The sequence below is a fragment of the Aricia agestis genome, chromosome 1 (genome assembly GCF_905147365.1).
Source record: "Aricia agestis chromosome 1, ilAriAges1.1, whole genome shotgun sequence".
Classification (NCBI taxonomy): Eukaryota; Metazoa; Arthropoda; class Insecta; order Lepidoptera; family Lycaenidae; genus Aricia; species Aricia agestis.
In genome coordinates this window covers 26489050-26624390 of record NC_056406.1, presented here as the reverse complement: position 1 = coordinate 26624390, position 135341 = coordinate 26489050, and the positions used below count along the sequence as shown (strand labels likewise).

The 135341-nt window shown below is 37.8% G+C and overlaps 10 protein-coding genes and 1 long non-coding RNA gene across 17 annotated transcripts; 6 read left to right on the top strand and 5 right to left on the bottom strand.

The window, feature by feature from the left end:
* Positions 1-20062: 20062 nt before the first annotated feature.
* On the top strand, positions 20063-33819 carry LOC121736064. Its single transcript, XM_042127151.1, has 6 exons — positions 20063-20125; positions 29249-31612; positions 31864-32061; positions 32546-32687; positions 33136-33348; positions 33636-33819. The coding sequence occupies exons 1-6, from the start codon at positions 20063-20065 to the stop codon at positions 33722-33724; spliced, it is 3069 nt and encodes a 1022-aa protein (XP_041983085.1). The 3' UTR covers positions 33725-33819.
* A 147-nt stretch (positions 33820-33966) lies between these two features.
* Positions 33967-37854, bottom strand: LOC121736236 (eukaryotic translation initiation factor 2-alpha kinase 1-like). The gene is made up of 3 exons (XM_042127354.1): positions 37586-37854; positions 35242-36563; positions 33967-35026 (listed from the first exon to the last, which is right to left on the bottom strand). Exons 1-3 carry the CDS (start codon positions 37644-37646, stop codon positions 34694-34696), a joined length of 1716 nt encoding a protein of 571 aa, XP_041983288.1. The 5' UTR covers positions 37647-37854; the 3' UTR covers positions 33967-34693.
* Positions 37855-39591: 1737 nt separating this feature from the next.
* LOC121736145 (eEF1A lysine and N-terminal methyltransferase homolog) lies at positions 39592-54809 on the top strand. The gene is made up of 9 exons (XM_042127259.1): positions 39592-39771; positions 39848-40406; positions 40661-40801; positions 43019-43137; positions 49310-49490; positions 49836-50013; positions 51986-52285; positions 52692-52820; positions 54305-54809. The coding sequence occupies exons 1-9, from the start codon at positions 39680-39682 to the stop codon at positions 54574-54576; spliced, it is 1971 nt and encodes a 656-aa protein (XP_041983193.1). The 5' UTR covers positions 39592-39679; the 3' UTR covers positions 54577-54809.
* Positions 54810-54850: 41 nt separating this feature from the next.
* Positions 54851-100493, bottom strand: LOC121735530 (SUN domain-containing ossification factor). Of its 4 annotated transcripts, none has more exons than XM_042126404.1 (4): positions 100206-100493; positions 99773-100012; positions 56578-58606; positions 54851-56126 (listed from the first exon to the last, which is right to left on the bottom strand). In XM_042126404.1, the coding sequence occupies exons 1-4, from the start codon at positions 100262-100264 to the stop codon at positions 55125-55127; spliced, it is 3330 nt and encodes a 1109-aa protein (XP_041982338.1). In that variant the 5' UTR covers positions 100265-100493; the 3' UTR covers positions 54851-55124. The 4 variants fall into 4 exon arrangements, with proteins under 4 accessions (XP_041982338.1, XP_041982492.1, XP_041982563.1 ...); XM_042126558.1 differs by lacking the exons at positions 99773-100012; positions 100206-100493 and adding exons at positions 60615-60886; positions 71343-71465; XM_042126629.1 differs by lacking the exons at positions 99773-100012; positions 100206-100493 and adding exons at positions 60615-60886; positions 71353-71465.
* LOC121736634 (oligosaccharyltransferase complex subunit ostc-A) lies at positions 81086-101648 on the top strand. Of its 2 annotated transcripts, XM_042128082.1 has the most exons (4): positions 81086-81096; positions 86228-86235; positions 101066-101210; positions 101281-101648. In XM_042128082.1, the coding sequence occupies exons 3-4, from the start codon at positions 101072-101074 to the stop codon at positions 101589-101591; spliced, it is 450 nt and encodes a 149-aa protein (XP_041984016.1). In that variant the 5' UTR covers positions 81086-81096; positions 86228-86235; positions 101066-101071; the 3' UTR covers positions 101592-101648. The 2 variants fall into 2 exon arrangements, with proteins under 2 accessions (XP_041984016.1, XP_041983931.1); XM_042127997.1 differs by lacking the exons at positions 81086-81096; positions 86228-86235 and having other exon boundaries at positions 101014-101210.
* Positions 101649-102933: 1285 nt separating this feature from the next.
* Positions 102934-104922, bottom strand: LOC121725663 (calcium and integrin-binding protein 1-like). The gene is made up of 5 exons (XM_042112700.1): positions 104771-104922; positions 104628-104662; positions 104289-104536; positions 103962-104163; positions 102934-103621 (listed from the first exon to the last, which is right to left on the bottom strand). Exons 1-5 carry the CDS (start codon positions 104819-104821, stop codon positions 103600-103602), a joined length of 558 nt encoding a protein of 185 aa, XP_041968634.1. The 5' UTR covers positions 104822-104922; the 3' UTR covers positions 102934-103599.
* Positions 104923-105742: 820 nt separating this feature from the next.
* LOC121733274 lies at positions 105743-107455 on the bottom strand. The gene is made up of 3 exons (XM_042123493.1): positions 107101-107455; positions 106361-106591; positions 105743-105978 (listed from the first exon to the last, which is right to left on the bottom strand). Exons 1-3 carry the CDS (start codon positions 107453-107455, stop codon positions 105743-105745), a joined length of 822 nt encoding a protein of 273 aa, XP_041979427.1.
* A 1230-nt stretch (positions 107456-108685) lies between these two features.
* Positions 108686-112534, top strand: LOC121727368 (adenylate kinase isoenzyme 1-like). The gene is made up of 5 exons (XM_042115169.1): positions 108686-108802; positions 109562-109780; positions 110184-110342; positions 111127-111267; positions 112214-112534. The coding sequence occupies exons 1-5, from the start codon at positions 108770-108772 to the stop codon at positions 112418-112420; spliced, it is 759 nt and encodes a 252-aa protein (XP_041971103.1). The 5' UTR covers positions 108686-108769; the 3' UTR covers positions 112421-112534.
* Positions 112535-113326: 792 nt separating this feature from the next.
* On the top strand, positions 113327-116291 carry LOC121733265 (homeobox protein Meis3-like; the record flags this gene model as incomplete). The annotated part of the gene is made up of 4 exons (XM_042123484.1): positions 113327-113467; positions 113819-114069; positions 114639-114815; positions 116217-116291. Coding segments are annotated over exons 1-4 (519 nt in total), but the record flags the coding sequence as incomplete, so codon positions are not given.
* Position 116292: 1 nt separating this feature from the next.
* On the top strand, positions 116293-117491 carry LOC121727388. The gene is made up of 2 exons (XR_006035662.1): positions 116293-116362; positions 116872-117491. It is a non-coding gene; the product is annotated as an uncharacterized LOC121727388 (long non-coding RNA).
* A 183-nt stretch (positions 117492-117674) lies between these two features.
* On the bottom strand, positions 117675-132571 carry LOC121727378 (adenylate kinase isoenzyme 1). Of its 3 annotated transcripts, none has more exons than XM_042115198.1 (5): positions 132442-132571; positions 122815-123004; positions 121531-121679; positions 120187-120357; positions 117675-117816 (listed from the first exon to the last, which is right to left on the bottom strand). In XM_042115198.1, the coding sequence occupies exons 1-5, from the start codon at positions 132442-132444 to the stop codon at positions 117739-117741; spliced, it is 591 nt and encodes a 196-aa protein (XP_041971132.1). In that variant the 5' UTR covers positions 132445-132571; the 3' UTR covers positions 117675-117738. The 3 variants fall into 3 exon arrangements, with proteins under 3 accessions (XP_041971132.1, XP_041971112.1, XP_041971124.1); XM_042115178.1 differs by lacking the exon at positions 132442-132571 and adding an exon at positions 129597-129779; XM_042115190.1 differs by lacking the exon at positions 132442-132571 and adding an exon at positions 123429-123548.
* Between the last annotated feature and the right edge of the window lie 2770 nt (positions 132572-135341).

Genomic DNA, 135341 nt, shown 5'->3' with positions numbered 1-135341 from the left:
TGCTGTTAACATTATGCTGTATGCCAAACAATATAATTTGTAATTAATGAAGAAGAGATTACCTATAACTTCTAAGTATTATAATTTACAATTATGTATACGAAAGTATATTATAAATTTTAAAAAGCTTACTAATCTGCAAATTAACTTACTACATTAATCTTTACATTAGTCGTATAATGTACCTAAACATGTATGCGGTAGTAAAAATCCAGTAATTGGCATGATCAGGAAAGTAGGCGATGCTGTAATACTCGTATACAGTTTGATATACCTCAGTGAAAAGTCGGGATCTACCAAATTCGCTCTCTGTTTAGTGTTTATACTATAGGTCCGTACCACGAAACCGCTTTGTAACCAAATCAAATCGAATCGGAATTCCGCGTCTTATGCCTGTTTTCACCAACGGTCTCCGCTAACGCTAAATGTTCCCTAGCGATCTTGCGGGTCAAATATCTCTTAAAACAAACACATTTAAAAAAAAAGTAATGTTTTGCAAAAGTTCTTACGCCCTAAGAACGAACGCGACACACAAAACATCTTGAAATCTTGAAGGATATGTACCCTTCATGGCCGCTAGGGGACCACCTAGCGTTAGGAGGTGGTTGGTGAAAACAGGCATTACTCTAACAAACGAGAAATGACGTTGTTAGAGCAGAACGTGGCATTCTCATTCGATTGTTTGAGTCTCAAAACGGTTTCGTAGTAGGCCTGCTGTTTAGATTAAATTGCAAAGTTGCAAAGTACGCGTACGCCATACCAATCAATACGGACTTCATATCATCGCCTTGTGCGTATAATATCATAATAAGTATATCCACAATTTTGTAGGTACGAGTAAATTATGTATTACTCCGATTTTTTACACAAATATTAATTATTCGATATGACAGTACAAGTTTCCGCCTAGCTGTTAGCTAAAGTCTTGACAAACGCAAAGTAAAACAATGGTTTATTTTAAAGTAAAGTTATTTATTTTAGCGAGTTTCTACTATAAATAAAAAATGATCACTGATCAATAATTATCCAGATAGCTTACTGGATTGTTGTTATTTATCAGTGATCATTTTATTAGCATGTACTAGTTCACTTATAAAAGAGTTTATTACAACATGACAGCACAAGATAACAGAAGGATCACGAGGATGAATACAATGCATACAACATCTATATCCAATATCCATACTAAACGCGAAAGTGTGTCTGTTACCTCCTCACGCTTAAGTGCCTGTCCAGATGAGGGGTTTTACGTGCGAAGTCCATACGCGCGTTTCAATTGCTATTGCATCCAGATACCGCGCGTTTTTACGCTACAAACATGGACTCGAAGTTATCAAATACGTCCATTCACCACGGACTCGCGCGTAGTTTTGGACGCTGCAATGGCACCCAAGTATCTCGACTCGCACGTCGCTCGCGCGCTTTATGGGTGAGTCGAGAGTCTCGCTCGTTGCAAGTGTTTTACGCGCGAGTAAGAAAATGCGCTTAGGCATCTGGACGCGATATATGTAGCTCTAGTATCTCGGGTACGCGCGTAAAACGCCTCATCTGGACAGGCTCTAAATCGCTATATTTTATATAGAGATACATTTAGTCTAACTTAACGGGCACAGTCAAATATGTATGGTTCCCGAGCAGAAAACAAACGACTCAACGAAGTTGCGGGCAACATCTAGTATTGAAAGACATTCGATCATAATATATTTCAGATCAATATACAACCCGATATAGTCTTACCTACATCGCGATTGAAAATTAGACCGATCGGTTTCACGACGAATCGTGCTCAACGTTCAATCTCAAATATTGATTAAGCTCTTACGTAGTCGAGATAGAGCAGTTTAGTTGATGATTATTGATTAATGATAAGTCCGTTCGGCGCAGACCGGTCACCGACAGCCGTGACGAGTCGCTGCAGCCACACAGCTAGTGTCACATTGTAATTTTTTGCGCGATCGAGCCGGTCGCAGTGCCTGAAATTTTGTCGCAGCGGCAAGTCGCCGTCGTCGGTGGCCCGTTTGCTCTGATATAGATGTGTATGTTTCTCGTCTATATATTAAGTCGACTGGGTAACGACTAGTATACTTCGATAAATGTTTAGAACTTTGTGATCGAGTAGTTTTTGTAACTCTAGCTGTGTAGAGATAAACATAGATAGACAATATTCGAGTTAACGTTCAAAACATAAGATAGAGAGTTTCCTTAAGTGTCTAGTCTTTCTTAATAAGTCTTTACTTAGCTAGTCTCTGGTTTCAGCCATACGGGTGACAACCGATCTTATGTCTCTGATTTACTAGTAATAGTCTTATTAACAACTATTTATATTGATGTGATTGTAGCGAATTTGTTATTGCGGCCTATGAAGCTTATATTTATTAATAATTGTTTTAGTATTAAAATTTTAGGTTAAAAACGATTGTAAAATATTATTAGCATAAAGTATGATTTACTGAACGAGAAAAAGCCAACAGAAGTGGCAGTTTTGTACCACACAATAGATACCTTAGGTATTATAATTTAAAAGTTATTTTAAGGGTAAGTTATGTGTAATGTGATATGATGGATCTGACTTATTAGCACTACTGGTAGGCGACGCGACGCGACACATCTCGTAGCGTGAGAGATAGATATCTGGGTAATAAGATATGCCGCGTCGCGCTGCGTCGGCTCGATTGACGAAAAGGTACCGTTCCAACCAACGCGACAAGCTACTGCGACCGACAAAAAATCAAATAAAATGCCACTTTTTGACATAGGCTATAGGACCATTTCGCTCTGTGCCACTACAAAGTAACGGCGCATGGGTGGCTAGACCAATGTCGGTAGAAAATTAAACATAAATAGCCTAGGTGATACAGTGGCATTTCATTCGAATTCGGGCGCAGTCGCTTGCCGCAAAAATCGGAAAGTAACCTTAAGTTGAGATGCGTGATTTATGATAGATGATAACGAATATATTGTATGAGTTAAATTGTATTTATTTTTATAAACAAATTGTGTAAAATGTGTTATGTTCAAAGCTCATGTTGACGCGCTAAGAGCGTGGTTATAAGAACTACCGAAAAACACCTTTGGAAGTAAAAACATTTGAATATCTAGTCATTTTCAAGTTTGATATTTTGTCAAAAAATCTGATCGTTAGGATAGCCATGACTTCTCTTTGCACTTTGCCTAAATAAGTTTAAATAATTATTACTTTTAACATGCTTTCTTTATTATAAACAATATCATATAATAAATATTACAAATATCATATTTGTAATATTTTTTTGGATATGCTCAATTACATATTATTATATAGAACTTATCAAACGCTAGTGTCACTCTAAATGGAAGTTTCCCCTAGTGTGGCAGTAGAATGTACAAAGACTTAAATCAGACTGTGCCAGAAGAGGTGAATCGACAGATTTTATTATTATAGAAAGTAGAGAAATTAATTTTACTTTAGTAAGGTTTTGTAGCTGTTATCTACATATTTTAAAGTATTATTTGATTTCTTTGATCTCATTGTAACTTAGCATATTATATATAATTTAGTACAACGAAATACACTTTTCGTTTCTTTACCAAAATATGTATACACTACAAGTACAAATATAGCTTCGTCCAAATTTATTTTGTCAGTATGTAGTACGTTTTATTGCGTAGTTAAGAGTCCACGTAGATGTATATTATATACCCTGACTAAAGAATAGGTCCACACTATAATAATCGAAGACACGAGTAGATGAAGACCCCCAGGGGGTCCGGACTCACAGGTTGAAAAACACTGCTCTATACTATATGGCTGCCTTCTTTTCCAAAAAGAGACTCGCGGCTGTTGCGCTTCTTTTTTTAGTATAGAAGTCGCGCTGCTGCCGCGCTACTGGCAAATAATGTGAAGGTACCCTTAAGGTGTAGACAGACAATGCTGAAACAACCGGCGCGGCTACTTTCGACTCACATTCGCCTGTACTGACAACAAAAATATTTATCTACTAATTAAAAGCATTGAGTTTCAAGCTTACATTATTTTGTAGTATTCGTTAGTTCGCCTAAGCAGACGAAATCAGAAAAAAATTGATGAGAAACTTTACGTAAAAGCATTTTAAAAGCTTTGATATCTTGTAATTTTTGATGTTCGTAAGTACTAACATAAAGTAAGTACTTTTATGAGATCACGAGATGGCTGCGTTTGACATATTGCGACCAAATAACGTAGGTCCACCAACTATGAATCAACTTGTCTGATAGTACTATCAGAGAAGTCGATTCCTAGGCAGATGGCGGACCTACGTAGTTTGGTCGCGTTACGTCAAACTCACCCGACAGATTACGACTTAAATCGAATTGACATAATCCAATCAAATGACGAAGGTATCAACTGCCTATGAATTAATTTCTTCGATGGTACAAGCATTTTAAAAGCAAGCAAAAGCATTAGTACCTTGTAATTTTTGATGTTGGTATGTCCTAACATAAAGTATTTATTTTTAAAAGATTTTATACAAATCCAACAAATACAAATATCTTTATTGCAGACTACTCTGTGGTCTTTTATGACTTGAAATATATATTTTGGTGTCCGTACTTGTGACAGTTTGCGAAAGGACCTCGTTGAGCTGAGTAATGGGAATTACCTCACCGCATGAAATTTTCATAAGCGGCGGTTCAGGGACAGTACAGTGTACACGGATCTGATTCATCCAAATCACCCAAATTATGAAATTATGTAGTTACATAGTTAATACTACTCCTATGTTACAATTTCAAATTATATTATAGTTTACAATCTTAATATTTCCATTAAATGTGATGGCGTACTATTGTCAACTCTACCAACATCTTTAGTAACCCACATTTTGCAAATAAGGAAATGGAATCGAATTGAAATTGTGTATATCTAAAATAAAAAAAAAATGAATTAAAATTTTTGTTAGTCTTACAAAAATTCAAGAACAGCTGAACTGATTTGGCCGATTTTAGTCTTAAATTATTCGTGGTACTCAAGGAAAGGTTTATATTAGGTGGAAAGTCATACAGAGTTCACTGAGTCTTCTAGTTTGCAATAATATTACTTGAACTAAAAAACACGAAAAGTTAGTACATGTACCTCTTAATATTATTTATTTATTTATTTGTTAAAGACGTTAACGTTTCAGAGTAGATTCTCACAAAATTCAATTTCTATTTATCTGGCCAATATTGGGGCCAGACAAAGTCAGTTAGTTCGTGCAAAGTCCAGGCACCGTGTATATCAAATACAAGAAAATGCAGGTACTATTGCAACAGTTCGCTATTTAAAATATACTAAAATCCCATCGGCTCACCTCAAAGTGTGTCACATCTAACTGACCAGTTAACTGAAGTGGTTAAATGAATACTAATTACCGGAAACAGAAATACTCCGTCGAATTGCATCAATTATAATTTAAATTTAGATTTACGCAGTATTTCGCTTTCAAAACTGCGTTTATAAGTCTAAAAATAAAAAAATATTTATTCTAGTTTTCGTATAGAGTTGATTATTTGGTCGATTTTAAAAATAATACTAATTAATATTATTTAAGCCATAAATGGGTATGGGGAAAGAACGAAAATAGGCTTTTATTTATGCCATTGATATTTTAGTAATTATTTCATAGTACAAAATTAATTTAATATTATGTTTTGTAAACAAAAGTTTAGCTATTCAATTACGCAAATAAAAGACATCAACGCGAGCGGGGCGCGCGCACTTCGCACTCAACGAGCACTTTGTAAAATCAGTCAAATTAATTACATTTTAGTCGCTTCTCTTTCTGTAACTTGTTATAAGGGTTATAAGGCATTTTAGTCGTTATATTATTACTGAAGAAATGACAAAGCAACTTATTAATTTCACAATCGTGTGTAAGTAGAATCTTAAAACCATATTTTTGTGTTCTGTGGTAATAACATTCATAACGCAATGAACGAAAAATAATATTATCAATTACTTAAATAAGAAATACATTACAACATTGACTACGTAGGTCTCTACAGACGCCTGAGCCACATAATCTTTTGAAATAACCTACTTTCATAAAAATATTTATATTCTCCCTGCTATGATACGCTAAAAATATTTTTCTGCTGAGTTTTTTTAAACATTATGTAAATATTATTCATATATTATGCACTAATAATATGTCATGCGCTTTCGCTCGACATCTGATTTTATAATGGGGCGTCAAAATCACAATTAATTGTTATTCATAAATTAATGCTTATAACATTATCATATATATTTTATTTGTTGTATTATTTTAAATAAAAAACAGTTTAATTTACATTCTATGTTAACACTTTGCAACGCAAAATTTTAACGAACACGTAATGTGTAATTTTTAGGTTTGAATTTTGACAGGAAAGGAATTCTTTCTTTTCGGAAATTTTTAGAGAACATGAATAAGACGAAGAAAAACAGTTTCAGCATCGTCTGTCTACCATCGAGGAAGAACATCGAGCATTGACCTTCAATTAGATAGTCATCCTTTGCACTTGATGATGAGCATAAAAATATTGACCGTTTAGACTCACTAGAGTACTTAATATAATTTGCGCTGATATTAACTTTATAATTATATTTTTAGGTTATTATTTATACAAAAACTATGTGCCACAATCAACAGTGAACCAAATTTTTCTTCGTACTAAGTAGGTAGGTAAGTACAGCTAGTATATAATAAGCGAGTATATAATAAGTAGTTTAGATATGGCTGTTATTTGTAATTATTGATATCATGAAAGACATATTGTTTTAATGTAATAGATATTATATGCTCTTCAAAAGTTCTGTCTTTTATTGTATTACCTACATTCGCAAATCTAAATGTATTGTTTTTTATTTTACTGTAATTGCTTTAAAAATATGACAATAGCTTGTATGGAACTGAATAATAAATACTGAATGAGTATAGGTACTATAAGACAAGATAGCTCAGCGAAACTGGAGTGGCTAGATAATCGACACATGCATACAATATCGTCTTAACGATCTGATCTACTAGACTACTACCGACGACTAGTGAACTAACGACTAGATTCACTGATCTATCAATAGTGTCCCGCGTTATTCCGCCCCACTCGCTCCTCACCCCTCCAATGAGACCTGAATCATAAAAGCTGTGTTTTAATTCATTAAGCCCCATACGGTCACTGGTGACCGAGACACAATAGACATTCTATTGTCTCGTTTTTCCACGATCGACGATAATCATATTTTGTTTACAATAATTGAAATCTTCTACTCATATTTTGATGTGGAGCCGCTGATAATAAGGTAAATAGTTGTGAGGAAACGTCTCAGTCGAGTGAATATAATGTGCATTCGTCACAATTAGTGAGAAAACACCTGCCACAGACGCGACGGACGGCGTCGCCGCACGCGACCAACGTTTCCGAAGACAGGAACATGGAAGGTGTGGTCAACTACAGACACAGTGTACCACTTTTGAAACCTATTTAATAACCCAAAAATATAGTCTGTCAAAAAAGTTAAGAAATTAAAAAGTGGCAACATCGTAGTGTCATCCCTTTTTTCTTAGATTGATTTGAAAGGGATGACACTACGATGTTGTCACTTTTTAATTTCTTCACTTTTGTGACAGACTATACATAAGATTGCAATCCGGTACAACATATTTGTTCTAAATTTTTATCAACTATACATTCCGGTGATACTCATTTTCCATATGTATGTGATCACCATGCCTAGCATGGCCACAGTGAAAATGCGAAAGATATAATGGTACTTAATTTTTTCCGAATTTCCCTTTAAATAAATGAATCATGGGCACTAGGTAAGTAGATTACGCGGCTAGGTGAGTAGGCATACTATGCGGCCGGCGCGGCGGCGGCGTGCGCCACCAAAGAAACACCGCGCCGCTACCCTTCCCGCGCGCGGTGTCCATGCGTTGGGTAAATAATTATTTAAGTTTAAGCTACATTTTACTGAAGTTACTGGAAAAAAAACATGGCGACTAACAAAGGATTTTTTTTTTATGAAAGGAAACGGGCAAACGGGTCACCTGATGGAAAGCAACTTCCGTCTCCCATGGACACTCGGGGCATCAGAAGAGCTGCAGGTGCGTTGCCGGCCTTTTAAGAGGGAATAGGGTAATAGGGAAGGGTAGGGATGGGAAGAGAAGGGAATAGGGGAGGCTAGGGAAGGGAATTGGGCCTCCGGTAAACTCACTCACTCGGCGAAACACAGCGCAAGCGCTGTTTCACGCCGGTTTTATGTGAGAACGTGGTATTTCTCCGGTCGAGCCGGCCCATTCGTGCCGAAGCATGGCTCTCCCACGTATTAATATAGCATATTCTACAATATAAAGTAACATAGTTAATTACATAGACACTTCTTACCACATAGCACGTAGTTTCTTAGTGTAAGAGACAGAAATCGGAACACAGAAGAATAGGTATAAAAGGTTTATGGTTTATGGTTTTTTTTTTATGGTTTTATGGTTTATTATGGTTTAATATTATTACAATTATTACAATAAGACATCGGTAGCTACAAAAGTATAAAACTGCAGCGCAGCTACCAATGCCTCTTACAGTTTTAACAAAAACAGTACTTAACTTAAAATAGGTAACTTAAAATAATTAATATAATGTATTATATATAGATAACAAGGCTGTGGTTAATTACGGCTTACAAAATATAACAAATATGACATGTGATTGCCGTATATGTTATGTATGAGTTTAGGGATTGGGGGATTGTGGACTAAGATGGGGTTGAATATTTTAGATTCATTGGATGGAAACGAGTTTTTCTGTTTCTTCGTAATTTAATTCTTTTAGCCATTTATTTAAACACTTTTTTAGTTTGTATCTTGTTAAGGAGAATATATTTAGTATTTTATTTACTTTACTATAGAGTATAGAGCTGATGTAATCTAATGGTAGGTGATGTGGAGAATGTAAAGTGAACAATGCACCATTTCAGCTCGTGATTACTTAGTCTCGTTATCTGACTTTTACAGGTAAAAGATGATTACTACATCGATCTGAGATACGCCCGTCTCCTAATACAATTATAATTGCCTAACAAGAGAGAGGTGATCTGAAGACCGGGGCAGCTTGGTCATATCGTCATACCTAGTTATCGAATTCCACTTTCAAATTCCTAGAATTGTATATTTTAACCATCTCTATTTTAGATATATGGGACACATACCTGTTATAAAGTTTCCTGAGTGGCACGGGAAAAAAGTACAAAAAATATATGTTTGTGGTGCATTGTACAGTCACAGATTACTATAAGTTTTTTCTCTAAGACTTAGGTTTTTGCATAGTATATATTATAAGTCTAGGGTTTTTGACTGTCAACTGACATCACGCAAAAACACCCTGTTAACATGTTTATAGGATATAGCAGACCGACACTATCAACTATTACTATTTATGTCTGTTTGTTTTTTTTTTTATCTATGGACGCTTCACACCACGTCAGTCTGGCCCCGTGGTAAGTACCTGAAGGACTTGTGTTACGGGTACCAGACGACGGAAATATATTTAATACTTTTATACTATTCATAATATATTTAAGATTTTTATTATATGATACACATATTTAATACACATCCATGACCCAGGAACTTCGAAAACTTTTTGTTCCGTCGGCGGGATTCGAACCCGCGACCCCCGGCTTGAGCTACCAACGCGCTCACCACTGAGCCACAGAGGTCGTCAGACTTCGTCGTTATACAAAGTAAAGTCAAGATGGCGTGTTTCACATAAGTGTGTGTCACTTGACCAGTGACCTCTAGATATGAAACTTCAATGAATATTCGCTGTGCAAATCTCGTGAGATGTCTTCAAGTTCATTGTGCCATGTTTAGTAGTATATTACACATATAAAATATAGTGAAAGGCGCCACAAAATGCAGTCGTATGAGCCCTAACGTTCTCCAGTGACCTCAGCGTTGGGCAAGCGGTTAAGAGATCTTTCATGCGTTTCTCAATCAGACTATATTTGAAAAAACCGTTTGTGAAATAAAAAACCAAACTGGTCATTAGATTTGGCGTGAAGAACGCTTTTATGGCGAGCGTGGTGTAACATCCGCGGGCTGTTTTAATGACTCGTGACGGATACTGACGGCTATCACACTGCAACAAGTTACCGCCCTGCAAACTATCATTCGTTAAAGCACCAGGATAATGTGAAACATATTATCTTATTTTTACCATACTTAACATAAACGATTCAAAACAAAACATAAAATATATTGCTATCGAAATAAACGGAAATTGTTGCTCGACGATGATATAATTATTATAATGCGACCCATCCACGATTGCATATATAATTATGGACCAATGAAATGAAAAAGTTTATTTAACTAAATTAAATCATCATATTTTACGTTTTAATAAAATAATAAGTTCTATATTATGCATCACCTCTGCTTTATGCCGTTAGATATGGCGATCTACTAGCGAACATGTACGTGTAGAGATAATTGCCCATGATCGTGGATTTTTGCAATGACGACAGCAATCATAGTTTGCCCAACGTAAGGAGAAGATTTGTGATAAGTCAGCGACATTCTGCATTCGTGTGAAAAACTGAGAAGCTCACAAAAGGTATGCCTCATCATCTGTCAGCTGTCCGCACTAGTCTGTACAATATTGATGGACGGTTCAGTTTGGGTCAAGGATACAATTTCATTACTTCTCGCCACTCTGACCCCGAGATCATCTCTCTGTCTGCAACATCACTGCAAGTGCATTGATGGATATTATTACAATAATATGTAAGTTAAAGTTTATATGGTGAAGGAGTGTTTCGAGCTAATATTATTTTGAAATTATGCTTTTATTATACATTTTTTTAACAAATAAAACATTACACACACTGCAACACACACACTAGGAAAAATGGCAGATTTTTGAGTGACAAGCCTATACATACGAATCGTACTCTTTTATTTATGGTTGAAGTCTGTTCACAACAAGTTGACAAATTGAAAATGTATTATAGTTGATCATAGTTGGTCAGGTGATATCAGGTGATATCAGGTGATATCTCAGCTTGTTTGGCCCTACTCTATAACAGGTTGAATCTACAAATTGAAACTGTAATGAGGTGGTTTTGCCGCGTGTCAATCGATTTGCCGTCGACAATCTGCGGTCGATGCAACGCGAGGATAATTTAATTGATTAAGAGATTTGCAATCGTCAAATTCTTTATCTTTGCTTTCTTTGGTCCTTGACTCCAAGTCCTTAACTAAAGGCGAAAAAAAAATTCAGCAGTCGCTAGTTTAGTTATTTGTACCCCCTCTACGTGTGACATAATTTATGGACGAACCCCAAGTGTTAAAGCAAACGTCCACTTGTTAATCAAACAATACGGTGTGGCCTGGATCAGTAAGGTGTTACATTTGCAGGTCATTACGGTTGACATCCTCGTGTATTGTGGCGTGGCGAACACATACACGGTTACCGTGGGTGTGTATTGTATGTATCGGCACACGCATTTGCGCCTATTATACACGCTGACAATACTCTGCCACTTTTACTAAGGATAGTCCTCATTACAATATGCAGCCGCCGCGGGTAATATCTACATAGTATCACAGATGAACACTGTACAGATTTGATCAAAATATCCGTTCAGCAGTTTTCGCATGCAGAAGAAACTTAACCGATTCGTGGCCACTGCCGCGCTCAGCGCGTCATTTAAAAAGATTCAGTGAGGCCGATGACGCGCCAGGCGCGGCATACAAGGATTGTTAAAAAACACGTTAAAACTAATTTATTATACTGTAATTACAATTCCTTAGTCTAAATGTGCATAAAACACAACTAGTGGCCAATGCCGCACGTGGGGCGTCATCGTTTAGCAGGGCCGATGACGCTTATGGCGCGTCATCGAACAAACTGCTTGGCCTGTGGTAAGAATTCGTGAAAATGAAGGTGGCAACGAATCGGTTAAACAAGCACACTCGAAATATCTCTTAAAATCTTAAATGTATTTAAGATTGCAAAATTTCGTTACTTTGGTCTAGCTAACTTCTTTAAAGTCTTGTCTGTAAGTTGTAACTTATTCTTAAATGTCTATTTCTGGTTTTAACAAGACGAAAAAATATCAAGTTTAAGCTACGAAAACGCAAATGAACATCTTTATATCTTCATGGTGACTTTCACAAAAATGCATCATACCTAGGTACGCCATAGTCATGTTCGTTTATATAGAACAAACATTATTTATTATGTGATTCTTAACTTGTCAGTTTATGATAGAGGCCCACTTTGGAAGCTACGTTCATTGCTTTTATTACCTAATGTTTGCTGAGAAAAAACTGCGGCAATAATAATTTTTTGTTTGTATAAGAAATTGTGGCAATATTTATTATAACAAGTGTAATACCGCCTTTATAGGATCGTGACGAGCGGAGGCGGCCTATTGATGAGTATCCACTTACTAACGGACTTGTAAGTCAAATGTAAGTACTTTAATATAATTTATGTTGTAACGGATTAGTTGATGATGACATTTTCATCCAACTTTCAAAAGAAGGTTAAATATTGGACATTTTGTAATAGTACAGAAATTGAGTTGTACTTAAAAAGCGATTAACATCCACTGATCCACTTTATAGACGAAAGTCAGAGGCTTATTATTGAAGACATAACATGAAATTGTCGGTTATATAATATAACAGATGCAACATAATACCACTATACCTACTAGTTATTTACTGGCAGATGACAGACCTAAATTATATTTTGATCGGGATGTGTCAACCATCCAACCCATCGAATCTTGTTAAAACTACCGAGTAAATTTGGGTGTGTAGAGGTAACAGACAGACAGATAGACACACTTTCAGATTTATAATATTGGTATGGATTGAAATGCTGTTTAATAACAAAATAGTGTTTCAGCAGCTGGTGTTGGTAAACGCAATAATATTAATTACAAAATTATGTTGTGGAAAGTGTGAAATACGTTTACCAAATGCCTGCACGTAATTGCATTCATACTAATTATTGCAATCCACCATTGTTCATCTGTGTAATTTCATATATAATAAGATTTATAGGCTACTATAGCTATTACATTATAATTCATTAAAATCAGCGACGGGCGTTTGGGGCACATAAGACAGTTACATCTTGGGCAGAAAAAATAATGTCATACTAGAAAAAACATCTTTTATTAGGCAAAGAGTTAGCCATTTAAAATTAGATGATGAGCAGCTGAATTTTTCTATTACAAAACACATAATGTGAATAGTGCATAAGTCATGCTAACTAAATTTGATGAATTTAGCTACTAGCTCGTTTTAGTTATAAATTAGATACCTACCTAAACTAATGATTAGTGAATAGTAGTGAATAGATTACCTTGAAGTACTAAAACTTAATTTTAGATTGCATTAAGTCTAATTGGAATCTCGGAATCGGCTCCAACGATTTTCATGAAATTTTGTATATAGGGGTTTCGGGGGCGATAAATCGATCTAGCTAGGAATCATTTTTAGAAAATGTTATTTCATTCGTGTTTTATCGAATACCGAGCAAAGCTCGGTCAAATAGCTAGTTTTATAAGATTATTTTAAGATGAGATTAATAATAAGGTGAAACTTCAATAACAACTCAGCTCTCAGTAACATTCGTTACTACATTTATTGACTACGACTATCGCAATAAAAAGCGTTCATGTAAAAACGTATCGTTTTATACGTGGGAGAGCCATGCTTCGGCACGAATGGGCCGGCTCGACCGGGGAAATACCACGTCCTCACAGAAAACCGGCGTGAAACAGCGCTTGCGCTGTGTTTCGCCGAGTGAGTGAGTATACCGGAGGCCCAATCCCCTATCCTATTCCCTTCCCTACCCTCCCTTATTCCGTTCCCTTTCCATCCCTACCTTCCCCTATTACCCTATTCCCTCTTAAAAGGCCGGCAACGCACCTGCAGCTCTTCTGATGCTGCGAGTGTCCATGGGCGACGGAGTTGCTTTCCATCAGGTGACCCGTTTGCTCGTTTGCCCCCTTATCTCATAAAAAAAAAATTAAATGTCGACTATTCAATCAGTGTTACGCCATAGTATAATAATACACAGTAGACCATCTTTATACAAGACCGCAGGAACCGAGCGCATGCACAAGCAAGTGTAATTTCAGATAAGTGTAGAGAGCAGAACAATGTAATAATTATGCACATAGCCAGTTTTACTTTCTTTAAGTTCTAAAAATTATATTCGCACTGCATAGAGACTGGTCCCAATGTAATGCGCATTTAATAGGGTGCTTGCTCCCAATTCTCGTAGAGTTTCCAGTTGTAGTGTATGTATTTGTTCTATTGTATATTATTATACTATGATTAACGTTATATTTACATTTCGTCTAACGTCTTGAATGGTAAATAAAAAAATAGGGAGCAGTCTCTATGCAGTGCGAAAATAATTTTAAGAACGCGATAAGTTGCTACTCTATAATATATTCATATTGTGGTGATACAATAACCTAAGGTGAATAGTCCACACTGTGCACTTTCATCTTCAATTTTCGTCATCAACTTGGTGCATTCAATAATTGAATGCGTCAAGGAAAGCAACGCCAATATTGTCATTTTTGAAGTTTTGTATACGGTCAAAGGGCATGCGTCGCGGGCATGCCTCACGTTCGCTGTTGACTGCGCTATGACGCATGCCCTTGAGGAACAGAAGAAGGCACAGTGTCGACAGCTAATGGTGATGTAATTGATGATTGGCTGTCAGCTGATTAAAGATGGGCTTAAACCACAGCTTAAACTATGTTATTATCTACGTAGATGATAGGCAGCCAATAGACTAGATAAGTGTTTGAGACTAGGCGTAGACTGTTAACTAGACTAGAAGCAACGCTTTGTCATGTAATTACATATTGATTACTGTGTACTGTGTAATTTGACACTTTTTTTTAACGCCTCCGTGGTCTAGTGGTATAGAGCGCGGCTCTTGACTCGGAGGTCGTGGGTTCGATTCCCGCGTTGGAAACATGTTATTTCCAAGTTTGGTTAGGACAATGCAGGCTGATCACCTGATTGTCTGACAAGTAAGATGATCCATGCGTCGGATGGGCATGTAAAAAGTCGGTCCTGCGCCTGATCTCTCGCCAGTCGTGTCGGTCTTCCGTCCCACTGGGTTATGAGAGTAAAGGAATAGAGAGTGCTCTTGTGTACTGCGCACACACTTGGGCACTATAAAAATTACTCCTGCGTAGCTGGCCTGGTTTCAATGAAACCGGCCACCGTCACCGAAACCGGTGTGGGAGCTATTATTATCTGTGTAATTTGTAAACCACATTGCTTGGAGAATATGGCATATAAGAACTTTTTATGTATTGTAGTGTCTGGAATAGATTATTTCATATTATGTCCGTGCAGTTGCCTAAATCTCTACTAATAATATTATAAATGCGAAAGTGTGTCTATCTGTCTGTCTGTTACCTCTTCACGCCCAAATCTCAAAACCGATTTGCCAATTGGTATGTAGATTATTTGAGTAGGTAGATACCTACATTACTTTACTTTGGTAAGGACATAGGATACTTTTTATCCCAGAAAAATGTACGGTTCCCGCACAACAAACGAATTTATGTGATCTAGTATTATAAACTTCAAACTTCAAAACTTTATTTGCAACCAAGTACATATTATTTGATCTGGGGGCACGGGAGTGCCCCCGCCAAGATGAGCCAAGCGAAGCGCGCAAGGACACTACCTACCTTTTCTCGAAACGTTTCGTCGTATTTTTGAACCCTCGTAACTTTGGTTTAAATAATGCCAGATAGTTGAAATTTTTACGATATAATGACATGGGTATAGTTATTAAATGCGCAAAGTTTGAATATCGTAGCTATTATACTTTAGATTTTATAGGTATGCAAAAACCCATAATTTGGTCACTGACTCACCGATCATCAAAACTGTTAGGGTACTTCCTGAAGTCTTAGAAAGCTGAAATTTGGTATGTAACATAATATTAGTACTGAAACAACATAAAAATTATCAAACCCAATTTAACCTATATCCGTACCATTATAGAGCAAAATTAGGCAAAAATTTGTGTTTTTTGTATGGGAGCCCCCCTTAATTTTTTATTTTATTTTAATATTATTATTAAATATTAAAGTAGACATATAACTAAGGACTTTGAGAAAAAATCATGTACCTACCTGTTGCCATTATTTATATAGAGCAAAAAAGGCCAAAAAAATCACGTTTGTTGTATGGAAGCCCCCCTTAAATATAAATTTCATTTTGTTTTTAGTATTTGTTGTTACAGCGGCAACAGATATACATAATCTGTGAAAATTTCAACTCTCTAGCTATTACCGTTCTTAAGTTACAGCCTGGAGACAGACAGACGGACAGACATCGAAGTCTCAGTAATAGGGTCCCGTTTCTACCCTATGGGTACGGAACCCTAAAAAAATAACCAAAAGCAAAAAAACAACGTAAACCAGCTTACAAAAAGAAATGAAATCCGCACAAGGAGAATCTATAAACTCTACACATTAGTCAAAATTGGTGGCCTTGCCATTTATAATTACTGTGTATTTTAGTTTAGTTTAGTATTAAGTTCAAAGCCCTGGCGAATAACAAAATGGCCAAGCCACCGATTTTGACTAATGTGTAGAGTTTTTAGATTCCATGCACATGCCTGCATGCAAAATGCATAATTGCATGCACATTTTGCATGAAAATTTGCATGCTAGCAATTTTGTCACATCATTGTGAGCATTGTCAATCTCATGTAGAGCCTCATCTTGGCGGGGGCACTCCCGTGCCCCCAGATTAAATCAAAATACATCATTCCGGCATCTTTGCCGATTGCCTCTATAAAGAGGAATCGACTCTTCAATATGAAGTTTGAACATTTATCTTAGGCGACAGCACCACCTAAGACCAAATGCTTTTTTTTTCATAATATATGTATACATTTTTACAAAATATTAATAATATCATAGTAAGGAGTTTTATGACCAGTGACCACTCGCACAAATGGGACCATAGTGTAATTGCCAACATTTAAACAAACCTAGGCTTATATGTCGGCAATATAATAACAGTAGTAGCGTTTATGTCTAGATTACCCACGCTAGACTTAATTTGTTGGCGAATAACTTCCTACAACTGGCTGTACTAGCCTAGTTTAGTCAACAGTTGCGTCAAAGGAAAGTGTACCATCGCAGGATGATGTACAGCTTTAATAATAGTTTTCATATAATATAGAATATATCGAAGTAAAGCACTTAAAAAAAGGGGAAAATATTACAAGTTAAATTCAATTATTAAGCCCGGACGAAATGGCGTGTTCTTAATTCCATGGCATCTTAGCGTGATACGAGTAAGTACGCGCGAAGACGTGTCACGTGTAACTTCTTTTAAGTTCAAAGAAAAATACGCGTAGAATGCAATAATGGAATATAATAATATTATATATAATTATGGGAGCCAAAGACAAGAGAATCCGAACTTTCTGAGATACTTTTAGTTCTTCCGCAAAAACTACTCCCCTCGTTCCCGTGTCTTATCTATAACATACTCCATTAGAGTGTATTCACAATGCGGTGTTGAAACCCATCAGCCGCATAAATGGTGTAAAGCGATTGTGCCGGTCCAATTAGACAGATACCCCAGTGCCCCGGCCACAATGCCCGACATCCTAGTATTGTTCACCTTACAAAACGTTATTTCACCTGATTTTACCATGAGATTTCATCGAACGCTTGCGTCACCTTGCGAAAGGGAATTCGAATTTGATGCGGTGTGATGCGGATCTTGGCTCATATTACTCTAGACTTAATGAACTGCAACCTCAAATGATTGTGAACAAATACAATTTTGACGTTACCAAAGCCCGCTATGTCGTCGGCTATGAGCATCATGTTCTTCAGTAAAGGCATTTTTTCTGTTTCATGACTCATGATATCTCCGAGGCAGACGACCAGCGGACACTGAGATCGTATTTAATGAGGCGTACCTTGACTATTACTATATTTCATTGTCATCATTGCAAGTTGCAACAATATCATTACATCTTTGTACTATGAAATTTTAGTACGGTCGCATCATCTTACATAATATAATTACTCGTTAGTCGTTAGGACACTGAATACCGCGAAACATGCCAACTTTGCCACATAGGAAAACTTTGCCCAAAGATCCATTCTTAAGCAAATCTTTGATGTACAGAGTTATTTTAATATTATGTCAACATTTGTTTAATTTGGCAGAAAATAGATTATATGACTGGTAACATAGAGAATACATGGAGAATACCCCGTATTGCTAACTTTATTCAGTAACTTTTTGGAACTTGTGAAAAACGGTACGTATTTTTGCGGGCAAATTGTGGTGCACATTTGTAAGTGAATTGTGCGTGATGGTGAAACCACAGGTTAGTTTGCTTTTGATATATTATAGAATAATATCTATACAGTATTATAGTCAGGGAATTATAAAATAAAACTTATGATGGTGGGCAAACTAACCCAGCAGTATTCCGATCATCGATTGACAACATTGCCCGGTATCAAAAAATCCTTAGGGTTGTCAAATTGGACATTTTTAAATACTTTTAGTAATTTACTAAAAATCGATGTTATTTTTTATTACTGTATGCCTTGCTCAGTAATAACTAATAAAGCAACAAAAACATACCATTTATTTATTTAAATAGAAACTACTTCTTGTATTGTTAAATGCTAACTTATTTATAATACTGTCGTTATATGGTTTATTTCAGGCAACATCTGTACCAATAGCCTCCACTAACTGCAGATAAAACTCGTATGTCGTACCTATGTGAGAGCGAGTCACAACTTCAACAAGCTATGCCGAGATTACGATCTTGATGTATTCATTACTAAAAAAGCTTGAGCTGTAAATTTTTTGACAACTTGATTTTCTAAATTTGTATCTGTTCAAACCACAATACTATGGTAAATTGTACGATGTAGTTAGCATGTTCATCTTTTTGGTTTTTGGTCAAACTATCCTTTAAAGTTTAAACTTTTTGCTTTACTTATTTTTGTTATAATATATCTTACTTAAAAACATTCCTATATCTAATTAAGACCGTTCACAATATCATGTATTTAATTGTTTCTGTTACTTAGAGGTGAAAACTTGTAATTGGCTTTCTGATTCACACATAAAATTGTCACCAATATTACTTAGCTGTAAGTTTTCCGTGTTTCTTATATGAATAAATAAATAAAAAGATAATTAAGTAATTTTATAGATATGTGGCAGCCCTAGTACTTTTACAGACCAAAATGCAAATTGTATGGAAAAGGAAAAAAATGTAAGGGTAACATTGCCCAGTCAATTTAGTAGGATATTATTCGCGATATCGTTTAAATGTCTATAGTAAACACCATCTTTTCCAAAATTCTTTTACTGGATTTTGATGCCACCTGCGCAAAGTTCATATTTGCGTGAAAAATCAAGGTGGGCAATGTTGGCTACAAGTCCAGGTAACTTTACCCGGCATGAAAATCAATCATAAATTGAATTATATGAACAGAAGTAATGTTTTCGACATTCCTACACCTGCACATGTAGCCTTGTAGTTGCAGAGGGCAAAAAATAACGTACACTTCTATACATTTTTTTTACAAGAATTAAAATTATTTGAAAAAAGCTGGCAAAGTTGGCATGTTTCGCGGTATTGCTAGCGAGTGTGGGTCATCCATACCATATTATAACTTCGACCATTACCGGCAATTACCTTCGACCTGACATCGGCAATCATGGTATTCTTAATTATTTTTACGCAACGAAATTAGCATGGTGCGGTAGAGTTTTAAACGATTCGACTATCCTTTCGAAACGCGAGTAGGGGCGGGCGGAGTAGGGGTGGTAAAACGACGCGCCGTTCACTGCGAAATATACTGTTCTCGAGGCTGTCGCGTGCTGTCGACGTGAAAAAACTTATTGACAATTTTGAATTCGGAACCTAGTGACGTGTGTTTTTTTTTGTGGACGGCCAGTTGTTGTGTTCGGACGTAGTGTGTGATGGTACTCTGCCGCTCTAGTACTGAGAGTGCAGCATGAGGGGCGCTTACGAGTTTCTGTTTCTGGTGCATGCGGTCGCTGCCATTACTGGACCGAGAGTGAGTATTCTTTGAAATTCTGCGAAACGTAGAAACGCGACGTGCGTCACGGATGATCAACACCGCACGATGACCGATGAACTTTACTTACTATAATCAAGTGCGATTAATTTAATATCACAGTTGATGTTCAGAAATTTTTCATTTCTAGTTCAATTATTAAAGCTTTTATCATGGACGTAAAAAATATAAAAAAATGTTATATCAAATTAATTGCAAAATCGATATAGAATCAAATATTACGATTACCGGTGATGCGAGTGCGATGATTTGATCTAGTTATATCTTAGTATTTTGATTTAATTTTAGATTATAAGTACTTTCATTACTGATACAATTAAAATAAATTATAAGTATCAACTTTTACCTATATACTCATTTAAATTACATATTCAAAATTCAGGTGGTTGAAAAATTATATATATAATTCTACACAATGCTAGTTAGAAATAACTTATTATTTAGTTACTCTTTCGTGTTCATCGACAATTTTTCTAGAAGCGTCTGCTTTCATTATTTCATTCACGTAACACTGTTGGAAATTATTTTTTGATTCTAATGTAAGTAAATTATAATATTATCTACGAAGTGTTAATTGTTTCTTTCTAATTGGGTATTTTAGCGTGCGAATTTTAGTAAGCTATGAATTTTATAAGACTTTATAAACAATTAGTACTTGCAAAGTTATATTTAGGGTATGGCTTATCTCAAATCTCAATAGACAACACGACACAAATTATTAAAAAAAAAATTGGGATCATACTATTTAAAATGTAGAGGAATCGCTAGTGGGAAGTTTATCGCGTCGCGTCCACATAAAGCGAGGGATGAAGCCAAAATTCGACAATACCCTACCCTACCTATAATAGAATTTATTTATTTCCAAAAAAAATGTTTATATAGGGTGTAAAAAAACTGAGTGATAAAACTTTAAGGTGTCTAATGTGTGTCTCTTGTATAGAGTTAATTATGAAAAAAGCAGCACTGAAAGAGCAAATATTTTTTTTATTATTTGAGTGGGCAAGCGCCCCAGTTCGCAGCGTCATGAGATTTCCTATAAAAAAATTTTAAAAAAGTTGCTCTTTAAGCGCTGCTACTTTCTGTCAACTCTATACGAGGTACACAATACACATACATACCCAAAGTACCTATTATCACTTAGTTTTGTTACTTGTATTGTATTATATTCTTCATTCGTCAAGTTCGGCAAAATATAATATTATATCGGTCAGGGCCCGATCTAGGGAGGGGCAAACCGGGCAATTGCCCGGGGCGGCAAAAATGAGGGGCGGTAAATTGAGAGCGGCGCGGTGTCGCGTCGGTGGCCTTCGTACGCGAGTCCAACTCGCACTTGGCCGGTTTTTGGAGCGGCAATTATTATTTTGTCCGGAGCGGTGAAATAGCTGGATCGGGCGCTGATCTCGGTTAGTAGATAGGTATACCTACGTCTAATGACGATTAAATAATAGTGATGCACGATGGTGCATCACTATTATTTAATCGCAAGATGTTGCACCATGTTAAAAAAATCATACATTGTTTCGATTGTTTAGAACTTCCTCAAGTCAACGAGTTAGAATTTATAATTGAAAACGTGAGTGGGTGAAACGGCTAACAGAAAACATTCTATAACATAAGGGCAATTACTAATTTTATCTTTTATAATTTAAACAAACCTTGTTACTTACCTACTTCATCACCTATGGCTATGCATAAATTCATATTTTTTTGATTTCAAACCAGTTTCCCGGTCCCAAAGCCATTAAAATGCAAAAAACGCTAGTTTTCAAATTTGTACTTACCCATTTAAACCATTAATGACTTCAAAAGTTCAATTATAACCGTACTAGAAGTTCCACGCGGCTTCGCCCGCGTAAATTAGATGTTTCACAGACAAATTAGTCTACAAAAACTAGCCTATGATCCTTCACGTGATCTACTTCTTATCTGTGCCAAATAACCGTAGCAAATAACAGAAAAATTGCTCCTTGTTCGTGAGATAAGCCCTTTTAAATATTTTTCCCCGTTTTTTTCCGCGTTTTCCTCTATTTCTTCGCTCCTATTAGTCTTAGCGTGATAAAATATAGCCGATAGCCTTTCTCGATAAATGGGCTATCTAACACTGAAAGAATTTTTCAAATCGGACGAGTAGTTCCTGAGATTACCGCGTTCAAACAAACAAACTCTTCCGCTTTATAATATAAGGTATAGAAGATTATAAGTTATAACACTAGGCAGATGAGCGAATACAACAGCGAAGACTCGTGTGTCATGGTGTTGAATAATATTTCCTTAACCTTTCACTCGTGGGAACAGCCATCTTGTATTTATTTAAATGCTCTGATGGCGTAGAAAGTTGTGAGATGTATATCTAATGGGCGCAGACAAAAACGTAGCAGGAACCTTTGACTCCAGCTGCCAGCACTCGTCGCCGCGTCGGGTCAATAGCCGATCAATTAACATCTTCCGTTTCCTGTTAGCTCATCGATCATTGATTATGGTTTATTAAATGTATATTTGCATTCATTTTCCTCTTCAGATCTCACTAGTATAATAAAGAGGGTATTTAGACGCTATTAAGTATAAAGCATTCGTGTCCTAACCCACTAAGAAATACGTACAGTGCTCCAAAAGGATAATGGCCATAGACGTTTTAGTAATTTTTCGGCAACGGTCGATTTTCCGAGCGACGATAGACGATATTGCATTTACTAATTGCACTGCGTTTAAGATTATTAAAGTTCGTCGTGATATTCCTGTAGTTTTTGTAACACGGTCATTATTCACGGCCACTCATGCGCATTATTAATTTTGGAGTACTGTATTGAGTTACGAATGTAGTTATGTTCTTTAGATGATTTAGAATAAGACTGCATTCGAAATTCAACAAAAATGTTGTGGGTTAGTATTACACAAAATATGCATAACAGCGACCATTTATGTTTGTGCGTATTCAGTAGGCTCCGGCCTCCGATAAGAAGTGATGGAGCAGACTTAGAGGAGAGTGAGGAGACTACAGGACGGATATACAGTACTAATCTTTACCGCGCTAATGTGTAGCATTTTTCGCGCCATTTTCATTTAAATAGACGATACGGGCAACCGATTAGGAACTAGCTTTTACTAAAAATTTAAATTTTGGTTATTTAGTGGCAATAAACTAGTACTTATACGTAGGTATAAACGGACTACGAGGATTTATCAAAATATGTGATGATGCGGGCTCCACGAATAATAAATTCGTAGGGCGGTAAATACATTTCGTAGACCACGTCTCCGGAGTCCGGCCTTACCAGCTCCTCAACCCCTGATTCATCTGAGCTCGCGCGCGAACTATGTAGTTAAGGGAGATCGCAGACGGCACACTTTTTGTATGATCGAGTCTGCGGCGCACATACAGTCTGCATGGCCGCGCAATGCCGATGTGCGCCGCAGACTCGATCACACAACAAGTGTGCCGTCTGCAATCTCCCTAGGTATAATTTCGTGAAGGTCATCGATCGTCATTACTCGCACGTGGGCGGCGTGCGCGTGCATTTGGCGTACACATGCGCGCACGCAAATGCGGACTTTCACTAAACGCGCGTTTTGCGAATGTACAGCCTGAGATGGTGATGATGATGATGATGATGATCGTAAGATCGATCACTGCAATTAGAGCGTGAGCGATTACCGAAATGAATTATTAATCAAAGCATTTTGTAGAGAAGTGAGAACATAAATCAGATACGATATGTAAGCTACAGTTCCTAATTTTTAATATATAATATGAATCTTTGAATACGCAACACTTAAATTATTTTTAGACCTACCTACTTTATATCCAAATTTAAAAATAATAATAATATTATCCAAATAAGTTAATTCAACAAACAATAATTATAAAACAGGTAACAAACCAATTTTACCGTGAACGATTGTGCCTATAATAAGTTTGAGTAATTTCTTGTTATTTCATTTAATTAATTTTCACGGTTCCCAGTTTCTACAACTTATTACATTTCCAAGTCAGAGTTATTGAAGTGGTCGCAAAGTATCGTTGACAAAGTGTCATGTAACGGAATTTCATTAGCAGGAAAAGAGATACTGTTTCAGTTACACAATGAGTAATAACTTATACTAGGGTTTTGTTCAACCGCAGCTGTGAAAATGATGAAACAATGATGGTTAGGTTAGGCAAGGCGGTTGTATAACGGATAAAGATGTATGAATAAATGAGATAAATATTGCAAATGTGTTAAATGGACTTGCATTGCCTCAGCGCGTTAGTGCAAGCAAAATGTATTGTGGATATCATAGGTTATAATATTATAAACAGACAGATTCATTATCTAAATGCGCAATTCTACCGCTTTATATTATAAATAGCCCGTTATAGGCTACGGCCTAGGGGCGGCTGCGTTCTAGGGGGGTGGCAGCGTCCACAGCGTCTCTGCAGATTACGTTCATGCAGGGACGACGAAATAAAGTGGCCTACTCTCATAAAAATATGAATTCAGCACTAGTTGCTCATAGTAATATACAATTGGAGATCAGCAACTAGCACATGGATGGATCGTTGATGGCTGTATCTCAAGAACCGCTATAGCTAGACTTCCTTATTTTCCTGTTCTGAGTAGACTTCTGATATTTTCACAGATTGTGTATTTCTTAATTATATAAATAATTAAGGGCGGCTCCCATACGAGAAACGTGATATTTTTGTCCTATTTTTGCTCTATAACAGTACGGACTCGCACTTGGCCGATTATTTAATTGTCATTTTCATTCACGGTTCTCGCTTCAGACTTAAATCATGTGGGTACCTCATGTGAAGGTTGCGGAAGGTCACAGGCCGTTAGTGTTCCCTGAGGCGTGTCGAGATGAATGAGACTCACAGTTTGAAAGTGGACTTTCTTTCGGCCGTGTTGAGTATTTCACAATCGACATTCGCGAGTTTATGTAACGCGTTAAACCTGTCGGCGTGGGTGGAAGAGCGATCTACTTGACTTGATGATACAATATTGATACAATTGACGATTTTATTCCAGCAGTGAGTAGGTCATAACTAACTCATAATGTTTATTGCTATAAATAACTTGAAGTACCAAATACCGTGGTTAATATAGTAATAATTATATATAAAGATGGTGATATGTCCATTTTAGAGTTGCTGTTCGTTCTATGGGACTCTTAGGGCCTGTTTCACCACTTCCTGATAAGGCTATCCACCAATTAACTTGACAGATCAAGTATGGAGAATCTGTCAAAAAATTTGTTAATAGCCTATTAGGCACTTTATCAGAAAGTGGTGAAACAGGCACTTAATATTTATATTTTCTAACATAATTATTATCTACTGGATATAACAAGACAAAGTCATAATACTTTAAGGTATGTATGCGCGTCGCGTATTCCGCGTATTCCGTGGCTCTGCCTAAAGCGCAAGAACAGAAACATCGCTGAGGTTTTAGTGGGTATGCCCAGGCGCGACCATCATCGCCCCAGGGAGTCCCACATACCATAAACGCATCCATAGGCCATGCCCATATAGGCCACTAACCGCTTCCTATAGGCGGCAGCGTCCTAGGAGGACAGCAGCGTCCTAGGGCAGCGGCAGATTTCGTATATGGGGCGCGGGCGGCGGAAATAAAGGGACCTACAATTATAAAAAATATAAATCCGGCACTGTCCCAACGAAAAAAAGGGTATGCATGGGCGTACCCAGGTTCTGGGCCAGGGGGGGGGGGGCAAATTACCCAAGTTCTGGGGCCAGGGGGGGGGGGCAAGTTACCCAGGTTCTTGGGGGGGAAATCAGATTTTTCATAAGCTAGGTGTTTATAAAGAATAAAAAAAAAATTTTTTTGTTGTAAAAATATTGTGTTGCAAACAAATTCATTTTCTTAATTTTCAAAGTTAAGAGCGAGTTCTCAACAACTAACAATTCGCCGTATATAATACTAGATGACGCCCGCAACTCCGTTGCCAAAATTCGTTTATCGCGGTGGAACCGTACATTTTCCCGAGACAAAAAGTATCCTATGTCCTTTCCCGGGACTCAAAGTATCTCCATACCAAGTTTCAGCAAAATCGGTTTAGCGGTTCGGGCGTGAAGATGTAACAGACAGACAGACAGACACACTTTCGCATTTATAATATTAGTATGGAGGTTGACCCGACCTTTTAGATTATTCATGCAAAATTTGAAGTAAATCCATGCGTACATTTTGAGTGTAGCCCGGACATTTATACGGCCGGATATATATAAAACCGGCGTGTAACAGCGCTTGCGCTGTGTTTCGCCGAGTGAGTGAGTTTACCGGAGGCCCAATCCCCTAACCCCTACCCTATTCCCTTCCCTACCCTCAACTATTCCCTTCCCTTCCCTACCCTCCCCTATTACCCTATTCCCTCTTAAAAGGCCGGCAACGCACTTGCAGCTCTTCTGATGCTGCGAGTGTCCATGGGCGACGGAAGTTGCTTTCCATCAGGTGACCCGTTTGCTCGTTTGCCCCATTATTTCATAAAAAAAAAACATACATACGCCAGACAAACTGTCAAAAATTCTAAAAACTATATTTTTGGCTTCGATATCGATTGTAGATTGTGGGGATTCTTTTTTTTAAATATTCAATGTACAGTTGACTGTTCTACGATTTTATCTATATAGATGATAATTTTTTAAACAAGATGCAGCCGTAGAATATGGGGTATTTAAGCCAAATCTGACGTCACAGACATTTGACCCCGATACCGGTTCACATAACATTAAACGCACTTTCGTAAGTATCGTAACGTAATTGGAGTGACCTTTTCGATGACGCGAAGCATCATCTTCCGGACCTGGAGAAAGCTGGCTTTGATGTTTGGCACGTAATGTGTAGGGTAACCAAAAAATACTAATTTTATGATAAATTACCCTAAGGGTCAATTCAGAACGAAACGCGACGCGTAGATGCATCAACCTATAATGCTACGTAGATGCATTTCTAAAGTACTGAATTGACAGATTTCAATTGCGTGAAACGTCTTGCAAATCTGTCAAATCCATACAAGAAATGCATCTACGCGTCGCGTTGTGGTCTGAATTTACCCTAAAAGGTTCCTTGAAGTTTTGAAAATTGAAAAACGGTATATCATATTTTTTTAAACAAATTTCGGCTGCAAACACTGAAACTGAATACTGAATAATAAAATAATTTACTCTGAAATAAGTAACTTGAAATAAATATAGGTACTTATGTCTTGCTTGTCTTGTCCAAAGGATATTTTTTGTCTCAAACTGATTTATGCTTACCTATTAAAGTATGCGTAAGTAAGTAAGTCTTTATTTCCAAGAAATTGGTTACAATGTTCCTATTATTATTATTTTTATAATTCACAATTTCTGCCTCAGCGTATTTTACAAGACGTAATTTTGTCAATGTAATAAAACGGCAAGTTTTATTTGATCAGCCTTTGCTTCGCAGATCTCTAGTATTTTAATTACTATTAGTTCCTTCTTGCAACTTTTTCGTGTTTCTTAAAAAACCCAAACGAATGGTCTCCCTCTCTCCATGTTTGCGAATATTTGTCGTTCGTCTGCGAATCCGGCCGAAACCGGTTGCGGTGATGTAAGACCACGAGACAGACGCATTTGTATGTATGTGACTCCATCCTGCCGACTGCCGGCTAAGGAGAAAGTATTAGGTGCTAATAGGTTAAGCAGTCTTTATTTACTTATGTTAAGTTTGTCCGTTTATTATGCTCGTCGTCGGTAAAAGTTGAAGATATACCTAACGCACTCTAGTATTAAAAGGGCACATCTCGAAAAACTCCACTTTCGGGAAAACACGCAGTTTTGGAAACTTTATACGTGGGAGAGCCATGCTTCGGCACGAATGGGCCGGCTCGACCGGAGAAATACCACGTTCTCACAGAAAACCGGCGTGAAACAGCGCTTGCACTGTGTTTCGCCGAGTGAGTGAGTTTACCGGAGGCCCAATTCCCTTCCGTATCCTCCCCTATTCCCTTCCCTTCCCATCCCTACCCTCCCCTATTACCCATTCCCTCTTAAAAGGCCGGCAACGCACCTGCAGCTCTTCTGATGCTGCGAGTGTCCATGGGCGACGGAAGTTGCTTTCCATCAGGTGACACGTTTGCTCGTTTGCCCCCCCCCCCTTCTTTCATTAAAAAAAAAAACTTCATTATTTTCATTTATTAACGTGTAAGGTGTAGCTTTTGTTATAAACGTTAAATTTTCTGTACATTTTTTTACTAAAAAAATAAAAAAGCTAGACGCAAAATACTAATCATAACAAGCAGTTTACTTTCTTCGGACTCCCAACTCGGACTAGCAACTCGAAAGTGAAGGTTTTTGTTTTAACTTTGACTGTTGGTGCTGACTGCTGACTATACTGACCTACATTCATTACCATCCAGAAGCCGGCATCGGCTACAGCCTACAGGCTTTGATACTGTGCTGTTTCAGCGCTGTAATCTACTTTGACTTTTGAGACTATTCAAGTTAGTCTAGAAAATAACGATTTTTATTAAACGTGAGAGGGTTAGAATACACATACCACCAAAACTCAAGTTCTTAAAAGATAATTAGAACTTAAGTACCCATATAACTTTTTCATCCATAGATGATGAGAATTGAGATAAAGCCATGACGAATAATCAAACTTAAATCGGATATTAGATATGCCGCCACTTTTTAAGAATGATCGTGACTAAAATATACTTGTATTCTTCGTACATGGTATACGACATTATTGAGAATAATAAATAAAGTGTGTTAGGTGTTCTCTCCACAAAAGAATGCACTTTCGTGCTACTGATGCGTCACAGCCGCCGAGCTGAAAGAACGCACGCTCGCTCTTGTCACACGATATGTCGTCTAGTACGTATGGTGCCCAGCTAAAGATCTAGAATAATGAAACTGACAAAATTTGGTCTGGAAGAGATCTGCGTAACTCTTCTTGGCTGTAAATTATTTTTTTTAATGTTAATGCGTAAAAAACTCGAATCTCTATCCCTGAAAAATTGATATAAAATGCACACAATAAAAGAGTTTGGATACTAAAATTAATTTTAAGTGTATAAATTAATTTTAGTATGCAAACTGAACGTTACAAAATTAACACAATTTATTCTTTTCAGATAGAAAATGACTTCGATAGAAACAGACAACCGCCGCTTGGGCACCCCGGCTTCAGCGAGCACCAAACGAGATTCGGATTGAACTCACCCCTACAAAACTTCCAGCAGCAACCGAACCTGGGGACCAGCTCACCCACTCCCATACAATTCCCGCAACCCATTTTCAATCATCAACCCTATGTTCCACAGTTCAACAACCTCCTCCCGGCGCAAAACATTCCGAGCAATCTCCCCATACAGAACAATGGGCTCCAATATCCGCAACAGAACATCAACCCACAGTTGAACAACTACCAACAAAACTTGGGCCAAATACCGCAACCTAACCAAAACATACCGCAACCACTTCCAACACTAGCGTCCTTTCAAAACGGACTTCCCCTAAACCAAAATAACGGCTTGCAGTTACAATCTATTCCACAGAACTTTAATCCGAATCAAAACGTTCAAAACTTCAATATTGCACCATCACGCCCGACCCAACCCGCATTCCTGCCCACTTTGCAACCCACTCAAAGTCAGCAAGTTTTTAATTCACCGAATCCGATCACCATTCAAGCCGCTCCCAATCTAGCGCCACAAAATGTAAATAACCAGCCCGTTTCCTTCCCGGGGTCTCTGAGTCAAAATCCATACTTACAAGGGCAAGTACCTAACATACAAGATTTCTATGAACAGCAATCGAAGGAAAATCTTGAGAAGCTAAAAGAACTTCAAGAAAGGCAGAGGCTTATTCAAAAACACCAGGAGTTTGTGCAGAAGCAGCAGCAAAAGCAACAGGAGAAAGTTGAGAAACTGCACGAGGAGTTTGTGAGTAAGCAGGCGACTAAATCGGTCCCGATATACACCACGACAGAAAATTACGAAGATTTCCAGAGAAGAACTCAAGAGAAACGACGCCCATTACTTCCACACGAAACCGACTTGTTTAGGAAAGCAGTCGAGCTGTATGAAAAGCAACATCCAACCACAACAACGACGACAACCACGACGACGACCACGACATCGAAACCGCCAACGCCACGGTACAGTCGCACGAGACCACCGGCTAGAACGAGAGGTCCTCCGCAAGATAGAAACAAGCAAAAGCTTTACAATGAAATTAAGAACCTCCTCGAAGAAAGTGAGACCAATGGTTTCGATGATGAATTAAGAGCAAAGAGTGTAGCGTTACTGCAGAAGCCAGATATTTTAAAGCAACTAAAGGTAGCGTTAGCTGAAAATCCCGAAGATTTTAGTGAGAAAAATTTCTCATCTCGCGAAATATCCCTTAACGGACAGAAGTTTGAAGTGATTAGAACTACGAATCCCAACTTAATACCTAAAGGTGCTATTTCTGCGGACAGTGCCGGTTTGGGAAAAATTATTTCCTCTCAAGAGTCACAAAAGGAGAGCAATTTATCCTTCGACGATTTGACTAAAGGCGTTTTACCACCTGGAGCTAATTTTGAGCTCATCAAACAAAGTGATAACGGAAAACTAGAGGAAGTATCCAAAATACCTACCACCCTGCAAAACAAAAAGAAAGTGACTTTCGTGTTCCTCGAAGAACAAGAAGACGGTACATACAAGGTCAAAGGTGTCAAAGCTAACGGACAGCAGACAGAGGAAGGTCCCGAAGTTGAAGAAATTTTGAACAAAATCAAAAAAGGTGAAATCCAATTGCCCGGACCCACGAAGATTTCCAACAACATTTACACATCTACTACAACTGCGAGCCCGTCCACCGCGGTATACAACGACTACATAGCGGATTCCTCGCACCACCCCTCCACCTACTCCAGCTACGTCTCCACCACCACCTACAGCGACTCCGGCCCGTCGAGCATCCAGACAACTCCTACACCGATCTACAGGAATACCGTCACCCCGTCGACGAGGTCAACTCCGTTCGCCCAGACCGCCAGCCCTTCGACTCGCGCCTCGACAACCACAGAGAGATACTTCGCTAAATCTTCCACTCCAAAATATATCCTCAACAGGAATTCGCACTCGCAGACCCCCAGAAGCCCCTTCCAGAGTTCGACGGTCATCAACAGCACGCCATCCTACTCCAGGCCCACGCCGGAGGACGTCGTCGTGATCGGCTCCAGCTCGCCTACACCCAGCTACGAAACACCAACTCCCAACTACAATGTCCCCAAGTCTTTGAATCCGGACCTCGTCGAAATCTTAAAGGAGAACGGATTGTTTGCAACAGCGAAATATCTGAAGCAGTCCGGATTGGACACCATACTGAACGAGACTGGGCCGTACACGATATTTGCTCCAACTGATAAGGCTTTCAGAACCTTACTGGTCCAACTCGGGGGCCCAGACAAGGCCGAAGAGAAGTTCCGCGACAACCCGAGACTGTTGAGTGGCGTGAGTATTTCTTTAATTTTTACCATCCACAATTATATATGCATTATTTCAATCCAACCCCGATGTCCAAATTACGCTAGAACGGGGATAAAAAGTCCCCGAATTAGATGGATTCGATACGAACAATGGAGCAATTTACGTTACAAATATTTACATTTTCCTATTAATTATCCTATCTTGAACGTTCGTCCGATGTTCTTTTATCCAAAAGGATAACGCAGAATTTCGCCTACATCAATGTTCTTCCTCAGCTGCTGCTGCACCACGTGATCCCGGGCGCGTTCGACATCGCGTCGCTCCAGGACGAGATGACGGGCGTGTCGCTGGCGGGCACGCAGCTGCGCGTCAACCAGTACGACATGCACGACGTCGAGTGGAACGAGGTGCGCGTCACCACCATCAACGGCGCGCGCGTCATAGAAGACAAGAAGGACATACACATACCACAAGTGAGATGATTGACTTATATCCTACGAATAATAAAAACTACGTAGATCTAGTTATGTTTCATAATAAAAGCTTCATTAACCCATCAAGCCCCATAAGCTCACCGGTGAGCGAGACACAATAGAATAACAATAGATTTCCAAGAATGCACGATCGAAGGATTAATTAGAAAGTTTAGCTATATTAAATTCGTATTGAACCTACGAATAATAAAAACTAATTGAACAAAGACCTACATATATATTTAGCTACATAATTTCTGAATGAATTTTTAAGAACTCTGCATATAGATACTATGCAGGGATTTTGTCACTCTTATCTCAATGAATGTACCTATGTGTATCATATTCATTCTTGAAACGGACACATGCTAAGAGCACAGCCTGTAAAACGCGTTCGACTAAGTATTTTCGACTTTCTACTAAGTTCGTTCGACTAAGTACAACAAATTCGACTGATTTCTTACCGGCTCGTTTGGTTTTCCAGGGCATCGCGCACGCCATCGACCGCGTGATGTTCCCGCTGCCGGTGGGCGACCTGGTGCAGACGCTGCAGGCGGACCGCGACCGCCGCTTCACCACCTTCCTCAAGGCCATCCACGCCAGCGGCATGGCCGAGACGCTCTCGGGTCAGTGATATCTTTACTATAGCTTGTTTAGAGCCATAAATTCCTTCTGATGAAACTCTGAAGTAAAGTAAGTCAAAACAAACTATTCCAAAATGTCCGTTATAAGAAACCCCTGCCTAACTTGAAAAGCAATTTAAATTGTTACAATCTGAACTTTCGTGAGCCTATAATCTACATCTCTGGCGTTCTGTCCAAAGTTGTATTTAATTACCACATACAAATTCTAAGTTCATAAAATAGAGAAGAGCAACGATGAAGCTGAAAACGAATGTCGCAAATCAAAATTAATGATTATTCACCTAACATGTCCTGCCACTTGTACAAGGAAAGGCGTCGCAACTCTGAAATTTAAAATAGACTATTTACTAGACAAGTGCTGTCACTTATCCTATGCCTATTCATCTGCTCCTGTGCGATTCTTATTAGTAATATACAAGTAAATTTGCAGAGAGCAAGACGTACACGGTATTCGCGCCGACTGACGCGGCGTTCGCGCGGCTGCCGGCGGCGGAGACGGCGCGGCTGAGCGAGCGGTCGGCGGCGCGGGCGCTAGTGGCGCGCCACGTGCTGCCCGGCTCGCTCTACAGCGCCGGCATGCGATACTACCAGCTGCGCAACTCCATGGAGGATGCCAAGCCCCTCACGCTGCAGAAGAACTCAGGTAAGAACACATTAAGTAGAATAGTGCAGCAGTGGTATATTCGAATGCCTGTTCGGAAGTAACGTCACTACTTAGACGCGCACACACTAGACCGATAGGGTAAATTTCTTGTAATATCCAATAATAATATTATGTATCTACTATCTTGCGTTAGCAAGGGACAGGCTTGCTCTGCCTGATAAAACGCCTGTTACGTTGCTTTCGCAAGGTGCGACTGGAGAACTTAACACTTTTGCTGAAGTCGATAAATGTAATGGAGACCCTACAGTGAACCACTTCAATTTCAGGTCGCATCAAGGTGAACAACGCGCAAGTGATAACGCACAACATCCCCGCCACTAACGGGGTCATCCACGCCATCGACAACATCCTCTAACCGCCCGAGCAGCGAAGCTCTACGTTCCAGAAACTTCCGTCTCCAAACTAAAGCCATTATAATTCACCTTGTAGTGTGTACAGCCAGCGCAGATAGTTAAGACTGTAAATATATTGTAGAATAAGAATAATTTATAAAAATAATTTTGTAAATAAAGTTTTTAATGAAACACTTCTTTTTTCATGTCACTTTATTTCCAGACATACGCACGCACGAGAGTGTATTGTCTATAGTGAGTCTTATTATTAGTTACAGCTGTTACTGCAGACATTATTTTATGTAGGAGACACAGAATTTGGCTTAATGTTGAAAATAAGAAGTCGTTGATACAATAAAAATAAATTACGATACAATTTGCACAAAGAATAACTAACAAGAAAAATATTAAATCAAAAACCTAAGCATTATGCTGCAAAATACCAATACATTACATTACAATTTAAACACTCAGAATAAAATGATCCAATCACACATTTAAATAAGCGAACACTAGAGTCCTAGTTTAGAAAACAAAAAGAACTACACAGCTAAAAATATTAATCATTCACAATTTAAAACCTAAAAATAAATAAGAATATGTGACGTAATTATTTGTGAGTCTGAGAAGCAGAGAAGAACAGTTAGGCTCCTTACACACGCCGCCACCCCGACATCGCCCGCGCCGCGGCGGCGGCGTGTGAAAGGGCCCATAGAAATACAAGGATGAGTAATGCAGCGGCACCGCCGCGGTGGCGGTGCCACTGCCGTTGCGGCGTCGTGTGTAAAGGGCCTTACAATATTGGTCTAAATAATTTGGATCAATTACTAAAAAGAAGTATTTAGGTAGCTAAAATCCTCACCTCGTTTTGACATGATACACTTAAAATGACCCATATTTTTTTTTCAGACTTTCCATACCCACAGTCTTTATTAAGTTAAGCACAACCAAGGAACTACTCGATATTAAGTACTTGGGCACTAGAGTTTGTACTATGACTTGTGACTCAATTTTGCTAGCAACATTTTAAGTTTGGTTATCTCATCTTCTTTAGCAGCTAACTCTTCTCTCAAGGACCGAATTGTGTCGTCCTTGTTTTCTGCTAGTTGTTTCAATTCTTCTAAAAGCTGAGCAGTGTCTAAGCGCTTGCTGGGTCTACGCTGCACTAATTTTCCAATGATGTGTGCAATTTTTGGATAGTTTGCAGTCAGATGTGCTGGTATCTGGCCTTTTCTCAAGTCAGTTATAGTTTTCACGCGCTCCATGTCAGTGCCGAAAGGTTCAACCAGCTCCAGTAATATTATGCCAAGGGAATACATGTCACTCTGTAATGAAAAGAAATGTTTTACAAAATAATTTTTGTGTAGTAAAAATAAAATCGAATTACAAACATATAACCTCCTCCTTTTTGGAAGTCAGTTAAAAATTACAACTTGTACTGTATTGTTTCAAACTGTAATATACATATAAACAAGGTAAGATAATAATGCAATAAATGTATTTTAATTTTTATGTAATGAAGTACAATATAATTAGTTACCTTGGGATTGCAGTGTCCCTCCTGTTGCTCGGGTGCGGCATACAAATGAGTGCCGAGTGCCAGGCCGCTGTGGGACTGCTGCAGGGGACAGGCCAGGCCGAAGTCTCCTAGCTGCACCACTAGACGATTGTCCTCCTTAGCTACGAAAATATTACTCGGTTTCACGTCATGGTGAATAACTCCCCTTGAGTGTATATAATGTAATCCATGTACAAGCTGAGTGAACATGTCAACTAGGACCTCGATGCGCGTTCCCGATACTGGGTAATTTATGTCTACAGGAGATTCTGGCGCCGAGTCAGTAGAGTCGCTGTGGTGAAGAGTCAGATCGTCGGAGTTCTTTCTGTTTAAGGCTATATGCATATTCCTTTCGTCCAACCACTGTTTCAAGGTCTGCTGGCAGAATGCCATCTGTATGTACAGCGTCGCCCATTTCAAGTTCACCCGGGAGCAGTTTTCGTAATCGGTTTCGGAAAAAAGATTGCACAGGGCATTCTCCTGGGAAGATTCCTCGTCAGATATCTTGTCCTCTGAGCTGGCGGCAATCTCGAAACTATCGGAATCTTTAAATGATATTACGAAATCCGAGTGACTATGCTTTTTAGATAATTCTTTAGAATTGTAAGTTTTGAATGACTTCATTATGTTGGGATAAACAGAAGAGATTTTATCGGATTCCATAGAAAACTCCTCGCTGTCACTGTCCATTTGATATTTTCTTTTCATTTTCACCTTGGACTCTACCATGGGTTCGAGCCAGGCGGCCTTGTAATTTACTATATTCTGGTGATTGAGACTAGCTATAGTTTTGACTTCAGCCAGATGGGTCATGAAGGAGTTGACATCAGAAGATTTAATGTAAACCTTTTTGACAGCATACTCCACCCCGTCCAACCTGTGTCTAGCTTTAAACACTGAACCGAACCCACCATTGGCAATAAAGTAGAGTTCCTCAAACTCTTTGTGGTAGCGTGACCACTCCAAGCCGGACCTGGTGATGGGCCACGTTGCTGGGAGGTTTATAGGTATTTCGGAGCCATTGGCAACAGTCACCAGCTGGTAGAGAGCTCTCTGGTACTGACTTCTCATGACCTCAAACTCTCCCATGGAGTACGAGTCGTCTATGAGGTTCATGCTGTGCAGTTTCTCACAAATGGTATTGTACAGCTGATTTGCTCTTCCATTGTCTTTCTCCAGCAGGGAACACAGTTGTTTGACGAGGGACTGGACCAGTAGACTGATAGGAGTTGTAGCATTAGAATTAACAATGTCAATGTCTCTAATGCTGTGTTGCACCGCAGATTCTTGTCTTCGAGCAATGCCTGAAAATATTTGAATTTAAAATATTAATTTAGTTAGTAATAAATAATTAATAATAGTAAACTCATTTTTTTACCTTTAAATGTATTGTTAAGATTACATTTAATGGTAACTAATAAATAGATAAGCAACTTGCACACCAAATCTTCGTCCATTTTTCTGACTATTTCAATAGTTAAAACTTATTTTAATATTGAATAAAAGTCCCACAAAGTAACTTGATATTTCTCAAACAATACAATTGTGTCACTTTGTTGCACACATGACATTGAATTGAAAACATACAGAAAGTTCTAGTCATAATGTGGTTTGTGGTCATAGAATAATTTGTTCACTAAATGATAATAAAAATACTTAGCATTATGTTAGGCAGATAACAAAGAGTGCAACGTGACTGAATGTTGAACATGTTATTGTAAATTAAATGTTCATTTGGTCAGTATTATAATGCAAATTGAACAGTCCTGAAAATAGTAAGTGTGGACTGTGGTCCTATGAAATTACAATATGTCCTTTGTCTCTATTTTGTTTAAAATAATTTTGATATAAATGTAAACAAAAATAAAAACTCAACTAGATTTCAATTCCATAGTATTTGTTATTGCTCTGTTATTACAACATACTATTTCAATAAATTTAGTAGCAGCCTCGCCCCCCATACCGAACTTGTTTGCAATAATTAATGCTTCAACTCCCAAGCGCCCTCATCGGCGGCCGCGATAACAATAGATAAGCTATTGTGTCTGGTTTTTCCACAATCGAGGGATTAAATGAACAATAGATTATCAATAATAATTATTATGCGGCAGCCGGCTGCCACTTGGGGATTGATGGGTTAAGTGTAATCTATAAGAAGCCATTTGTCTTCATTAATTTCCTAGTCTTTAATATAAAAATATTTATTACTAATTATGTAGTACATAAAATATGTAATGAGAGTGTTGATTACATCAGTTCTCAAATACCTATATGAAGGTTATGTTTTGGTATAATAATTATTTACTGCTATTGGATAGAATTTTACCTAAGTCAAAAGTTTTCACAGTGGCAAGTGCCTCCCACTTATCCTGCTCGTTTTGGTCCATCTTCTTGAAAATATTATGGGTAAATTTAAAAATTAATTGAAGGTCCCTGGATTTGTTTTGCTTCCATTGGCAGTGTTGATGATTTTTTTACCTTTATATCATAAGCCCAACATTTTATATTGCATTTCAAATATCACACAATTAAGGATACAATTGCAATAGCACAATATTGCCACAAAGTTTATTTAAAAACAAAAACCACACGAAGTACGATGGTACGATATTACGAATAATTATTGACATTTGACAGTTGACATTTGACATTTGACACACAGTTTTTAATGGCATGCACTTAGTGCATTGCCATTGGCAACTCACCGAGGCGGCCATTTTTAAAAGAAGAAGAAGTAGTGCATTGCCAATGACGATTGACGAAGTACGATCGGACGGGAAAAATTATATTTTTACGAGAAAAGAGGAATTTAGAAAAAAAATTTATTAAGTATAGATGACAGTATATTTTTATATTTACCTATAATACTGATCCTCATGAGTCATGACTTTCCAAAGAACAGTGTTAAGAATTAAGTAATAATAATAATAATAATAATAATAAACATTTATTCAACAAAGTTCACAGTACACTACAATAGAACAAAGCACACAACAATAAAGACAGAGAAAGAAAAAAAAAGACATGCATACTATAAGCCTAACCACATAATAGGTATACTTATCACTTATCAGTTAAAAAAAAAAAAATAGAAAAATAGATCCTTGTGACTGCCAGGCGTTTGACAGACACACAACACACAGCATAATATATAACATAAACTAGATAAAAAATTTACAGTAATAAATAATTCATATTCTTAGAATGTAAAAATAATAATAATAATAACCTATTAAATATGTGCGGTAGTGGAAGTGTAATTACATATTAATATATAAATAATATGGATAAAATAAAATAGCATACTAAAAACATGTAGTAATTGAAATGTCCAGTCTCGGGGCTACTGAAAGCAACTGCAGCTTAGTATAACGTGAGAGGCCACCGTATCGGCTAGACAAAGGCGGCAGGCGGCAGCTTGACGGGATTCCGGGCGAGATAAGGGAACGGGCGCGTGCGCTTCACTTCAGCGCGGCCCGCACGCAGAGCAGAGCTTTATTCGGCTTATAATATTATGAATTATGTAATTGTTTAAAATGACCCAAAGAAAGGTTGTTTGTCAACTCTGTGGCTCGAGTGAAAGAAAAGAAAAACGACCAAACTCGGACACCATATAACACCTATAAGTATTAATAACTATTAACCTTATAAGTCATTCATGACTTATAAGGTTAATAGTTATTACTTATACGTGGGAGAGCCATGCTTCGGCACGAATGGGCCGGCTCGACCGGAGAAATACCACGTTCTCACAGAAAACCGGCGTGAAACAGCGCTTGCGCTGTGTTTCGCCAAGTGAGTGAGTTTACCGGAGGCCCAATTCCCTTTCCTATCCTAACCTATTCCCTTCCCTTCCCATCCCTACCCTCCTTTATTACCCTATTCCCTCTTAAAAGGCCGGAAACGCACCTGCAGCTCTTCTGATGCTGCGAGTGTCCATGGGCGACGGAATGTTGCTTTCCATCAGGTGACCCGTTTGCTCGTTTGCCCCCTTATCTTATAAAAAAAAAAAATGAATCATGAAATTCATGAATCATGAGTCATGCTCGGGCCGCACCTGCGTAGTGACTAGTGCTTCGTGAATCGTGCAAGTTAAAACGATACCATTGAACGATCTGCCAGTATCATCCAATAGTATCGTCTCATACCTAACTACTCATAAGTCATAGCACGAAGCATCCGAGTACGATAGTCGATAGACGCATGTGCGGCAGCGGCATTTATAAAAGCCCGGAGAACGGTCTTCAGTTGCTAACCTTTCTGAAAAAAGTTTTTCTGTCAAATGACAGTGCCACAATGTCAATGTCAAAATTTTCAAAAAGTAAACAAACCCGAATGTGTTGGTTAACCTCTAAATCATAATTTATTTATTAATTTACTTGTTTAGTTTGAGATAAATCTCAATAATAAGCAAATAATCATGAATCTTTTACCGAAAAGTCATAAAGAATTTAGCGAAAAAGATTACTGGAACAAATTCTTCAAAAAAAGAGGCAACAAAGCTTTTGAATGGTAAAGAATAGTTTTTTGAATAGATTTTTGTATTTTTTCCGCTAATCCATTAAATATACATAATGTTCTTTTAAAGGTATGGGGAATACTTAGAATTGTGCAGTCAGTTACACAAATACATAAAACATGGAGATACTATCCTCATGCCGGGTTGCGGCAACTCCAGTCTCAGCGCGGATCTCTATGATGTCGGCTTCCAAAACATAACGAATATTGATGTATCCGAAGTCGTCATTAAACAAATGAAGTCAAAAAATGCCCAACGTAGCAACATGAAGTTTCTCCACATGGACGCTTTGAATACGACGTTCAACGACAGCGAATTTAATGTTGTTCTGGACAAGGGCACGCTCGATGCTCTGATGCCTGATAACTCGGAAGAAACAAATGCAACCATCAACAAATATTTTGGAGAAGTCAAAAGAGTGCTGAAATTAGGTGGACGTTTTATCTGTATAACCCTGTTACAAAGTCATATCCTACACAAAATAGTCGAGTGCTTCTCTGATAAGTCATGGATGCTCAGAATAGTTAGATGTCATGAGGCAGAGGAGAAGAATGCCACAGAAGGAGACGGCACTACTTTGCCCGTCTTTGTAGTTGTTGCTACAAAATTTAAGGAAATGCCTAAACTAGTAAGTATGTTATTTTAAAATACAACTAACATCTAATATGTCATCTGACAATGTGACACAATAAAAATAAATATGTGGTTATTACATGACAAACTAAAATTGTGTAAAACTAGATGTTACCTACAATTGGGGTGTTTTATCTACAATTTGGCAATTATGCAGTTTCTACTTTCTGTCCATTTTGCCACATTTTTGCCAAGCATCCAAATCAGTTCAGACAGATGTACAGACCATTTTCTTTTGATTGGTTGTAGATACTGGAAGCCTGTATGGTTGGAGATAAAATGCTGAGGTTAAACACAACACAGGAGTTGATAGACAATGTAAAAACAGTTCAAGACGCTGCATTCATCACTAATGGACTCGCTAAAACTTCACTAGAAGGAGAGGAGGAGGTAAAAAACTATGTGTTCAACTGCATCAGATATCTCACTCCTTGAAAAAAGTATGACATGTTTTATATTATTAATCCTTTGATTGCGGATTCTTGGAAATCTATTGGGAGTTGAAGCATTTATTAAGGTAAATAACTTTGTAGAGTCAGCTCTACAAAGTTATTTGCATAGCTGGGCATTACCTCGTTAATCCATTAATCGTTATTTAACGAAGTTAACATTTTGATTAACGGATTAACTTTTAAGTTAACTTTTAAAAATATTAACGGACTCGTTAACTTCCGTTAATATGCAGAAGTCCGTTAATCGTTAATCCAATGCCTACTATTTACCGCACGGCACTGCGGCGCGGCGCGAAAACAGGTTCAGGCAGTTAACTGTATGAAACGACAATGCCGGGCGGGCGGGCAGCGCGGCGCCGCGGCACGGCAGCAGCGAAACAAAAACAATACTAGATACATTTTCAGGCGCGTGCGAGTGAGAAGAGATTTGTTTCGTTTTATCATTTCATTACTCAGTGCCGGTGCATATAGAGAGAGTGATTTGTTTATTGTTATTAATTTATTATAAATCATTTGCATGTTGATAAAGAAGAGTGCAGTATAATTTAGTGAGGTAGAATACAATAATTATAGAAGTATGTTGTTTTGTCCCTAACCTGCTAACTTCCAAAACCTTAAACCAACAGGTTTTGAATGTACACTTACACAATGATACATAAGTTATAACAAGGCCATATTATTACACATATTAACGGATTAATGATTAATGTTAACTTGCGTTAATTCGTCCGAAATGTAACGCTTTAACGTTTAACGAAGCTAACATTTTTTTTCTCACGGATTAACGATTAACGAAGTTAACTATTTGATTAACAGTGCTCAGCTATGGTTATTTGCCTTAATTAACTCTTTCGTTCCCAAGAACAATAGATTTCCAAGAATCCGCAATCGAGATATTAATATTTTAAAGGACTAGCTGTTGCCCGCGACTTCGTCCGCGTTAGCATAGTAGATCACGTCGCAAGTATTATTTGTTGTACAAAAATATTCAATGTACAGAATTGACTTTCCTACGATTTTATTATACAGTGTGTAACAAAAATAAGTGATAATACTTTAGGGTGTGTACGTGTTCCTTGTAGAGAGTTCACTGTGAAAGTAGGAGCGCTGAAAGACGAACATTTTTTTTCACTTTTGTATGGGCAAGGGCCCGAGCGTAACTAGTTTCCCCATACAAAAGTAAAAAAAAATGTTGGTCTTTCAGCGCTGCTACTTTCACAGTGAACTCTCAACAAGGAACACATACACACACTAAAGTATTTTACACTTATTTTTGTTACACCTTGTATAGATGTTCCGCGCGGCTTCGCTTGCGTAATTTCACGCGAGCGTACATTTTTCCGCAAAAATAGCATATGCCCCTCGCGTGGTCTATTCTTCATGTTTGCCAAATAACATAAAAATTGCTCCAGTAGTTCTATAATATGCAATTTCATATAATTTCCCCCGTTTTTTTTTCACATTTTCCTGAATTTCTTCGCCCCTATTAGTTCTAGCATTATAAAATATAGCCTATAGCCTTCCTCGATAAATAGGCTATCTACACTGAAAGAATTTTTCAAATCGGACCAGTAGTTCCTGAGATTAGCGCGTTCAAATAAGCCCTTTCAAATAATTTCACGTTTCAAATAATTTCCGTTTTTTCCACATTTCCCTCTATTTCTTCGCTCCTATTAGTTTTAGCGTGATAAAATATAGCCTATAGGCTTCTTCAATAAATGGGCTATCTAACACTGAAAGAATTTTTCAAATCGGACCAGTAGTTCCTGAGATTAGCGCGTTCAAACAAACATAATAAATTTTCAGAATTATAATATTAGTATCTAAGATAAGTCATTTCTTTTAATAAACCTTTTATTTGATAATACAAATAAATTATTCACTATTAATACAATTTCATAAAAGTGACTTGTGTGAAAATGTGATTTTAAGAACACGTTATACTTATAATATTCTAGCCTGTTCTAGTAAAAGGCAAAAAAATTTTTTACTAACATAATATGCATAATTCATAATTTATTCATAATTCATTTATTTGCTCAGAATATGGTACAAAAAGGTGTTACAATTTTTCTGTTTGGACTTAAGCATATTCTACTATTTACATAGTGTGCAAATATAATTAACATTGATTTATTAGCATTGTCTTTTGCAGGTGTCATTAGATCTCATGCAGCCTGGTAAGGAGATTCCGAGGTTCACACTGTACATAATAGACCAGAAGACTGCTCAGACTGTCAACAAGTATGCTGTGTTCATTGTGCCTCAGGGCAGGTGAGTCTCATATTCATAAACATTTTTAAAGTTAAAATTCAAACATGAATTTTAACATTTACGCAACTTCAATTCTGAGTAGTCCAAAATTTACACTGGTGTTGCAGTACATTGTATATTATTATTGCATATAAACTATTCACATACTTTGTTTCTTACATCAACTAGAAATATAATACATATAATATAATATGTCCAATCTATACTATCTATACTAATATTATAAAGGGGTAAACTTTGTTTGTTTGTTTGTTTAATTGTAATGAATAGGCTCAAAAACTACTGGACTGATTTTAAAAATTCTTTCACCATTCGAAAGCTACATTATTTACGAGTAATATAGGCTACTTTTTATTTGTAAAATATAGGGTTCCGTAAGATATTTCAGTTTTTCGGAAACAACCAGAAAATTTACTTATTTTGCGTACGCAGCCTAAACTATAAAAGATAGAACTATACAATGTTCTAAGTAAATATAGATCTCTATAAATATCTACAAAAATGTCTGCGACACACTATACCTATCTATGTCAAGTGAGGCACAACAACCATCTTTTTAATTAAAAATCTTGTTTTTTTTCGGACTACATTTAAACGCATTTATTTTACTCATGCTAATAATCCTTATCAAAATAAATTATTTCATCACTAAGTCCAGTTTATGTAGATTATATTGGGTCTTTGAATGATTAAAATTGGACGTTTGGTTTAGAAGTGGGCGCTACCAATGCGGGGCGCTCGCGGTAGGGGTTTCACTACATAATATTTAATATTATTTAATATTATAATTATTAATATTAAAGTATTTCGCTTATATTATTATTTTATTGAAGTGACTAAATAAGTATAGCACCATGGCAACGTCCATCGCTATCCCGTCGCACAAACAATGGTCGCCGCATAAACTTATAATATACTGTCGTATAGACCACCTGACAACCCGAAAATGCGTGACGTGATTTGTCAATGTGTGCGTGTGCTAGTGATGTATATTTTACTATCGATAGTATAGTATTTTGCTATCGATAGTTTAGTCCGTTCGAGTTATTTTACCTGAGTTTCTATAAGAAATAAATAATATGCAACTTTGACAGATTTTGTATTTCAAATTAGGTATCATAAATTTTAATTGGCAAAAAAGGTGACGATTGAAAAGTAGATACACATTTTCGTTTGGAATGATTTTTCAATCGTCATTCGTCGGATATGTTATGACTTATGACATGAGGTTCTTATAGGGGTAAATAATATACACATAACACATTATAAAGTTACTTATTTATTACTCAGGTAAAATCTATCTGGTAAATCAGCCCTTACATTGCTGCATTGAAAGTAAACGTTGAAAGTAAACAACACACATAGTATATTATATTTTATTCTTAAATTAAATAGTTACATATCATTAAATATCATAATACTTTTGGGAGTGCCTCCGCTGCCGGCGCCGGCTCCCAAAAATATCAGTAATGGGAACTACGGTAAGTATACTGCCGGCAGCCGAGATATAAAACAACGACTGCTGGCGCTGGCACTCAAAATGGGAGCCGGTGATAATGCGTAAAGCGCTGTTCCAGTGCCGATACACAAATTTGAAACAGAAATTATAATTATAATCTCAATTTATATATTCGACTTGTAAAGGTGAAGGTTTGCTACCTATTTGTTCGGCTGTGAATATTTTATTTTTTTAGATAGCAAAATTCACGCATTTTCGGGTTGTCAGGTGGTCTATACGACAGCATATTATAAGTTTATGCGGCGACCATTCGACCATTGTTTGTGCGACGGGATAGCGATGGACGTTGCCATATATATATATATATATACCACGCGAAATCAGGCGGTTGAACGTTGTTGTGTTCTTTAATATTGTGAGAAATACTCATTATGTCTCATTCAGACAGTGATCAGACTGATCTTAGTCATCTAGAAATTTTATCAGACTGGAATGGATCTGATTCCGACGAAAATAGTGGTAACAATCCTATGATTGATGATGATCCTATGATCATTCAGATTTTTAGCTTAGATTTCGACTAGATAAACCGTGCGTTGAAAGCTTACTTGCTGAAAATATAATATACCCTTACTTAAAAGTGAAGGGAACCTGCAGGTATATATGTAGTGACTGTTTTAATTTGTTGCTTAAAAATAGAATGATCAAAATTATTTTACTTTTGGTGCCTGGAAAGGAACCTACTTACGATGCACAGTGTGATAAAAACCTCAATTTTGTCCCACCTTGTTTTTCTTTCAAAATATTATAGTTGATAGCTATATAAACATTAGAGTAAAACTCCGAGATCGATATTCTTTGTAATTTTTTTTAAAGAGAGTCAAATTGGCCTTATTTTTTTGCAAAAAAATTTAATTTACAAAAAACTAATCAAGTAACATTATTTTTGTTTATACTTACTAATTGAATAAACACTTAATACTATACTTTTTTCCAAATTTGGTTAACCTACTGTGATCAAGTAGGGATATGTTAATTTATTTATTAATTTTAGTTTTTCATTATTTTAAGCATTTTAAATTTTAATTTTAAATATTATTTTAAATGTCAAATCAATGATCACAGTATATAATAGGTATTTTGCGTTTTGTTCTCTTCGGCAATAATGGGTAACACTTGGTAAAACTACATTTTCTACTAAAATGTTTTTTTTCTTCATCGTAACAAAGCAAATTAAATAAAACGCGGATTATTTAAGTGATTATTATGTGATCAAGCCGGTAATAATCATTGGTTACCATAAATTTGAAATGAGTAGGTCTTTAATATCAAAACGCAGTATTACCGTCGGGAGGGCTTCGGTTAGCGCGTTACTAACGACTGTTCGTAGCAGGTAGAAGCTAAAATAACTTTGTGAAACGCCTTTAACGGTTCGTTACCCGTAAGTGAAAAACGTTTGGTAGCTGATGTACAGTGACGATTCGTTAGATATAGGAACCGGGCATTAGCAAGGTAAATGATGTTACATAAGTAATTAAAAACTTTAGTAGACAAGTTTTCAAATCTGCCTTAATTATTATAACAGCAGACAGTATTTGCGATTTCGCATGTAAACAAAATATGCACTGCATGCGTCCCTGCGGCACACCCAAACCGGGCACGCCGCCAAACATAATATAAACTTAATATATCTGGAGTTCTGGATAACATATAAACAGCTAGATGCTTCGTTTTATTTTTATACACTTTTACACCTATTTATACACCTAACGTCTATTTTTATGATGTTGTTTATGTTTATGAACAAAATCTGTGTGTGATGATAACCACACAGATGTAGGTTCAACATGCGTTTGGATTATGTAGGATGCGATTTTTATGATCTTTATTTATGAAGCAGTAATTTTAAAGATTTTTGTTAACTCTGTTTCAAATGTCAAATGTTCAAATGTTCAATTGATTATTATAAACGCGTTTTGATTTCTGCCTTTTTAGTACCTTTTTAGGTCGAACAGGTGTTATGACTTATGAATACTTAATTTTTTGTTTAAAAGCTGAATTGATCGTATTGTAGAGTTTTAATTCATTTAATCATCAAGTTGCTCAATAATTGATAATATTTCGAGAGTATTTTCTCAATATCTGCCCGTAAGTACCTACTTTTAATGATAGTTCTTTGTCTGTGTTATAAATAACAATTAATGTCTCTGCATCATATCTCATGTAGATCATGTGTTACATGCAATTTATGATGGCAGAGGTCTCATTCTGCACTGAATTTATGACTTGCTGGTATTACAAGTGTTCAGAGCTATTTTCCCCTTAATTGAACCTTTCTGCCGACGACTTAAGAGTCACCCTCATGGACACTCCGTGGAACATATCCGAACGAACTCTAGCATGTGTCCGCATATATTTCATACCTTGCGGTAATTACCCCACATTATGCCCCATATCGTCAGGTCTGGCCGAGAAGTGTCTAGATGTTGCCGCGCTAAAATTAATACAACCTTTCAACACGTCGTGGTAAACGCTGATATGTAACTAGAAGGTCGGCAAATCTAAGTAGTGTTTAACGGCATATTTATATTATAAGTAGCACATAATGTTAAATGTTCTTAATCCAATTAATTGTCTCAATGTTTTTATCTTTTATCGAAGGACCAACTTTTTTAAACAATACCTAATGAAGGCAATTCTCATGGTCTAAAAGCGACTTCCTTAGATCTTATTGACACAGTACCGTATCTAATATTGGTGTTTTTGATTCCAGTACTGCACCAGCTCTGTATCAAAATAAACACGTGCACTGTGCAACATGCAGATTGCAGTAGGCAATAGTTGTTTCAAACTAGTCCAGTTACTGTAATAATGTTAATGAGCACAAGCTAAAATCGTAATGTATTCCAGTATCAAACACGATTCGGTCTTACTGTCCCAATTTCAGCTGCACGTCCAGGTCACTGTACACCTAGCCTAGATGCGTTGAGTAACAGGTTCTGGGACGTTCGTAGTGTTTACTGGGAACTGTGGCACTTAAACCTTATTGCTATAAGAATAAGAGCGATTGGGTGACGCGCGTTGGCGATGTTGGATATATACGCCGAGGCGGGCGCGGCGGGCGCTCCGCTGTTGACCGGCCCACGGCTCTTGTATTCGGTGTACCATCGGGTTTGACGGACGAAAACAAGAATATTTTTGAAAGTTATATTCGCGCCAAAAATAAAGTTCCAGACGACTGTAGTGTCGTGTGTGAAATTTGTTGCTTTGCGGTGTTTTGAGCAGAAATTGAAAATAGTGTATCTTTGGCAGTGTCAGAGAATAACTTAAAAGCCTTAGAAAAACAAGGGTAGATATGAACCATTTGGCCGAAATATATAGCGCTTAATTTTTTTTACTACGTATTTTAATAATAATAATAATAATCATCTTTATTGATGATAACAATATTATAGGTAAGTACATTGTTTACATTGTTGACAGTAATTATTGTTAACTTAACTTTAATATAAACAATTTTATGGTACTAAGTACCTAAACTAGGTCACATGACCTGTTCTTATAGGTACTTAACTTTAGTCATGTTAGTGCTCGGATATTGTGTTGTCTGTCTGTATGTCGTGTATGGAAAATATGATCCTAGCCCTACGAGTAATCTTGGAAGGAAGGAAATGGGTTGTCGGTCTGTTAATTTTCGTGTGTTACTTTATATTTTAAGGTTTTGTTCGAGTGACTGGTAAAATTAACAGGCAAGTGTCAGTAGATTTTCTATTGTAGTGTAGTCCATGGATAATAACCAATCATGTATAGTGGTTTTACATTGATGTTTGTTTTTATATAGTATGTTTAGTTTTCTATTTATTCTGACAACAGATTCTGGGTGCGTCTGTTGGTAAGAGGGACTACTTCTTGATCTATTAGGGGGTGTTGTTTCAGTGCAATATGTAGATAGTATAATTGACGTACGGTAAGAAGTTTTGAATCATTGTAAAGTTTAAAGGTAGGATGTATGTAGGGAAGGCAATACATTAAGCAAAGCTCTCTGAGCCCTTTCAAGTGTTAGTAGATTCGTTTTGTGACCTCCCCCCCATACGTTTATACAGTATGTTAATAACGGTTTACATAGCGTATTATAGATAATTTTTAATAAGTGTTGACTAGCCGCAAGCCTTATGTTTCTAAATATAACTATCAATTTGCGAATTCTTTGTGATAAATCATTAATGTGTGGAGTGAAGGTAAGAAGGGAGTCCAGTTTGATGCCCAAGTATTTTATATTGGTCACTCTTTCCTCATTTTAAAAAGCAACCATTGATTTAACTAGTATATTATTTTGGTCCCTAAAAATATAAATAGGTGACTGATATCTGATTTATAACTGCGATATCCTCCTGAGCGCAATCGCGTATCGCGGTTGAAGTTAACGATATCAGAATGTTTTCGGCCGGAATTATCCACCGGGGCTTCCATACAACAAATGTAATTTTTTAATCAATAATGGCAATAGGTAGGCAGTAGGCACTTAAAATATCTACAAAATACTCAGTTGTATTTACACTTTAATAATAAATAATAAAATTTAAATAAATACGAATCCCATACAAAAAAAAAACATTTTTACCTATTTTCTCTATAATGGTAGGGAACCCTGATTTTTGCAATTAATGTTTATAAATCATCCACCTTTTTTCAATATTTACTTGTCAATTTCAGGGAGTCGGAGTGGCTGTTCGGCAGTCCGGCTGGGAGGAAGCAGCTGCAGGCGTCGGCACGGTTCGGTCGGCTCGTGGTGGCGGTGCTGCGGCGGGGACACACCTTCGCCTCCCTGGACAGTGTGAAGGACGAGCTTGCGCACTCCGCCAGGATGCTGGCGCCGTACGGGTTCGCTGGACAGGTCGGTTGTTAAAGTCAAAAATATCTTCAACACACATAATGAATGTTGAGATTTTGGCAAAATTGGTACTACCATACTCTTTGTTTGTGAGCGGTGAGGGGCTGATGATGATTTGCCCAGATAGAGCCATTTTAGCATATAACAGATAAGCTACTATACAATATTCATTATGGGACGATCCACGAGCGAAAGCTTCTCAGATGTTTATTTACGTATACAATGATATTAATAAACATTTTTGTGTTTTGAAGTGTATAGCTAAAAAGTCACATAAAAACTAAAAAGCTTTTAGCAGACTCGTTGACTGAACGATTTAACCATCTTCACTATTTCCTGGACTTTCAGATTCCATTCCTGTCTCTCGGCGAGGACGTGGGACGGCGCACGCGCGTGGGAGCGGGGCGGTCGGCGGCGTCAGGCGCGTACGTGGTGGAGGACGTGGACGTGGAGGGGGCGCCGCACCGCCGCCTCGTCTTCCTCGACAACCAGTTCCTCGTGCAGAGCGAGGCCCGGCTTAAGACAGGTTTGTGGAGGACCAATCGGCACTCTGTTGCATTTGTTACTTTTATAATAGGCTCCGGCCTGTTTACCAAACGCTGCGTCCGAGTTTTCTGCCTTTCTGAATACTCTCTAAGCTTTAAAAAAAGCGGCCTGAGGCTGATGTGTTTTTTTTTTCGTTTGATAATAATAAACGAAGCTCATTGATGTAGGCAGAAAGGCAGCTAGCCTAAAGTGGAGCTGGGCAGGGCACGTCTCCCGTATGCACCCGGACAGGTGGGCGCGTTTAACCGATTCAATGCGGCGCACGTTTTTTAAGACTTTCAGTCGTGGCGACATACAATTTTCTCGTGACAGGTGAGCCGTGTCATACGCCATAGAAGTAGATGACACGGCTACCGTGTCACCCGCCACGTTCAAAAAGGTTTATTGTTTTTCTTGGTTTTTACGTGTTTATTATCTTAATTTATTTAATTGAACCCAAACCATTGATGTTAACGAAAGGCTACGTTGTTTTGAGTTGATTTCGAGTAGTTTTACTAAGTTTTAACCTGAAAATAGCAGGTAAGCGATTTTTTTATTCAGGTGTTGCAAACCTTTTGTAGGTTTCAAAGTTAGAAAAATGAGTAAGTATATTAAATAGATCTGGGTTTCCGATGTAAATTCGTAGTTCTAGATAAATTTAAATAATATTATATCGTTTTTCGGTAAATTTTATAAGCACGATAATTGGGTTTCAGTAATAAAGCTTATAGGTACAAGACCACTTTTAACCGCAGGGAAACGTTTTATTCCTATGGATAAGGAAGTTTGCGGAAACAGCTAGTTTGAAATATTTTCGAAAGAAACAACTTAGATTAAAACAAAAATCGTAAGTGGATAAGTAATACTTTGATGTCAAGGCGAGTATTTTTCTACATTATTGTTTAAAAAAAATTGCGAGAACTTGAAAGTCTAAAATAATATAGAATAATATGAACTCCCAATATTACTTCTTTATTTTCTTAAAAGTTGATTACTAAAAAACCCGGCCGCATATTATCCGAATTTCTGATCAGAAAAATACATTTTGACACGTCAGAATTCTGATAGCATGCGGGGTCCACAACAAAATGTATGAACAGAGTGCGTTCCGACGGGAGTCCGGCGGGCGTACTGCCGGGCTAAAAGGGGTCCCTACTTTTTTCAATTCACAGAATATTCAGAAACGAAGCCTATAGGCTTGTTTTACGTGGAAGATTAAGACGGTTTTGTTCGGAGTAGAACCTTTTAAAGTGTAATTTGAGGGAGATACAATCGCTTTCTAAATGATACGGCTCACGTGTCATACGCCACACGTTAAAAACCCATAAGACGCGGCTGCCGTGTAATCCGCAATGAATGCACCTTTTAAAAAAGGTTGGCGGCCCCTTCTTTTTTTCAATTCACAGAATATTCAGAGGCGAAGCCTATAGGCTTATTCTACGTGGAAAATTAAGATGATTTTGTTCAGAGTAGAATCTTCTAAAGTGTAATTTGAGGGAGATACAAGCGTTTTTTAAATGACACGGCTCACGTGTCATACGCCACACGTTAAAAACATGTATGACACGGCTCCCGTGTCATCCGCACTGAATCGGTTAATTTCGGAGTGGCTACCGACTGGTCAGCGTAATAGAGGCCGACCCAAAAAAAGTGGCGCGACGAATTGGATGCGTTCGACAAAGAGTGGCCAGTAACATCACAAGATCGCCAATTATGGAATAAAAGAGGGGAGGCCTTTGCCCAGCAGTGGGACACAGTGGGCCAATAATAATAATAAACTATGCAGCGCCCCCGGCGGTAATGTTCGAGTACTAATCGCTGAAGGACAAAAAAGATGTAAACTTTGAATTTTAAACCATACCAGGCGTATTGCGCTGTTTGGAAAAAACTGTGGTAAAATATGATAAATAAGCATTAGGTACTATTTGCCCTTTAACTAGCCTGTAGAACTATTGAAATGTATACTATTTCAGTTAAGAAGAAGAATAAGACGAAGCATGTAGTGGACTTCGGTTACATATCGCAGTACCACAGCTTCATGTGCGTGGGGACAGTGCTGGCGGCGGCGGGGCCGGGGGCGGTGCTGGGTCTGGGCGGGGGCGGGCTGTGCATGTTCCTGCGGCGCGCCCTCCCCGCCGCCCCCCTCACGGCGGTGGAGCTTGACCCGGAGATGCTGGCGGTGGCGCGGACCTACTTCGACCTCGAGCTCGACGACAGCTTGAAGGTCGAGGTCAAAGACGGCATGGACTTCCTCAAGGACGAAGCAGCTAAAGGTAAGTAATGTTTGATATGAATCCTTACTAGCTAATATTACTAATGGTTCGACTGGTACGAGTATAATGCGAAAGTTTTCAGCTACTAATTGCAGCCTTACCCCCGAAACTGATACGATTTTGATTTACGAGTCCGATTAGTTTCAAATTGAGCCGCAGCACGATTATTCTGTCGGGAGTAACCACACACAATGCGAGTTGTGAAAATCATATCGTAGTAAATTGTATTATTAAATTTTGAAAATGCTGCAAGCAGTATGTGCTAGAGTAACTGTACAATAATATTTCGTTTTATACATGTGCGTGTTTTATTAGTAACTTGTAGCAGTAGGGGACGATCGATACCATACAATAGATATTTAACTTCATCACGATCAGGTGACAAAACAGCACTCTTAATTCCCAGGTACACATTACCGCTGGGTGTTATTCGACATGGACAGCAAAGACCGGTCTCGCGGGCTGTCCTGTCCGCCGCCGCAGTTCCTCACAGACGACGCGCTCGCGCTCGTCACACGAGTTCTGGACGATGATGGTGAGTGTTTACAATAATCGTGTACCGTTTATACGTAAACAAAGCGACAAGTAAGGCAATTTCTAATAGACCATCAAAATACCATGCCTTCTCTCTCATATAAGAATTCTCTTACTAGTTTTGACCTTGTGTATTGGGACCAGTAAAATTGCTACTTTTTATCAGTTTACGTTAATGTCTAGATTAACTTTTGATTTAAAGTTTAAACAGTATCAGTATTCAGTATCTTTAGGAGATTGTTGATCTATGACATACTGATTACTGACTTGCAAACAGCAATATCACTATTGGAAGTCTGTCACCTTCTGTCTTATCTAAGTGTCTAAACACACTAGGCTGAATTACGCCCGCGTAAATTCCGCCGCGTTTCAAACTCACAAAATACGGGCGGAACGCGAGAGACGACACACTATTCCGTCGCGTATTTGTATGCGTTGACATTTGTGGCGGAATTTACGCCGGCGTAATTCAGGCTAGTGTGTTTAGACACTATGAAAAGAAAAAGAACATGATCAAAAAGTATATACGCTCTTTCCTTTTTAACCTAACCTAACTAACCTAACCCTTATAGTTTCGGTCTGTCCGTCTATCCGTCCGCCCGTCTGTCTGTCCGCGGATTTGCTCAGAGATTATAGGACCTACAAAGTTGTAATTTGGCATGAATGCACATATTAATGGTGCCGGCAAAATGGTACATGAAATCTTAAAAAAATATTTTTTTATGGTACCTTCCCTACAAATCAAGCGGGGATGATTTGCGGGGATGATGAGCGAAAAAAAATCATCCCCGTGATTTTTTTTTCGCATCCACCCCATCGTGTGGGGTGTCGTTGGATAGGTTTTTTAAAAATATTATGAGTATTCATAGATTATTTTCCGATTTAGGGATCCGTTTGTGAAATATTAAGTTTTAAAGTAGAAAAAAGTTAGAGTCCAGCGTCCTCCCTTCTACCAGCTAAACGGTTGCTTCTGGAAATGTAAAAAAATTTACGGGAATAGAAAATGTATATATTTTTTTATGAAATAAGGGGGCAAACGAGCAAACGGGTCACCTGATGGAAAGCAACTTCCGTCGCCCATGAACACTCGCAGCATTAGAAGAGCTGCAAGTGCGTTGCCGGCCTTTTAAGAGGGAATAGGGTAATAGCGGAGGGTAGGGAAGGGAAGGGAAGGGAATAGGGTAGGGGATTGGGCCTCCGGTAAACTCACTCACTCGGCGAAACACAGCGCAAGCGCTGATTCACGCCGGTTTTCTGTGAGAACGTGGTATTTATCCGGTCGAGCCGGCCCATTCGTGCCGAAGCATGGCTCTCCCACGTATAAAAATATAAATATGCTGAATTTAAAACGAAAACTATCACGCGCGTGGCCCGACACGCACTTGGCCGGTTTTTCAAAGTATAAATCTCTGATTAATTATTATACAGAACCTAATTACTGGTTATAGATATAAGACTAAAATTTTACTTTACTTGCAATTCCAGGTCAGTTCATATTGAACATGGTGTGTCGAGACAACAGCATAAGAGACTCTACCATAGAGACCCTCAAGAGGCACTTCAAGTATATAGTCACAGTGAATCTCTACGAGGAGGTGAACGAGATAGTGTTAGCCAACAACAGCCAGCCGTACACCAGTGACAAACTAGAGTCAGCCGCTAAAGAGTTGAACAGTATTGCCAGACAGCGAGGACTTGTGAAAATCAAGTGTGTTGATCTGAAGGACCTTTTACAGTCATTGAACTTCGTGTCATAGTGTAAGTAGGTTTAAAGATATATTTTTTACATAATTTTCTATAATATTATTATAATCATCAACTGTTGAGGGGAATAGACTTTAAATAGTGTTAAGTACGATAAAAATTTAATTTATTTACAAACATTTATTAAGAATTCAAAATTAAATTTTAAATGTCTTTTGATTTACAAAGGATATGTTAACTCACGTTAAACAAGCAATGTAAAAATTAAGTGTAAAAAAAATATTATTAAGTTTGTATATACCGGGACATTAAATAAATAGTCATCCATAAATATTGTTTGCATTTAATGCCATCCCAAACACTCACGACTAGTACTGCCACGCAAATACACGTTATTGTCCAACATAACATCGCTCAAATCGAAGCAAGCAAACAATTAGGCTCCCTAATTTATCACATTGGCACCTAAAAAAAGGTTTAAAACAACGATACAAACAGTTTACAGTTTATACAATAATTTAAACGATTAAAAATAAATTCATTACTCATAATTTATAGTAGTACACTAACAAGTTAAGCGAGTAACACTAAGCACATAGTCTTAAAACACCTTTTTAAATATATTTTTCAGACTTTTCTTCTTCTTGCCGCCGCTTTCGGCGTCCCGCGTGGACGAGATATCCGTAGACTCGGACCACAGGCTGCCCGTGGGCGACTCCGACGCGGCCTTCTTCGCCGCCTTCCCGTTATAGATAGGTTCCAGAGTCCTTACAACAGGACTGGGCGTGCTTCTAAAACTCTGTCTGTTCAACGTCCTTAAAAACGCGGGCGAGGACAGCCGCCTCGTCTTCATCGTCTTAGCCTTCAAATTATTGAAAAACGATCCGTTCGTTTTTGGTAACTCCTCCTTGGCTTCGGGTTTGTCGTCGAACTCGGTGGGCTCGGGCACGGGCGCGTAGAACTCCGCGTCGTCCAGCAGCGGATTCTCCTGCAGCGGCCGGATGGTGTCGGGGCCCCTTCTCAACTCCACCTCGCCGTTTCTGTGCAAAATGGACGTTTTTCTCCTTCTACTCTTGGTGGCGACCTGCCACTCGCCCTCGTCGTCGTCCTGCGCGTCCTTGGCCGACTCCCGCGCGATGGCGAACGCCTCCTCGCTCGGTCGGCGCTTCTTGGCGGACGGGGTCGCGTGGCCGCTGACTCCCTCCACGGACTTCCGCCTGAACTTGTCCTGCTTTTTCTTAATTTTCTTTGGTATCGGTGCGATTATCGTCTGCGGCCTACGTTTCATCGCCATATAGTAGAATATGGCCGTCACGACGAGCGTCTGGCACAGCACGAATTTGAAGAACGTCATGGTCCCGAACCAGCTGTCCCTCTCGTCCATGAGTATCTTCAGCGCCGCGGTGACCTGTGCCAGCTGCTGCTGCAGCGCATTGACCTGCTCCAGGTACTTCTGTTCCCGCTCGCTGCTCTTGCGGCGCTCGTCGGTCAGGTGCAGGATCGTCTTCTCGAAGGACTTCTGCATTTCCTCCACCTGCTTCTTGTACCGCCGACTGAGCTCCTCGAGGTACTGACCCGACAGCGACATGTTCCGTTCTAATGCCTGGAATGAAAATAGTAGTAATTTTAAACACTTATATAACACTGTTTACTTACAGCATAACTATTACAAATTTACGATACTTTTACACAGGGGATACATTTTATTTAAATCCCAGTCTTTTTTTATAATGTTACAATTTTGAGAACTGCTATACACATATACCTAGTATCCCAGTCATATTTTAATTGCTCGTAAAAATATAAGATATTACATTACATAATTTTTAAAAGAACTACTATATCTATATGTATACCCGGCAAACGTTGTTTTGCGCTATAAATTATTTCTAGTGTAAAATATAAAAAGTAGTAAAAAGTAGATATTAAAAACTATTCTCAGGGCCTAATGAATGTTCATACAAAATTTCATTAAAATCGGTTAAGCCGTTTTAGAGGAGTTCGCGCACAAACACTGTGACACTAGAATAATTTTATATGTTAGATTTACGCACCTTAACTCTATTGGATAGTCGCAAAAATACGGACTCCTTCTGCAATGTGCTTTGAGCTTGATTTTGGTTCTGTTGCTGCGGACTGCCGGCCGGCGTGGGATCTACAGCTATTTGGTCAAAATCATTTATAAAACTTTCATTATCTATTATTATAGCCTGGTCGTCTTCATTCCCATTATTATTTATTTCTTTTGGTTTCTCTATGGCGATATTACCATTTTTGCCCTCTGCTTTTGTAGTTTCCTTAGACTCATTATCAATAGGTGATTCCGTTACTTTTTCGTTAGGAACAATATCTTCTTGTGGCTCCGGAGCTGGTGTATCTTCTTCTGAAGTTATGATTTCCACTTTTTCTACATCTGTAGCATCTTCTTTTGGTAAATCTGTGTCAGCTTTCTCTATATTTGTCTCAGGTACAACAGCGTTTACATTAACATCGACGGTATCGTTGGAGTCATCTTCGGTGCTTTCATTCTGCACTGGTACTAAATTTACTTCTTGGTAGAGCGAAGGGTCAGTGTTTGTGATCGGCGAGTCGTCTACTGTTATATTAGAGGTAACGTTTAATTCTGTTTCGAAGCTAGTATTCAGGACGACCTTCTTTTCTTTGATAGCGAGAATATTGCACAAAGCGGCGATGTACTTTCGCGGAAAAAGAGCATTTACGTATGAAACACGTTCTTCACCAAATTCTATAGTCTTTGTACTTTTAAAGTCCAGTCCATACGGCTGACAAATACCCGTGCACTTTAGAGTGTCTCTTAAGAAAACTTGGCGCACTAAACTAGTTAACCTGTCGGAGCTACAGCTAAGTAGTTCAAAAACATCATTATAAAGCGTTTCACTACAATTATCACAAACTATAATATGGCTGGGCGAGCAACATTTTTTGTACATTTCATCAGTGGATGTGTCGTTTTGTTCATTAGACATATTCTTAGGAACTTCGGTTTTTACTAGTGCTTGAGCAGCTTTTTTCATAATCGACATGACCGCATCTCGAGCGGAACCGAAAAGGTTCTTTGTCGGTTCTGTTTCAGTGGCGGGGACGTCGGGAACGTCAATAATTTCATCGTCCTCGTCGTCGATGTGCGCAGAATGCTGGGAGCTCTCTTTCTCTAGAACCTCAAACTCCGAGGTCCCGTAAACTTTGAAAAGTGATATAGGGCAGTAATGCTCCGAACCGTGATGCGATAACATCTCAACTTTAATAAATTTTCCAAATAAATGCGGATACAAATCGAAACTCTGAACGTCTCTCATGTCCTGCGCCTGAAACTGACCTACACTCGCCCATTCCCTGGTTGGAAATCGATCGCTAAAATATACAGCGATATCCTTAGGAGTAGAAGAAAAAAGCTCAAAATTGGCGATTTCAATTTTCTGCGCCTGCACGGCCTCGCACAACTCCACCACGAACCATATTCGGCTGTTGCAAGTGTTGAGCATGTACTCGTCTCTATTGGGCGACAGAATCGAGCTGGGCGAACCGGCTTCCGGGTTGACGGCGACGACTTTAGCCCCGCACGCGAGTGAAGCGTAGTTCTTGGATCGCACTTTAGTGCTTTTGCTACTAAAGTTAGTGTTACTATGACTAGGTTGACTCGAGTGGTTGAGCACTGTGTCCTTCTTTTCTGCCTCTGCCAATTGCTTCTGGGCCCACTCGGAGAACGAGGGAATGTCCTCCTGGGGGGTTTCAGGTTTTACTGGAATGTTGTCTTCTACTTTTTCAATTTGAGATTCACTTGTTTCGTCTACATCCGGTGCAGAGGTGCTGTGGAAAATGTCTTCCACTTGTCTGTCTTCGTGCATAGGCTTAGCCTTGACAATTAGTCGAGGTTCTGTGCTTTCTCTTTCTTTCTCGTCGACTTGCTCGTCTTGAGCGCCACTATCGATTATAGTAAAACTTTTGGTGTCGTTGTGTTGATCCGAGTCATTGACGAACAATAATTCGTCAGGAGTCTTCAAGTCTAATTTAGCATTCTCTGTCAGAGAGATGAGTATTGGAGGCTGCCCCGTATCAGGTAATCTGAAAGAATAAGAAAAATCTACGTCAGAAGTGTACTTATTATTATAAACTTGTTACAAATACTTTCTTAATACATAGGTACAGATTTGTAGTTTGATTTTATCCTACATTTTATCACATGTAATATTCAAATGGAATAAATTATGGTTTAAAGTTTATGGACTGTCCATTCATAATTTGTCCATGATAGTTATTGTTAAATGTCCGAGTATGACTAATTATCTAGGAATGCGACTAACATGTAGTACTTATTGGATATTGTTGAAATATTTTGAACGTTGTCACAAGTCGTTGCTCAACCAAAGCAGAATATCAATTGAGACAATCAGTACAATTGCTTGGTTCCAAGCATGCGGGTACGGCGCTTGTTATAATATGGGACAATATCCGATTACGGATATAACAATAGAAACTAATTTTGTAAAGCTCTACTTTCCTTAAATAGAGCTACGTCTATTACAAAATAAAATAATAACTCTTAAAGGGCCTCGAATATTCCGCTAGCGCAGACCTCGCTCTAGTATTCTTCAAGTACTAATTAATAATTAAGTAGTTTCCTCTTCGTCTGTTCAATCTGAGAACATTAGAAGCTTGTTCGTAAAACGTTTAGGCTAATCTTTTTGCAGATTTGCATTAGAATTCGAAACATCCTGTCAATGTAAACGATGCGCTCGCGTGTTTCATCTTCAGTAAACAGTACATTTCGCAATACGCGACGCGATGTTCCGGCGCCGCGCTGCACCTGTTACTCATAAGCGCTTGTTTATCGTCAGTACAGAATTAACGCAACCCACAACGAGGCCAAGATCAAGCGACCACACCGCCAACTTATCACCGTCTGTCATAATATTCGCTCCCGAGATATCGATTTGATTTATGTTGGTTTGTCAAGTTTGGATTTGAACCAAAATTGGACTCCTATATTTAGTAGTTTATCGGGAGTGTTTTTGTTATTCATTAGCCGATTATAAAATCATGGGTTTATCCAGTCGGACGATCTGAATTCTGATTAAGGTCGCAGGAAGCAGTGCATTTTGGAATCTGTGGTAGCCTGGATGCACTCACAAGACTTCCACCGGAACTGGAGTGGAAGTCTTGTGTCTGAGGGTCTCACTAAGAAACATAATGTTATTTTGATAATTACTTAATTTCAATAGTTTGTCAGTAAACGTATGATGAAAGAAATTGTATTCCATTAATTAAATTAAAGTAATCATTAATGTCTATAAGTGCGGCCGTGAGATATCTGTTGATAATTTGCTTTTGCATGGACCTCTAATGATGATTCATTAGTCGTACAATATAACATTAAAAGTGCAGTAAGAAGTAATCCAGTCGGCAAGTGACCGATAAACGCAGACGGATGTCCGTCCATCGTTAGCATTCCCCGCGCGTGAGCGAACTGTAGCTCTACCATGAGTTTAAAGCTATAGTATTTATCGATACTCGATACCAACTACGTAAATATTTAGTATAGCGATTTTAGTTCCGCAAGTAACCGCTAGAGGCGCTGTGAAATTTGCCATACTAAAAATTTACGGTAGTCGGTATCTAGTATCGAAAAATACTATAGCTTTAAACTCATGGTAGAGCTACTGTTATATCGCACCAACTTGTCCTAGCACTATGAAGGACACACATCATTGTCATCAATTTGACCCATATTATATTGCCAAAACTCAAGTCTGTCTATTTAAGTGTTGGATTTCGTTTCAACTGTTACAGCATGCGATTGCGTTATATTTATTGACAAACAATTCGACGAAAATGTTCAATCGTGAGACAATTTAAAGAGTTTTACTACTTGAAATTATTTCTCTGAATTAACGTTAACTTACGTGACTAAAATTACCATTAAATATTATGATAGATATTAATATCTTCTGCCTGAGTTCTGCCACATAAAAATACTCTTATTATACCAAGAGTTAAATAAAATAAACAGCCCTTTGTCGCATTAAAACTGGCCCGGTTAAACTCGGACTATAGAAGAGACCAAAAGGCTTACGTGTAAAATATCTTTGTGAGTCCTTGGTGGCCACCGTATGACAGCAGCTGACACAGCAGCAGCGCCGCCAGGAGCGCCCGCGGCGGCGACATCGCGCCCGCGCCGCCGCCGCATTGGCGCGACCACACCCCTATAACGTCAGCCCGCAAAACCCGACACCCCGACACCACGCGGCACTTTAATTATTCCCAATACAAAGTCCGCACGCGCCTCCTGCCGTTCATGTGAATGCACTTTTCGATACTGCAGTCGCGTTGGCGGGAAACGTCTATCTACACGTCACAAATTTATTTTAGCACAGTCATGTATGTGTGTCTCGTGTTTGCGAGTATAAAATCCGCCTTTGTGTAGATACTTTGAGCGCTACGTACATTGCAGTTGTTGTACAGTAAAATCAAATCATGCAAAGTTCGCATTGAGCTTTCACAATAATTCTGCGTAACAAAAGGTAATTAGTTGAGTTACCAAACTTAATTATTATAGAATATTTCTTAAAGTATTGAGAATTTAAATTAGACCTCTTTAACTAAATCAAAGTAACTAGATCAATGAAACTCAAGTCAATCGAACATTTGAATTTGGCACGAGGCGCTGATTAAACGGGTAACAACATATTGAGCAATTGTAACTCGTACAATTGAAAGTGTGGAAACACGAGAACAACTCACAAGGATGACCACAATCAACAACAATCTCGACAATAATAATATACTAAATGTCTCCGTGTCGAAATATGCTATTGGCAAAATCTAGAACGGCAAACAAAAAAAGGTAGAGATAATTTTAAATAAACCCTAACGTCTTAACCCATAACTAAAGTTGATTAAAAAATTGCTATAATGTGCAGAATATAGAAAAATATGTAGATCCACTCTCAAAAATTTAAGCCTATTGATAAATAACATTTCAAAAGCTAACAGAAAGCAATAAAAACTGCAAAAACCGTTGCAGCAATTTCTTATTGAGATTTTCATTCCCAAAGAAAAAACCCTAGCCGAGGTCAGCCAACAGAATACAGATAGCATAATACAGAGACAATGTTGCATCTACAGCAGCTCCTCTATTAGTCCACGTACTCTGTCGCTTATCAGTACGCGTGTGATGTGGTGGTAATGAACTGGCACCACGTTTCGTCGTGAAGCCTATCAGCTATCAGTAGAGATATTATTGGGAAAACAGTTAGCGTGATTATTGGGAAACGATGATTTTTCTGATAACGTGGCGATTACGTGGTAGCGTGATTGGGCAGAAGCTTCAAAAAAGTCGGACATTAATTATAAGAAGGGGAATATTTTAAACATCCTTGGTGCGAATAACAATACAAAGATAGCAAAAAAATGGATATGGGCGCAGAGCCCATAGACGGCCCCAAATTAAATAAATAAAAAATATATTATATATAAGAAGGGGACTTTTCGAGAATAGGCATGATGACTATTTTTTTTTCTTATCGGTAATTGAAAGACACTTAAAAAATAGAAACATCGTTGAAAGAATGACTTTGATAGCTTAAAAATTCACCAAGATATGACAATTCAAATATCTTATAAAAAAGACCTGCCCGAAACGCTCCATACAAAGTGCTACGAAAGTATGACGTCAGTCTTTCGTAGTTTGTACGCATCGGGAGACAACTTTGTTCGACAGGTATATTAAATATTGTTACATAAGTTATCGAATTGTATACAAATATTAAGAAATTTAATTGAAAAAAAATTCGACTTGAATATCCAACTTTGAAGGCGCATAACAAAAAAAAAATACAAATGTTATCAAGCTAAAATTTTGGGAACACTTATTTTTTACCGTGATTTCTTTATTTTATTAACAAAATTCGCTAATCTTTGACCTTGTCATCATCCCTAATAAGACGAAAAAACATACAACGAAAATTACGACAAAAAAATGGCAAATAGACGATAACCAATGCACACAAATATTAAACAAGTCTGTTAGTGCAAACAAGTCGCAGGACTGCATGCACGCAGTTGTTTTTTTCGAACAACTTTAACGTTCCGCTCCGATACCGACATTCGACTAACATCGAACATCCAGTGACATGCGCTCGAAAGCCAATCGCCGTGGGGAGTTAAAAGCCGTTTTATGTTTGCCGTCGTTGAGTTTTTAACGTTCTTAGACCTAACATTAAAGTATCGAATCCCTTCTAGAGGTAATTTTATTTTCCGGATTACTTTGATAAACTAAACAATAACTCTACAAATTTGTATTAGCCGGGTTTAGTTACCGAACCGGTGGTAGGCACAGTTTATACGTTCTTCCGACTTTCAAAAAGTGTATTAATGATAATATCTATTTATTTATTTTATGTATCATCATCATATACCATAGTGATGAGCAACCAGGCAGTAGGCACCCATCGGAATTCATATCCTAAAGTGATCGTGATATCGAATCACGACAACCATTTGTTATTGACGATAAGGATATCGGCTACAATTCATTACCTCATTGATGTTTCAATTTATCAAACAAGATAATATTTTGTATCGTTTTACTACCGTATTAATGAACGCATCTATTTTTGGCTAATCCAGTCGCCGTGAAGATTGAAAACATTGTTAAGGACAAGGAACTACAGATCTAAATTAAATTGAATTGACAAAGAAATGGCGAACAGAAAACGTATGTCGTAAAACTACAACACATTGTTATTGTATTTATAAACAAACGAATGAACAAAGCAGTAGTCATAATATTATAATAACTTGCACAATATATGCGATCAATACAATCGCGTTTAGTGTATTTTGCAATACGCTGTGGCAAGCAACCTGATCCACCAACACAACCTGAGATCTTTATTACGCTAACCGACCTGTCAATAATACGTGTCAGACAAGGACTTAGCCATCATTATCAGATTTCCAAATGAAAGGAATTTATTTGAAAGGCATAACAGAATTCCTATAAGATCACTTTGATGTAACTAGTCGGTCCATGTTTAAAAAGGCAAGAGACTATTTGATTCGGGAACGCGTAGAGATATAGTAACTCCAAACCGTATTCTAGTCTACGGACCCGTTTTTAGTTCGTCTGGCTAGTTCACAGAAGGTATTCGCAGTCCGCGCATTTAAGGAACCTTAAGTTATAACAGAGCTAATATCAAAATAGCTTTCCCCCGCTGCAGCTACATACCGAGTAGGCGGCTAAACGTGCTTAACCGGTACACCTAGCAAATTATTCCCCACACCACCACGAGATTTTGAACTTTACTGGCTGGTAATAAACATCGGAATAGAAGAACAGAACTTAAATCGCAGCCTGTATCCTTCGCTCTGTTAAACATCTTTGTCAAAATTACCTCGACTACTTGCAGGTCGCCTAGGCGCATTTCAAATTCATTACAATAGGCGTCCATAATATTAGTACTGTATAGTTATATTACACTATATGCCACATATAATTGATTCTTTACACAGCTGTATGTAACGAATGAACTTTGTACAGAAGCGTGAAGTTCAAATTAAAGAATGTCTGTGAACTTAGCGTTATTCAATACTGAAAGTTTGTAAATGCAGACTGCACACTTGGCCAATAATGCTGATACTGCCGATAGTAATATTATGGTGGCAGATATTGAATGGACCGCCATAAACAAATCGACGCGTTATCTAGACAGCGCGGCGCGGCGCGGGTAACGCAACACCATCTACATCCTTGATCATAGCATTTTCAATTTACTTCTATGAAATGTGCAGTTGAATGTAATCTTCTATCTGGAATATTATATTAACCTGCGATCAATTTTACTAGTCTTTGAATTGACACATAGCTCAAGTATTTGCCAATTAGAGTCGACAGCTCCGTGTAATACGGCATACCATGAGATAAATAATGGGAAACGATCTGGCGATCGATCGAAACGAGAAGTGTAAGTTACATTATGCAGCGGCGGTTACCGACCACGTGCAAGACAAATACTTAGCTCGAGAATGATAAATTGCCGATAGCCGCTAACATTGAGAAAGTGAACATGTGAGCGGATAATTAATTTTGCGTAAGCCTTTCTAAGTCGATAAAAAATCAGCTTCGAAATCAGCATCTAAGGCTAAGGTGCAGACTACAGACAAGAGACAGGCACTCGAGCTTGAAACTATTACGACTTGCGATTTTAATCGGCCTCATATTATACAGCATTACACGGTCAACATTAAGGTATTTGCAAGTTGTATAATAAGCAAATGCAAAGTAGCGTCTACGAATGCAAGCCGGTGGTCACAACGATCAACCGACCGCAGACACCAGTCCTAACGGGGCTTGTCACGCTATCTGGGTATAGATGGATCGGTTGTTGCATTAGGTACAGCTTGTAAGACTCGATTTGCATTTGGCATTATGTAATGATTGATTAGGGAGTACCCAGAAAGTATAACACTACAAGCCACAGCTTGCATTGACGAAATGGCGGATGGCTATAATTAACATGAGCGGAAGGGTCAAAATTAAAAATATATATATTCGCAATAAATCGAAGCAAACAGACGGTCGGAATAAACCCGATAACAGACTTCAAACCACAGTCGCGCCGGAAGGTATCGGCGTACGAGTCTTGAACAGGTCCTCTAACAGACAGGCGACAAAGCCAGGGGTGGTGCACTACTTGCGTGCATTTTCCTCGAAGAAAGTGTCGCCCACGCGGCCGCAGAGCCGTGGGCGATATTTAATGAACTCAGGGCTGCGACAGGCGCCATAATCCGATATTTACTGGGCATTGTCTTCGGCGGTGCCGTAACAGATGCCGCGGCCCCTTTGATACTCGATGCTTATTAATCTTTAACCTTTTATTGTATTACACGAGTACGTCCGATCTATCAATTAAACTTCGAACAAAGCAAATTAGGTAACAGCCCTCAGTCTAGACTGCAGGCTAAATAATAAATTACACGAGAAATCTGCAAGTTTAGTGACACACGAATCGAATCGTTCGAGCAACGTCTGAAACTGAAATATTTCGAAAGCGACCACGTAACTAATGAATATCGATTTACAATAAATACAGACAAAAAGTCGTGATGCAATATAGAAATCGAGCATGAAATTTATATAATTTGAAATACAATAGAAATAACGATAATTATTTATGTTAATATAATTCTGGAGATAATTAGCTTTCTCCAGAAGTGGATCGTTCCAGGTGCCGCGGGCCGTTCTCAGGTGAGGTCAGGGGGCAGAGATCGTGTGTCTCCGCGATCTGATCCCCTTTAAGCCGAGATCTGCTATCAGTTATAATACAATTGAAGGTGTATTTGAACTTTCAAAATGTTACAAGTTACAACGCAATATTCGATGCTTCCAATGAAACAAAAGAATTGGCAAAACAAAGTAAATCAAGAAATGCGAGAATGACGTAACGAAATAATTTAATTCAATTTTCCTCAAAATATCTTCCTCCCTGAAGACCTAGACTAACTAAGTACTTAATGACAGATATAATGTAGGAAGTAAACTAAAAAGTAGTGAGATGGCCTCGTTCCGAGATTAACACAATGAACGTATTTAGTGCGTTGACCCGCCCAAAGGTGATTCTGCGCATGATTTGAATTTAGATCTTCTCATATTATTTTTGACAAAAAATATTTTTGTAAAAACTAAAACATCTAGAAACGAAACCGTGCCTTATGTGTGAAATATTCAAGTCCAAACTCTGTCATTTATTGTAAACTTGTGTTGGTACTTGGTGGTAGACTTGTGAATTATGATCATTGATCATGTTATCATTGACCTTGGTATTTAACCTAATATTAGTAATAAATTGTTATTAATAGACATATTTCACTAAATACAAACGAGATAATTTCAACAAAGTATTCCTGCAATTGACGTTAAGAATCCGGTCCTATTTGGATACCTGAACTTATCATAATACCAAATATGCGAAATACCGGCGAGATTTTCAGCGACAATATTGCTAATTTATGGGCTCCTTAAATTACGTTAATAGCTAGAGTTCTATTATGCATTGCTCAACTTACAAGTTGGGCAATTTGTATTTGGCTAATAGATGCTAATTATTATTTTATAGAAAGCGTGTATCGACTGTCGAATCGTTAAGAGTGCCTTGTGCGCGACAGTCGCGTAGTTCATTTAGTATAGAAGTCGCGCTGCTGCCGCACTTCTGGCGACCACTCTAAGAGTAGGGCTTAAATAATAATTACTGCACATTTGCATTCTACTATTTTGTAAAAATATGATAAATACTTCTATAAATCCTAGGCCGTTGGTTTAGATATAAAAGAAGTTACGTTAACTCTTACACCTCTATGTTAAACTTTCCCGGAATTGTCATATTATGCCATTCCTCAAAAAAACTAACTGTTATCTAGAGGAGGAAATATAACCGAGTGACCTTCGGTAAGATTGCAATGTTTTAAAACATCGCTATAATTTCCATTGTTTAATGTTTTAATAATGTTAATCGCGAGGTAATCGTTCGCCAATCGCCACCAAAAGCGTTGATAAGCTAATGTAGCGCGACTTGAACGCTGGTTCAAATATTGACTAAGTGCGTGCAAGGTTTTCGTAGCATAATTTATTATTTCTCAAGGTAATTTACAAGCTAAAAAAGTTATGTACAATGAAACGCTTATTAATGTGTTGTTTATTAAAATATTTGGAACCTTTTATGAAAATTATGGTGTAAATAAATATCGAATTCTCTACAATGACTTCCTTCGACTCCCAAACACGTACTACTTTCCAGTATAGTAGCGCTCAATATTATTTAGCACAAACGTAATTACTTTTTGCAAGTACCTGCATGTTATGCTCCAAGGCCGATTTGTTTGTTGTCCAACCTTCATGTAAATAGTTTTTTGTCGACCAGTCGAGCATAACTCTCCATATAGAGCACGACACATCGTAAACGTACAAACGTACAACTCGCTTGCTTAGGTGTTTTATATTTCCTTTATTATTAGGAAGAGCGATGAATTTCCGATGGCAGAATACGCACAGGAAATCATCTCATTAATCTAATTGGCAAATAAGCGACTGTAGTGAAGCCACGGTCAATACGGGTATTAAGCCTTTTAATGGACATAAACACTTCGTAATGTTACCCAAAGACGACTAAGCATATAAGCAGATTAACAAATTAGACTCTAATCAAAGGATTGCATTGGGACTATCGATTAACAATTGTATTCTGGGAATTTCCGATAGGGCTTGTTATCGACTGCCGGTAATATTAAATTACCGGCAGTCAATAGCAAGGGGTATAGGGAAAGAATTTACGTCCCTAAACAGAAGACGACGCCTGAGCCGGCTCGTTCTTATTTGGTAAAGATGAGTCAATGTGAATTCTAAACAGAAGAGAACTACAAAAAAAAACGAAATCAACATTCTTGAGTTGGCAATGAACAAAGAATTACCATTGCCATAAAAAGAAATAAACATTACAATACATATTACTAAAACAATAAATCAATCTAACGACGAACCTTACGCAAAACATAAATGTAAAATACTTCTAGCCATGTTAAAAATGTAGGTCAAGATTGTGGAGAATGTTACAGAATCGCTGAAACGAATACGGCAAAAGAGGCTAGTTTTAACATACATTTCAATGCTCTTTAAAAATTACGTGGCGCTTGCAGAAGAGGCGCCTAGCGCCAGCATAGTTCATACCTCGCAGACGGTCGCAATGGGGTCACTCTGTTCCCCGCCCGCTCAAATGTCACGCCTTCTCAATTTAGATTCAAAGACATTTTTATCCGTATTATTTAATTGTGTGTTTGAGTTTTCAATTCTATTCAACTCATCACTTTAGCGAGATTCGATTGAAATTCATTAAAATAGCCTCATTATTATTTGCCTTTTTGAAGCTTAATAAAATTTATATTACTTTAGGTATTTAAAATGTTTGTTGTCAAAAGGGTCATCCGTTCTACGTGTGGACAACCACGCGCACGCATTGTACATTCGAAGTACATAATGGTTTTCCTTCTTTGAAATAAATTTAAATTATCCTTCCTTATTAACTTATTTTGGGTTTCAATTTGATTAACTAAACTCTTGTCTTCTCGTTTCTCAGGCGTTTCATCTAAGCTATTCAAGCACTATTTATAATGCATGAGCAAATATCGAGTTGATGCTGAGTTCTGATAAATTTTGGTAGTTAAGACGAAGAAATCAAAAACTAGAATATTCTGAGATAAATTCACAAGAATTTACGATTACAATGGGTAGGTAATAATGTTTACGATTAATATTTGAATGACATCAGATATTCTACAGCATGCCTCAAACCAAAAGGGAATTAGTGCCTGAGAGGAGTGCAAAAACAACGCAAACAATACGTTTCCGTCCTTTAAAACTAAGATAGCTTTTGAATATTCAATATTGATATTATGCAAGATGCATCCAAGGTGAGGTCGATAAGCACATATGCGATTACAACATAAAATTTATGTTATTTTATGTTTCAATTATACAAATTCGTTAAAATTAGAGCTCTTGGTCGAATTAAAACTGCCACAAACTGATATTAAAAATTGAATAGTTGTTAACTACTAAGAATAAAGTATTTTGAAGTTTGAACTATCCGTATTTTGTTAAAACCTGAACTTTCCGTATTTTGTTTAACACTTAAATAACAAACAAGCAACACGTATAAAATGAGAAAGAAAAGGTTTTCGATAGATTAGTTAATAAAAGTGAACAAGTTTTAATTCTTGAAACATTAGTTATTACTTGTATCTAAATTGTATTAGTTTATTAATCATCGACCAATTTCGAAATTGTAAGCAAGAAGGACAAAAAAGATTCAATTGAAATAAAATCGGTACCACAACCACGTAACGATCTCAACAACAAAGTAATTTAGTAATTAATCGGTAAACTAATTAGCGTAGTTATTCATTGAGGTTATCCTGTAATTTTTGTCTAATTCCGAGTCGGGAAACGTGAGGTGCCAGTCTTAACTGCTAACTATGCATGAATATTTATAACCCGCTCTAGCGATTTGTTACTGAACGCATAGCTCGGGCTCCATTTCTCTAATTCAGGAATTCATGAATTTCCTATCCACTTAACGTTCTAAGAGCATGTTTTTAGCATCTTATTGATTAGATTAAGATTCAAGAGTTAATATTGAAGATAGCTTCTTCAAAGTTAAACAGTCACAATAATTATTATTTATTAATTATGCGTCTATGCTACGTCTCATATTATATTAAAATTAAAAATAAACCTCTTGCAGTCTAGGTCAAAACTTAGATATTAGGTTTTCTTTTATTTAAAATCCCTTTTTCTGAGTCACGCGTCTGCAGTTAGTCTACAATAGAGTATTTAGTCTAATTTTGTCGTCTGGCGGAAAAAGCACAAAAAACAGGGGCAGACGGAGTCACGACCACTTTCAGATTTCTAAGTTTAGTCTGATCCATAAATAGAGGCATTTATTTAATAACATTTACGGCCTCAGTTACGTGTAAACTTATTATAAGTATTACAAGATGATGCCCGAAACTTGTCGTTTATTTATCGCGCGGGGACCGTACATCATGGGATAAAAATATACTATGTGAAGGACATAAAGTACCTATGTCCTTTACATTGGATTGGACCGGGACCTCAAGTATCTCCACAAAAATTTCAGCAAAATCGGTTCGGCGGTTTGGGCATGAAGAGGTTACAGTCAGACACACTTTCGCATTTATAATATTAGAATTGTATTATGTTTTCCCAAGTTTTACGTCTAATGAACTCTACATATTTAATAAGATCATCAAGTTAATTTTTTTATTAAAAAGCATTTTGATTAACACTTAAATAATACGAAGTACGTATAATCAAGGTAGAGTTACGCTTCTGGTAAAAAAATTGCAAGCAAAACCTCCTATTGAAATTGCAGCAAACATAACATTGTAAATATACATTTCGCAATCCACATTTTTCTTGTTATTTATAGCTGCGGTAAATTAACATTGAATTTATAGTTCATAGTAACCTCACGAATACATTTTCATAATGTAAAGGCTGAGCCGAAGTAGGCTAGCGTAGGCTGAATGGCTTCGAGCAATTAGTTACAACTCTACAACTCTCCTTTTGGTTCCGCTGTCAGTTGTCACCCACAATGCGCCTTTTGGGACATTTGAATTCCTACAACATAGGGAGCACCGAGCGAGTGAAACTAGAGCGCAACTGCTCCGTACTCGTTTATATGTCGACTGACCTTTAGGACAACTGCCATTCAAATCGATTTTTATTTACTTGGCACGACCACGACAAACCTTGAGGGACGATAAAAAAATTAAAGAAATTACAGAAAAAGCTTGCAAATCGAGCCCGACGAGCTAGCATCAAATGAATTATGCAACTTTTACTCTATTGCATAATTTACGAATATGCATTAATTATTATAATGTCTAAATTGGAGGCAAGATAAACTAAGGTGAGAGCAAAAATTATGCAAAATAAAATTTCTCATCCAATCAATGAATATTAATAATGAAAATAATTATTATGTGCTTGCACTGTACACTATAATTTATATATCTAATTATTATTTTGCAACGAACAACATTTCAAGAATATAATGTAAGTACTTGATCGTGAGAATATGATCGATTGACTGAGATACGTGCTATATTTCCTTCCCTTTGCCAATCATAATATTTGATATACGCCCAAACATTTTGCCAAATATTTTCGGTAAAATCTTTCAATCGCTAACTGGGTCATCTCGATAGCATCGATATCGGCGATTACCATAATAAACGCAATTCACGAGACACACTCCAGCTATCACTCGGAGAAACGATTACGATAAGAACAATATCGGAACCGGTGCACTGCACTTCTAACCACCCTAACACGTCCGCGCCGCATACGGCCTCGCGCTGTACTAAATCACCGGCCAGACGGCATTCGCCGCCGCAAACATACCGTTGCCTGCGTCTAGGATCGCCGCTAGGGCTGCAACATGCTGCAAGTCCTTACACTTATATCATTCGACTTAGATATTAGATAACATTCTGTATGCTTATGCTTTCTTGCTTTCTTTCTGTTGGTGATGTTTGTAGCTCTGAAAAGAGACCCCGACGTAAACAAATTGTTATTTGTTACTTAGGTGCTTTCAGTATTAGGAAATTATTGGTAACCCTGAAGCTTGATCGAGAGCGAAATTATTGAGAAAGATCAGATAAGGCCTAACTTTCTGCGATTGTGCGCGACTGAACTTCTGATGCTGGGTCAAGGATTCCTTCGGGAGGGTTAAACACGAGAAATCCGGAGGAAGCCGACAAGGTCGACAAAGTGTACTATTAACTTAATGTTATGAAACTTTAATGTTCTTTATAGCTATAAAAATTGTTACTTTACACATTATGGGTGATTTTTGTTTAAAAGCATATGGAACTTTTAAAGGTGAATGAAATATGACTGAGTTATGAATGAAAGGTGAATGAATTATTATGAAGGTTTAATAAATATATTGAATAAAAAAATTCTTAAACTATACAAAAACGGACTTCATGTACATAATATGGCGTTATACGTATAATGCCCATGATACCTCAAGGCGCAAGAATTTGATTATAAGTTAATTAAAAATAATAATTAAGGAAAATCTTAAAGAGGAATTTAATTTAGAATCGACGTAGTGTTAAGTGTAACAAGATAGACGTTGCATGCAAACAATTTCACAGTTCACACCTCGCTAGTGACAGACAACTTAATGAAGATATTGACGTAGATTTTCATTTAAAAAAAAACCTGCGTAGGTACACAAACGGCCAATTTATGGAGAGAACTATTGATAAAATACCGTACCACTTGCGTCAGATTTAGTTCCTTAAATTAGTTAAGAAATGAAAAACAAGTTTCATGTATCTACTATGGACAGTGGATACATGAAACTTGTTCTGGAGAAATATTTCATGACTTGTAATACACATTAAACTATACGTCGCATATTGTGATTCATGAATTTTTGAACAACAAAATCAATGAACAACAAAATATATTCCGAAACAACGTACAGACACGCGAGTAGAAATATTCTACGATGTAGATACAATATACACACGTACTCTACATGGAACAATAGAAACACACTTGTTGAATAAATGCAATGTATCGATAAATCAATCGCCAATGCAGACTCTCCACATGCCATGCTTAAGAAAGCAAAAGAAATCACTTTGGTTACCGGATAAAATATGATCGTTAAGAATACCTCTAGAACAAATCAACTCTCTGCAGTAGAGAATTAGTTCCCCTAAGGGTCAGAAAAATTAGAAACAACCGAAGTTTCTAAACGCAATATAATTTTACTTTCTTCTATTTCAATATATCACCGAGAATCAGAATTTACTGTTAAAAATACGTCAAGTTAGTTATAGCTCAACTAACCTACCTTCACAACAACTTAACATTGAATTATAGATCGTACTTATCGAAATTGAATACACAATAAATTTCAATCTAAGCTACTAAATTAAACAGAGCAATTTCCATAAATCATTTTCTAAGTTCGCCAGTAATCTCGGCTCCTGAGCCGTGCGAAATGGACTGGCTAGTAGTGCCAGTACAGTAGTACAGTGGTACAAGTCCGACTGGCTCGCGACCGCACCCTGCTCCAGTTGTCCAATGCATCATATAAGTCTCTACGTTATGTAATATGCACCATGCATGAGTATTTGCACACTCAGCCACATCCGAAATACATAATATTATATAATATACCATTTCGTTACAGTCCAATACTATTATACTACACAGTACACTTTTGGGCACAAATATAATATAGGTATTAAAATTTTTATTCTTCTATTTAAATATTATTTACAGCTTACAAGTTTGATTGTAACTAAAGGCACTTAATGTTTTTCATACAATAATTTGAATATTAATTAACGATATTTATCATACATTGATTTGTTTTAATTACGTTCGTTTAATGTTTTTTGTTTGCTAACTACTAACGTAATTTATGAGAATGACAATGCGACATAATGATTAACATTTGTATTAACAAAACTAACATTCTAGAATAAATGCATTATAATATATACATACATACATATATATATATATATATATATATATATATATATATATATATATATATATATATATATATATATATATATATATATATACATGCTTTTAATTTGATCCTTAATTTGAAATATTAAATAGCTTTAAATTGAATCATTAGATAACCGGAAACAATTGACATGGGTTTTAATTTCATTAAATAATTTGTTAACAAAATAACATAATTGAATTTTAAGATCCTCCTCCGATAAGATTGAAAACAAAAATACTTCAACTCCCAAGGGGTCACATGCGACCGCGATTAAAATAGATAAACTATTGTGTCTGGTTTTTCCACGATCGAGGTATTAATAGTAAACACATCGGTATTGAGTTATTGACTATCTAGGTTTAAGTCTAAACGCATTGCGGAATTAGCAGCCATTCTACTGTAATATCAGAAGTGGGATCTTAAAAAATGCAGTTTATCAACCGGTGGTGTTAGTCGCAGGCCACAGATAAGTCGTAATAGCCTCTACCACACCCTTTAGAACGGGCATGTAACTACCACACGCTTTTAGTTACACATTTACATTTTACACTTAATTAGTCACCGTCACCACAAAGGTTAAAGTAACCAAACTTGACTCTCATTAATATTCTCAACGGACGATAACATGACGACAAAATTCTTATCCCACAAATCCTGAATTTCTAATGCATTCTAGTAGTCCTAATATTTTAATCATTGTAGGATTCTTGTATTCTGCTAGTAGCTGCGTTATTCTAATACATGATATTGATGTTCTAATAGCGGATAAGACGTGACTGGTTATTTTGACAGTGGCTGTAAATTATAATAAGAGAACCTGTTCAAGAGTTCTTACAGTAACAATGGTCGTTTAAAATACACGCGACACACCTGACGCCATTTACATTGTTAATTACATCAGTTTCAGGTCGCGACTCGCGAGACGATGACGCAAAATGTTTCAGCAAAATATCAGCGGGGCTAAAATGGTCGCTTTGAAGAATCATGATATGAATCATAATATGATTAATTTTTCTAAAATCGCAAAATGCAGCTCTGCTTGCAATTCATTTCTGTATTTTTGTACTGATTTGACATTTTGACACTTTTGACAATTCATTTGCTGAATGTATTGAGAGGAATTGCTAAATGTGACCATTTTAGCCCCGCAGTACTTATCAAGGAAAATTCTGGAAAGTTGGTACTTGACAGGTAAAGTTAAGATTGACAGGAAAGCGGATCTTGTAGAGCTTATACCTGCAATCAGATAAGATTATAGAAAGAGTTGTCGTATGTCGATCGATATACAAGCACAACATGCGATACTATTTATTGGCAAGGTGCCAATTTTAGATGTTCTGCTTGGCATAAATTTTTAAGGAGGCCTTCTTTCATGCTTTTATTAATATTTTTTTTAACAAATAAAACATTACACACACTACAACACACACACACTAGGAAAAATGACAGATTTTTGAGTGACAAGCCTATACATACGAATTATACTCTTTTATTTATGGTTGAAGTCTTTTGACAACAAGGTGACAAATTGAAAATGGATCATAGTTTTTTTTTATTGAATCTTAGATACTATTAGACAATGTCGTTGACACTAAGGTCGAATTTCGACCATTGGGCGATCTCTAGTTTTGATAAATCTCGTAGGGTTCAGCCTGCGTCCATTTTCTTTTATGGACCCCGTAAGCGCCCACCTCCGAACGCATCCCTCCGAATCGGAGAAATCGATGTGCCAATTGGATCGGTGATGAAATACCTGGGCCTCCTCCTCGACTCAAGGTGGACATTTACCGAACATTTCCGCCGATTGGCACCAAGACTTAAGAAGACGGCAATGGCCCTGGGACGTCTGCTGCCCAATATGGGAGGTCCGGGGTCCTTATGCAGAAGGCTCTACACAGGTGTCCTCCAGTCAATGGCCCTGTACGGAGCCCCGGTGTGAGCAGAGCGTTTAAGCGCCCAAAATAGAGCGCTCGCGCTCTTAAGAAGGCCGCAACGTGCTATGGCACTGCGAATAATTCGCGGCTATCGCACGGTTGCTGGCGAAGCGGCCTTGGTACTGGCAGGGTCCCCCCCGTGGGACCTGCAGGCTCGCGTACTTTCGGAGGTATATTTTCGTACAGCCGAATACAAGGAACGAGGAGAACGGGTGCCACCAGATCTGGCAACCCGATGGCGCCACCAGGCACGCGTTATATTAATGTGCACCTGGCAGGACCAAATGGCGTCACCGACTGCCGGCCGTCAAGTGGTCGCAGCAATCGCAGCATACTTCAACAGTGGATGGCACGTCCCTGGGGTGCCCTTACCTACCGTATGGTGCAGATGCTGACTGGGCATGGCTCTTCAGTCATTACCTGCACCATACGACTAGAAGAGAGCCAACGCCCCCTTGCCACCTCTGCCCGGACACAGACGATGATACGGCGCAGCATACGCTCGTGGATTGCCGGGCCCAGCCTGGGTCGAGCAGCGCGCGGAACTCTGCGCCGTACTTGGACTTGACCTCATTCTCCCGGCCATACTGTCATCCATGGTCTGGTCGAGAGAAACTTGGGAAGCGGTCTCCACCTTCTGCGAATCTGTTTTATTGCAGAAGGAGGCTGCCGAGAGGGATCGGGAGGTCCAAGAGGACGCTGACCCTATGAGAAGAAGGCGAGGAGGGCGTAGGCGCGCTCACTACGAGCGCCAACTCCCGCCTAAGATGGGCTCGGGCGACAGATTGGGAAATCCGCCGCGTATTGCACGAGCTCGACCGGTTTGAAGAGCGTCCTCGGACTGCTCTCCCGGAGATAGCGGCAGCTGTCGTAGACAGGCAGTCGCACGGTGGATGTCCCCCCTGGCGGGTCCGGCGGCTCAGCAACAAGCGGAGGAGGAGGCACCGGTGGGTTTTAGTGGGTAAATCTGGGTGCTCTTCCTTACCACAGCACCTGGGGAGTCCCACATATCCCGGCGGCCTTTCTCCCGGGCTGTCGGGAATGCGTAACGCATTTCCCACTGTTAAAAAAAGGGTTCAGCCTACATTTGCAATGTAAGCGGAAAAAAAAAATATATTTACGACATCACATTAGAAACCCCAACAATAACAGTATTTTTCCGAAATTTCATGAATGTTATTATACTTATAAACCTTCCTCTTGAATCACTCTATCTATCAAAGAAAACCGCATCTAAGTCCGTTGCCTAGTTTTAAAGATTAAAGGGAACAAAGGGACATGAGGGATAAAAGCGACTTTGTTTTATAATATTTAGTGATACATATTCTATCGTCTTTTCAATTTTCTAATTTTAGGAGTTCTAAATTCGTTACGATCGACGGACGTATCGTAGTATTTATGTCAGTGATAACTGCAGAGTGTAGAGACAGGATGTCGGATGTTGTAAATCAGACAACACGCGGTTCGACGACACGGCTAGCAGAAGAGACACAAGGACACCAATTACGAATGTTTGGAAATCTCTAAATTAAGACGGAGCTGCGGCTTCAATTCTCTTTGGAAAATTAATTATCGTAAGTACCATTCGTAAGCACAATCCATCACAGCCACGAGTCATGACAGTGATATTCCAATATGAGAGATAAGTTAAAAGATCACAATATGACAATGCTAACAAATGATGAATTGCTTTATAATATGTACTATCAACTTATTGTATTGACAATGCCATTAAGCTTATCAGAGTACTAGTTCTCATAATTCCCAAAGCGAGTGAAACAAATATGGCGGTGGGGTATTAATAGATTCATAGAATTGATAACACAATTTTCATAATAGACTACCGTCGAATGTTAGCGCACTGCTGAACAGCACCAGAATCATTCAATAGAATGGTATAATTAGGAAATAAATTGTCGCAAATCAATCTTCGGAGAAAAGAGCAAGTCCAGTGAGCGGCGACGAGGATCCATCATTGTACCGGCCTATAGATTTCCAATCGGCAGCTGATGGATTGATAGCCGAGTAGGTTTAACTTAATTAAGCTATTACGGGCGATAATCTCGTATCTGTCCCTTATTCGGTGGGGAGCAAGCGGCAGCAGGCGACTACGCGTTTGGTATCGAATGCATTATCGCATTTCACGTGTGCCGCACGATTATAAAATCTATTAATAGTTTGAGAAAGCGTTCGATACTGACACTGGGCGACAGCAATGCCGATGGCGTGCGAACTTGCATGGAAGCTAAAGTTGTCGAAAAAAGTAAAACCGGCCAAGTGCGTGCCGGGCCACGCGCAATATAGAGTTCCGTAGTACCGGGCATACAAAAATTAGAGATAGTGTGTATCGGACAATCTATCTCTAATTTTTGTATGCCCGGAGCTACATACAGTGAAATTTTAAAAAGGGCCTTAACTATGAATTATTGTCCGAATACTACATTAATAATTTTAGTTGGGAGGAAAGGAAAGGTAAATAGGAAACAGATGACTGAATTTTTGGACCAGTTATTTAGTATTGAAAATCTTAAAAAAGTTATCTTGTTTACTTTTCCTTATATACAAATGTTGCCAAAGAGTGATAATAAAGAAAATTTTGCTAGATATCAGCTGAACAGCCTTATGTATACTGCTGTAAATAATAATTGTATAATTTTGAATGACTCACATAAGGAATGTCAGGTTATAGATATCAATAATTTAGATTTTAAGGTATCCACAATGAAAAGAGATAAGTTCTTCTTATCTAATTTTTATAAACGACGTATAGCCAAGTTGCTATTTAACTTTTTATATATAAACCCAGCCAAGTTTTTGGCTTCCCCGACTACTGCTTTTATTGAGCAGAATATTAGTCATAGTGTTAACGATTTGGAATATGTTCCAAATATTTATTTAAATTAGATAATAAGACAATGGAGGACATCTCTTGCACAAATGAATTAAGTTCAAGTCTAAATGTTGAAAATCCTACCAATAACTTGATAGACTCAATTAAACTGAGGAAAAATAAATGTAATTTGATTAATCTGGTGCATCAGAATTTACAAGGTATGGTAGGTAAAGAACTTGAAATTGAGTTATTTTTAAAGGAATTTAACATTGATATTATGTGTATATCTGAACATTGGTTCAGATCACATGAACTCATTTTCAATTTCAATGATCACCAGATAGCAAGTTCGTTCAGTAGAGAAAATGCCATTAGAGGAGGCTCTCTAATTTTAATCAGAAACAATTTGAAGTTTAAGGAACGTAAGGATATCGTGAGTCTCTCTACTGAACGAATAATAGAGGTGGCCTGCATAGAGCTGAGCCATCTAATCATTGTGGGCGTATACAGGCCTCCATCAGGGTTATACGATTCTTTTGAAGTAACAATGGAACAAATTTTGTCAAAAATATGTGCATCTAATAAAAAGGTTATTATATGTGGTGATTTTAACATTAATTTATTAGATTTAACCTCCACTACTGTTAGATTCACATCTTTATTTCAATCGTATAACCTTTACAGTTTGTTTCAGGAACCTACAAGGGTCTGTGAGACTACAGCCACTTGTATTGACAACATATTTACTAATCTTATTCCTGATAAAAAAGAAATAATTAATAAGCTAAGTTCTGATCACTGTGGACAAATAGCTTCTTTTAATTTGAAATGTGACAGTGACGCGAAGAAAAATCTTGTGTTTATTCCTGTGACCACAAAACGTATTGAGCAATTTAGAAGTAAATTAAATTCAAATATCCATTTATTGGATAGGTCACACAGCTCTGATGAAGCTTTTAATAAATTATTTAAGGTGATAAGAACTCAATTTAATTCAATATTTACTTCTAAAACAGTTAGAAACAGTAATAAAAAAACTAAATTTATTGAATGGGCAACAAAGGGGATTAAAATTAGTAGAAAAAGATTATATGAACTATATGATGAAAGGTGTATTAACAATAGTGAAGTATTTAAAGCATATGTTAAAAACTACTCAAAAACCTTTAGAAAAGTTTGCAAAGCTGCTAAAGCCCTGTACATAAAAAACAAAATTAAACGCTCTAAAAATAAAATAAAAACAACATGGCAGGTTATAGCTGGTGAGACTGGAAATGTATCCTGTCGCAGCTCTGATTTTGAACTATACTTTGAAAATAAAAAGATTACTAATGATCAAGAAGTTGCGACAGTCTTTGAAAAGTTTTTTGCTGACATTCCGGTCTCAACGACTAAAAATTTAAATTCTTCACCTGAAGCTGCCGAAAAGCTACTCAGAGACAATGTAAAGGAGTGTGATGTCAATTTTAAGTTTAGAGAAATTAACCCCAGAGATATTATTGATACCTTTAAATTGTTGAATATTAAAAATACTGCAGATCTCTGGGGCATGTCTACAAAAATTATTAAATCAATAATTGATATCGTAGCTCCTCATCTAGCAATGATTTTTAATAACTGCATAAAAAATGGTGTTTTTCCTGACTTGATGAAGCATAGCAAGATTGTTCCTTTATTTAAAGCCGGGACTAAATCGGATCCCACTAATTTCAGGCCTATATCGATTCTACCGACCTTTAGTAAAATATTTGAAAAAATTATTTTAAAACAATTACTAGTGCATTTTAATTCAAATAATTTGCTGCACGATAACCAATACGGATTTACTAAGGGTCGATCCACAACGGATGCTGGTATAGGACTTCTTTGTAGTATTTTTGAAGCTTGGGAGGAGTCGCAGGATGCCTTAGGTGTGTTTTGCGATCTCTCCAAAGCCTTCGATTGTGTTGAGCATGCTACATTGATCAGGAAACTGCGCCACTACGGCATAAAGGACTCTGCTCTCAGCCTTTTGACTTCTTACCTTAAAAATAGGACTCAAAGGGTTGAGGTAAATAGTAAAAGGTCCAATGGAACCAAAATAGAATTAGGTGTCCCACAGGGATCTATCTTAGGCCCATTTCTTTTTCTCATCTATATAAATGACTTACCTTATCTAGTAAAGGATAATAATAATGAGATAGTGCTTTTTGCTGATGACACTTCACTTATTTTTAAAGTGAAGCGACAACAGTCGAACTACGACGAGGTAAACAGTGCTCTCTCAAAAATAGTACATTGGTTTAATGTTAATAACTTACTTTTAAATTCTAGTAAAACTAAATGTATAAAGTTTACTTTGCCCAATGTTAGGCAAGTCCAAACCAATGTGCTATTAAATGATGAGAAGATGAATTTGGTAGATAACACTGTATTCCTAGGTATTACACTTGATAGTAAATTACAGTGGGGTCCTCACATTGCTAATCTAGCAGGTAGGCTCAGTTCTGCAGCATATGCAGTCAGAAAAATTAGAGAAATTTCTGACGAAGACACGGCACGATTAGTATATTTTAGTTATTTTCATAGTAGGATGTCATATGGAATCCTTTTATGGGGAAACGCTGCCGACATTAATACAATATTTGTGCTGCAGAAGCGAGCCATACGTTCTATTTATAAAATGTCTGCTTTAGAATCTCTGAGAGATAAATTTAAAGAAATTGGTATTCTAACTGTTGCTTCTCAATACATTTTGGATAATGTAATATATGTTAGAAAAAATATAAATAAATTTAAAGTTAAAAGTGTCATTCACTGTAGAAATACTAGAAATAAGCACAAGCTGGACATGCCAGTGATCAGACTTAGTAAAGTCAGTAAATCTTTTAAAGGTCAATGTATACGCCTTTACAATAAAATCCCAGAAAACGTTCAAAATCTTTCCATTAATAAATTTAAAAAAGTAGTCAAAGAGCGTTTGTGTGCCAAAGCTTATTATAAGGTCAATGATTTCATAGAAGATGGCACATCTTGGGAGTAGGATGGCTTCTTGCAAGGCTACTTCTACATTATTATATTATGACTTACAATTATGTATGTTGACATTGTATATAATATTAAGTTACAAAATTGTAAACTTTATTTTAAAAGAATAATTTTTCTCTCACTTTTTTGGTAAAAAGTGGAACCCGTGCGAGTTTCTTACGCCGGTTCTTCTCGCCGGGGTAGTTCCCGAACCGGTGGTAGGCATCAGGTAGACATTCTGAAAAAATTTGATTCAAATTTACTCAGAAATAAAACATTTTTTATTTTATTTTATTTTTTTACCGCTAGTTTTTAAATTATATAATAATAATAATAGCTCCCACACCGGTTTCGGTGACGGTGGCCGGTTTCATTGAAACCAGGCCAGCTACGCAGGAGTAATTTTTATAGTGCCCAAGTGTGTGCGCAGTACACAAGAGCACTTTCTATTCCTTTACTCTCATAACCCAGTGGGACGGACGACCGACACGACTGGCGAGAGATCAGGCGCAGGACCGACTTTTTACATGCCCATCCGACGCATGGATCATTTTACTTGTCAGACAATCAGGTGATCAGCCTGCATTGTCCTAACCAAACTTGGAAATAACATGTTTCCAACGCGGGAATCGAACCCACGACCTCCGAGTCAAGAGCCGCGCTCTATACCACTAGACCACGGAGGCGTTAGTTTTTAGTTTTTAAATTATTTTTATAGTAAAATATGAATGTACATTTATAACGTATTTTACACTACTAACCACATCATCTCAGTTACTTTCAAAGGAATTTGAACGAAACGTTCCTTTATACTTCGCCGAATACATTTTTTTTAGTTGATCGACTATTACTCAATAACTTATGAAGTCTTCTTAGCCGTGATAGTTTTACTTTAAAAAAAATCACGGGAGTAGGAAATATGCTGAATTTAAAAATTCAGCATATTTCCTACTCCCGTGATTTTTTTTACATTTCCAGAAGCAACCGTTTAGGTGGTAGAAAAGGGGGACACTGGACACTAACGATTTTTTTATCTTTAAAACTTAATATTTCACAAACGAATTCCTAAATCGGAAAATGATCTATGAATACTCATAATATTTTTAAAAAACCTATCCAACGACACCCCACACGATGGGGTGGACGCGGGAAAAAAAATCATCTCCGCTTGATGTGCATTGTGTAGGGAAGGTACCATAAATAATATTTTTTTAAGATTTCATGTACCATTTTGTCGGCATCATTAATACGTGCATTCATGCCAAATTACAACTTTGTAGGTCTTATAGTCTCTGAGCAAAACCGCGACAGACAGACAGACAGACGGACGGACAGGCCGAAACTATAAGGGTTGTTGATTACGGAACCCTAAAAACACTGGAGTTGTGATAAGAATGTTATGTGTGGAGAACGGAAGAATTTTTGTTGCAAACCAAATAAGAGCAGTAGTTCCACTATTTCGTGGACGACCACTTAGCAAGTCCCGTGTAGCAAATCAGTATACGAAAATTCGACCGCAGCACTGGAAATATTGCGTTCGTCACAGGTGCGCAGATTAGTGCGAAATAGAATTGGACAATATTCAAATATTCAAAATGTCGCTTAAATTACTGCTACAAGTAATGAATGTTAATTAATTAATTATGAAACAAGATAAGGAAATAGGATTAGACCGTGTCTGTCGAATATATTTTGTAGCAAATACAATGAACAAGCGCCACGAAAATCGAAATCCAAATAGTTTTAGGCGAAACAATACTGGTGCAGCATTAACAAATTACCAGGCGATATTATTCGAAGCCTGAAGTTTATTTACTGAGACAGAGTAATATTGTAGTCTATTGTCAACTGGGCTAAATAAATATAATATTAGAGCAAAAATCTATATATTAATACGTGAGAGAAAAACTTTGTTACCCTTTTTACGAAAAATGGGGAAACGTAGGTGCATGAAATTTCGCACAGTTATAGTTTATATGGTAAAAGAGTGCATCGAGCCAATATTATTTTAAAATTATGCTTTTATCATATATATTTTTAACAAATAAAACGTTACGACACTACTACTAGGAAAAATGACATATTTTTGAGTTACAAGCCTATACATACGAATTATACTCTTTTATATTTTATGGTTGAAGTCTGCTGACAACAAGTTGACAAATTGAAAATGGATTATTGTTTTTTTTATTCAATTTTAGATACTATTAGACAATGCTTAAACGGCCAGTCTGAGATCAGCTGAGTCCCAGAGACAAGAATTGAAAAAAAACTATGATGAAGTAAATTTTTTTTACAAAATATAGGTAGTAGTCCTAATGTCGTTGCAAGTAAGGTCGAATTTCGACCATTGGGCGATCTCTAGTATATTTTAAAAGCTACAATATCCGTTTCTAATAAGTAGGATATTTTTTATACACAAGTATTTACAAATTGCAAAAGTATTTTTTAGGATTTTAAGATTTTACAAAAGTTAAAAAAAATAATGCGATAAAACATGTTCTTGCAACAAAATATGATAAAGGAAGTAAAGATAACCAGAGAAATTCTTGAGATATCAAACGAAGATAAGCTAAATGCGCGCTAATCATGTTTAGTTTATGAGATAGCACCGATTTTGTAATGTACTCATTAGTAAAGTCTTTACATACGGAAAAGCTATTTTTAGATGCGTTAAAATACGTACATTATGCAACTTGTATTTAGTTAGAAAGTAAAGAAATTACTGTCCCCAACAGTTTCGGCGAATGTAAGCGCAATTGTTGGTATGGTAGAGATTTTCCTAACAAAATTTGCTGTTTTATCCAAATCTGCTTGAAGAAACCATTTGTTTTTACGTCATAAGCGTCAGAGCTCATAGGCGCCAACATTCCAGTACCTTGTCTTGTCAATAACGTTTAGAATCCTGCGATTCATCACCCACGTGCTCATTACGTCCGCGATGACGCGTTCGTTATCGTGCGAGAGTTGCGATATTACTTCCAACGCGAATCTCCACGTGGATTCATAGTACTTGAGTTATGCAAGAGGACTTTTGCAAATTAATTGCAACTTTTTTTCCTATTGAATACGAATTGATACTTGGATTATGGACCTAATTTTTTTTATGCTTGGATCAAACCAAGTATTGAAAAAACTGTTTCCCACTCAGCTTGCTTGCTATTTTGCGTCCTTTCGCAACGGATTCCCTATTATCTATGTATGCACATAAAATAAGGACAGCAGTGTCCTCGAACCTCGCGCCCGGGTGTTTACAAAAGCTGTAATTGTTTCCAATGTTTCATTAATCCATGTCGGGCTAAGCTTTCCCTTTCGTTGATTGATGGCCATTCGTGTTACGCAACAAGTGCCGCCGAGTGTTCGTACACGACGGACCACCACCTATACCCTCCGCTGTGAGCTGGACTGATTGTCTGCAACTGCCATTTCCAATGGGTGGAATAATAGCTACGGTGACTAGCCATCGATCATCTGTTACGACTGTTAAAAGCGATTAATGTTCAGGTGCTCATTGTCAATCCTAGATCGAATAAAAAATCTGTTTTAGACGCATACAGGATCGATTTCTCTATGTTCGAAATCTCATGCCCGAACGTGGTATTTCATGTAATCACGTAATTTAATTGTGACACAAGCCCAACGAATAATCGGGAGAAATCAAGGCCGATATAACAGTACCGGTAAAAGCATCGGTTAATCTCCTGGACGTGCACCACTAAGTGTTCGTGGACGCTGCGAGGGGCTCGACATCACTCGTTTACATTCAACGATAACAGCCGTATTTAAATAAGTTCTTAAAGCAGTCTGAGTCAGTTCTTTCCTTGGCCAATTCTTACATTTAAGATCAGAATGTTCGCCTGACGTCTCAGTATTTTTGGATACCTTAACTACCCTTAAGGACCGTCGGTCATAAATCATTCTTCAGAAAGTACTTTTAGTAAATTAACCTGAGTATACTGTGTCAAATATAATAATGCCATTAAACGCAACTATGCAAATAAGATATGTCGGTAATTCATCACTGCAACTATCGTAAAGTTTACAACCATTGTCTCCATTGAACGCCGTAATAATTTTCACTTCTGACGCTTATATTAATATCGCCGCAGTGGGATATTTATTGATTGCATCGGGTTGACACCGAGAAAGTGGCATTTGAAGAAAAGCGGTAATTACCTCCAAACAAATGCATGAAAGTTTACTAGCGCGGCTGGGCTTTGAGCGCGAGTCGCAGACACAACCAGAGCTTTTAATCGACAGTCGCTCACTCGATATTCTGGTTTCAACTATTATTTTCCCCTTTTCACAGAATCTTAGAATTTATTTTCTCTGCAACGAGCAGATCAAGGGATTTACAAATAAAGATATATTTTGATTCTAGTTTTTCAGCAATGAATGTTTCGGAACACTTCACACGGGAAGGGCGTTGGCTAAATCCAACACCTTTTTCTAATTAGAATTCTAGAAATCTAATTAGAAAAATTCAAAACCGTAAGGCATCAATGGCATGTTCTCTAGGTGCCCTGTAAAAATGATAACCGTTCAAATCTGCAATATCCGCAGTAAATTCAACGTCAAATCGACAAAAGCAATTTCTATTCATGAGAGAACAAATATTTATGCGTTATAAAAACCTCAGGTGATGTATTTTATGGTAACAGACTAGCCCAGTGGCGCACTTAAGCCATAAGTTATAATAAATCTATGATCGGATTGTTTTCATATAAAATCAAATCTATATACCTAGCAGCCAGTAGTAAGTAGTAAAAGATAACCACATTGACTCAAGTTTGAAACTTCAAGTAACCTTAGCCTTACGGCTTACACCTAGGCCCGTATTTAAAAATATGGTCAGTACTTAAGATGCGACCCGGTCTCAAGACGCGGTTCGGCTCGTAAGGGCCTTAAAGTTTTTGACATACAGTTTTCTACAAGAAACATTTTTGATTTTTCTCGCTATTGATTAGCTTACATCTCAAACCGTGACCGTGCCAAGGCAACGCGACGCGACGTCGAGTAACCCAATAAGGCCTAATTGGTAATTAGGTCTACCGAATCTCAGACTCGGCCATTTCGACTCTAGTTTAGGACACCCATCGGATAGGGACTGGAAAGTTCAAAACAAACAAACCTCTTAAGGAGCGGGTTCAGGAAATTGAGATAATGAAGTGTCAACACGCGAACGGCACCGGCCGGCGGCCGCGGGCGTAAAAGCAGCGGCCAGATGAATTACTTACGTCTCTCTGTGCGGTACAGTCGCCGGGGAATACCAGTAAAGGTGACCGCACGCGGTTCCTTCAAACGCATCTACCGTTACGTACGTAACTCCTAAGCCATCAAGACAAAACTCTTCCATGATGTTGTATTAAGCCGTAAGTCACATAAAAGTCAGGAAAAAAAGATAGAGAATAAGACTAGGGAGGGTAGTAATTACGTAAAAAGCTGGAATTTTAGCGAGGTGATTGTTAATTATAGTTCAATTTGGAAAATCGTAACAACGACATTTTTGTTAGAAACAAAGTAAACAATCAATTATAACAAGAAGCTCCGACATTTAAATGTAAATGTTTTGTATCATCTTATAAATAACATTTGGCATTTCTTAGTTAATTAATAATTAGGAGTGATTGTTAGTTTGCGCGAGTTTTTGTTGTTATTTGTACAAGATTAATGTGTGCACGTGTTAATCCGATTTGTTTAACCAGCAGAACAGCTTCTCTATGATACTCAAGAGTGTTAACTCATCTGTACGAGGTATTAATTTCACAGCATCTTCACGGTGTGTAGTATGCATTTCATTAATTTAATCGCTAGTAATCGTTGTATGCTTTATAATAATTATGTGTATAATTTAGAACATGTACTATTAGGTAAATACTGATACATAAAACGTTCATATTATTGTTACTTTATCCATATTAAGAGTTTTTATCTGGCACTCGGTGTATTTGCAGTGGAGTATACAATATGCACTTTCAGCCACCTGCCACCAAATAAAGCGCTCCAAACAATAATCACTGCTAACCGCTGGTAATTCTGACGATTATGCTTTAAAATCAGGGTGTGCGTTGGCGCACTGAGAATTATTGCGATTTACTTTATCATTTCACTTTCAAAATCGTGTTCGATACGAGAAATCGTGTGGGAGACGGTCGGAGGGTCTCGGGGCAGACTGTCCAGCGCTTTCCCCCGCTCGTAAATAGCTTATAATTCGTATAACATAACCGTTCGGATTGTTTATGCCACTGTTTGAGATCGGCTGTAAAATTTTAATGGCTTCGCTCGCGGCGTCGATATCGCCATTAAGACGGGACAATCGGTTTGTGATTGAATTAGGAGGACGTCCGCGAGGGCTCAGGAAAGTTCCGCGGGCGCGCCTGCTTTACTGCCGAGTGCGGACTGCGGAGTGCCATTAAACGTCCGCTCGCGATTGACCGCCTCGATATTAATATGTCACTCTAACCGTTTCATTTCAACGATTCGTTTGCCTTCATTATACCATATTAAAAGTTACGGTCGATATTAATGAACTTCCCGCGGCAGTTAAAACTTAATAGATTTTCTAAAGTGGCGAAGTTAACGAGTAGGTTTATTGCTCGGTAAAGGTAATGACGATAATCTTTTTGCGGTACGTATTATAATTTTAACATCGTCAAATCTATCGCTTTTATCCGGTTTAACAGTTTTCTATGTAATCATAGGTGCTAATTATGCGTTATTACTTATTATATTGTTTACGAACTCACGTTGAAGACCTGTAAGAATTTTCTCTTAATTAGCTCTGTAGAGGTCCTCAGTCCTCACGAAAAGGGGACCTATTCTCCTTTCCTGCGACTCCACGGTCCGCTCGACTCGACTCCTTAGCCTGAATTTCATGAAGTAATGCCTAAGTCTAAATAAAATAAATCTTTAACTAAAACTTTATGTTTGTGTTTTGTTACGGAATACTTCGCTTTTGAGCCTGTTTCACTTTTTTCCATTAATATTTTTACATCAAACTCAGAAACATGAAATTACTGATTCGTCAATTGATTATAATATTCTGTAGATTTTAGGAGATTGGTTTTGGTATGCAGGCGCTCGCCTAATTCTTGAGAACGTGATCATGTGTCGTAACCTGAGACTGGTAGTACCTACCGTCGATATCACTTTACTTATCACTAATATCTCAATTTCGCCGTCGCTAACGACGTTGTACACACTCAATACACCCATTACATTATATTGCGGCGATCGTTACTGTGCTGTCAGTTACGAGCCAACGCCTCGTTCGCCAGATTTACCCGCGAAACGCTCCACACGAGTTTCGACAGTCTACTCAGCACATAGAGTGCACAATCGGGAGCGCTACGTGTCAGGAACTCCTAGCGTTTCTGAAAGGGAGCGCACGCAATACTGAACTTTAATCCCTGTGCTCGAATGCCGCTCGGAGCAGATCTCGCAAGAGGCGAAGTGTGAGTCGTTATCAGATAGTTGATAATGTATTGACACCGGAGAAAGTGGTTATCCCATAAGCGGCGATAAAAATGGCGGGTGATAAGAGATCGTGAACCGCCGCGCCGCCGCCGGTAGGGCACGTCGCGTACGTGGCGACGATAAGTCTGCGCAGGCTCGATACCTCGCTATTATTTAGGCGACCTCTGCCCCGGTCTGCTGTTATGTATGTTTGACATTTGCAGCGACAATTATAACTACGTGACTCGTTGTAGAGTCATTAAACTGTTTCAGGTTCCAGCTTTTGTTCTTTGACGCAGTACAAATTATTTTCTAGACTGCTGCACTACTCTCTAGTCTCCACTGCATATATGTCATATCAGACAGTCCATTTTTTGTTAATTTTCTTTTTCATTCGGCACCTTGCCTCGTGTGTGTGTCGTCGTACCAAAGTGATGTGTATTCAAAGGGAAATTAAGCAATCATTCGGCATTTAATAACAATCGCTCGAGTAAACCGTCTGTTATCACTTATCAGCTCTAAATCAATTTTTATTACGCTCTATTATAGTCTTTACTACCCTGTCATAACTTGTTAATGAAGACATAAATTTATGAAGCATTAAAAATAATTATTAATTATTACGTCAACTATCTCCCGGAAATCTCGCTATAACAAACACCAGAGTGCGCTAAATTCGGTGAAAGCATTCCATCGACAATTCGCGAATTACCAAATGTTCTCGTTACTAATTTCATTCTCGACTTCAATTATTCTTAATTGGTTTAATTCTAAAAAAACGAATAAAAGAATAAGGTTATCCAGCAATATTGTAACAACGTTTTCAGAATAACCTGGCTTGCAACTGAAAATATCCCGAGATAAACTTAACCCTTAAAGAATACTTAACCCTTGAAGTACCTGAAAATCTTTCATCGAAAGACAAATAACATCCTAAACGTTGCCTTATCCCTCCATTCTCGATGCTCAGCTGCAGCATCGACATCAAATACTTCGACATCTTCCTTCTCCCACCGAGACAATGGTAGGGGTACGGCGCCGCCCTAGTGTAGACAGTGAATGACCGATTGCAACAACCTCTAGGCGATCTGACAAATGCCACAACACCGACCGCCTTTCCAACCACTTAAGGAGATGTCATAATAGACCTGCGCGAAGAAAATGCTGCAGTAGAAAGGACAGTCCCAGGGAATTATATGAACATGATTATTTGTTAATCAGAACAGACATAAGAAAATTTAAACGCTCCTCAAAAAGAAAAGAGGTTTTTTCCTTGTTCTTCATCCAAACAGTAACATTCTCAACAGTCTGTGGTTAATGCATTCAAAACTCTATTTTAAGACTTAATATATCCCTTCAGAATTTGGCCTGTAGTTCACAGACAAATACTGTCTTTGACTGCGATATAAACAGCAAATCCATAACTACTATTGGCCATATGGTCCGCGTAGGGTTCCACCTAAGATTTATGAGATTTACAAGACAAAGCAGGAGTTTCACTACAACTCCGATCTCCGCGACATTTTGGACAAAACCGCATGTAAATGATATGAATAGTGTTCAGATAAAGCGATCAGCGACAAGTGAACTAGACATGGCAATGGAAAGTTAATACCATCCTTTGTTCCTTATTAAGACACGAGTCGACTTGTTCCCATGGATAATAATTTATGTATTTATTCGCTATTTAATATTGAGTGAGGTTATTTCAGGTTCCCTTTCATTCGTCTGAGACCTAAATGCCATGGCATAGACGAGATGAATTGCTATAATCTGCAGTTAAACAGAGATTAGAGAATAAATAATAATGTGCATTGTGGAGCAAGCCAGGAGGCGAGAAACGAAATTTCATAAAATTTAATGTAAAGTTTTGTGTCTCGTAGCTGGAATCATAGAATAATATGACTATAGAAGAAGCGATATTATATAGGCAATCTACTATGTAGATTTAAGATGCATATAATTTTGAATGATCAATAAAATTAGCATAAATATAGATAATAATTAAAATCAGTATATTGAAAATTTACCGTCAGTTATACTCTGTGGTAGTTATAATGAAATGGGCTTCAATTACATTTACTGCATTAGGTATGTATTAGAAAGGAGAAACCAATAATATAATATGCACATGAAGTCATAAAAATGGATCGTTTTCATTAAAGAAAAGAGTGATAATACTTTTTTAATGTCTATAACCGTGTACAATGAGCCTTACTTTCTAGTTAGTAGTTGTGGGCTCAGCCTACGCGTCTGAATTTAAAATGACGGCCCGGGGCGTGTTGTTATAATATGTCTGAGATCCCAGATAAGCCCAGCGGTGGGCTTAATTGTCGCGGTAACGAGAGGGTAATGCTTCCGTGACTTATCGAGTGAGGGAGCGTTCACACTGCCTGGTGCACCGAGACCTTGTTTGTCCACGATCACAATAAAACTGCAATCTTTCTTATTTTTCATTTTCCAGTACCAGATACGTCTGTATGTCTCTCTCGAAATTTTGTCATAACTTTTATTTTTGTTTCGCGAAATTTCCCCAATTTAAGGCGACGCCTTAATAATTTGGCTGTAGCGATATCGATTTTTTTCAGCAATGTCTAAAGCTAAGAAATTAAAGTTCTTGTCAGTATTCATCATGTCTTTGTCTTTGAATTACCCATAGCATAACACGATTGGTCAACTTTTATAACACAGAATAATCATTCAAAAAGACCTCTGTAAAAAAGAGATTTTTAGATTAGATTATTCACTGAAATTTATTGATTTTTTACATAAATTACAACTTTTTATACTAAAGAAAAAGTACCACATTGAATTTTTTACTTTTTGCGACATTTCTTAAAATTAATATTATTTATCTTAGACTCGAATATGTTCCCTAGAAACTTTTTTGTAATATAATCCGTTATTTTATCTACTAAAATCCGTTTTTTTTATACAATTCGAAGTAGGTGCGATTTCACCAAAGAAATTGAACGGACTTAGCGCACACTAAACATATTTAAACACGTTTATAACACTCAATTGCATTTCACAAACATAAACTAAACTTGTTTACAGCAAATCCGATTTTTATCTTCTGAACGCCCTATATTCGAGTTTTAACTTCATAAAACACATTTAAGTTCTGTCAGTGTCATGAGTCATGACAGATTGAAAAACATAGGCGAAAAAATGATGCATTTGGTTAGCTTATTTATCGTTTCTTGCTATTTTGTTACTAAAACAACGTGACAATGCTCCAAGATGATAAAAACGTATTAAAATCATAGCGTGACGTAACGTAAACTTAGATTCATCAACCGCGTTCAAAAAATCAATTCATTAATCAAAAAGAATGTAAAATCTATTTGAGACAAAACGAGATTTACGTCGCCATATACACGCGTTCATTGTTCAATAAGAACTTAGTTTAATAAAACGAAATTTAAGTGTCATTGGTGAAATTCCCCTTAATGTCTTATAACGAAGGATTATCCTAAGAAACAAGAGCAGAAGTTATTTCAAGTCATTTTATTTAGGTGCGATTTCACCTAAGAAATAGAACGCGCTAAGTGTACACTAAATCGGTTCTAAACGTATAAACGTAATAGCACCAAATTGCATTTCACTAATATAACGTTCAAACTTGAAAGCAAATCTGAGTTTTATCTTTAGAACGTCCAATGTTGTACGGTTAAAATTCATAAAAGCCGTTAAAGTCCTGTCTGGGTAGTGTCATGGCGAATCGAAAATCATAGACGAAAAAAAATATGCGTTTGGGTAGTTTATGTATCGTTTCTTGTTTTTTTGTTGATAAAATAACGTAACTATACTCCAAAATGATAGAACAATATAAATGTAAAATCATCGCGTGACGTCACATAAACCTGACCGAAACCGAAAGTTCGGTCGGTCACTAGTTCAAGCATACACTTTAATTTGCCCATAGCTTATATGAAATATATTATATATAATTTATGGTTTTTAAATTACGCGACAAAAAACATTTTGTCGCTTACGCCCTTTCAATTTCTTGTTTTCTAGGCCGAAAACAAGCAATCTAAAACATTGTATCCAACATGATTTTTTACTTTAACGCGGCGTCACCTTAAGTCTAAAATGCGTCGAGATTCTTTTATATTTTAGAGAGCAAAAAATGAGAAAACATTATTAAATACATTTAAATGTAATAAACCTCTTCTGTTTGTTTTGACCGGCATGTTATGATTAAATATGAATGGTCATATTATCATTACTAGAGATCGCCCAATGGTCGAAATTCGACCTTACTTGCGACGACATTAGGATTACTACCTATATTTTGTAAAAAATATTGACTTCATCATAGTTTTTTTCAATTCTTGTCTCTGGGACTCAGCTGATCTCAGACTGGCCGTTTGCATGTCTAACGGCCGTTCCCAATATTTGATCTATCTCTGGTTTTGCCCTACTAGAGATAGTAATAGCTCACAATTGACATAAAATATATGTCTCTAATGTCTAATGTGAGCTATTCCTATCTCTAGTAGGGCCAAATCAGAGATAGATCAAATATTGGGAACCGCCGTAATAGTATCTAAAATTAAATAAAAAAAAACAATAATCCATTTTCAATTTGTCAACTTGTTGTCAATATACTTCAACCATAAATAAAAGAGTATAATTCGTATGTATAGGCTTGTCACTCAAAAATCTGTCATTTTTCCTAGTAGTAGTGTCGTAGTGTGTGTAACGTTTTATTTGTTAAAAATAAATAATATGATAAAAGCATAATTTTAAAATAATATTAGCTCGATGCACTCCTTCACCATATAAACTATAACTGTGCAAAATTTCATGTACCTACGTTTCCCCATTTTTCGTAAAAAGGGTTACAAAGTTTTTCTCTCACGTATTAATATATAGATTAATCGGTTCGCTGACAAGACAACGAGTAACGACTCACATGGGAGTAGGTTTGTTGCCAAAAACATGCACAGTGCACACTTTGTATGTATTTGTTTACATTACTCATTTACAAGAAGCGAGGACAGAGCCAAGATGTAATAGTAATTCACACTATATTTCATTAGGCGATGACAAATATAATTTAACCATTGACTATATAATTCTCAAATACGTATTTGGATTATTTAATACTAATAGATGTTTAACCAGAACTCTTCTACATAAATGTAAAATACTTTTATTAAATGTAGGTACAAAATCGCGCCATCCAAATTCCAAAAACCGTCTGTTGCAGCTTGTAACTTGCATCTGTTCACTCGACAGGTGTGATCGGAGCTTAATCTGTCAATTCGAGCCACATTCAAGGGGCGAATCCCACGTGGTGGACACGCCCCTTACGCTCACTTGTGACGTGATCGCTATCAATGATCACAGTTACGACACGATGTGAAATCTGACCACGCATTAACTTAAGATAAAGAACCGAATTTTATTCGTTATTGTCAATAGTCGAATCTGTAGATAGCCAATACTCTTTTAACAGAGGTCTAATAACTTGCCTCTACTTGCGGCTACTTTTAACAAGGCAACCCAACATTAATCCATTCTATACGTTCTAAAGATTATTTTAAAATATATTTGATCGAAAAAAACGATTCATGCAGAATTTTACGGTCGGATCTTAGGATATGAAGTCCTGACTGTTCGCATCAATAAATAAAAGAGTTCAATGGAATTGTAGCAAAAGGTGAGGAACAAAATCTAGGACTGAGGTCACTGAGGAGTGTGCTGTGTGAGGCACATTGGGTAAAATGAAACATAGGTCAAATATGCCGCACGGCCGGATATCTAGAGTCCGCACTACACTTCAAAATAAAGCGACTGCGTCGACTGTCGACGTATAACTGCTTTATGACATAATGTGTTTTTTGCACGGGTTTGAACGACGCGACGCTGTTAATTTTTTATCTCATGTTTGGTTTATGGACCAAGAGTCTGCGATGGCCAGACCTTCCTCCGTTTCATAAAGCTGAAAGTTTACCTGTTTGTGCCTTGTGGCCTTAACAGAGGTAAGAACGACCAGCAACTATGGAGTTGGGGTCGCGGTTACTTGAAGTATCCAGTTCTAAAGGTCTACCTGACCTGACCTGTCCAATAAGAGTAAAGCTCAAAATCAAAATATTTATATCTAAAAGTGTTAACAAAGTTAACACTTTTAGAACGTCGCGTCTACATGAGGCCTACCACCGGTTCGGGAACTCAATTTCATAACTTAAAAGAGCCGGGTGCCACGAAACTCTCTGAATGCATACGTAATAACAAAATCATTTTCTCATACGACAATATTTAACATGTTTAAGTTATTTTTCAGCTTAAAATAGTAATTAAGTACCTAGGTTCCTGCGTTTAGGCCGTCGCGAATGCATCAAGCATTTCCCAACGTAAAAAAAAAGGTTCCTGCGTAAAAATTTACTACAAAATATTTAAACACTAAAAATATATAAATAAATAGTAAATTTACTACAGAATATTTATATAAGTACTAAAAAATATTTTTTAATGTCTAAATATTTTGTAGTAAATTTTTACGCAGGAACCTAGGTAATTACTATTTTGCTCTCTAAATAACTCAAACATGTTAAATATTTTCGTATGAGAAAATGATCTTGGTATTACGTATGTATGAGAATTTCGATGGTACCCGGCCTCTTAAGTATATTCTTCGCGGTAAGTGGAGTCGAATCTCGTCTTCCAGTGCCGGAAATTTTTGACAGTTGCTTTCTACTGCTAAGTGCTAGACAACCCTCAAAGTCTAATACATGAGAAAGTTTAAAGGTGTCTGGCAGCTGTCAAAAATGTCCGGCACTGGAAGACGATATTCTTCCACTTACCGCGAAGAATATATTAAGTTATGAAATTGAGCTTTACTCTTTTTGAAAGGTCAAGTAGACCTTCAGAACTGGATACCTCCTAAAGTTAAAGCGACCGAAACTCCATAGTTTCTGGATGTTCATTGTTCTTACCTCTGTAAATGCCAGAAACACGTGAACTTTCAGCTTTACAAAACGGAGGAAGGTCTGGCCATCGCAGGCTCTTTCTCCCTTGCATTAGGGCCAACTTCTTCGGTAATATCACAGAAATCCAGAAATGTTCTTATACCATACTATAGACTTCAAACCAGTAAATAGATAGATAGCACCTATTTTAAATACTCCCACGTGAAATAGGTCAGACGTAAAAGTGTGACACACGGTCAGTATTTTATTACACGACCGGCGTTTTACGCCTCCGTGGGCGCTCCTAGGTCTGCTTTTATTACGTTTTAAATAATTCAATGGAACAGAGTCAGAGACCAGCAACAAATAGGTTAACATGGATACAATATCTTCTAAATCTGCTCTAGTCCAGCGGCCACTAAACTTTTGGCCGACAAGGGCTACAAGATGTCCAAGTAAACTATAGACGTGCGGCTCTTCTGATAGTTAGTAATAACCCTAGAATGTCTGTTTATTTTAATATTTATAACTTTGGCGACCACTGTAATAGTCACTCTAATCTCTTAGATAACAATTTAGGGTGTACCGTGTAGCAAAAGTAAAAAAATAAATATTAGTATTTCAGCGCTGCTACTTTCACAGTGAACTCTCTACAAGTCCCACATCGAAAGTAAGAAGTGTCAAGTGCCAATTGTCATAGACAAAGCTGTATTGTTTTTCTTTTTTTTTCTTTATTTCTCTCACATTTAGGCAAAGACTGCCACTCATATTCTTAATTTTTTGTAGTTTTATATTTTATTTTTTGTAATTTTGATTTATTGCTAGCCTTAAAAAAATATTTTGTGATGTCACACCTTTGGTCCCAGCAGAAAACCAGTGCAGCAGACTTATAGTCGCTGCTAATGCTGAGCTGGGTCCAGTTTTGACGTCACACAATTTAATATTATTGTATTTTTTGAATTCTTTATTTCTTTGTGTATTTTTGTAGTAATGATAAATTGTGTTGTGTGATTGTTAAAATAAACTTATTCTTATTCTTACAAGGAAGTATTATCACAGCTTAGTTTTGTTACCAGTTACACCTTGTATATTGGCTTGGACTACTTTCCTCTTCTTAGTATGTATTTGTATTTTAGTGCCGACATGCTAACATAAGCATCACACACAGAAACAGGCAAAATTAATTCAACAGTTGTCACAAGCCTTCAACTGCTAAGAGCAATTATTGAACATACGCAATATTGATTTAACTTCGAGTAACAAACCCGCGTTTATATTATGGTAATGTTTGGATTGAAAGTTTAAATTACCTTCCAGCGTTCAAGTCAAATAGCGGAATATTCGTGCGGCTATATTTAGACATGCTTTCGATTTCCACTCGAGGTTACTGGAGGTTCACTACCGAACTCACTTTTAACGTTATTAAGTCGGACCATTAGTGCCGGACATTAGGATTACTTTTAACTGCTGCCTGTGTGTCCGCTACGTAATACTCGCTGTATATTTGCAAGCTGCTTGGCAAGTAACCGAATGGCATGTCGCATGACGCCATTCGGCTGCTCCAGTTATGAGGATAACTTTTATTCTCATTTAAACTGGAATGCGCGCAAGCGAAGGCTATTTCATGCCGGGTATTTGAGGTTTTTTGACAGATGTTTATTTTTAATTGCAATGTTGATTGGTTAACTTTTTGATGTCAACCAATCAAAAGCGCTAGTGAAAAGATAAACTCCTGTCAAAAGACCTCGGGGCTCAGAGGAACGCGCTAATACCATAGAATATCATTGGCTAATACACACAATAATATCACAGATGCTGTCTAACACGCGAGTGGTACAGCCTATAATAGCACGGACATTCGAGGCATGAGAATCAGGTCCCACGCGTGTATCGCCCCATGACTTACTTATCTAGCGTCTGCGGGCGCCATAAAGTCGAAAATCCGCAGATAACCTTACGACTGTCTGGTATCGATCCGCCGAGGTAGAAGTTTTCGTTAAGGAATAAAACTTGTAGCATCAATCATCATGGTCATGATGTGATTGTTAGCCTGAAAGATCTATGCCTTGGTATGAAATGAATTTTAGCCGACGTTTCATATAGGCTACGTTTTCTTATCTGAATAGTGAATACGCTCCTCATTTTATGTCTAATGCATTAAAAAATATATATTTTGGGCAGTTTAGCCCAAAGTGGAGGGCCGATACTGCCTTTTTATACTCTGCACTTGGCCTGCCAACTCCTTACAGTTTTAAAAAGAGACCCCACCCATAGTAAAAGGAGGGGAAGTAAGTTATCTTCTTACAAAAGCACCGCGCGCGGCTTGTATGTGTGCGCCATAGTATCAATGCGTCGCCACGTACGGCACACAACAAAATCTCGGCGGTACCACAGCCTAGTAAAACTGGCCGAGATTTTGTTGTGTGCCCTACGTGGCGACGCATTAATACTATGGCGCACACATACAAGCCGCGCGCGGTGCCTTTGTATGAAGATAACTTACTTCTTTCCCTTTTACTATGACCCACCTATAGCAGTAACGCCACACGCAAAAAGGGTTAATTAAGGACTATAGTTTGAGAGCCAGCAGTCTATCGACAGCCACAACTCACAAGGCATCATCATTACATCATATTTTGAAGCAATCTATCACCAATATCAGCAGACATACATGACGTAAATACTTACGTACATTTTGTCGGCAATTTTTACTGACCTTCATGATCTATTTTTATCAGTTCAACAATAGTGAGTGAATTTTTGTAACAAACTGATAACTACTGTCCACTCAAATTACCTAATGCTGGGACTCCCAAACCTTTAAATTTTAAAGTTTTGGAAAACCAAACTAACTTGGAACTATAAATATATTGAGCCACTACTTACGTAAATATAATGAAGATATTTTGTAGAAATTGAGATTAATAATATTTTTAACAATTTAACAATGGTGTATTATTCAAAACTCAAAAGGTAAAATAAAATATTTTAGGCAGAACCACAATGACTATTCCATGGAACCCTGAGTTCCACAGAACTATTGCACTAATCAAATTATTATCAGCATTAATACTGATACTTTTAGTATTTAATTTTCAATATCTATGGACGCTTCACACCACGTCAGTTTGGCCCCGTGCTAAGTACCTGAAAGACTTGTGTTACGGGTACCAGAAAACGGAAATATATTTAATACTTTTATAATACTATACTGTATATAATATTTAAGATTTTTATTATATATGATACAATACACATCCATGACCCACGAACTTTTTTGAAAACTTTTCGTTCCGTCGGCGGGATCCGAACCTGCGACCCCCGGCTTGAGCTACCAACACGCCCACCAACCGAGCCACAGATGTTGTCAGATACAAATAGCACTTATGCAATTTCAGGGTAAGTGTCCCCGCAAAATGCAAACATTTAAACATTATTTATTGGGCTATTTAATCAGGTTGGATACGAAAGTTTCTACCAATCATTTAAATATTATTATACTATAATCAATAATCATAATGTTAATTAAACTAAAATATTTTTAAATAAATATGAAAGTGCTGGAAAAGTGAGAATACATTCTAAGTTCTAATATAATATTACCTACAGGCTACAATGTATTGAGTTGAGAGTTTTTCAATAGTGAAAGTATTATGTAATCACGGTTATTTCATCACTGCTATCATCTCATCTGATAGTTAAAATTAAAATAAAAAACATAGTGTGAATCAAGCTTTACTTGGTGCTGTCAGCTGTATGCTATTTTAGTTTAGTTTTTGAACATTTCATTTTATAAATTTAACAAAATACACACAAAGATGTTGAAATGATAAAGTGTTAAATAGGTTTAATACCTCGATTGTGGGAATCGCAGACACAGTAGATTTTCAATTGTTGTGCGACAGCCGGGTGCCACTTGGGGATTGATGGGTTAATAAAACAATATTGAAACATACCCATCTGTAGTCACTGAGTTGACCGACAGCACCTCTGGAAATATCATAATGTCGGGTTCTTCCGTCTTCTCTTCAGGTGGTGCGACGATAACTTCTGGTTCAATTGGTGGCAACTGCGGCAGCTTGCTGTCACGGTTAGCTGGATTCTGAGACACATTGTGGAGTCCGGAGAGATCCACATCCTCGTGAACATCGTCCACTTGAAGGGCTTCTGATACAGCCAGAATAAATAGGGCGCAACTGTAAAAAGATAAGACGATGATAGAATATGAGTTGTGCAAAAAAACAGAGACTAAGACAATTTTTGACTCATGTTATAAGTGAACTTGTCGTTTGTAATCTAAATTGCCTCAGTCTCTGTTAGTACTTATGCGACTTCTACTTTTTTGTACTATTGTTAAAAGTTCAATTCATTAGAATATTGTTTAGGTACCTTGAGACAACAGATACTGTCAGCAAAGACGTGTAAATAATACACAGTCCACCCTTCATCGTAATATTAATGAAATATCTACAGTCATGTTCATTTTGTGCGTAAATTTAAAACATTTTAACACTGGTTTATAAAAATCACTGATCACTGGTACACGTCAAGAAGCACTTTCACTATATAACTGACTTTATCGTATTTAAAAAACAGCTGTTTTACACTTCGAAATCAAGAAAAATTGGTCACTGACGAGCAGATATTCATTTTCATTTTTCGTTGGAAATTGGAATTTGTTAAATTTTGACATTTGGCATACTTTTTTCTTTTATAAAATCCCATTTCCTTGACGTAAAAATTAAAATAATTAAATGTTATTGGTAGATATTTCAAAATTTTGTTTATTAAAAATTTAGGCCAATGAAAATAAAACATTTAATGATAAAACTATTTTTTGATTGGTGAGAAAGGAAGTGGACATCTAGGTTATTTTTTTAAGATTAAAGTTAAAAGCAAAGAACTTTATGGAGTGTTAGGTTGTAAGTTGTAACATTGACTGAAACTATAAAATAAGTGTAATTAATAATTATTAGGTTTTATGGATTAATTTTTAACAGTAAATCCTTATATATAGGCACTTGATCTTATTTAATATAAACATATAATATCAGACGATACTAGCTTTCAGAACATTTTTCAAATGGTTATGCCGATTACCGATGTAGTTACATAATTTATGTTGTTGCAAGTAAATCTTAAAAAAATTATTGACATTGACGTTCGACGTAGGACGTCATACACAAAACTGTCAAAATTTAATTTCTCACTTCTCAGCGTTGGTGTCGGTTCCGAATAATACCTATTGTAATAAAATGGAAGCATTATTCGCAATTCCATATAATGTGTTGGAAATACCGAACATTAAAATTAAGAAGCCATCATGGCTGCAAGCTCCTTCTGCAATGACAACGTTTTCTTTTGTATTACTTTCCTACTTCTTGGTGACCGGAGGTTAGTCGGTGTCTAATAAGTCTCATACACTGTTTATAAACGTAATCTAATAAGAATATGTTTGTTAAAGGTATAATATATGACGTGATAGTGGAACCGCCCAGTGTAGGGTCTACGACGGACGAGCATGGACACAGCAGGCCGGTCGCGTTTATGCCCAATCGCGTCAACGGTCAATACATAATGGAAGGTTTAGCGTCCAGCTTCCTCTTCTCTCTCGGAGGTTTGGGTTTCATAATATTGGATCGCACCCACAACCCTTCCACACCCAAACTCAACAGAATTTTGTTAATATCAGTTGCATTTATCTGTATTCTGGTATCTTTCTTTACAACCTGGATATTCATGAGGATGAAGCTTCCTGGTTACTTACAGAATTAAGTTTAGTGTCTCAGAATAAAATTGTTCATATACAACCTTATAATAAATATTTTTTATACTAAAATGGCTTATTTATTTGACACTGAACATATTTTATAAAGTCTAGCATATTGAAATCATGAAAAAATAGAAAGTCTTTAGCCTGAAGTCTATGGGTCAAAAATAGTGCTATTTCAAATTAATACCTCGATCATGGGAATAGTAGACACAATAGATAATTGTTATGGTGCCGCTTGGGTAAAGCAAGCAAATGGGTAAAGCAAAAATAATGTTACTAGTCCATTGAATGAATCGCTCAAAGGTTTTTCCCTAGAATGCACCAATTTTGAGATATGACTGAAAAACACAAAAATGGGCATTTTCCCCATTTTACCCCTACTTTTCGAAAAGGTGTAACTTGAAAACAGTAAGAAATTTTATAAGACATTTGAGGTATTATTTGTAGATAATTTTATGGTCTTTTATCTACTCTTTGAAAGTTTTTCTCTAGAGCGCACCAATTTTGAGATATAAGCGAAAAACACAAAAATGGGCCCTTTCCCCCCCTCCTCCCACTCCGCCAGTACCCCTAGTGTCCAGGACTTTTAGTATGTTTATGAACTAGTTACTCTGTACACGTTTCCGAAAAAAAATCTCATGATCCCGCTCACGCACTCTAGAATTGCTTTATTAGATGGACTAATTAATTCATTAATATACAATTTTAAATATGTATAATATTTAAAATTGTATATTAATGAATTAATTAGCTTAACATTGAGTATTACAAGGTAAATAAATCAGAAGTATACAGTTAAAAGTGTAATTGATAATAATGTGTAAATTGGTAATAATTTGGCAGTTAGTCTTACAACAATGAATTTCAGATAATATTTTTAGTAACATAAAGGAAGACAAACTCTTAACACTAATTTAACTAAACTAATATTTGTAAAAAAGATGCACAGAAAATTACTTCATGCTACAAACCATCAGTTTTTATAGTATAATGTTTCTTAATTATCCGGAATTTTGTTTCTCATTTTGTGTTGTTTTTTTAAATAGTTTTCAACATTATTCTAGCATTGTAGTAACATAAAATATTAATATATTTGTAAATTTACATTTTTGAATAATAATTATTCAATAATATATATTACTTACTACATATAATAGAGATCTTTGGTTTCCTTTAACCCGTCGGTCATGGAAAAACAAGACACAATAGATATTCTATTGTGTCTCGTTCACCAGCGAGCGTATGGGGCTTGATGAATTAACAACCATAAATAATACGATAATAAACGATTTAAAAAAATATAAAAAATAATTAAATAAATATAAAGACAAAGATTATTACATAAAAAAAGTTATTGGCAGTGTTAGTGTATTGTGTTTCTAAACTTCTTTAAATATAACCTTATCCAATATCAATTGTACTTCTAATAAAATAAAAATACAGAATTACGTTAACAAAACCCTAATGGGAGTCACACATATATTTTGATAGTTAAACTATTATTAAAGGGACTTGAAATTATCTCCTTATGCTGCGGCGTTGTGCTTGAGACGATACCATTGGACATTCTGTGTGTATCGTCCAATTGTATCATCTCAAAGCACAAAGCTTTGTGAAGATAGGTGCATGTGTGGCCGAGGCATTATCAAATTTCAACAGCTGTAATAGACACATAGACACAATTTACCTAGAATATTATGGTTTTAATTATTTGTTGCATGTTTTATTTGTTTTTGAATTGAAACCTCTTAACGGTGCCGGCTTAGACCAGCTTTGCAAAACTTTCCCTTCCTCGTAGGACTCCATTAGTAAATGTACTTGATTATAATAATAACATTACTGTATAAACTAGTATGTACTATGTAAAATTATATTAAATCTTATGAGATTCTGGACTGAGAAACATATTTGTGTAGTAATTAAGATTATGCCCTATTATTTATTCTACAGCTTTTGCTTGTGTATTTTGTGTTTGTTCTGCAGTATATGTTTCTTCTCACTTTTCTTTCTTCATAGTCTTATTCTGAATGAGCTGTAAATGAAAAGAAGATTGCTTACAAAAACAAGGAAAATACAATGCAATATAGGCAGGCAGGCAGGACTTTTAAGGAATATTGGACCCAGCATAAAGCCTCTCCCAGACAGACGCGGCCTGCAGTGGCGGTGGCGGTCAGTTGGATGACTTGAGAGTTCTAGGAACAACACAGACACACGTGGCCACGCGGCCAAGCCATCCAACTGACCTCCACTGCCACTGCCACCACCACCGCAGGCCGCGTCTGTCTGGGAGAGGCTTCAAGAGACAACAAGCTATTTATTCCAAAATCAACTAGAACAAGAGACAATTGAGAACTGGAAAATTCTATACTTACTGGCAAAAATCGGAGCTCTTATCAATAATGTGCTCAAACTCAGCAAAAGACAAAGCCCCATCGTCATCTAAATCAGCTTCCTCCAGCACGTTCTGCACTAGCTGCTGCAGCTCAGAGTCACTCAGCTTCAACTCGGGACCACACAATCTCTCTATGACTTCCCTCAGATCCGACACACCAATCATGTCATCACCATCAAAATCTGGAAAAAGCATGTTATGGTCATATATTTTTGTACTCCATACTTATCTATTTCTGACTTACTAATGAAATTACATACGAAAAATTCTTCATATTCATTAAAGAATATTAAATGAAAAAATTTACCAAATATTCTAAAAGCGTGCTCAGCCTTAACAGCCTTAGGAGCATTCTCACTGAAAACCGACATCATGTCAAGAAAGTCCTCAAAAGTACAGTCCCCATCATTGCTGGAACTGAACACTTTGCAGATTCTGTCTCGGAATGGATTGACCCTCAGTTCTGGGTACTGCAGTATTTTAGCCATAGGGAGTTTTGCATTCTTATTGTGTCCAACCTTTTCCGGAGCTAATGCTTTGAACTTTTGATGTGCACTGAAAATTTATGTTTAAGTAATAATATAATTAGTCACGAAGATGTGTAAGAAATTACATTGGTTATTATTTCATTTTTATTCATACTTACTATAAGACTTCTTTTTTGGTAAAGTAAGTGAGATCCTGAAATTGCAAGAATAAGTAATTAATATTATTATTCGTCAATAACATTTACGGTAAGAAACTAATTAATATGATTTTTTTATAATATTAATGAGGATGCTATCATACCTCGTAATCCTGAAGCTCTTCTTCTGTGAATTGACTTTTGCCTTGGCCCATACTTTAACAATCTGTTTATGTTGGTAAATTGGCTATTCTAGTTTGAATTAAGTAAAAATAAGTATTATAAAAATTGGATGAAGTAAAAACACATGAAAACACCCAAACAATGCAAACAAGTTAAAGAGAATTTGGCAATTGCTGTCAAGTGTCACCTGAGGTGGCTGTCACTGTCAATAAACTGTCAATGTCAATATAGAACAATTTTTTTAAATCAAGTTTATGCTAAAGAAAAATTCAAAATTGCTTGCGTAGGTAGTGCACTGGACACACTTTATGTCTGCGTTCCAGATGACGTTAATTTTGACCAAAACGCTCAAAACGTCCCCTTCTGCCGTTCCCTTTGGCGACCGGAGTCGTTTTGATCGCGGATCGCGGATCACATACTTTGAATATTGACAATAGTCAATATTCAAAGTATGTGGTTTTGTTATTAAAATATGATTCAATGTGAAAACTCAAATATAACAAAAGTTTAACTATATTAAAATATGATTACTAAAGTAAAAAAATGTAATACTAAAAACGAAACAAATAAAATATTTTATTTGTAAAATAAATGTAACTATAAACAATAAAATTACTTTTATTTACGACTTGAAGAAAAGGATAATATCCAAGTTCGGTTCAATTTACCTATGTATAAAAAAATTATAGTTCTTTTTTTAAACTTTTCTCAAAACGCTCAAAACGATCCATAATCCGTTCCACTTGGGTTTGTATCACTGACGCTCACATGCTAGTGGAACGGGAACAACTACGGTCTTGAGCGTGAGTGTTACTAACGTCATCTGGAACGCGGGGTATATTTATATTTTTATCAAAATAAATTTCTTATTCTTTTCCTTTTATTATTTTTTGATCAATGTTCAGTATCTGGAAAAAATGAAAGTTAAGTTTAGTACCATCAGTATAGCTACGTTATACTATTATTTCAATAATATTAGAGGAGAAGACGATACCATTATTTTTCCTAGAAGCGAATATAGATCTCGGTCTGTACGGTCCGCCAGGTATCAGCTCGCACAGCACGGGGTAGGTGATGATGCAGCTGGTGGACTTCCAAGTGCGATGGCGGGTGAGCACTACGCAAGGCAGCCGCCGCCGCGGGTGTCCGGGCGCCCAAGCTCGATACGTGCTGCAAGCCAGCCTGTCACCTGGAATCGCTTAGCAATCTCAAACTCTACCTACTCCGATTTATATTAGGTACCTATGTCAAAGCAATCATGAAAGAAATCGCTGTATTTATAAACTTACTAGCTGTTTGACCGAGCTTTGCTCGGTATCCGATGAAAATGACATTTTCTAGAAATGATTCCTAGCTAGAACCTATACAAGAATTGTTCGTTTAAAGATATAAGATACAAAGACTATACCGTTTTGCACTAACAGAGTGGTAACTTTATATCTATGGGTGGTCCTCAGGCCTCTGCTGTCATCGCCTACTATATACTCCACCCATCTGATATTCAACCCCTTTTTTATGCAAGAGGTAACTCTTCAGTTCAGTTCAAATCAACTCGGTTAGTTCCTACTTGCCATTAGCGCTGTAATAGCCGCTACTGTTATCCCTCCACAGCCCACAGTAGGCGCTCTCCACCTGAGACGCCGCCAGCAGCTGCGCCAGGGAGTCAGTCCTCTGCTCGCTGACGACGTCGGCCAGCACGGAGCTGCGGTTGCGGCAGGCCTGCTGCGCCTGCGTGAAGTTCATCCTTGTAGCGCTGAGGTGGAACATGCCGGTCCCGGACACGCACGTCGAGTTTATGGATGCTGAGAATAAAATATGTCACTGAAAAAATATTTTGATGACTGATGAGCTATGCTATGTGACAGTGCCGGTGGAATAAAAAATCTCAATGATATCACTGCAACTGCTTTTTCGAAGAGTCGATTTTCGTCGCGATAAAATGTATATTAGTTACAACAAGGTCAACTCCACGCCTGCAAACATTTTGTAAAATTACAGTGACAGCCTACTCAAAAGAAACAAAATGTTAGCAGCTTTATTTTATCTACTAGTTAGATGACGCTTGTAACTCCTTCCTACATTTTTCCGTGATAAAAAGTATCGTAGGGGTAGATATGTCCTTTCCTGGGACTCCAAGTATCTTCATATCAAACAGCTAAATTGGTCAGCGGTTTATGCGTGAAGAGGTGAAAGACAGACAGACGGACAGACAGACAGACACACTTTTGCGTTTATAATATTAATATGGATAACATAATAATATGGGTTTCAAACAAAGACTTCTATTTAAACTTTGGTTTCAAAGACTTACGTAACGGTTTGCCGTAAATGCTATAATAGTCGAAATTCGTATCATTGACCAAGGACAGTCCACCGTCAGACTCCGCACACTTCAGCAGCTCACAGGTATACTCCAGCCGCTCAGTCAAGTTCAGTCCCGGCGGACTAAAGTTCAGTGCCAGCGCCTTCTTCTCTATGCCAAGTCTCTGGCAGCTGGTGAGCGAGGTGAAGTACTCCCTGGCCACGATCCCGAGGTTGGACCGGTGGCATTTCTCCAGGAGGTGGTATTTTGGGATACCTGTATTCCCGCCGCACTGGACATCGTTGGCCTCAGTTGGCCATTGTAACACGATTATTATAAGACAATGCAACGTGTATAATATCATTTTTGTTGCAAGTTGCAATGGAGTCAGTACCTACTCACTGTGATTATCACGAAAGTATAATCCAGTAACTGGAATACTGAATCTATTGTAAGTTGTAACTGATTGTTGTACTGTCAGCAAATACAGTATATATAAATAACTACAATCAACTCATTGAGATTTTGAATGACATACCTAGGTGATAGGGGTAAACGAGCTAAAGGATAAATTATTGTAAAGCAATAAAGTTAATCTTATTATAGTACCTAGACATATGCATTATGCACATACAAAATACTTAATATTCATTATTGTGTACTAATTTAAAAAATTTAAACGACCTCCAAAAAGGAGGAGCTGGTTAGCTGTTTGCTGATGTGGACGACCTGAATTTACTTAGTTGTTTTAATTAAAATACATTAGATTCAGAGAAAATGTATTTCTTTGTTAGTAATATAAGCTGTACCAATGTTATATCACAGTATAGCAATATTGGGATATGTCATATTGCTATACTGTGGTTATATTATTTTCATTTATTAGCTTTTGCTGACCGTACCGTAACCTTACTCCATTCACTATACTTGACGTGAATATAATACCTATCAGTCACAGAGGACATTAATTTCACTTAATTATAACTGCTTTTGAGGCTATTTCCTGATCTGTTCTCAGTGCCGGCTTTAGCTGGTGCTAAAGCCGGCACTGTAAAGAGCAAACAAAAAGGGACACGCCCAGGGTATTGGACCAACACCCTATTTTTTTTTAATCGTTGGGGATGCATTTACGTGGTATGTGGGACTCCCCGGGGTGGACGTAATATCCGCACCCGGGACTACCCACTAAAACCCCAACGGTGTTCCTGCTCCTGAAGGTGGGACTACGAGAAACGCGTGATACACGACTGCAGTACCACCACTTGGACCAACACCCTGGGTGAGATTTCAACATAAATAAAAACCGACCCTGCGCGTGCCGTATTCCTTTTTGTTTGCCCTCGGTGAGCCTTTTTATCCGGCGCCCGGGTGATTGCCCTGTGTATTATTTTCCTCTATGGTGGTTGCCCAACAACCCACCCGAAAAGCTACTGTCTACGTAGCTACCAGCTGTCTGTACTCTGTAGCCTGTACCTACTCACAAGCTGACATGATGAATTTTTTTTCCTAAAAATATGCTTTTAAAAACTTTTTAGTGAATTTGTAAAGCCTTGAATGTCTTTTGACACGTAGCGTCAAAATCTAATAAATCGCCGACGTTTGCTGATTGTCAAAACTTTTGAAATGCCGTATACAATAATTTATTTGAAATAAAATAAATAAAGTGAACCGATATACAATGGGTTGTTTTTATTCTAGACGTGTTGAAAATGTAAGTAAACCATATTTTACCGTGCAAAGCACATTTTAAGTCGTAGCCTCATGGATTTCTGAAAAAAGTACCTTCCACTCTATCAACTGTTATGCATAGAATTAGAACGTATTTTGATATCGTTGCTGTTATGTACAAACTAGAGTTCGCAACTGTCCACATAGTCCACAGTCCACAGTCCATACTATCGAGGAATACTGTTTAAAGTGCCTGTGTCCTAACTCCTAACGTAGCTTAGGTTGCACACAAGATGTTGCTGGTTTGAACAAATGAACACGTCTTTGTATTAAACGTTTTGATAATCTTCAAAGAAACTTCGCTTAAGGCCATCCCCTGAGCAAACGACCTTGACCATACATTTGCCGCATTGCCGAGATCGCGCCAAAATCCAATTTTTTAGTTCAAAATTGACCAAAAATAAATTTAAACGTCCAGTCTGTAGTTACTTAATGAAATTGTCGATCTATTGGCGTGTATTTCAAATAACCGTAATTTGTAATTACTAGGGAGATACTGAATGTATTCTTGAATTTAAATAAATTGGTATTACTTTGGAAGCTGATATCACGAGTATAGAAAACAAAAATAGGAAATTAATAACTATGAAAGGGACGTTCATATACCGAAGATTATTGCTCATCATCGTAATTTGATTTTAGCTGTCGCATATATACCGACGCACTTAGAAAACTTCAATAGTGCGATGCAGGAATGTGGCGCTGATTGTAGGTGCCGCCACAAAAGTTTCATCTCTTCCAGGACAGCCCTTACGACATGTCGCCGATCCGTCATCTACCGGTGATCTTCGTGAACGGCGTGCCGGGCGCTGGTAGCCAAACGGTGGCCGAGACCATCGCCACCATGACGGGCTACACCACGGTGCGGCCCGGCGACCTGCTGCGACACGAGGCCGCGCGCGACACGACGCGGGGACGACTCGTCGCCGATAGGATGCGGGCGCAGGAGGAAATACCCGATGTGAGTAGGCCTTACAGAATTTTCAGGATGACCACTAACAGAATTGTATCATAGGAAAAATTTCAAACATTATAGGAGTGCCATACATTGGTACAAAGGGTTCGACCTTATTAGAAACGGCGTAAATATACTCTTGTAATGCCTCGATCGTGGGAATCGTAGACACAATATATTTCCAATTGTTATACGGCAGCCGGGTGCCGCTTGGGGATTGACGGGTTACACCAAGTAGCACAAGTTGGCTGGGGCCTGGGGTCCAATGTGTATTGGAGATTTTAAGAATCTCGAACACTTAGGTAAAGTAAGTTATGACGTAACTCCAGAAAAGTTACGTCATAACTTGTCTTTATTGAGACTTCGTCATGGGGTATTCACTCTGGTAGATTCGTATTTTACTTTCCAGCAATTAACGGTGGACCTAATAAAGGAGAGCATGCTGCAGCAGCAGGACGCGACGGGGTTCATCCTGGTGGGGTTCCCGCGCACGCGCCGCATGTCCAGCATCTTCAACAGACAAGTCAAATGCCCGGAGAAGATCGTCGCGCTAGAAGTGGATGATGAGGTATGACCCTTCCAGTTCCGATAGGCCGGGTCCAGCCAGCAAGAATTTAAACAGTAGCGGCGTTAGGTGTGGGGGGCGACGCTGGGCGACCGCCCAGAGCGCCGGATAAAAAGGAGCGCTGAAGGAAAGGGGGTGCCAATTTTTTCAACCGTTTCAGCACCCTTGGAAAATATCTCGCCCAGGACGCTGGTAGTGCTAAAACTGGCAACGAATTTAAGATTAATTTACGTGGGAGAGCCATGCTCCGGCACGAATGGGCCGGCTCGACCGGAGAAATACCACGGGCTCACAAAAAACCGGTGTGAAACAGCGCTTGCGCTGTGATTCGCCGAGTGAGTGAGTTTACCGGAGGCCCAATCCCCTACCCTATCCTCCTCTATTCCCTTCCCTCCCCTATTTCCTTCCCTTCCCTACCCTACCCTCCCCTATTCCCTCTTAAAAGGCCGGCACGCACCTGCAGCTCTTCTGATGCTGCGAGTGTCCATGGGCGACGGAAGTTGCTTTCCATCAGGTGATCCGTTTGCTCGTTGGCCCCCCTATTTCATAAAAAAATGCTATAGGCTTCCACTGTGTCCTACCAAGCTCTTAAGTCTAAATTAACAGCGAAGACTGAGTAGTGATCAGATAACTGCTGCTGTATGTCGACATCTTTAAGGCCTGACTGGTTATTCAACTAGTCTGAGTAAAACAACCTCTATATGCGGATTTCATAAACATTCGAGACTAATGATTTGGTATTTGGGTGCAAATATAATATGTATTCGTAATTTGACTCAACGTCCAGGTGGCAGCGACTCGCCTGCAGAACAAGCTGTCGGAGCTGGGTCGGCCGGCGTCGGAGGTGAGCTCGGCGCGCCAGATCGTACGCCGCGCCGCCAGTAACGTCCGCAGCGTACACAAGCGGCACAGCGGCCATGTTGTCACGGTGAGATTTCATTTTTAACCTCTGACGAAATGGGTGTTACAAGTTTGATGTATCTGTTTGTGGCATCTGTTCGTGGGTCCTAAACAGTGGCGGCTTTACCCATTGCGAGGCCCCGGGTGGCAGGTCTTTGCGATGCCCTTAGTCCTACGGAGAAGTACCTATGTGATGTGAAAGTAGGTCTGGTAACTGGTTGTTTGGTAGGTATTTGTTATATTTGACGAGAAATGCTTAATTTATACAAACAAAATATAAAATTTGAGTAAAAACTCTGCATATTTTTTTATTTGTTAATTGTTTGACGTGCGAAGCCCCTAAAAGAGCGACGCCACGGGCGATTGCCTTGTTCGCCACCCGCTAGGGCCGCCACTGGTACTAAATAAATAAATATCTAGATATTATAATATTTTGATTTAGTTTTTGCAAAGTTGACATGGCCCAGATATTGGCTTTAAATATCGTCTCGCAACTCTTTTTCAAATCATTAATTTTGTATTGTTTCTAGAATCTACAGATGAGTATATTATCGTGATCTTTTATAATATACCGTACGTCTTTTTCCTTATTACTTTTGCAGGAATAAATCAATAAACCCTTTTTTTTTGTTTTTTTTTTTTGCTTTACGCATCCCCGGCATTGGGGATATCGGCCGGGGTATGTGGGACTCCTGCTACCCACTAAAACCCCATGGTGCTCTACTTATCGCTTAAGGCAGAGTTGCGGGTACGATAGAACCTACCGCAACTCTGCCAGCGATCGTCCACATTTTGCAGACCCGTCACCAGCCCGCTACACGGGGGGCCGCGATGCGTGGCGATGCGCAGGAACACCTTGCACGTCGCGGCTCTCTCTCTAATACTCGGTGCAATGGACGGCGGTGTCCCCACACCACCGCCCGAAAAAATCAAATTACCCTACACTATTTGCTATGATAACTTGGATGTTTTAGGTGAATAGTGCCGACAATCCAACCACTCTGGCGTCCACCCTGAAAGAGATGCTCTCAGACATGATCCAGGACAAAAAGGAGCCACAGGAGGATAGCAGAAGAGAAGAGAATATGCCGGACGTGACGTCATCGCCCGCCCTTCTCACAGAGGAACAGCAGGAGAGAGAAATACAACCACAGAGCATAGAAGAGCCTGTGGTTACTTAACGGAATTACATATAGAGGGGGATTTAGGCAAATCACAAACTATGTGTGTGGAATTGTAGACTTCATATGATTTTTGTATTTTAATTCGTTTAATAAATATATTTTGTTTTTCAAGTTTTACTATCTTGACGAAAGTTTAGGTAGAAATTTTTTTAATGAAAAACACCAATTTTTATTGAACCTTTGTGTTCCGACTTGTTTTTCTTTTATCGAAATCAAATAGAAGATAGCTTTTAGATGGGTATAGATGGGCGCGACCATTAATTACTTAGGTCCTCCTCCTAGGCAGATGCCTAGGAATCAACTTCTCTGATAGTACCTACTACAGTTCATTGAATTTTTTATTCCTGTTTTGAGCTAAGATATCGCTTTAAAAATAGCTTTCGTTGTAACTTGTATGCAGTAGGTATATTTAATAACTTTTAGTTGTACTGTATATCTTATATCTTTAAACGAGCAATATATATATATATATATATATATATATATATATATATATATATATATATATATATATATATATAATTGGAATCTCGGAATCGGCTCCAACGATTTTCATGAAATTTAGTATATAGGGGGTTTCGGGGACGATAAATCGATCTAGCTAGGAATTATTTTTAGAAAATGTCATTTTATTCGTGTTTTTTATTGAATACGGAGCAAAGCTCGGTCAAACAACTAGTTTTGTTTTAAGTGCCATGAAAAAATTAAATTTATTTAATTTGAAGAAATAAAAATACCCTATTGAGCCATAAGTTCATGACGAGACTGACCGAAATATAAAACCTCCTTTCTCATATTTACGATTATGATACTGGCCAATTAATTTATTTTTAAATTTCAAAAATCAATTTTCCATCAACAATTGACATGCGACGTCTTCATTTGTCACAAGATTGCGTGGATTTGGACGAAAACAACACCGATTTCGAATTTCCAAGCGCCGACTTGCATGTCGAGAAAAGTGTTTGATATTTTCTGATTACGAGAAAGTTTAAGCTATCAAACTGGATAAATCAGTGATTAAAGTTATGAAAATCAAGTTACGTAAGTATTTCTCAGTTTAATCATAGAAAACTACGATTTATTCAGTAGGTAAATACTAAGTATTTTAGCACTCGAAAGATTTCAGTTTTTTCAAACACAACGATAGTAAATGTAGCTTTTCTAATATAAAATTTAGATGCATAATATTATTAATAGTATTTTACTATATACTTTCATTTATCTCTGTGTTTAAATGTAGGTACAAAATTAATACTTAATTATTTGAAACAGATTCATTAAAATATATCATTTTCAAATTTACTCTGCATGTCTACGTGGCTTCTACGAGATTTCGTAGGCGTCTCGTAGAAGTCTCGTAGACACGCTATTTGAGATCTTTACCTCTTTTAGCCGATCCATCGACGCCGATGGCCGACATGAGCGCTCGGATAAGCTGGCCCATGGTGAGCCAGCCAATTCTGGACGCCTTTCAGTCACCTCAGACCGTCGTCGTCGGCACTGTAAAGAAGAGGCGAGGGAACCTGCCCAAGAGCTCCGTCAGGATCCTCAAGAGGTGGCTCTACGACCACCGGTATAACGCCTACCCCAGCGACACAGAGAAGATCGCGTTGAGCCAGGAAGCCAATTTGTCGGTGTTGCAGGTACCCACATTTTTTACTAGTTTTTAAATACGGTTGTATTACTTATATTGAGAAAATTTTGATAAATTATAGCATAGTCATAGACTATTTTTGCCGCCTAAAAGTACGGCACCGGCGAAGTGTCTTTTTCTGTGTGAGAAGTTTCGGACAGTTGCAAAGGCAATAAAAATAAGTTTAAACGGCTGAACCGATTTAGATGGTAAGTATGAAGATTCAGAGACGGGAAAGGGCATAGGAAAGTTTTTTTTGCGAAAAAATTTACGTTTCCCACGCGATAAACACATTATCTTATACATATCTTTAAACGAGCAATTCTTGTAAGTATATAATATTATGTATATAGTATATGTATATAATATTATGTATATAGTATATGTATAGTATTGGAATCTCGGAATCGGCTCCAACGATTTTCATGAAATCTAGTATATAGGGGGTTTCGGGGGCGATAAATCGATGCAGCTAGGAATCATTTTTAGAAAATGTCATTTTATTCGTGTTTTATCTTCGATCCGAGCAAAGATCGGTCAAATAGCTAGTAATTTTAAATAATATGTGACTATGTACAGGTGTGCAACTGGTTCATCAACGCTCGTCGGCGCATCCTACCCGACATGATCCGCAAGGACGGCCATGACCCCCAGCAGTACACAATCTCCCGCCGCGGCCGCAAGCCCGCCGTCCACCACTACCCGCCGCCCCCCACGGTACCACCGCCACCCACCTGGGCCGGAGTCGAGGTGCAGGTCAGTCATATAGTGCAGCGCCAAGAGGTTTTAACCTCCGAAAATTGTAATAGTGAATGGATTTTTGTTTTTGAGGTGTCATTTTCTTTTTACTACTTATAACTTGCAAAGTTTACCAAAAAAATGTTTGTGTTCTTAATTTTTAAGTTATTTAATGAAAAATTAATATTTCACCATATAAAACCAGTAAAGAAAAAATTTTCTTGTGCCTGTTTGTGGGAATATGTGGAGCGAGGTGGAATGTCCGGTCAGGCCGAAGCCCACGTGATACATTTCAGCTGTCGTATATATACCGACGCGCTCAGAAAACTTCGATAGCGCGATGCAGGAATGTTAGGCGAATTGTGGGTACCGCCACATCACTCCCCCACGAAGACCGGAGGTCGAATCTTGAAGTCTTGTCGCTTGAGTCGCCAGGGCCAGAGAGTTCCAGTGAGTCGGAACTGTTGCAGTGAGTCCCAGTGAGTCGGAACTGTAAGCTGCTGCACGGGATCCAGTGAGTCGGATGCTGCCGTGCGGGGCCGATGCTACGTGCTGACCAGGAGAGATGTGCTCTGCTTGCTGACCGGTCGGTGTAGTGAGAAAGCCCGATGATGCCGATGCGGAGTCCGCCCAGGCCGCGGTACATTGCGGCTAGTGGACGAGATACCCGATGAGGCGATGCTGGCTGGCGCGGTGCGGAGGGACGGGGAGTGATGATGATGAAGGGAGGCGTGTTCTGTCGAGGGTCACCAATGTGGGGATATGTGGTGGCCAAACAAAGGAAGATCTTCCGACCGAGCGAGGTGGAATGTCCGGTCAGGCCGAAGCCCACGTGATACATTTCAGCTGTCGTATATATACCGAGTACCGACGCGCTCAGAAAACTTCGATAGCGCAATGCAGGATGTCAGGCGAATTGTGGGTACCGCCACACTGTTATTTAATGACTCTTAGCCGATTATTTACATTGAAAATTTACCAAAAACATATTTTTTAAAAAGAAGTTTGCTTTGCAAGCTCAATATAACTATAAGATTTTTGCAAAGCTTTAAAAAATATAATTTTTTAAAGTTTTAAAATATTAAAAAAATATATTACATTTTATTATTTTGCTACTTAACTGAAAAAAAAGAAATATGCAGGTTTTCTTAAAAACACAGTTTATGAGTTAACTTTAAGTGGAAGAGAATAATTTAAAAATCAAAAGCACAACTTTTCAATAGGTTAACTTTGTATCCAAAGGGTGAAAATCTCGTTACTGACGCTTCGCATTATCTTTTCTTTTGTCTACCGTCACTGGCATGTCTTTAGAACCGTGCGCAAGCCTGAACCGAATCGAAAAAGTGATAAGGCTAGACATTGCTGTTCTGTTCGTCCATCCCACTTTGCGGGTTTCTACCCTGATCTGTCCGTTTGCAGCACGTGGATGGCGAAGGCTACGGCGGGGGTCTGCTGGTGTACCGCCCGGAGGGGGTGGGGGGCGCGGGGGGCGGGGGGTACGACGCCGCCTGGCACCCCGTCGCCTACGGCAGCGATGAGGACCACAAGCCTATCATACCCGAACCGTAAGTGCTAGATGACGCCCGCAACTCCGTTGCGCCAAAACTCGTTTATCGCGCGGGAACCGTACATTTTCCGGGTTAAAAAGTATCCGAGATGTTCTTTCCCGGGACTCCAAGTATCTCCATACCAAATTTCAGCAAAATAGGTTCAGACTTCAGGGGTTTGGGCGTGAAGTGGTAACAGACAGACAGACACACTTTCGCATTTATAATATTAGTATGGATGGTTGTGTGTGATTCTATAGTTTGCAGATTAAGCATCTGAATTATTCTGAGTGTAGATGCGACTCTGAATAAAATCTCAAGGCACATAAATATACGCCACATTTTTTGATCCAATTTCGTTACCAATAGAGCTGTTTACTGTGGGGCTATTAAATCTTATTAAGAAAGCCGGAATTTCGGAACAATTTTTTACTGTAGCCGTGGCTTGTGATGGCACAGCTCCTGTGTCAGATGTGTCTTGGAATAGCCCGGCATTAATTCCACTTATGCCACATTTTTATCTGCAGGTTATCCCCGATGCTGGCGCCGGGCGAGATGGTGGAGTTGACGGAGCACGGGTGGCAGCCGCAGCCGCCGCCGCTGGTGCGCCGCGTCAACCCCGACCCGCCGCCCCCCGTCGCCGTCGAGCTGGAGGTCACTACCACCGACATATAGCCTGGATACTTCCATAGTCTTTTTAGGGCGCTTTTTTCTACTTCAAGATTGCTTGAAGAAAATTTACGCAGTTTATGACTGTTTTGGTAGGGTGAGATAGAACAACGATCAGATGATGACAGGTAATAATTGGAATTATTACCTAATTAATTTAAACCTAAATGCACACATCAGCTAAGTATGGATGAGTGATTAGTTATGCGCGGTATTTTTGTTCCACGAGAAGCCTAAATTCTAATGGTTAGTTATTCTAATATAGATAAAATAAGTTTTTAATTGTGGATTCATTGAAGACTAATGCTGTCGTGCATGCTAGCATACGTGTAAATAAAGTAGTTAACTCCTATTAAGTAAGTAATCTAAGTTTGTCGTTTTTAAATTAATTATTGTCTTGTTGTATAGTTCAGTTTAGTAAATATTCCGTTTATGTTCCTGTAAATATTTACATTTTGATAATAAACGTTCAAAAGTGCTTTATTTTTTCTATTCATGATTACAATCCCCCAGACTTATTCTATTAGCGTTAGCGATTCGAAGGACGATTGCGCGTCGACGCCGTCCGGTATCTTTAAATGTGATGACAATTACAACACATAACCTAACCAATGTGATGCCTTTCCGGTTTCAGAACTAATTTAACAATAAAACACATAGATATAACAAAGGTAATATTTAAATATAACAAGCGTTTAGTTCCCTATGTACAGTTGCGACGTCGCTCAGTTGGCCGCCACGATGGGGTCCAGCACCGCCACCACCTGGCTGAAGATGTTGTCTACTGAGTCCTCGGCGTTTATCTGACAAACATAAGAAAACGTTCATTAATTAGTAAATAGCAAAAAAAATCTGTAACGATAAACAGGTTTTAAATTGTAAGACCACTAGAACAACTCTTAGGGTTGATTCAGACCGCAACGCGACGCGTAGATGCATTTCTAAATTAGTATGGATTTGACAGATTCGCAAGACGTCTCACGCAATTGAAATCTGTCAAATCCATACAAATTTAGAAATGCATCTACGCGTCGCGTTGCGGTCTGAATCAACCCTTAAAATCAGGACCGACGCAAATGACAAGTCAACATCGTCCCATAAGAGTGCACTCGCACCGCTTCTCGTCCCATCAAAATAATCTTAAATCAAACATTGCGCTTTCCCTTTTCACTTTATACGGTCAACCATTAACCGATTCAGTGCGGTGTCATTTTTCGCAATTTCACGCGCCTGGCTGCGAACAAATATTTCGTATCTTTTTTTTTTTAATGAAATAAGGGGGCAAACGGGTCACCTGATGGAAAGCAACTTCCGTCGCCCATGGACACTCGCAGCATCAAAAGAGCTGCAGGTGCGTTGCCGGCCTTTTAAGAGGGAATAGGGTAATAGGGGAGGGTAGGGAAGGGAAGGGAATAGGGGAGGGTAGGGAAGGGGATAGGGTAGGTGATTGGGCCTCCGGTAAACTCACTCACTCGGCGAAACACAGCGCTAGCGCTGTTTCACGCCGGTTTTCTGTGAGAGCGTGGTATTTCTCCGGTCGCGCCGGCCCATGTGCCGAAGCATGGCTCTCCCACGTATAAAAAACAGTATCTCCTCTGAGGCGCCTTCCGCAAGGAACTTTGATATCTCCTCTCGGGCGCCACCCGCCAGGGATTGTAATTTATCGCTGTTTCGTCTGTTTCCAATTGTTTTTTTCTTTTAGTAGCGACCCAAAGGCGAACGTGAACGGAATTATAGTTAATTTCAAGTATTTAAAAGTGACTATTTACCTGTACAAACAGAAATGGAAGGTAAGTAACTTATTTTTAACAGGTGTTGTAAACCTTTGGTTATATTGATCAATTTATTTTCGTTTTATTGTAGAACCAGGCCTGTCCCACCTCAGGGTCTACCAAAGATCAATACAGCTTAAATCTAAACAAAACAATAAAAAACATAATTTACTCCCAAACTAGAATCACAGACGTAGGAATCAAGACAGCCAAGCTAAAGTGGCATTGGGCTGGCCGCGTTATCCGCATAAATCTAGGCAGGATATCGACTGAGTGGGTATAATATATATCTAGGCCTAAGACGAGATAGCGCTATGCTCTAGAGGTTTTTTTTGATCCGAAAGCAGATCATTGTAATCCTGATGTTAAGACGAACTTTGAGGATCTATTAATGAGACCACCCACTGGAGGCATATCAGCTGGGCTGGCAAACGGTGACGCTGAAGCAAGATAAGTGAATGATTCGGGCGGCGCCTTTGCCCAGCAGTTGGATAGTGTATTTATATTTAGGCTGACTTATAACGATTATTTAAACTTGAAATCGTTTTTCAACATTACGTTAACTTACTATATTCCTTTATTTAATTATACAGAATCACAAATCAGCGATGGTTACTTCACAAACAATCATCATTGCATTTATATTACCATTATAGAAAACATAATAATATTGTAGTAAAATAAGAGCTAGGTTATAAGAAATTAAGATAATATGTCGTTATTTCTTTTAAATAAAATGAAAAAATATTACAGAAATGTAATTACGACGACCAAACAACTACGCAATGGAATGTTAGACATACAAAATTCTGACTTTGGTACGTGTAGACCACGCAAAGTTGTGATAGCGCCTGAAAACAAATGTGGATTTGTATGTCAGATATTATACGATATATTTAAATTAATTTTATGTTACATAAAAGCTTATTTTTCATAATTTTGTCTAATATTCGAAAAAACCGAAAATCCGGATTTTGAAAAGTAAAAATCCGGATTTTTCAAAGGCCAAAAAAATGCGGATTACGAGTATCCGCATTTTTCGGATTTCGAAGTATCCGGATTGCAATCCCTAATCATGAATAAAATTCCTCTATGATCAGTAAACAGTAGATACGCGACGAAAAATCTTGCGCGTGCGTCACCGCTCGCTTGTGAGTCCCTACTGATTGGACACCTGCGGGTGGTACTTACAGTTCGATACCTATTCTCGCGAGTGGGAAAGGCCTGCCTTAGTATGAAACCGCCATAGACGACGCGCACCTGGCCGCAACGCGGTCAGCGGCCACACCATACTTTCGATGGCCGCCGCGACCTGGCCGCTAGTGCGCGCCCGGGCTTATAGGACATGCAAAAGTTATCATTCAGTTATCATCATCAAACTAAATCCATCATACTACTCACCCTCTTGAGTTTGTCGGGGTATTGCGCTAGCACCTGGTCGTTGTTGTCGAGGAAGGTCTTAAGGCGGAGTTTGATGGTGTCCTCGTTGTCGTCCGCCCGGCCCGAGCTCGCCGCGCGACCCAGCAGCCGCTTCGTCAGCGTCTCCGACGACGCCTCGAAGTAGATTATCACCTGCAGAAGGCAGAGTGAGAAAAGTATATGTAGTTAAAAAATAATATTTCTTGTGTCTCAACACTCTCAAGTCTTGTCCATAAAGTTAATGTACCTAGCGGAATAGAGAAACAAAGGCCTGCCGGGCTACAAAATGGTCGCTTTGGAGGTCATATATGATTAATTTTTTCAATCATAATATGATTAATTTTTAAACTCTACTTTGCGTGCAATTCATATAGTGATTCACTTAGATTAATGATTGGTCCCGCGAGCGGCGCTCGCGCGCGGAAACTAATCATTAATCGAAGCGAATCACTCTTAAGAGTGATTCGCTTCGATTAATGTTTCCACTCCACTTTGCGTGCAATTCATATAGTGATTCGCTTACATCAATGATTGATCTCTCGCGCGGCGCTCGCTCGTGGCGACCTATCATTAATCGAAGCGAATCACTATATGAATTGCACGCAAAGTGGAGTTTAAAAATGAATCATATTATGATTCAATATATGATTCTCCAAAGCGACCATTTTAGCCCCACAGAGCAAGAGAGATGTCACTATCAGTAACATTGCGTGGTAAAAAGAGACGTGTGATACATGACAGCAGCACTCTTTTCTTGACGTCCAGTAGGCACGTGCCGCACGTTGACAATTTAATCTCATAGAATTCATGTTCAATCATGCTTGTGTAAGTGTATACGTACACATATTTTTCACGCAGATAAAAACCAATTTCGGTTTCGTTTGACAGCTAGAGACTGCAGCTCTATTCCGCTAGGTAGGTATATTACCTTTATGGTCCTGTCACGGTCGCGCACGTATAACCTAGAAGTATCGTTAACGCGATATCAATAGCATATTGGTAATGCATTGTATATTACAGTCCATGTACTCAATTGGCTCCGCAGATAAATAAATAGAGATTTATAGCTGTTTCTTTTGTTAGAATTGATTGAATTACATAAATGTACTTATATATTTACTGTGGTACCCTAGGATTTCAAAGAAAATCTAGCGTCAATCATAAGATTCTAAGTGGTCACGCTCTTCTCTTCGAGTTTTCGCATTTTCGTTAGATCGCTCCATGTAGTTCGCCTTTATTCGTCTTACTTCGCGAATAGCCTGGAGGATTAGCAGTTCCTCAAAAATGTCAACAACATAGCATTATATTATGTATCAATAAACTCACAGTAACGGGTGCGATGGCGCTCTCGAAGGCGATGCCCTGCGACTTCTCCCGCGGGTAGCCGTCCACCAGGAAACCCTTAGCCTCGTCAGCCTTCGCCAGCATCGCCTCCTTCAGCAGCTCCAGTACTATCTCATTCGGCACCAGCTCACCTAAAGTAGGGGAGTAATTCGTTAGTTCTAGAGAATTCGGGCTGCTGTGGACTAAACATCATCGATATATCATGATACATCATCTTCCGCTCTTCGTGTAGGTGCATAGTTAAAAGAGAAGGAATGATATTTTGACAAACCAGCAAGCGTCTTGACTTTGACTATTATCTAAGCTCATGTATAGAAGCTTATATTATTATCTGATTGAATTCGCCGATCTCAGAGAGAGATTAGCACAATCAATCGAAATTATTTCTGTGTTGGATAGCCCACCTATATTTATAGTAAAGAAAAAAGGTACTTATGTTATAGTCTATAGAAAAAAGTAATCTTACTGAATCTTAATTAATTATCATACGCTAAGTGTATAATTTTAACTTCTTAGCATATTCATAGTGTGGCAGACAGTTATGCTCAATCAGGCACAACGATCTTCAGACGATTGACAAAAACTGTTGCCACGCGTTTATTGCCCACTGTTGCAGACAAATTGAACTCCTAACTAGTCTATTCGTGCTAAGAATGCAGCGAATCATATTTTAATCATTTGATTTTAGCTTTGCGAATCACACTGTCTCCTTTTTCCAAAACCTAAAAGACATTTGCGTTGATATTATGCTCACTGGCAACTACAAAGTGCAAACTTAACGCGAATGGACTTTAGGTGGATATGTCACGGATACTGCTAGTTCCACATAGACCAGTGAATGCTGCAGCTGGACTTTTGTAAAATGGTATTCGATAGTTTCGACAGCAAAGTTGAGAAATGAAAAATCAACTCGATTTGTGATAACACACCCCTAATTAGTGCTTTCTAATTTTACTGAACGGATGGAAAACCGACGGTTAACGAAAGCAAGTTGACTAAAGACCTGCCGTAAAGTCCTAAAAGCACGGTAACAACAAATAAGTCAGTGTCGCAGCTCTGGACTTAGGTACGTAATAGGCAGCATAGGCCATGGCCATGGCCGGTGTCCTAGAAGGGCGGTAGAGTTCGTACACAGGGGCGGCAAAATTAAAGTGGCCTATACTCATAAAAAATATAAACCCGGCCTTGCTGTGTTGTGCCATCTCGTCTTTTGCATATATACTGGGTCGACTGCTTTCAACTTCTAACAGAAACATCCAAGCTCACCTCTTTCCATGATAGCTGTGAGCGTCTTGGCGCGGTCGGAGCCGCTCTTCACCTCGGCCCGCAGCAGGTCGCCGGTGGACAGGTGGGTGAAGCCGTACTTCGCGATGATCTTCTCACATTGCGTGCCCTTGCCTGACCCCGGGCCCCCCAGGATCCACACTATCGGCTTCTTGCTGGTGTCGATTGGTGCCTGGAAATATACACTAGCTGTACTGAGCTACTCCTGGGCAATGATAATACATTTACCAGCATTTTACCAATACATTTTATTCTATTCTATTCTAAAAAATAAATATTTCACCGATAGCAGACGAACGATGTGATATTATATTGATACAGTGATCACTGATGAGTGATGATCCAGTGCTGGTACATGCGATGCTGGCGCCCGCGCCAGGAACCCAGTAAAGTATTAATGTGAATCAGGACATTATACAAGGTGTAACAAAACTAGTTCATACTTCATGACGCTTGGGCGATTGCCCACACAAATCACAAAAAAGTGCTCATTCTGCGCTGCTACTTTCACAGTGAACTCTATATTCGATACATATACAAACCCTAAAGTGTTATCACTTAGTTTTGTTACACCCTGTATACAAAGGACAGTCAACCTTGTAGGCCTGACACTTGCGCGACTTGCACTTCAGCGGGCACGCGGCCTTCTCGCCGCGCGACTCACAACGAGCCTTCGGATCCATTTGATGCTATTTTTTTGTAATTTTTTTTTAAATAAATTAGGTTATATTATATATCAATAGAAAAGTGGAATATATGTCATTTCAAAATGACAGTTTAACTGTCATCAGAGATGCCATAAACAAGCAAAAATAATGTAGGTAGAAAAGAGTATCTATTATTATCTCTTGGGCCCGAAGTTGGATTTGTGACTTGTGTGACTCGTGACTCGTGAGAGCTTGGATCTATCAGCTTAGGTATGTAAGTAGTAAGTACTATAATATACTTGTATAATAATAGCTCCCACACCGGTTTCGGTGACATTGAAACCAGGCCAGCTACGCAGGAGTAATTTTATAGTGCACAAGTGTGTGCGCAGTACACAAGAGCACTCTCTATTACTTTACTCTCATAACCCAGTGGGACGGAAGACCGACACGACTGGCGAGAGATCAGGCGCAGGCGGCAGGACCGACTTTTTACATGCCCATCCGACGCATGGATCATCTTACTTGTCAGACAATCAGGTGATCAGCCTGCATTGTCCTAACCAAACTTGGAAATAATATGTTTCCAACGCGGGAATCGAACCCACGACCTCCGAGTCAAGACTCAAGAGCCGCGCTCTTATACCACTAGACCACGGCGCGGGGCCGTCATATACTTGTAATATCTTATTAATTATTATACTGTTCAGAATAATGACTCTGAATGGTATACGGTTTAGTGTAAGTACTGCAACTATTTACGTTGTATTTTACTCTTCGGTCTCTATATTATAAATAGGAAATATTATTGTATCACAGTGTAGGGAGACAGTCCCAAAATAAAGTGTTATTGGGCGACGCGACGCGGGCGCCGAGCCCGGCTAATCCGCAGCCCGCATACTCTCATTCAAACAAGTACTGTCGTTCGTTCTGTTTTGTTAGCAGCCTAAATACGCAAAAAAAACTTTGTCTTATACAGGATGTAACAAAATAAAGTTATAATGCTTTATGGTAAATATACAGTATCTATGTGTCCCTTAGCGGGCCCCTAGACCTACAATAATATTGAACAATATTTTATTGAACAACTTATTTGACTTAAGGCTATTAGATTGAAAGGCGGGACGTTCAATATTAGCCCTAGACGGTCAATAATATTGGACAGCATGTGATATTGCATAATAAAATTGATCGTCTAGACTCTAGGCCCTAGAGTAAAATATAAAGTTATAGAGTTCTTTCTCTACCTTTTCGATTCTGTTTACTTTTAAAAACGTAACAATAAGATTATAAACTTAGATACTTGGCTCATTTAAAAAAATATTTTAGGACCATTTTTATTGCTTTATTCATTCTTCAATATTATAATTTTTCATACATTGTAGAGTTGCTACTGCAGTAGCTATCTGCTGTAGCCACTAGATCACACACTAATGACAATGCCGAGGTAGTCTATTTTTGTTTATCCGACAATTACTGAGATAACGACCTATTACGAACTCTTTTGTGATGGATTTAAAGTTCAATATCCAATAACAAGAACAAACAATAAAACGAAATCGTATTGTTTATGAGATTTTCAGCAATTTGTTACTGTTGCTTACTCTGAGAAAAATATTAGTTTAAAAACATTGGGAACACAAGTTTTTCTATTAACATGCTTTTAAATATTAAGCTTAAGCTATATGTATCATGTCTATGTATGTAATATTTGAGCACGGTTTTTACCTATATCCTGTTATATCCTGTAGTCTAGTTAATTTGAAATTTTGTATACTTAAGTATAATTGAGAGCCAATGACAATGCAATAATTTGTTAATTACCTATAAAGAATTCGAAAAAAGCATGTTTTTAGGGTTCCGTCCGTTTGGTCCGTCGGTCCGTCTGTCCGTCTTATTGTCTGTCTGTCCGTCCGTCTGTCCGCAGTTTTGCTCAGAGACTATAGGACCTACAAAGCTGTAATTTGGCATGAATGTACCTACATATTAATGATGCCGACAAAATGGTACATGAAATCTTAAAAATATATATATATATATATATATAGTACCTTCCCTACACATCAACCGGGGATGAGTTTTTTTTTCGTGTCCAACGTATCTTGTGGGGTGTCGTTGGATAGGTTCTCTAAAAATATTATGAGTAATCATAGATCATTTTCCAATTTAGGGATCCGTTTGCGAAATATTAAATTTTAAAGTGGAAAAAATCGTTAAAAGTCCAGTGTCCCCCCTTCTACCAGCTAAACGGTTCTTCTGGAAATGTGAAAAAATTCACAGGAGTAGGAAATATGCTGAATTTAAAAGAAAAACTATCACGGCTAAGAAGACTTCATAAGTTTTTGACTAATAGTCGATCAACTAAAAAAAATGTATTCGGCGAAGTATACTTTTCGTCTTTTCGGAACTTTTCGTTCAAATTCCTTTGAAAGTAAAGTCTGAGATGATGTTGTTAGTAATGTAAAATACGTTATAATTTATAAATGTATATTCACTGACCATAGAAAAAATTAAAAAAACCGCGGTACTACGGAACCCTATATTGCTCGTGGCCCGACACGCACTTGGCCGATTTTTTAAACTGTCATTTATTTAATTAGGACTTACTTAAGTATTCCTTAATTATGATTAGATAGAACTTTGTCAACCAAACTTATAATTTGTCATCGAATATTGTATTCAAATTGTATTCCGAAAGTTAATAAAAGTCATTACAGCGACAATTTGTGGGTTCACATAATTTTCTAATCGATAAGAGCACTGGCCTCGTCTGTGTTTAAGCAGGCTTTTTAAACTCCTAACATAATAATATGTGGTTTCTTCCATCCTTAGACTTAAATCAGGCCTCAGGAGAGCATAATATGCTCATTGATTTATTGATTGATGAGCATATTATACTTCGGCACGAGTAGACCGGCTCGGAACGAGAAACACCACGGCCTCTCAGAAATCATTATCGACCACTAAAAACCATACGTGGTTCGGATCGTGAGTGATCTTGAGATATTGTAAACTACAAAGGCAGCTGTGACACAGTTCATACTAGTACGGCTGCCAATGTTTTCCCATATCAGTGAACTTTGTATAGATGTATTCGTTCCTCGCATTGTAAAAAAAAATTGTAACAAAATTGAACAATAAAAAAAAATCTTATATAATATTCTCGTGTATAAAATTCTCGTGTCAGAATGTTAGTCACCGTACTCCTCCGAAACGGCTTTACTGATTTTTACCAAATTTTATATGCATATTCAGTAGGTCTGAGAATCGGCTGACGGCGACCAAGGGCGTCGCCAGCCGATGGCGCAGGGGGGCGCAAGTTGATTTTACCTACTACAGTCTACAATTCATACTTTACTCACTCTCTATAAATGAGAAAAGTAGGTATGAATTGTAGGTAAAGTCGCCAGCACATGAAGCTTTTCACTTGTACTACGAGCCTTACATCTATTACTAGATTTTAATATTATAGTGGTCGTTGTTTGCATTATATTTGGCAACTTTTTTAGAGTCTCTAGGGGGCTGCCCCTCCCTGCTCCCCCCCTGGCAACGCCCTTGACGGCGACCATTGTTTATGCGACGGGATAGCTATGGTCGTTGCCATGGTGACGTACTTATTTAATATCTAAGTCACTTCAATAAAATAATACGGGCGAAATACTTTACTATGCCAAAAAAACGTTTGCCGGTATAGCTACTAGCTATACCGACAAACGCTTTTTATGTTATTAATGCGAAAGTGTGTCTGTCTGTCTGTATGTCTGTTGCATCTTCACGCCCAAACCGCTGAACCGATTTTGCTCAAATTTGGTATATTTGGCTTTGATTTTCGATAATCGCGTGGGAACCGTACATTTTTCCAATATATAAAAAGCATCCTATGTCCTTTTCCGGGACTCAAATTATCTCCATACCAAATTACAGCAAAATCTGTTCAGCGGTTTGGGCGTGATAACAGACAGACATACAGGTAGGCAACAAACACACTTTCGCATTTTCAGTATAACAGTATGAAATTATGAATGTCACACGGAATTAGTTATCATCAGAGATGTTATGATATGTCCATGTTTTGGAAACCAGCCATTTCAGAATCTTGTTATATTTAGCCGACCTTACATTGATCTGTAACAATGTCATGATCTTCAAAAACGTAAATCTGAAAATCAGGCTTAACAATACTAAAAGAATAAATTACAAGCAAAAAACTTTTTGAAAAAAAGCTTTTAATTAAATACTTTAATAAGAAGAAAATAAATTCCCCCTTAAAAATTCTAACTATTAAGTTATAACCTCAATATATTATACAATTTGCATGATAATAAAAGCTTGTCGCGTGATTTGTTAATAATAAACTAGTAAGTGCCAATTCAACTGAGTAAACTGATATAATATTTTTTATTTTATTAAAGTAATTAAATGTTAAGTCTCGCGATAAGCTTTTATAATAATGCAAATTGTATAATATATTGAGGTTATAACTTAATAGTTAGAATTTTTAAGGGGGAATTTATTTTCTTATTTTTAAAATATTTAAATAAAAGCTTTTTTTCAAAAAGTTTTTTGCTTGTAATTTATTTTTTCTTTTTTAGTTAAATCTCTGACTAGATTTCTTAAGTCTACTTGATTGTAGCTTGTTTTGTTTCAAGAATTTGTTAAAATCTGATTAACTTAATTTAAGTCTTTAAGAAATCGTCCTTAATTTTACGACTAAAAAATTAAATATCACTTAACAAAAATGACCGGATTCAACCAGGCCTTTTCTAATGCCCGACTGGTTTTGACTTGACATAACAAGACACGACACGACACGACACGATACGACACGACACGGCACGACAGGACACGACATGACTTTTCAATTTATTCTCAATAAGCCTTTTTGTTTGATACCCATATTGCAGAAGTGCTTTAAAAATAACTATATTCCCCTATCTTAGATGAGCCGCCATATTGGATGTAGAATGACATTACATTCGTTTCCGAGTTACTCTCAATGAGCCCTTTCATTTGATACCCATATTGCAGAAGTGCATTAAAAATAACTATATCCCCCTACCCTGAATAAGACGCCATATTGGATGTAGAATGACATTACATTCGTTTCCAAGTTACTCTCAATGATCCTTTTCATTTGATACCCATATTGCAGAAGTGCATTAAAAATAACTATACAGAGATCTTGGATGAGCCGCCATATTGGATGTAGTATGACATTACATTCGTTTTCGAGTTACTCTCAAAAAGCCCTTTCATTTAATATCTATATTGTAGAATTGCATAGAAAATAACTATTTCGCCATCTTGGATGGTCGGCCATATTGGATTTAGAGTGATGTTACAAACAATATCATGTATTGTCATTCAAACTAAACGTGCCTGTAAAATTTCAGCTCGATCAGTTAAATGTATCTACTCCAAAATTGAGTTACAAGATTTCACCCGAACATACATACTTACATACATACAGAGCAAGTTAAATAAAAGCTTTTAAAAAAAACTCTTAATTTATCCTTTTTATTTTCGTATATCTTTATCTAGTAAGTTCTAACATATTCTGCCACTAACAGGCTTGTTAAGTTTTAAGTAAAAGCCGTCCTGGATTAATAATTAGGCCGTATAGGCCGCGGCCTAGGGGCGGCAGCGTTGTAGAGGGCGGCGGCGTCCTAGGGCATCGGCAGATTTTGTACATGGTACGGCAGTAAAATATAAATCCGGCACTGAGTACAAGAGGTTGATATTTGCATAAATTACTTTCACAAAGCACGCTAAGCTAACCCTTAATAAGCGCAGCGTGATCAATATTCCACAGACTTGAAAGTTAGTAGCGATTTTTTTATTTAATGGAAATTACCTGCCTATATTATTATTTGCCTAATTGCCTAAAATAATCCCTTAAATGTAGAGTTCACTACAACTTTAACCATTCTTACTTAGAATGTATGACAGCCTTGTTAAGTGTATTAGTAGTTTATATTATTAATGCGAAAAGATAATTTTGTAGAGTATCAATACGTTTTCGTTTTATGGATCTATACGGAACTTAACATGAGGGCCTACAGTCGGTTCTAATTGTTAATTTAATGACGAATGCTCATTTTCTGGTCATTGTCTTACCTTCCAATCTTTCAGCTTATACCACGTGGTAACCAGCAACACAATAATATACACATTCAACGTCAGCCTCTCATCCTTGGCACTAGGTTTCATTTAACTGACACTTGTTGTAGGTGTAGTAAATCGTTCGTTTTGCACTATAATTAAATAAACTGTCTAATGTCTTCCTTCAATATTAGATAGGAGGCCCATACGATTAACTAAGCCGTGCTTAGGTACTGTACGTTTTAAATTACTTTTCGCACTTTTTTTTCAACTTCAGTTCTTCATTTAGGTCTAGAAAGCCAATGATCTTATCAATCTATTTTGTTTTTGTTGTCTGTGTATGTTGTAATGTTGATTATTGTTATTGTATTTTTGTCGTCTATGATAGCGTCTTCATTTCGGCGTATGTTTACTGTACATTTACGACGCATTGTGTCGTATTCATTTCCATTAAAATTTGGCGCCCATAACTATAGCCCGATAACGATTTATATTATAGTCGGAAATAGATATTTTAATTTTTATACACTTGTAGAGTCTTCTCTACTTTTCTAACACATTATTATATTACACTTTTATGAAAAATCGTGCTTCAGAAATCGTGACTTCGCTACGTATTGTGAATTGTCAATATCACAGAACATCTCCCAAACGGAGTGCCAAGCGGGGATAGCCAAGTCTCACGGAATACTGGATGTATTTAGAAATGGGAGTTTATATCTGTTCGCGATCTACGTCAGCTTTCAGGGTTTCTCGGATTCATTGCCTTGTGTTTTGTACTTGGTGTTGTTCACATGCGGGAGCGACCGTGATATTAGCTAGGGCCAATTTTACAAGAAATCTGGATTTATTTATTTAACATTCGTTGTAAACAAGACACTTATTACATACTAATTGACATGAAAAGACGATACAAGGGATTATATTTAACTCTATGTATAATTAGTAATCATTTCTCATTCTTTAAAACGCAACTTTTCCTCTATCTCAAAGTTGGTAAACATTGTGGTTAAGTTTAAATTTGTTCACATTTCAATTTTAAATCAACAATATTCCTTTCAGATAAGGGGATATTTTGCTAATCTAAACTAAGTTAATAAATATTGCTCTACCTAATATTGTTATAAGTTATAACTTTATAACTATGATATTGCATTCCGCGTAAATAGAAGCCATGCCCTATCCCAAGTCCCAACTCCCAACCCAACATAAACTAAATGAGGTTGATATAATTATAATGTCCAATTAGGACATCGTTTTAATGCAGCACCATCACAAATACATAACAAAATAATTACAAGTAAAATAAATCATGAAATACTTTCAATACAACATTTATCTCTGTACGTTTAATAATTATATAGAACTTACATAAAAACCGACCAAGTGCGTGTCGGGCCACGCGCAATATAGGGTTCCGTAGTACCGCTAGTTTAAAAAAAATATGGTCAATGAATGTACATATTTTATAACGTGTTTTACACTACTAACAACATCATTTCAGTTTCAATGGGATTTGAATAAAAAGTTCCTTTATACTTCGCCGAATACATTTTTTTTAGTTGATTGACTATTACTCAATAACCTATGAAGTCTTCTTAGCCGTGATAGTTTTCTTTTTAAATTCAGCATAGGTATTTCCTACTCCCGTGATTTTTTTCACATTTCCAGAAGCTACCGTTTGGCTGGTAGAAGGGGTCCCCCCTTCTACCAGCCAAACACTGGACTTTAAACGATTTTTTCCACTTTAAAACTTAATATTTCACAAATGGATCCCTAAATCGAAAAATGATCTATTAGTACTCATAATATTTTTAAAAAGCCTTTTTAATGACACCCCACACGATGTGGTGGATGCGATAAAAAAATTCAATCCCGCTTGATGTGTAGGAAAGGTACCATAAAAAATATTTTTTTAAAGATTTCATGTACCATTTTGTCGGCATCATTAATATGTGCATTCATACCAAATTCCAGCTTTGTAGGTCCTTCAGTCTCTGAGCAAAACCGCGGACAGACAGACAGACAGACAAACAGACGGACAGACAGACCGAAACTATAAGGGTTCCTTGTTGACGGAACCCTAAAAAGCACTCAAATGTTCAACAGGATCTTCGATCACTAATATTAGTGATCGAAGAACAAGATGGAGAAACTATAAAAACCTTTTGATATTTTTTTTAGCAAATTCTTCTTAGTTGCTAATATAATATTAGAATATGTAAGTTGTAGAGTTTGTATCTCTACATTTTGTTGTAGCGACGTATCTGTGAAGTACTAAGCTCCTAAAGGCAAATTCTATCATCTATCATTAAATTATAGGGAAAGTTTAAAATAGGCTTCGTTTTTATTGATTTATACGAATATAACATCTATGAAAATCTCTACATAAGCATACATATAAATATTTGTGTAATACATATTACGTAGGAAAGTATATTAATTTAAACCTATTTTAAGGATTGTTCAAATACGAAAAATCTCTGTCAACGTTGACTTTTCGAGGGGGTGGTAAACAAATCGCGTGCTGGTTAAAATTGGGTTGAACTCTACATAAAAGGTCAACGTGCAAAAATCAATGAAAAGTTATGTAAATCTATAATCTAGGGTCTGTAGAGTATTGAGAATTATCCATTCCCATTATAATAACAATGCCTTGTGATAAGAAAAACGCCTATGACGTAACACTTTCGGATTCGGGGGAAATTTAAAAACAAAACGCATTCAAAAATAGAATATCATATATGTAACATAATAATATTACATATTATATTCAAAAATTTTCAACGTAATTACGCAACTTTTATGTGAAGTATTTAATATTTAATTTAATACAAAGGATTAAATAAAACACACTTACCATTATTTTTGAATTGTAGCGCGGTTTGTTACGGTGAGAAACACACTGACGGCGCGGCCGGCGCGGGGGGACTGCGGCTGTTCGGGCACGCGGTCAAGGCCACGGAACTGGCACACTCAACCCCGCGCGCGGGAAAATTTCACGCAAGATGGCGGATGACAGCTACTGCAGCGCTGAAAACACTGAAAGGTTCGTTCGCTGGTTCGGTAATCCGCAAGATATCGTTGATTGAACGACCGATTAGATAAAAATTTCTTGGATAACGGATAATGCAATTTTAATTATAGTAACTTTATAAACGTACTTATCTTGAAATTATTTTTTCAGCAATCAGCGTTGACATTGAGCAACTGGTGAACATTTTTAAAATCTCAAAATTGAGACGCTGTCAATTATAATATTACGTAAAAAATAAATCAAAAGAAATTATTATAAACCAATGTAGGCAGGTATTAGATACAAGTAAATTATAATATAATTTAATGCTTAATTAAACAATATGATTTTTATTAAAGTGCTTTTATTTTAATTACAAATACCAACTGTAAGTACATAATGTTCTCTTTTGAGACTTTACATGGCAAAATATTCTATTCCAGAAAGTAACAGTATTGTTTTATTTTAATTTTATGTCAACTAAGATGTGTTATTTTCAAGATAACTAGGTATAGTGAGTGACATGGCAAAGCGCGCCACCGGCCACCCCGGCAAGTACGCCATATAGCTATAATAATTCCATAAGTACTTACTGGAAATTCCGATTCCATTGGATATCTCCAATCAGCAGTATGGGATTATAGCTATATGGCGCACTTGCCGGGGTGGCGCGCTTTGTCACACTCACTATAATATAATATATTGAACTAAATAATATTATATAAACTAAATATATAAATTTTGTTCTTAATTTGGCTAAACATATCAAAGTTATTTTTTTAAATATATATTATTGAATGCAGTAACAACTATGAATTTCATAGTTCTATCTTCTCTGCTACTAAAATAATTTTAAATTTAAATAATAAGTACAGTGACTTACAAGGAACCTAATTTAGGTTTTATATTATTATAAATTTTGTCATTTTCGTTGGCCCCTGCAATGTGGTTCTTACCTTTAGAGGTAATCGTCTACTCTATTCTAAGTTAAATAATACACTGTAGATAATAAAGAGATTATAATTATTTTTCTTAAACTGTATTGAAATGTTTTCGCATGACTGTAAGCTCAAATTTCTGATATATAAGATTTATTTTTCATTAATTATACAAATCGGAGATATTTTTGTAGACCGTAATCGCGGGGTCTTACACTAATAACCACATCGTATAATTTCGACGGCGACGCGCCGTATGAAGGGATCGATGTGAGAACTGTCGCTTCCTCTCGGTCTTTGCATATTAAAGAGCTATAAGAGCTGATTTTGCTGTAATTGCTGGTAGCTTAACTGTTTATAGATCATTTTTTTCAGAGTATTCAGTCTCGAAATCAGCGGGCAATGGAGCGGTAGCGGCGGCGCGCGGCGCGTTCCAATGTATAGATTTATATGGACATGACCTCGTAAGCCGCTCGCCGCGCGGCGCACTAGAAGGCTTATCCCTACGAATAATAAAAATTAAGGAATCGTAACTCCGATACTATTACCGTTTTAAATTTGCTTCCTTTTGATCTGTCATGTAACGTCAGCCTAGTACCGCTCAAGGTCACCTAATTATTGCAAATGTATTGAAAAGTGTACCTTAAGGTACACTTTTTTGGCAAGTATAATTGTGGAGCATATTTTTTGACGGAGTTACTTTTCCTTAGTGTTTATTATTCGTAGGCTTATCCATATATACACATATTGGAACGCGCCGCCGCCGCTCCCGCCCCGCCGTCCACTGATTTCGAGACCGAAGCATTAAAGTGGGACGGCATCGGTACGCGGCATCGACGCGACGCGACACATAACGTTCTATAGAACTGTTACAAACACGTGGATCAGACGTGTTAATACAAACGTCAGTTCTATGGAACGTGAATTTTCGCAACGTACGACACGTTGCGAAAATCGCTTTAGAGCGGTCTGGCTTTAATTTAACTGTAAATTATAGTAGGTAAGTCAGCGTCTGCCACGTCGCCGACAACAACTGCCGTTGATCCTCTGTTACGGTGACAAACCTGCAATCTTACTAATATAATTAATAATTATAAATGTGAAAATATGTCTATCGGTTGTGCTTCTGTCTTCTTTACGCTTCTTGTGTCTTTGTGTTCGAAGTCGAACTGCTGAATCGATTTGGATAAATGTTGGTGTGGACATACCTACTCCAATTCGTGGGCAACTGAATTGCTATAATAATCTTAGCCTATTATAAAAATATTTCTTACTTTTACATCTACTGAAACGCCTTGTAGAAAATTTTGCTTACAAACTAACTAGTAGGACGATAGGCACTATACATAAGGTACTCCGTATAATAATGTTAAATCTACAATATTATGATTCGTGATCCTAAATAGTGCCTTATGGACATTTTTTCTATTGATCCCATTTAACCTTCACAATTTACATTGTTTTAATGGAAAAAAATATTGAGAAACGTGATAACTTATTTTAAATTAAATAATTTTAATAAATAAATAGGTGATATATCTTTCGTGAGGTTCCTTCATGCTAAGTAGTATGCGTGCTGTCTCCGCTGTCGTCCATGTAAGATAAGTAATTAAGTAAATAGTTACTTTCTACGAAACTCTACAGGAAAATCACGTTGTGTGGAAAAGTAAAATCAATATTTAAAAATTAAAATGGTTGCGTCGGAGGCCGGAACCGAACAAAACTAATTTTCATAGATTCCTCGTACGAAAGTCATGATTTTAGACATTTGAATTTATTAAAATTTAAAGTGCACTGGAGACAGTA

What these genes read in the sequence shown, in the direction of transcription:
- LOC121735530 (XM_042126404.1), bottom strand. Translation starts at nt 100,264, where the DNA reads ATGAAGGGTGGACTGTGTATTATTTACACGTCTTTGCTGACAGTATCT. An exon ending in ACAGTATCTGTTGTCTCAAG is followed by an intron (nt 100,013 to 100,205) that starts GTACCTAAACAA and finishes ATCTTTTTACAG; the next exon opens with TTGCGCCCTATTTATTCTGG. An exon ending in AACTCAGTGACTACAGATGG is followed by an intron (nt 58,607 to 99,772) that starts GTATGTTTCAAT and finishes TTATTCTTTCAG; the next exon opens with ATTACCTGATACGGGGCAGC.
- LOC121727368 (XM_042115169.1), top strand. Translation starts at nt 108,770, where the DNA reads ATGGGTTGTTTTTATTCTAGACGTGTTGAAAAT. An exon ending in CGCTAGAAGTGGATGATGAG is followed by an intron (nt 110,343 to 111,126) that starts GTATGACCCTTC and finishes CTCAACGTCCAG; the next exon opens with GTGGCAGCGACTCGCCTGCA. An exon ending in ACAGCGGCCATGTTGTCACG is followed by an intron (nt 111,268 to 112,213) that starts GTGAGATTTCAT and finishes TGGATGTTTTAG; the next exon opens with GTGAATAGTGCCGACAATCC.
- LOC121727378 (XM_042115178.1), bottom strand. Translation starts at nt 129,689, where the DNA reads ATGAAACCTAGTGCCAAGGATGAGAGGCTGACGTTGAATGTGTATATT. An exon ending in CACAGCTATCATGGAAAGAG is followed by an intron (nt 121,680 to 122,814) that starts GTGAGCTTGGAT and finishes CCCCTACTTTAG; the next exon opens with GTGAGCTGGTGCCGAATGAG. An exon ending in ACCCCGACAAACTCAAGAGG is followed by an intron (nt 117,817 to 120,186) that starts GTGAGTAGTATG and finishes TATGTTTGTCAG; the next exon opens with ATAAACGCCGAGGACTCAGT.
- LOC121725663 (XM_042112700.1), bottom strand. Translation starts at nt 104,821, where the DNA reads ATGGGCCAAGGCAAAAGTCAATTCACAGAAGAAGAGCTTCAGGATTAC. An exon ending in ACCAAAAAAGAAGTCTTATA is followed by an intron (nt 104,537 to 104,627) that starts GTAAGTATGAAT and finishes ATAAATTTTCAG; the next exon opens with TGCACATCAAAAGTTCAAAG. An exon ending in AAGAGCTCCGATTTTTGCCA is followed by an intron (nt 103,622 to 103,961) that starts GTAAGTATAGAA and finishes TTTCATTTACAG; the next exon opens with CTCATTCAGAATAAGACTAT.
- LOC121736145 (XM_042127259.1), top strand. Translation starts at nt 39,680, where the DNA reads ATGAATCTTTTACCGAAAAGTCATAAAGAATTTAGCGAAAAAGATTAC. An exon ending in TTCATTGTGCCTCAGGGCAG is followed by an intron (nt 43,138 to 49,309) that starts GTGAGTCTCATA and finishes TGTCAATTTCAG; the next exon opens with GGAGTCGGAGTGGCTGTTCG. An exon ending in CAAGGACGAAGCAGCTAAAG is followed by an intron (nt 52,286 to 52,691) that starts GTAAGTAATGTT and finishes CTTAATTCCCAG; the next exon opens with GTACACATTACCGCTGGGTG.
- LOC121736236 (XM_042127354.1), bottom strand. Translation starts at nt 37,646, where the DNA reads ATGGACCAAAACGAGCAGGATAAGTGGGAGGCACTTGCCACTGTGAAA. An exon ending in TGTGAAAACTTTTGACTTAG is followed by an intron (nt 36,564 to 37,585) that starts GTAAAATTCTAT and finishes AAATATTTTCAG; the next exon opens with GCATTGCTCGAAGACAAGAA. An exon ending in AGGGACACTGCAATCCCAAG is followed by an intron (nt 35,027 to 35,241) that starts GTAACTAATTAT and finishes TTTTCATTACAG; the next exon opens with AGTGACATGTATTCCCTTGG.
- LOC121736634 (XM_042128082.1), top strand. Translation starts at nt 101,072, where the DNA reads ATGGAAGCATTATTCGCAATTCCATATAATGTGTTGGAAATACCGAAC. An exon ending in CTACTTCTTGGTGACCGGAG is followed by an intron (nt 101,211 to 101,280) that starts GTTAGTCGGTGT and finishes TGTTTGTTAAAG; the next exon opens with GTATAATATATGACGTGATA.
- LOC121733274 (XM_042123493.1), bottom strand. Translation starts at nt 107,455, where the DNA reads ATGATATTATACACGTTGCATTGTCTTATAATAATCGTGTTACAATGG. An exon ending in CATTTACGGCAAACCGTTAC is followed by an intron (nt 106,592 to 107,100) that starts GTAAGTCTTTGA and finishes TTTTATTCTCAG; the next exon opens with CATCCATAAACTCGACGTGC. An exon ending in CGGCTATTACAGCGCTAATG is followed by an intron (nt 105,979 to 106,360) that starts GCAAGTAGGAAC and finishes AAGCGATTCCAG; the next exon opens with GTGACAGGCTGGCTTGCAGC.
- LOC121736064 (XM_042127151.1), top strand. Translation starts at nt 20,063, where the DNA reads ATGAGGGGCGCTTACGAGTTTCTGTTTCTGGTGCATGCGGTCGCTGCC. An exon ending in ACCCGAGACTGTTGAGTGGC is followed by an intron (nt 31,613 to 31,863) that starts GTGAGTATTTCT and finishes GTTCTTCCTCAG; the next exon opens with CTGCTGCTGCACCACGTGAT. An exon ending in CATGGCCGAGACGCTCTCGG is followed by an intron (nt 32,688 to 33,135) that starts GTCAGTGATATC and finishes GTAAATTTGCAG; the next exon opens with AGAGCAAGACGTACACGGTA.